Source organism: Anopheles stephensi, chromosome 2 (assembly GCF_013141755.1).
Source record: "Anopheles stephensi strain Indian chromosome 2, UCI_ANSTEP_V1.0, whole genome shotgun sequence".
Lineage (NCBI taxonomy): Eukaryota > Metazoa > Arthropoda > Insecta > Diptera > Culicidae > Anopheles > Anopheles stephensi.
In genome coordinates, this window is record NC_050202.1 from 67,545,055 (window position 1) to 67,666,950 (window position 121,896).

The following is a 121,896-nucleotide window of genomic DNA, read 5'->3' on the forward strand; positions in this document are numbered from 1 at the left end:
CTTCCAAATGTCAAAAGCTCCAACGAAAGCTCTTGGCTGGAGCTCGTAGCGATTATGGAGTGGAATCAAAAGTTACCGAACGAATACCACGAACGAGAAAATGTTTCGCAATAAAAGTAGCAATTTCGCAATTGACCAAAATTTTGTCATTTTGGAATAAAAAACATTCTCTTGTTTACATTACTTCAACTCGAAAAAAAATGTAAATTTTTGACACACACACACACACACACCACCTCATCCCAACATAGAATCATTGCAAAAGCAGTCATCGCTGGTAAGGGATTGATTAACTATACGTGCACCACTCCCGCGGCCGCACTTGAACAGCCTTGGTTCGAAAAAGGAAAACACCAAACAGCACCAGCACCAGGCGCACACGGTGTGAAAACAACCAAAACAGAAGGTCTACGTGACGGAGGGGAGCGCGCGTCCAAAGCGGCGACAAACGGCGGTCGTAGCATAGCGCAACATAGCCCAGCATTAATCCGAATTCAACGCTGCTGGCTGCGGAAAAAGGTCGACCAATGGCGACACGGTGTGGAACCTTCAAGCAGTAAAAGCGAGACACACAACACGAACCGGAATCAAGAAGCTGCGGTAATCGAGACAGCCTCAGCGGGGCCGTTCCGTGCGCAAGAGCAGGACGCAAAAGCGCGAGTTATTAGTGGTGTTTTGTTTTGATCCACACGCACGGTATGGTTGGGGCTGATAGGGGAGGGGTGAGATACTGGGTATGGGGTGCTGGGCAACAACGAATAAAAAAAAACGACAACAACCACCGCAACGTGGTGCTGATGATTGCAATCGCGGCCGAAACGATGACACTTTCTTTCGTAACACAGTTTCCACCCGAAAAAGAGCCGCTTTGACCGTGGCGTTTTTTGGCTGGTTGGTTTCGCCCAAGCACACCTCCAGCGGCCATTGACTTTTAGATGACCCGCGGATTGCTAGCGGGAGGTGATGGGGAGGGAGGGAGTTCGGTTTCTGTGTGTCACCTTATTTTTTTTCTGCGTGTGCCTTCTTTCTTCCGCCACTCCGCATGTACTCGACGCCGCGTATACGCCGTTGCAATCGTGCGTTACGCGCGCATAACAAACGAAAAACGAAACTCCAAACTCTACTTCTCCAACACTCGTCCGAATGGTGTTGGTTTTACCTTTTGTGTGACATGTTCACCATACTGCCTGCTCACGGACTGCACACAGACCACACTCATGGCAAGCGCTCGATGCGATTCTGGTGCATCGCTGCTTCGTACACATTATCACGTGCGCCGAGAAACGATCGTTTTTTTGCGTCCTTTTTTGTTAGCTTCATTGGCACCTACCCCCATGTGCTCCGCCAGTTCCCTGGGGTCGAGTAGTCCGAGATTGACAAGTCGTGCAGCTGATCCCTGAGTAAGTGTAACCGCTGCCAGCAAGTGATAAGCATCGGTGCATGATTTATCAGCGAAAATCACTCCAGTCCGTCTCAACAACAAGCACAACCGCAGCGTGTATCTCCGTTTATTTCGTGTTTTTTTGCAAAGGCTAAGCAATTCGCTTCAGCAGCGCTTTTATAGCACCCCATGGTCATAAAATAATATACCCGTGGCCCGGGCCAGGATGACCACTATATGCGGAAACCCCGAAAGCAGAACTCTACATCCATTCCCGGAACGCTAGCAAAGATCTCTCCGCGGGCAATTAGCCGGCTCAAGGATCGACGATCCACCGCTTTTACAACCTTAACCCATGAGGTTTCACGATGATGGCGCAGTGGACGGTGCCTGTCTAATTTGCACACCGATTCTCCACAACCGTTCGCTACCATCGGTCCGAACACCGAATCGAACCGAGAGCCGTAATCGATGTGCATCGCGGTGCATCCAGTACCCGGCCCAGCTTACGACCGTGAAACCGTCAAGTTCTTTCTCTCGCGTTTTATGTGTGCATGTGCATCGAAATAGGAACCTTCACGCTGTGGCCTAAGCAGAACATCAAAATGAAATTTTATGACGCGATCTACAGCAACTACAAAAAGAGCCATTTATCAAAAAAAAAAAAAAATACCTAAACCTCTCCACTCTGTAACTCATCTCGACCCCGAACTCTTCATCGCTCGGGAAATGGATATACTGGAGCCACACGGCGGTGAGTTTGCATAAAATATGTGATTTTTATTTGAAACACAGTTTTACTACCGGCCCGGACGGCTACATTTTTACGGCCACTACTCTCCGGCTGCTAAGCAAAGTACGGTCTGTGTGGTACCTTCTTTCAGGATTGGATGGTACAATGGTCGACCGAAGTCTTGGCGATTCGTTCTATGAAACCGGCTTCATACGAAAAAAAAAACGGTTCTGACGCTTGTGAGGTGGCACAGATGACCTCTTTTAAATACCACCCGGTACCAGATTTTCATACCCCTAGTGAAGGGTGGAAATGATTGGTTTTTGCTCCATAAAATGCACCATGACTGAGTGCATTTGTGCAGCTTTCCAGCATGTTCGGCTGGTTTTGTGCGGGGGTAGAGATCATCCATGCACGCCGATTGCCCTTAGTGAGGAGGATCAAACGAGTTCAATAACTGCTGACGCTGGACTGTCATAAAAATTTAACTTTACACACCATTGTAAGTTGTTTTAGCAAGTCGTTTTGATGGAGTTTTGAGTTAGAACATCTATAGTTTTCATTTTACAATCATGTATTTTGTTTTACCCTTTGTGGCTTCCTTAACTTAGCTTGCGTTTACCTGCATAGTCAATTCGGCCCTACGGATGAACAGTCTCTATGGGATTTTATGCCTGACTCTTCGTCTCCATGTTTGAAATCACGTGCGGCTTTAACAATAAAAAAATATTTTACTTTTGTAAACTTCTTTAAATATCTTATAAAATCGAGCCCACCTCTTCGTAACATACAATCCAGTTCTAGATTACTACCTCTGAAGGACTTTCTGTCAAAATCCCAATGCCTAAACACAAATGACTCAATTTTTGAAGGATTGCATTTACTAAACCGAGCTTCCTAAGAGCGCCAAGATTGAGTTTTAAATTTAGACTTTTTTAGACTTAGACTTAGATTTAGACTTACCAGAAGTTTAAAGTCAATGGATAATGGTTTAACGCCGTACTGGACACGCACATCAGAATGCATTTCTACCAACGATGACTTAAATATTACTGGATCGAATGCTAATCTGTTCCAACATTCCACAAAATTTACTCTATTACTACTTTAGACATCCAACGATTATTATTGCTCATGATTGGACAATTATTACTCACGAACCTAAATTTATTCCTTTACGTCTCAGATGACTAATAAGCGATGATTTCATAGTGTTTTCTTCTTCTTGTTGAAATCCTTTCCCATCTTAGCTTGGCTTGTCCTAATGGTTGGCTCATTCGAGAGTTGCAAGAACAACCCACGCCCGAATCTTCTTTACGGTTTATTGGGAGCATAATCCAGTGAATATTGCAACTACTAGTAAGTCCTGCGTAAACTATACCCCGACCATATTATCGAGTCGCAAAGTATTTTCAATTGTTCAATTACACCTAGTCCCATGCTCCTTAAAACCAACCCAACACAAAGGCTAGTTACCAGGACCGGCAACTTTAAAACACCAAACTATTAATGGCTTCCCCGTTTTGACAACAGTTCCTCCTTGCGACTTTCCACAGCCTAGGATGGAAGAGATCGCCATCCAAACAACAGCTTTACTACTTAAGGCTTTGCGCTACACCTCTCGTCGGGTAGACTATGTGACTACGTTTAATGAACTGAATTAATTTCTTCGCCCGTACCCGCACATCCAACAATCCCACCCCTCCAACGAAAGTTTGCCGGTTGCGGGTTGTTTTTGCTATCGCGATGATTTTTCACCTTTTCCCCGGCGGACCATGCCTCGATGCCCGACGAGATGCCCCCTTTCGCCCACACGTTGTTTACCTTTAGGCCCTGTTTGCTATTCCTTTCACTCGTCCCGCACCTTTCATGCTCTCATTAATACTCCCTCCCCTTTCCTCTTCTTCCTCTGGGTGGGTCGTCTTTCAGGCGCGTTCCTGTCGCGCGGTTCTTGCACGGACTTCCGTGGCGCACGTAACGCGCCCTTCGATGGGATGGTAATTAATCATGCGAAAAGTTTTGCTCGCAAGTGCTGGCTATCGCGCCTCAATTTATACCTTCCAGCGGGTTAACGGCGCAGGAAGGACAGTCTCCGGTCCTACCGTTGTGGCCACCTACCAACCCGGATCGCGTAACAAAGCACTGCACCCGGGGTTTAGAAAATGATGTTCTTACCCTTGAAAACTACCACCCTCCCAACTGCCCCACCGACTGAGTCAACTTGCCCCTCAAAAACCCTCAGCCTAGAACGCTAGTTGCGTGAGCCAACTGCATGTGTGTGTGTCTCCAGTGGGTCGCCACTGACCCAATTCTTCCGTTCTGCTTTCCCACGGTGTTTCCAGTGCGAAGAAGACGAAAATCAAACCAATGTTGTTTCCCGCACCAGGACCACACGCAAAGTTCTACGCCAGTAGCGTTCCGCACGGTTTTTTTTTTTTTTTTTTTTTTTGGGTGCGTACTGGCATCCTTCCTGGCAGCCTCCTGAGCCCAAGCCCGTTCAACATCGCACCACTTGTCCACAACAGTTTCCAGGCGTTTTGTTTTCGTTCTTTTTCTTCCGTTCCACCACGGCCACGGTCGGCTTCGGTGAACTGTGAAGAGTTTTCCTTTTCAGCTTTCAGCAGGCCCCCCTTTTTCTGGGTTGCTTATTTTGGAGCGAGTAGATTTTTTTTTGTCGTTGGTTTGCTTCTGTGTGGTTCGAGAAAAGCCATTACCACGGCTTGGTGGGAGGTAGCACCCGGCAACAGTTTAAAGCAATTTTAAAACTTCGTTTCAAGGCGAAGGAAATTGCAAACAGCGTTTTTGCCAGCGTTGGGTGTTGTTGGGTTCTACTTCTTACCCATTGGTGTATGCATTCGAGTGCAACATTCGATACGAAATGTATGATTAGAGTGTGAGTGCTGTGTTGCTGTTTTAAATCGAATGGAATGTATAAATCTTTTTGTTAGTTGCCAAAAAACACCAGAGTGTCTATATTTGTGTGGAGAAAGCATATTTATAACCACTGCAACCTACCACCATCCAATCAATCTAAATCTTTCTTCACCCACGGGCCGGCGTCTTGGGGACGTCGGGCGATGGAATTATTTTCGCCCCGCTATGCCAACGTGAAAACAACTCCACAACCATTAAAGAGCAATTTCGAACCCGCGAACTAAGCCGCGAGTGGCCAATCCGCACGAAAACAGATGGTGACCATAGCGCGGAGTCATTACATCGCCATGTCCGTCCATTCGGGTCCCCACCCGGGTTGACGCTCCACCAGCGTCATGTAACGAGCGATACCTTTCGGTGCACCGTTGTGTCATAGCGAACGATTTTCCTCCGTGTCCTGGTCGCGTGTGGTGTTTGGCTTCTGGTAAGAGAAGAAAAAAACACACACGCACACAATAACGCACGTTCAAGGGTTTGCACGATGGCGACGATGGGACAGCCGCTTGGCTACACGTGCTAATTCTTAGTTTGCTTTCGGGATGGTACTAAAATAACGCTGAATCCAATTTCTGGGTCGCTTGTTGTTTATACTTTACGAGCTGGTAAGTTGCTTTTGTTTCTACAAAGGGGGGAGGGGGGGCGGGGGGAGTATAATGTTGATCGGAGAAGACTTTTGGGAGTGGCGGGACTTGCTGACACAGAGAAGAATAGATGTTTTCCGTTATGAGTATGGACGGGTATCTAATGCAAAACGAGAGCGCGATCGTACTGGATCCGGTTGCACGTGGTGTTCCTATATCTGGTATGTTCTTAATAAACCCTTTTTTTGTTGACTTTTATGGTACAGGAAAGCAGCAATTTAGCCAGGGTGTTGCACAAAAAGCTGAAGCTAAACAAATATCCTTAGATGTCTAAGAAAAAAATGTTTGAAATCGTTTCACCAACATTAAAATGCAATCAAACAGATCTTTCCTTGGACTTGGAATTCTGATGCAATACTCATCCACACTCAATTCACATTTTGAGTGTCATTATACGGGGCACCCCAAGGTTTTTTGCCTTTCGTATAGTTTTTTAGAGGAGTCCTTGTCCTTGTTTTTCGTTCCGAGTCCTTGCGGTTTCTCAAATGTCGTTCTTTTCGTCCCGCGCGATTTTCAACTTTTTCCCATATAGTTTTGATTGCGTAGTATTTTTTGACACTCCTCATGTCATTTTAGGAAAGAATGTCAAAAAAAAAGTTATGTAGAAAGAAAAGAGCAAATTCTTTTTCTCGTAGATCGTAGATCCAAAATTTACTTGCCCAGTCATATTGCACTGGCTTTAACATTCCAGAATAAATGCACACCAAGTTGTGATATTATTGATCCTAAGCTAATCATGTTTGCTAATCACAATTCAGCACCTCAAGCTTCTTAGCTATAGAGAAACTCTTCTTCTTCTACATCTACAGCTCTACATCCTGGAGATGTCTTGGCCTACCAGTAATGGCTTGCTTAACTTGATAAAACGCTAGAGTCATTCTTAGATACGGGGAGACGGTCCGGACGGGATTTGATACCCGTTTCTGTCGTAAGTATCTTCTCTTCTTCTTCTTTTTCCTTGGCACGACAACCTCGAAAGGTCAGGGCCTGCCATTGGCTTTCTGTGACTCGATTTTTCCCGGAGCTGGGTAGTCAGCCCTGCGTGCGTGGAGGCGGTCTAGATGGGATTTGAGCCCCAGTCCTACCGTGTGAAGACCGGCGCCCCAATCTTCTCTAAATAGTTGCAAATATCGGACATATTTGTTTTGTCTGGGTGTAGCTTTAAATAGCTACGAAAAGATTCCCTATCACGTATGGTAACGCTTTGTTCACTTACCCTGTACAATATAACATTAACTACTGCTACTAATACATACTCTCTATGTACACTTTCTTTCATGAATGAAAACTGAGCTCATTTTTAACTGCATTCCTGCATTGACTTGCTGACACAGAGAAGAATAGATGTTTTCCGTTATGAGTATGGACGGGTATCTAATGCAAAACGAGAGCGCGATCGTACTGGATCCGGTTGCACGTGGTGTTCCTATATCTGGTATGTTCTTAATAAACCCTTTTTTTGTTGACTTTTATGGTACAGGAAAGCAGCAATTTAGCCAGGGTGTTGCACAAAAAGCTGAAGCTAAACAAACATCCTTAGATGTCTAAGAAAAAAATGTTTGAAATCGTTTCACCAACATTAGAATGCAATCAAACAGATCTTTCCTTGGACTTGGAATTCTGATGCAATACTCATCCACACTCAATCCACATTTTGAGTGTCATTATACGGGGCACCCCAAGGTTTTTTGCCTTTCGTATAGTTTTTTAGAGGAGTCCTTGTCCTTGTTTTTCGTTCCGAGTCCTTGCGGTTTCTCAAATGTCGTTCTTTTCGTCCCGCGCGATTTTCAACTTTTTCCCATATAGTTTTGATTGCGTTTCCCATATAGATTTGATACCCGTTTCTGTCGTAAGTATCTTCTCTTCTTCTTCTTTTTCCTTGGCACGACAACCTCGAAAGGTCAGGGCCTGCCATTGGCTTTCTGTGACTCGATTTTTCCCGGAGCTGGGTAGTCAGCCCTGCGTGCGTGGAGGCGGTCTAGATGGGATTTGAGCCCCAGTCCTACCGTGTGAAGACCGGCGCCCCAATCTTCTCTAAATAGTTGCAAATATCGGACATATTTGTTTTGTCTGGGTGTAGCTTTAAATAGCTACGAAAAGATTCCCTATCACGTATGGTAACGCTTTGTTCACTTACCCTGTACAATATAACATTAACTACTGCTACTAATACATACTCTCTATGTACACTTTCTTTCATGAATGAAAACTGAGCTCATTTTTAACTGCATTCCAAGCGAAAGAGCAATGTCCATCTTATCAGTGCAAGTAGATTGCTGTGTTCGCTGATCATCACGACATACCGTCGCAGCGTCGATCTCCTACAACCCATCGGTTGATGCTGTGTGTCTGCACGAATTGGTTCATGAGATTGTTTTCATTTCAAGCTAGTTTATGATGCACATTTTTCTACCATTCATTGTAAGTTTGCTGTGTTGTTTAAAAAGCTTTATTTGCTCGATTATTATCTCCTACTTTTTTCCTATCGCCCACATCTGCATACGTCGGCAGTGTTTGGACACCTGCCGTGGAGGGTCCCGTGGTTGAAATGTGCCCTATTGCGGGGCTGTGATTAGGGCGAGTAAGTGAAGCGGTGCGTTGGTTGGGTTTTATCACCTGATAACGCCCAACCGTTTATCACCCTAGCGGCAGCGGAGATGGGGTGACACTTTCGGACATTTTTTAGCTTAAAAATAGTAATGATGTAAAATCAAGTATGTTTATGCTTGTTTCCGGCGATAAATGGGTGCAATTTACTACGAATTTTGTTCATGGTTTAGAAATGAATAAAACAAACTAACAAACCCATCCCATCGGAACGATTTAATGACATTTCTCCTCCGTACGGCCCGCAGCAGCACGGTCCGGTCCGGTAGCGGCTACGCAATGGGGGTAAACTGTCGTTGTTTTGCAAGGTTGCCTTGCCTTGTTTGCCAGTAGTAGCACCCCGGTCTACTACTAGCTCACAGCTCACACCTCTGGCCCACTCGCAGCGAGCATTGCATTGGAAGGGGGAATATATCGTTTGACGTTTAATTTCAGTGTGCGCAGTGTGCCCCAGTGTGTGCGGGAACGACGACGTGCGCGGTCGAACGTGAGGCTGCGACGTCATAGGCGGGCCTACCCACCCCGATCTCTCGTGCCGGTTCGCTCCAACAAGAACGATGGGGCTAAGAATCGCACGGTCAACACCATCAACACCATATTGGTGCGCCGTTGGTCAGTTATGTGGGGAGGGGGTTGGTTATTTTGGGTTGAGAGCGGACCGAAGGGGTGCGGTGCTCGGTATGGGGCGTTGTGTAGTAAATCTCGTAGCATCATCGAAATATGGTGTGAAGAATGAGACGATGAAGAGTGTGGCCGCTACCATTGCTCCATTAGGGGATGAAAAAGAAATTGTAAAGGAGAACGCAGGGAAAAGATGGTAAGAAAAGCCCCGAAAACAAGATGTACAGTAGGTTCATTTTTTTGGATACATAAGAGCATTGTAAGTCGATGAACGATCAAAAATTATTTTAAAAAAATATAAAGGAGTCAACGCGTCAAATATCAATCTGATAATAGTGTTAAACGACACAAAAGAAGTTTTTTTTCTAAACCATAAATCTTCCTAGTAGCAAAATCTGTTACTCACTTTAAACAAACTCATGAAACATATGAACAAATACAACCCACACACACACACACACACGCACACATCGGACCAAACACAACCCCCCAAAACAAGAAATCAAAAAAAGCAAAAGTTTAAACACAGGTTTGGGACAGGCTTCTTTGCTTAGTTTTCTACCTTTTCCGATGCTGGCTCTTTTTCCCGATCACCGGTTCAGCGTTTCGTGTTCTGCGGCCGTACCGTTTTGTTGTATCGTGATTTGTTTTGCTATCCACCTTAAGGGGATGTGGACCATGCTCCAATTTTTCTTTCACTTCTACTGCTGCATTTTAGACTGATGTTTTGTCCTTCTTTTTGTTTTCTTTACACAATTTATCGTTTTTTCTTCTGCCTCCTGTTTTTCTTCCTCTCTAGTGGCATTGACGGATGGAGCATTTTCTTCTCCCTTTGCTATTAGTTAAGCAAGCGGTAATGCTAAATTTGGCAATTTGCGCATGAATGGGCATTACACGCCATCCGAAGTTGCACGCCAAAGAAATGGAAAGGAGTCGGTACGGACCAGATCTAGCTAGAATTACCCTAAACGGTACACGGTACGGCACAGTACAGTGATTGCAGTACGAATGGTGTTGGGCGCAAGTTCGATGAAGATGGGGGCGTGATCGATTCAACTGTTGGCATCACTTATTCTGTTATGTCGTCGATTGTTTTGAGCATGAAGATGTTGTTTTTTTTAATGATTCCTGGAACTAATTTCTTGACTTGTGCAACAGCTTTTCTGCGTAAAAATAAAGTAAAATAAAACGAAAACAATCAATACTGTCCACGGTGCGAGCACTGTAGACTGATAGTTGGTTGAGTAGGCACAAAACGAGAAGAAAAAAAAACCCAAGGACTACCATAGCCTAGGCACCGGCACAGCACCGTCTCGTGTTTATGCTTCCCCCCCAATACGTTCGACTGCTGCCGTCCGTCTCTGTATGGATGGGCATGGGGTCGTAGTTTGTTTATGTACAGACCACCACAGCTACGCCCGAGAAGCGTCCCGCCTGGAGAGAGACAACCCCTCTACTGGCCAGAGCTGGTATGGAGCGTTACAGAAGATATTTTATGTTTGTTTTGTTTAGCGTTCTACACAGCTTCACATTTCGTGTTCGCTCGTCGGAATTTCACATGTTCGGAAGCAATTTCCATGTGCGTTTGATTGGAACATGCCGAGGCAATGGACGTCTTTATCGAACGACGCTTAACTTTATAGCCGTGGCGTACGTTCGTACGTAAAATGTGCGTCGGAAAGCTTCATTAAACATTAGCCGGGGTGGTATTTCCGACCGATTACGCAGCAGGAACTTTTGCGTATTTATTACGCTACTTTAAAGTTCTGCTCCTAGCAAACGATTCTCAGCTGAAATGAGATGATAAGCAATTAAGAAACTGGTGACTATAGGAGACAAACGGTACGAGGTTCTGGTAACTAAGGAAGTGAAAGAGCCGCTTGGGGCGGATGATTTCCAAACAACGAAAATGACATCCCCACTCGATTGGCATAACAAAGCAAGCGATTGCAGCGCATCGCAACACAACCGAACGGTGGAGTCAGCAAGCCTGGGGTGTGGAGTTTGGTGACTATTGTTTCGCTTTTCTGTCGTCTGTACTGTGTGTCACATTCCAGGCCGGGCTGGCAAAGAACATCGCGGCACGTCACCAGAAGACGCCCCACTGCTAGAACTAAGGGCTGTCACCCCAAAACCTGTCCGCGATTGATGTCGATACGGTGTATGTACGTTCAAAAGCTTGACTTGAAGCAAGCGTGCCCCACAACGGCATAGATGCACCGTTGCGAACCCCCACAGGCCCATCCACCAAAACTGGCCCCGTTCCCCAGGCGCAACACAATCGGAAATCGTTTAGCTCGTTTGACAATTACCTTTTTTTTTGCGCCCTTATTGCTCTCTGATTGAACTCCGCGTGTGTTTCATCAGGGCGATCGAACCTCAAGGACGAACCCTCGGGCATGGGTCTGTGGGGGACACAGTATGTGTGTGTGCTGCAGCGGCCCATGAAGAAACGGAGGAACGCAATTAAGTGCAAGCGAAAGGCTATAAGAGAGCTTAGGGCACGAAATGGAAGCTTTTTAATAAACGAAGCGAGATTCATTTTCAATTCACTTCCAATATTTGATGATCTAATAAAATACGTAATGGGGCGGTCCTGTTGTCTATATACTGTAACCTAATGGGTCGGCCTTTACACGGCGGGGCTGGATATCGCATCCCATCTAGACCTCCCCACGTACGTAGAACTGACTATCCAACTGCTTAGTATAATCTAGACAAGGAAGCTTAGCAGGCTGACCTGTTGAGGTTGTGGAGTAAAAAAACGTACACGAACAGACTTTCAGTTATTAAAACTTTGTTTTCTGGTGTGGAACTGCTAATATTAGGATTGATTCCAGATTGATGCACCAAGTACAATATTTTCTCATGATAGTTTGCCTACGTATGATGCTACTTATGTTGTTACAATGATTTTATCTGATTATTAAGGCGTTCAGGTGGTTGATGCTACGACGACGCCAGTATAGTATGGTAGGACCTGGGTTCAAATCCCATCCGGGCCGTCCGCCCGGAGTGAAGCCTAATTATCCAACTGCGTTGTATCAGTAAGTCTAGTTGTTCGTCTGTTGCAGTCATGACCTTAAGTTAAAAAGACGTTAAGCCAAGAAGAAGAAGAATATGATTATTCTTAGGTACTAAGGGAATTTTCTCCTATTTTGTGCTATTAGTGGCTATCTCTAACTCAACTTATCTATAACTCAAGAGTAAGTGATGTATAATTTTACAACTAGTTATAATACGTAATTTATTGGTCTTGAAATAATTACTAAAAGAAGTTAAATTAGTATCAGTAGCATGAATCCCAACCAATCTGCTACTTTTTATTACATTTGCTCTACTAGTTACACAAACGAAGTTTAAAAGATTTTATTATCATAGATTAAACAGAACATATACCTTCCTTTGGTATATGCTGCTACTAGAGACATATCACGATTGAACGTTTTAATTGCACTCCAATGAGCAAAAACAAAGCCGGGTATGGTAAAGGATGCGCTAAATGCGTAACGTCTGTGCGGAAAACCCTCAACATAACACTACACCTGTGAAGATACCGAATGGCGTCAATTGTGACGGCATGGAGCTTACAGATATGGAGCTTACGGTGAAGCGGGAAAGCGAAAATTGGCAATAGCGGAACGGTTGACGTTATCGTCCGCTTCGCCCTGATTGTCTCCCCGTTTGCCTGATTATTGGTTTTGTTTTCTTTATGTTTCCCCCACGTCACCCACTTACTCGGCTTTGCACATCCCAAGGACATTGCTTTTGCTTGCTTCCTGTTGTGCTGGTAACTAACTAAATACAGGTGGCACTGGTAAAACATACTTTTCAAATAGACAGTACATTAAGGTATTAAACACGCTAAGTATTGGGCCAGTTTTCCGGTGTCGAAGAACATCGATGTAAAAATACGCCTCACCCACCCATAGAAGACCTCCCCTAGTGACATCGCGCACAGGTTGGACGGTTTTCTTCCAGCGCCGATACCATTTACACCCACCCACACGAGTGTGATGAGCGTGACGGGGCCAGACCTGCTGCTGCTGCTCCCTGTTCCCCTCCCTCTCACCTTCCGTTTACCTCATCCCATCGCTACACCCCCCCCCCCCCCTCCCTATCCGCTACCCCCTACCTCTCCAGTGCGCTGTCCTTAGCTCACGCCTGTTGTGATCACGAGAGGAACAACTCACGAGAGTATGCTTTGCTCGCCGCCACTGTTTGGTGGGGGTGGCGACGGTTTCGCGGTAGGTGGACGGCAGCCGCACGCGTCGTAGACTCTTGTGCGAAAACAAAAGCACACGAGAGCCAAAGTGCGGCAAAAATAAAAATAAAATGCACCACCAACAGTGGCGGCAGTGAGACCAAAAAAAGGTCTCAACATCCACTCTCGCACACCAGCACACGCTACTCCTCACACTAGGGATGAGCCTATACATGTGGGGGAGGGGGCGGTGGTTGTTGGAGTCACACATGGGGTTGCCCTCTACAGCGGAGCGTACGGTGCGCTTAGCCTTTAAAGTGGCTGGTGCTTTACGATATGGCTACTAACTTTTTCCTTTCGGCCGACCGTTTCTAAGTAAGTCCACAACTGCTTCCCATTCCAAATGCCCATCATCGGAGTAGGCTACCGGGTTACCCAAGGCAACTTAATTTAGCTTTTTGGTGGGAGGGTGGGTACAATTTGGTTAGGTTCGAAGATTGGTATGCTTGTCGCACGGGATAGGTTTTCTAAGAACATAGTAATTTATCAACTTAATTTCTGGTTCGAACAATTTGAATTAGTTTTCCGGAAACAAAATGGAGTTTGTCAGTGAGTAGTAAGTACTGTTTGTAACATTTCTATATCATCAACTAGAGATATAGTACCTGTTCATACAAGTATATTCGCGATTGGAAAAGATTAAAACTGTCAGTCTTTTGCTACTCGAGCGCGAACTCGCTCAATCCGTATCGCGATCATCGGCACAATTGAAAAAACGTCCGGATCATTCACCGCCTGACATTCGCCTCCACCACCAACCCTTACATATCATCACCCCCTTCGTTGATGCTCAGGGGGTTAGTAAATGTGCCGAACATGTTTTGACGTGTGATGGCGGAGGACGTAACGCAGCAGTAGCAATTTTCGTGCGGAGGAGCAAGTACGACCTTTTTTTTTGTCTTCTTTTCGTACATCCCATCAATTGCATGTGGCGGTACGGCGCACCGGGTGACAACTTGTTCGCTATGCAATTTGCCGGTTAAGGATTAATGCATACATACACACACACCGAGTATAGTATACATCGGTAGTACCTGCGCCGCCCTGGGTACGGGTTTCCTATACGACGAGACATAAACATCATGTTGGGGTAGGTACTTATTGTTTCAGGTGGTTCGAGAGAAACCAATAACGTACCCTGCTACCCATCCTCAACGGATAGGTGTTAATGGGAGCTCGCGGGATGGCTGGCAACGCATCCTTTTTCTCTAGCATGCCCTTTGTGGTCGGCTGGCCCTACCTCATTCGCTCCATCTATCTCGGGATTTTTTTTTTTGTCTAATTCCAGCATCAAAATATAAAGGAACACACATCAAACTCGTGTTGAGGTGAGCAGCAAACACAACGGCCACCGGTGATGATGGTGGAACAACCAATTGCCAATAGGAGAAGGTAATAGCGAAAGTGTTGCCTTGAAATGCGAGTGCGAAGCGTCGAGGAACATAAAAAATCCGCTGGCGAAATGGGCCCAAGGAGGCGAAAAGCATAGAGGGGGCAAAAGCAAAAAAACAATAAACAAAACGCACAACGAGAGACAATTGGAAGCAAGAGCGAGAGCAAGAGAACTAACTGACAAGAGAGTGAGAGCGAGAGAGAATGCGAGCGTGCGAGTGAGCGAGAAAGGTAGCGCGAGAGTATGTTTGAGTAGGTGGGGTAGAACGAAGGACTAACAGAGAACCGCAAAGGGATGATAGTATAGTAGGCATGTACATTTTTCGCGTCTTGCTTTTTTTTACTAACCCAAAGCCAGTGGCAGAGTATTGTGCGCTTCAGCTGTGGTCCTTTATCGCTATCTTAATGCAGCCACCACTCGCTTCTTCCACGTACGATTTTTCCATTCAATGCAAATTCTAAAACTTTTTTTGCTGTAATCCCGTCCTCATATTCCGTGTCCATTCTTCCGGTCCCTTCCCCGGCCATTCTTTCAGTGGAAGGCAAAATTCCGGCCCTCTTCTGCTTGCGTTTCTGCTTGATTTACATGCCATGTACGACACACGACGAAATCGTGTTTATCTTAAAACGCTATTTCGAAGCGGTTCCGTTCGATGGGTGTGTGTGTGTGAGTATGTGTGTTGGGGAAATTGTGTCATACCTTGCGTTGATCGATCCACCCAGAGAGTAGAGTAGCCGTTTTATTCACAGATTTTCATTTGCTGAATGAACTATGAGACATTGAATTGAGGAGGTTTGCTTTAAATTTTCATGAGAGCGATTAGAAGTTCGCATTGCATTATAAATACATCTTTTTTAGAAGCACTTACCTCAACGTTTATTAAGTAGCAATTATAAGTTTAGCTACGATTACATGAAATGATCTCCGATTCCAACAGCAATTCATACCAATCGGTAACAATCGTTCTTAGAGCGAGAGTGAGATGAGCGTCCATACATTCCGCCACGCCAAATCAGTTGGGGTAGCCTACAACGCATGGTTTATTAATAGCAGGTCTATGAAACTGAAGGCATCATCACTGGCCGACCTCTTCGCATGATTCGTTTTAATCGATCGCCCTACTCACACACTGCTGGTCAAACGTTAGAAAGAAGGGGACAGCGAACGACGTTAGAAAAAAGCAGCTTCAAGCAAAATGGCTCATCACAGACGGTCCCGTGATGACGGTTGCCGTACCCTACCGTGACGTCATAGCATTACCACGAACCAAGCACTCTTGCGAGAGCGAGGCAATGGATGGCAAGAGCGAGAGCAAAGAATCGTACGTACCGCACCCGGCATGAGTGTCGACCAGGCAAAGGAAAACAGCAAATCGAGCGAGCGATGGACACCGAACGAATGCCGAAGCATTACGCTGCCAGACTTCAACGAGTGAGCACGGACGTACGGCCCATAGCAAACGCACAAATCACCGATCCGCGAAGGAATCGTATATTCTTGGTTAAAGTTTTTTGTGCCCTTGCACCGAAAGTGCGTAGTGAAGACATCAGTGGTGTAGCCTGAGTGAGGGAAGGTGTGAATTTAAGGCATCAAGTCCACAATTTGTTGACTTGTTCGCGCGAGTGATTGTGAAAGCTTACGGAAAATTAAAAAAAACCTGCAGACATTCAGAACAGAATATTTGAATTGAAATTTTACTACTTTTGAAGCGTTGCTACTGTTGCACGCTACAACCCTGTCGCGCGAGGAACAGAGCGACAAGTAAATTGAAGCGGCGCAAGCGAGACGGAGCTAGCCGCGTATGCTGTGAGCGTGTGCGAAAGTGGGCAGCAGTGTGCATACATGCGCAACCGAGACGGCACGCTTCAGAATATGGCGACGGTGGAAAAAATGTATCCAGTGTTTAGTGCAAAGTTGAATGTTTCTTCTAGTGAACGGTTTTAGTGAAAAAAGTGTTTGAGTTGAGTTGCAAAAGCGAACATTAGTGTGTCGAGCGATCATTTGTGTGTAAAATTTGAATTGAATCAAGCATGGAACAGGTAGAAAGCATGTCTTTTTCCCGGCAGTGCGACGAAATCGACCTACTCTCCAGTCCGGCCGCGATGTTGACTGGAGGCAGCGAACCAAACGCGAACCACTCGTCGAACGCAGCAACCGACGCTGCAGTTCGCGCGATTGCCACCGTGAACGATGGGGGCGCTAGTGTTGCCGAAGATGGACGACCGTTGGATGGTCGTGGTTTGGTTTCGCGCCAGGATTCAAACGTATCACCACCGGTAGCAGCAACGACGACAATTGCAACCGAAAAAAATCATGCCAACAACGGCAATGACGTACAGGACCGACCCTGTGCTGGTAATAATCAAAGCAACAACGGTACGGTATCGGCTGCCATAAGCAACCGTATTGCGGAAGGTCGGTGTCGGCGTAAAAACCGTCGTCGCAAGTCAAACCGTGGAAAATCGAGTTCGAACCGACCGTACAGCAAGACCAACTGGAAGTTTCAGTATCCGGCCGGGCAAGGCGGTGGTGGTAACCGCCAGGGGCAGGGAGGAGGTGCTGCTGCTGAATCCAGCAGTGCCGGCGGGGGAATGCATGGTGGAAAAATGAATCACAACAAGCGGCGCCATCTGTACGCGGTGGCGGCTTCCCGCCGGATAACACCGTTCCTGAAATCCGATCAGCCACCGTTAGTGCCATACAACACCAACCGCTTCCTGATGGAGGATCACATGCCGCAAGTGCTCACCCCGTCAGGTAGAACGCGCGATTCTAGTTTTTCGATAGATTCAGAAGAAAATTATTTTTACTCACTCCCAGAGGATGAAGAGGATTTCCTTACCAAGGAGTTCTCCAGCGTGTACGAGCGGGAACGGTTCGATCGGCTGGAAGGCCTGAGCCATCCCGATCTCGTCCAAGAGTACATGAAGCTGGCGGCGGACTACGAGCAGCTGCTTCGCAGCACCAAGATGAACGGTGCTGGTGGTGGCGGTGGTGGTGGTCGTGGCGGTGGAGGCGATAGTGAAGGTGGCGAACGTGGTGACGATGATGGCAGTGCCTCTCGGAACAGACTGTTGGAAGAGCGTGTGAAGGTGCTGGAGCGCGAAAATTTAGGTGAGTATTTAAAGCACTTGTAACGTTTGAATCTTGCACTTGCCAGATACGGTGGATGATGATGCTTAGATACAACCTGCATGCGTAATTACGCTTGTAAAAAATATATTTAAATGATCTAAGAAGACCAGAAAAAAATTATTAATAATCATGTACCGAAACTACCACGATTTCTATTACTACTCCTCATTCAACAGTTTTAAACTCATGGAATGATTTCAGAAATTATTTTATTCATTTTTTATAAAAACTTTACTTTTATTATTTTAATCTTATTTGTTTTACATTTTGTTTAACTATCCCTCAGATCTTCGCCGTCAGGTAGAGCACGCTACGCGAATGGGATTCCTCTTGTCTGCTAGATCATCGCCTCGGTACGGAGCCTCGGCCGCCGCCCTCGTTGGAACGGATCGCATGGATGTGACTGATCAGCCTCAACGTGCCCAATTGGACGCTAGCACCTCCGAGGATAGCGAGTCCGATAGCTCGAGCTCCAGCAGCAGTAGCAGTAGTTCGAGCAGTAGCAGCAGTAGCAGCATGAGCGACGATGACGACGACGGAGATGAGCCAATGATGAACGGGGATGTTGTGCAGCCGACATTCATGAACGGTGGAAGTCCGCATGCCAACGGCGGTGCACACGACAGCGAACACGAGCATCAGTTGGATGGCGACGAGGACGAGCAGCTGCTGCTGCTGAACGGTGCTGCCGATGAGCTTTCACCATCTCCGAGGCCATCGCTCGCGGTGGAGTAAAGAATTCCGCCTTAGTTTTAGCAAGCGGAAGCCAAAGGCTGCGTGATTGCGACATTGCTTAGGTTCTAGTGGTTCGCTGGGATGTATGAACCAAATGTTAGTTTTAGGCTTGCTGTTTTTAAGCTCCTCCCTGGTCAAAACGTTGCCCCCTTTCGGAAAGTTTATAACGAAAAACACGCCCGCTATTCATCATGTTCTCAATATTTGAGATTGATGTATGCATGCAGAGCACGAGGATGGCCAAATTGGTCATTGGCGCAATCGTAAGCAGATAGGAATGCGGTACGGGGATGCAAAGAAAGTGTATGATTATGATTTTAAAGCGTTTTGTTTTCACTTCATAAGCCATTATTTTATCGGATTGTGTGATCGTGTACAATCATACAACAAAGGTGAAATAGGTAGCGCGCGCACTGCTGCGCATATGTGACACAAGAACACTTCTCCATCTATCGTACGCTACAGAAAATATCCTTTTTATGTTTTTTTTGTTTAACTAAAGCTAATACGCGGCGACGGCATCAGAATCAAACTAAAAGTGGGCATTATTATTAGATCGGGGCGGAATTGCGATCCAGATCGCATTCGTGGATGGAAGGAACGTAGGGGGGGGGGGGGGGGGGGAGGGGCATTCTTTCCCCCGAACGGTGGATTCAAACAAGTTAAAATGGAAAAATTTAAACAAAGTAAGAAAATTACAACAAAAAAAATGGAAAAATCTTTTTTATCGTAAAACCAGCAAAAAGTATGCAATTGATTGTGTGTGTGTGTGTTTATTCGGACTCTGGAAATCGATTGTTTTGTAATCGAAACACCCCAATAGGACAGAGGACAGAGCTGAAAAAAAAAACACGGCACACGGCACCACACGGGCGGGAGATATATTATACAAGTACTGTAAAACCATATATACGTAGCGGATAATTTACATTGTACAACTATAATAATATTAAAAAAAAACAAAAAACCAATGCGACACAATGCAAATGATATGTGATTTCTCTTTTTTCTCTAACCTAGCGGAAAAAGTAGCCAGTGGGCGGGCGAACTGTTAGTTTGATTATATTGTGAATCAAACAAACCAAATGGGAAAGCAAAATTTGAACGACAGAACCCGGTCAAACTATAAAGTGGTGTTACAGCTACACTTGTTGATTAATCAACCTAGTAGAAGCGAGTGCCAGTTTGCCGAGACGAGATGAGCAATGGGGTGATCAATGGGGTGAATGAGAATGGGTGATCAATGTGATTCGATAATAAAAACTAAGATTACGACGAACGGGTTAAAAACACGCCACAAATAATGATGAGATGTAGTATATGCTGTTATATATTACCACTCCAATGGGTATATGTGTGTGTGTGGAACAATCGCTTTTTCTTTTTGGAACGCAACGCATCCATTTGTATGATGCGGACGGCGGACTGCAACGATGCGCTTAGACGGAGAAGAGACTTTTGAACTTGTTACAAGGGTGACACTAGAATGGCTAACCGTGTAATGCGGACATCCGGGTATCCGGAGCATATTTGTGATGTGATGATGTCCACCATACTGTTATGGACGCGTGGGTCAACTCAACCACTGCTGCTGCAAGCATCGGCGGCGTAACGATTATAAGTATTTATCTGCCGAGTGAAACTAAACGAGCGGGATAATATATATGTAATGCGTTACTAATTATAAACGATTATACAATGCGAACAAGAGCGTTATTGACCGCTTTTGAGAGAAACGATTGAGGGAACAAGACGATCGACCGTGCATCCACCATCAAACCGAAAACGGTTCTAATATCCCAGCAGATGGAGGATTAAGTAGTTGGAAACTGACGCTTATCTATTCGAAGAGCTCCGAACTCGAAATGGATGTGTATATTTGTAAGCATGTAATAATGGTTAAGATGATTATTAAAATCACACACAGACACACACACACACACACTGCTAGTGATATAATAGTGACCCGACGATGTAAGGTGTAGAACTGCCCCGGCCGGCAGAGTGTACATTATCCTGCATTTTGCTATTGTGGCTTGTAAGACGACCGAACTGGTCAGCCAGTCAGTTCTTTTCCAACTCGCCCCGGAGTTAGTGTGTGTGTGTGTGTGGCGGGTCGGGTTGGCCAGTTAGGGAGAGAGTACCTAGTAGTTTGTTTTAGTGCAGTAAGTTTCTGTTGTTACTATGAACCGTTGGAGGGAGGAATAAAGTAAAAATGAACATTTGGAAGCATTTCATTCAATTTGAAAGTTTATTTCTTTATCTTCCATTGAATGCTTATAGTGTTATAGTTCTTCGTAACTAACGGAAAGATTACTTTTCTCACAATGGTAGTGTACAAAAACTTAAAACAAATAGTAACGCTTTGATTCAATTTCAGGGTTTTGTGTCTTCATTTCTTAGCCTGCCGTGGCTTTGGTGTCGGTGCGGATGGATTTTCTCCTTTGTAAAATTCTTTCAGCAACTCCATCGCTTCGGTATCTCGTACCCCACCACGAATGGGAATGTTGGAGCGAAGCAAACTGGCCACATCCAGCACGGTACATCCGCCGAAACGATCGTTCCGGCATCCGTAGATGATCTCCTTCACACCCAACTCGATCAGTGCTGCGGCACACATAATGCATGGTTCAACGGTCACGACCACAGTCACCGTGCTGAAGATTGCTTCCGGTGGGATAATATTGTTCTGGCGCGCATAATCGAGCGCTTGATCGATGCAGATAAATTCGACGTGGCGTGTGGCATTTTTCGTTTCATTTACGAGGTTACATCCGCGCGCAATAATTTCACCTTTGCTGTTATCACCACGCACAAACACACAGCCCACGGGGACCTCTTGGAGGTCGTTCGCGATGCGTGCCTGCTGCAGCGCATCTTCCATGAAGCGTTCCATTTAGCAAAACTAATAATCGTAACGATTTTTAATCTTAAGTGTAAAAAAAACGGAAAAATGCTGTGGAATATTTGTAAGGAAGAATGTAGTTTCAGATCTTGGTACCGGATGCTGTGTCCGGCGCACAGAGGTAGGGTAGAATTCCGTGTTCGGTAAGCCAAAGCTTAGCCTTCTCGGGCCAGTTTGTGTTATTCAAGCTGCGAGGGCTTGGATGGGGCATGCAGTACGTTACAATGGCCGGATCAAGTTTGTTCTGCTTTGAAAGCGTTTTTACGCGATCCTCTGTATAGCGCCCAACCGATACCACTATTTTCGGCTTAAGCAACGTCAGTGCCTTTGCTAGGAACTGTTCCGAAATCGATTGAATTTCTCCTTTAGACTTTCCCTGAAAGAAAAACGGAAATTAGCGATAGTGGTTACGCGTTTTAGAAAGGCACATGCTCACCTTCAGCTCACTGGGCGTAATATTGCGTCCGGTCTGATGGAAAAAAGCCAACGGGCAAAGATTGTACACGAAGCAGGAGCGGAAGAATCGGTCCGCCGTTCCACACAGTTCCTCGTACAATCCCCACCAACGTTTTCCACTCTGCTCCTCACGCGTACAGCTCAAGCCTTCGACCGGTCTGGCAGCTAGTTCCGGTGTCGGTTTCGCTACCGTTCCTCGCAATCCCATCCAATCCCGTACAGCCGGAACGTAACCGAATGGCACCTGAAACGAACCGACACCATTGTCAGACACTCTGGAACCAACCAAATTATCATGTATATGGTACAAATGGTAAGGGAAAAAATCGTATCATCACCCCCGTTTGGCACATGCCCCACGGTCCCGGGTTCATGCCGATAAACAGCACCGGCTTTGGGCCGTCGAGGAAGCGTTGCAGATACGCACAATGTAGTTCCGAGGCGTACTCGATAGGATCATAGCAAGCGGCAACATCGGACGGTAGAGCGACCTTACGCAGTGCTGCCGATAGCTCTCGTTCGATAAGGTAAACTTGCTGCCAGTAGGGAATCGGTTCCGGCGTCGGTGCAATTAGATCTCCGATTAATTTTCCCGGTTCGGATTCACTTTTACGCGGGTCGAGTACGGTATCGGTGGGATCAGTATTGGCAGCTATCTTTGCTTTGGGTACGTTTGCAAACTGGGAAAGTGAAAATTCAGCACTTGCACTTGTGCCGGCTAATTTTTCGTCTAGTTTTAACTTTTTGCGCAACATTATTACGCACTTTGGAGCACTTACTTAGACGGTGGATCTTTATGAAATGGCATCCACGGTGTGAGTTTGAATTGTTCCGTTTTCCAGGAAAGAAACATGCCGCGCCGATGGGGAGTTTTGACAGCTAGTTTGTTGGTGTGTGGAGAATGTAAACAAGCAGGGGTTTTGAGACGAATACTACATATAAATTTGTATATTTTCCTGAAAATTCTTAATTCTATGCTGAAAAAACATAAATCTATGAAGTATGATGATAAAATTGCTGGATTATGTGTTTTCTAGATTATACAGAAGTTATTAAACATCCACAGCAAGTTTGTAATTTTCATAGCTCATGCTGTAGTTTTAGCTAAAACCCCTGCAAGGCCTTTGCACATCAACTCATTTCAATTTGCAAGTTGGAAATAAATTTGAATGCGATTTAAATTTTTTATTTACATGCTTTTAATAAAAATTAATGGTTTAGTGGAACATAGTGCAATAAATCGCAATCTAGAACCAAACCGCACTTCTTGAGCTAAAGTTTACTTCGAGAAGTTCGTCGCTTGTTGCTATGGAAACGGCGGTACAGTTGATACAAACATGAAATAATTTTCAGAACAGTTTTTGCGCAGAACTTCAGCGGAAGCCCGGTAGTTTGTTCAGCATGTTTTCGCAAAATATGATTATTCGCGATGGAGAATATACGAAAATAATATACACAATGGTAAGTGAGAGTTGACTGTGCTAATTATTTGTTCGTCAGACTAATCCCTTGTCCCTGTTCTACTAGATCAAGGAGGAACGATTCCAGGATGCAATAAACACGCTCAATACTATTCCGGAATCTTCTACAACCCGTGCCGGGCTGTCCTTGCTGGGTCATTGCTACTATCAAATGCAGGACTTTATAGAGGCGGCCAATTGTTACGAACATCTTATAAATCTTGTCCCGGACGTGCAAGAGTACCGGCTGTACTACTCGCAATCCCTGTTCCAAGCGGGTCTATTCGATGAGGCACAGAAAATCATAGCAACCGGGTTAGATTCTCCCGAGTTGAAAGAGAAAGTATTGCAACTGCAGTCAGCAATTGCCTACGGTAATGAGGATTACACGGCGGCACAGTCCCTGCTATTGCAGCGCCAGGACGGCAATGGACAGGAGGCGAGCACTAAAAACGATGAAGGATGTCTACTATACCAGGCAAACATGTACGAGGACGCTCTGCAGCGGTACGTGTCTGCGCTGCAAGCGGGTGGCTTTAATCCGCACGTCGCTTACAATGCGGCCCTGTGCCACTATCGGCGAAAGGAAAACTCGCAAGCATTGAACTACATCGCCGAAATTGTGGAGCGTGGCATCCGAAATCATCCCGAGCTGGGTGTTGGAGCGCAGGCGGAAACCGAAGGCGGTGCCCGTAGCGTCGGAAATCCTCCAGCTCTGGCTGCTTCTGGTCTCGCCAAGGCCTTCAATCTAAAGGCAGCGATCGAGTACCAGGAAGGAAACGGTACGTATCAAACGACCACCGAAGGATGTTGGAGAGGCGCTAAATAACTCATTTTTATTTTCCCAGTTGAAGGTGCCCGTGAAGCTTTGACCGATCTACCACCACGCTCCGAACCGGAGCTTGATCCAGTAACGCTTCACAATATGGCGCTAACTGATCCGACTGGCGGTGGGGCCGGTCTACGCCGGCTAGCGTTCTTGCTCGAGCTTGGACCACCAACCTGTCCACAGGAAACGTTTGCAAATTTGCTGCTGCTTTGCTGCAAGCACGAAATGTACGACACGGCGGCCGATATCTTGGCCGAGCATACGCATCTTACCTACAAATACCTTTCGCCCTATCTGTACGATCTGCTGGATGCACTGATCACCGCCCAATCAACTCCAGAGGAAGCGGAGCAAAAGCTTGGCACACTAGCCAGCAGCATCGGCGGCAGATTGCGGGCCCTGGCGGCCAAGGTTCAGGAATGTCGTTCGGCAACGGATCAGAACGCGCTGCGGATGGCACTGCGCGAGTACGAGGGAGCACTCGAAAGCTATCTACCGGTGGCAATGGCGCGGGCCTGGATTCCTTGGCGCATGGATGATTTTCAGGGCGCTGAACGTGAATTTCGTGCCAGTGCAGAGTTCTGCTCCGAAACTCCCTCCTGGCGATTGCATGCCGCTCACGTACTGTTTATGCGTGGTGACCGGTACAAGGAGGCGGCCGCCTTCTATGAACCGATCGTGCGCCAGAACTACGACGACATCCTGTCAATCCCGGCGTCTGTGCTGGCGAATCTGTGCGTTGCGTACATCATGACGTCGCAGAACGAGGAAGCGGAAGAGCTGATGCGCAAGGTCGAACGGGCAGAGGAACGGAAGGGCAATGCAACCGGCCAGTGTTTGCATCTGTGCATCGTGAATCTCGTCATCGGTACGTTGTACTGTGCGAAGAACAATTACGAGTTTGGTCTCTCGAGAATTGCTCACGCATTGGACGGTGGTTCGGGAGCACGGCTGTGTGCCGATACCTGGATCCATGTCAAGCGGTGCGTTTTGGGACTGTTGACGGGGATGGCCAAGCAGACGATTGTGCTGCCCTCGATTGCGTTGCAGGAAACGCTTAACTTCTTGCGAGCATGCGAAGCGTACGGCATAACCATACCGTCCGTGCTGACTGGACCGTTGGAGGACTCCGGAGAACAGCCTCCGACCATCGGACTGGAAGCAAGGAAACTACTAGCGTTGCTGTTGCGACTGATGGAGTACAAGTGAGCCGGAGCGATCGTACGTTTCGTGATCTATTATATGACTTTGCTGAAAGGTTTCCAATTAGTTTGGGGTGTGGTTTGAATTATGTGCATTTGAAAAAGTTTACATCTACTTAACTACATCATATTTTTTATCTTTTATTTTCAGAAAAGTGAATTTGCTTTTAAAATGAGAAATGTAGAGATTCTATTCATATCCCTTTCCCAACCCTATCACCCAAAAATATAAAACACACAACAAATTGAACTTAGCTAATATAACAAGCAAATAACCTCCATAAAAAGCATAATTAACAGACACAATGGTTATTATTCCGTATGTGCTTGAAACGTAATGCGCACAGCCTCTTCCGGAGATTTTTCCTTCAGCCAGGGTCGTTCCCACACGGTTATCTTGTACTTTTGCCCAGATGCATCATCGTTGAACGAAATGTAGTACGTGTACGTCATGCCAGCAACGACCTGCTTCTCCACACGATGCAGCTTGTACGATTTTCCACCATGATCCGCCGTTGTGGCAAGCGCTTTTTCGATCCGCTCCGTGTGTTCTTGCTTGCCCAACTCCGGATCTTCCGATACGCCACCGCAGAGTGGTCCACTAGCCATTTTGTTCTGGAAACAGTAACGGTAAGTTAATGTTGCCTTTACGGTAAAACTGCTCAAGCGTTTGACTCACCGTGTTGCGACAGTCTACAGTGATTCACCGAATAGTTGAGATAATTGCCAGTTCTAGAGCATCAACACGAACAGCTCGCAGTAAGGGTATAACAAAGAATGGAATTACGCATTCGTTGCGCGCTGTACTCCCGCCCAGGACAGGAAAGCTATGAACGGATTGTAAACATAAACACAACCACTGCCTCATCGGCTGACAGCTGATTTTGTTGGTAGTTGTGAATGCCCGCACGTACGTTCGATCGCAATAACATCGAAAACATCGCGCATCAAATAATCGAAAACGGTTTGTTCTTTGTTACGGAAAGGATGAATAATGGTTGAAGAATTTTAATTATGAAAACCCTCGAGTACATTTAAAATTCAATTTCTTTCATTCAGACAACGAATTGTTTGACAGAAAAACACATAATGAATCGTACTTTGCTATATTTGTTCGTCTGGAAACTAGAGTATTGTAAAACGAGTGTGGTACATTAGATATGCAGCGTATAAAAAAGGGGTACACAAAATTGTAAATCGAGTTTATAAAACATTGCAGAAAAAAACGCACACAAACGCACAATCAAACCTATGCTAGAATGGCCGATGATGCCATTTCGCTGACGCCACAAGAATTGTCACCGCGATAGATGCGATAGTAGCCCTGTTCGCCCCACGACGGTCCCCACGAGTTCTTTATGATCCAGTACGGTAGCGTTTTGTTGAACATTGGATACTCCTTTACGCCGTAGCCGACGATCAGCACACCGTGATCGATCGATTTGTGGCTGCACAGTGGATGCCACGGGTGCGATATGCCACCGCGGTAGAACTGCATCGCGTTCGCATTTAGCCCGATCGCGATCGGCCCATTCTTCACCAGATACTGCGCGATGAAGGTTTCGTTCTTGGGCATATCCACCGCACCCTTAACCTGCACGTGGCTGAGCGTTTTGTTGAAATGGCACGTCTTTTGAGCCTTCGCCTCGTACGGGTAGTCGGTTTCCAGCTCCAAACCGCCCAGCTGTTCGATGGCTCTGCAGAAGGAAATGGCATGTAAAAGGTACATTATAACATGGTATACAGCCAGCGCATTGTTTGGTAAACCCTACTTGAAAGCATCATCCATGTAACCGCCACCGCATCCATTGTCCACCTTGTCACAATCGATCAGCTCCTGTTCCGAGTACGACTCGAGCTTCTTCGTTTTAATCTGATGCAGCCCTTCAATGTTGCCGATGGCACTGAATGCCCAGCACGATCCGCAGCTGCCCTGATTCTTAACCCCCGTCACAGCGCCAAGATCGCGCCAATCGAACGATCGCGGTACGTCGCCCACATCGGCCACATCTTCCTGCGTGGCAACGCGATTACCGATATGATTACTGTTCGCCCGGTTCGGCACGACCAGTCCCGTGTGTGCCCGATACTCGGCCAGTGTCATATCGGCGAACTTGGTCACACCGTACTTTGCCGTGCCGCGCTCAAATTTGTTCAGCTGGTCGATGCGGAACAGATTGTTGCGGAAAATGTTGAACCGCATCTCGTGCTCCATCGAGCTACCGTACCGCCGGCGATGATGATGCACGAACTTTTCAAACTGCTTGCGCACATGCTCATCATCATCGATCTTGAGCGATCGTACCGATCGACGGCGCTTCTTGGCGGGCGTTGATACTGTCGACGCGGCTACAGGGGTGATTTCTTGCTGCGAGGAGCTTTTCACGTCCGGCTGCTGTTCCGTGTCGTCATCTCCGGTGCATTTCACATTGTACTTACGCTGATCCTGCGATTCCAGCCACACCCGTTCCCAGATGGAAATTTTGCACACCGTGTCGGGTTCGGTCGTTACGCGGAAGGTGTACTTGTACAGTGAACCAGCGACCTGCTGCGTCGATCCGGCCAAAATTTCAAATTCACTAAAAAAGCACACAATAGAAGGTAGCAAATGGTGAATTAGTTACTCTCCACGGTGGAAAACCCCCCCCCCCCCCCCACTTACTTGTACGCTTTGGAGCGTTCCGAGTTGTACGTAACCATGCCGGCTCGGATGCGCTCGATGTGTGACTTATCCTTCAGCTCGTCGGCAGTTAACTCGTTGGAGCTGCCAGTTTTCTTTGCGTGCCGTCGCTGGCGGCCGTGTTCAGTGTCCGGACAGGTGACGGTATACTTGTACGCTTCCGCCGGATCCTTCTCCTCAAGCCATGGACGTTCCCAGGACGAAAGCTTACACAGTTTTCTGCCTCCGTCCACGCTAAACTCGACCGCATACTTGTACAGCTTGCCGGCTACTATTTGTACGGTTCCGCTAACAATCCGGGCATTACTAACGGAATGCAGAATGGGCATGGTTAGGTAGAAATGTCTTGTGGTTTATGTCACCCTTTACCGAGAACTTTAATTTTAAATCTTTAGTTCACACACACACACACAACTGTTTTGAGACAACGCACTTCAATTCAAAACCTTTGCTTACCCAGCAGAGTTAGTTATCACACAAATTGGTTCTTTCGGTTGCTTTTCTACGGCCGCCCAGTGATACTGATACAAAACAATCAAACTTGATGCATGCTGTCGAACAAGAGTACTATATATTTATGATAATTTTGAAGTGACAAACGTTTCACATCTGTTGAGAAAGTGGGAAATAGCGAACGATCATGCAATACTTTCACAATGATTGTTAAAGTAAGATTTTGTGGATTTTCTCTTTCGTAGAGGCTAGTAGAACAACAACAAGAGAGATTAGTATACGATACATCGTATATAGATACATCGTTGGGGAGGGAGGGAGAGTAGGAAAAGGTGCTATTGGAACTTGCACAATATTGTTGCATTGGTAAGTGCTGTGCTTACACTATTATACACAGTGTTAGTATTCGAGCTGCTGATATTTTACTGCCATAAGGGTTAGAGGTCTTAGGACACACGGACTCGGAATAGTTTTGTTTCTAAGCGTTAGCGGTTTTCGTTATTACATCAAACGCATTCCATGCGAAGGTATCATATCAGTGCTGTTTGGGTACTTACGACGATTCTTTCGTTCCACCGTTCGAAACCAAAATCTTATCGACGCGCTCAATGTGCTCAGCGGCCGCCAGCTCGTCCTGGGACAGGGTACGGGAACCACCAACTATGGAGCGACGTGTGCGAGCCGCCTGCTTCGTTGCTGCTTTAGCCTCCTTCTCACACTCGTACGTGTATTTGTAAGCATCTTTGGGGTGCGATTTTTCCAACCAGACACGCTCCCAGGATGTTAACTTGCAGACGGCACTGTTGTGCTGGACGTAGTACACGTACACCATACCGGCAGCGACCTGGCTAGTTGCATTGATGACCTTCAATTGGCTGTTGGGCAAGATTAGCCAGAGAAGCAGAGAAATGGGGTTGGGAGGACAAAAGTAAAACCGTTAAAATGTGCTGCTTCGAGGATACGGTTGCTGTGTCCACTTACTTTCCACGCGTAAGACCGTGAGAGGACAGAATCTTATCGATGCGCTGCTGGTGCTCGGCGTTACCGTACTCCTCGGCCGGCAACGGTGACGCACAGCCTTGACAGTAAGAGTCGCGCTTCGCTCGCTTCACACTGTCCGGACATTCGAACGATGCCTTGAAAGCTTCTTGAGGCGCTTTCTCCTTCAGCCAGGGCTTCTCCCACACGGTCAGCTTGCAGACGCGCTTCATTTCATCGTCCGGGAAGGTTAAGCGGTAGGTGTACGATTTACCCGCCACCAGCTGCATGGTTGCGCCAACAATCTTCACTTTCCGCTCATTGCCACTGCCATCGACCAGTGCCGATTGCTGTTGCAGCCCGGTGCGAACACGTGCTTGATGCTCCTCCTTTGCGTACTCCTCTGGTGTAAGCTCCTGTGCACCGCCGGCTTTACGTACTTTGTTCAATTTTTTCGGGGTAGCCTCAACATCACGGCGCCGGCGACGGCTACTTTCTTCGTCCTTGCTCTCTGCACAATCGAAATCATAGTCGGGTTTGTTGCCGTTGGTGGCGGATGGTAGCGGCGTAAACACCTTCACGTCACACGTGCTGTACACCTGCTGGTCGCCATCTTTCAGGGCGATCTTGTACCGGTGGATGGTACCCGCTACGACCTGTACCGTGCCGAACAGTATCTCGAAGTTACTGAAACGGTTATTCATTTGAAGCAATTAATGTCCGCTCTAGTTGCTTCAAACCTACTTCCAATACGAACCTATGCTTTCCACTCTCGTATCCGACCAGTCCTAGCCGTACGCGCTCCTGGTGTTCCGGTTTGGAGAGGTCCACTGGTGTTGCTCCCCCGACGAGTCTGTCACCTAAATTATTAGACTGTTTTTGACATTTAGATTTAGTTAATTGTACCTGTGGAGTATCATCCTCCTTCGCTTTCAGCACATGTACCTGTGAAAGAGTTGGGCAAGCGGAATAAAAGATGTATTATTTCTCATACGCAGTTGACTCTGTAGTGCAATATTGTTCAACTTGACTCCAGAGAGAGTAATGTTGTGAACCGCAGTGCGAATGCATAACTCAGTTACCTCAAGGGTACATTGTTTAGTGGTGTCCGATATCAGACGCTCGCGGCAAGACTCCGGAACTTTGCTCTCCTCTTCTGCACACCGTGAGTTGGCCGTTAGCACACTTAGCACGTACGTTGCCCGACTATTATCGGATCGTTGGGACACTTTCCGAGCGTCAAGCACTTCGAGTAGCATGCGCTGATAAGGATCCGTATCCATCTCGTCCAAACGTTGGATCGCTTGAGTGGCGATCACTTTCATCGATGCCTCTTGTGCAGGGTCATCCAGATCGATTAGATTGCTATCGGGCGTGTCCGCAGCTCGTTTTCCACGGTATGGTGTATTGTAGCGGAAATTGGCATAGGAAGGGCGTACATTATATTTTACATACTGACGCACCCTATGGTCGTAACCGTGGCTTTCGCTTGACGAGTAAAACGACGACGAATATCCGCGCTTATCCCGACGATGTCCATCATCCGCATTCAGCTGCTCGGCCAGTTGTTCCTTGGTCAACACTTGATCCTCTTCGTTTGAATCACCGAAGGCCATCATTACCCGCTCGATCTTTGGTGCCTGCAGGTCAGATTTTGCACTTGGTTGAGGCATTTTAACATCTTCCTGTTCGTCAACGTTAACCGGCATATCCTCCGCTGCTGCACTGCGCTTGCCACGATAGTGACCATAGTAGTACGGTGACGGACGGTAGTGCCGTCTGCGGTAAGGGTTGTAGTAGCCTCCTCCGTAGTAACCACCGCCGTAGTAGCCACCGCCGTAGTAACCCCCTCCATAGTAGCCACCACCGCTGTAAGAACCGCCGCCGAAACTACCGCCAGAATACCCACCAAAGCTACCTCCAGAGAAACCACCGGAAAAGTCTCGCTTGCCGCGCCGTAGTCCTTCGTCCGCGTTCAACTGACGGGCAAGCTCTTCCTTCGAGAGCTTCTCGTCTTTATCATCATCTTCCGAAGATTCACTGGATGCCTTCGTTTTAGTAACCGTCTTCACAGGATTTATTTCGTCGCTTTCCTTCGACGCGGAAGACGTTGTACTGGTTCCAGCTGCAGCGACGGTTCCCTTAGCAGCTGTGGATATGGCGGAGGGTACGGGAGTCGTAGTCGTAACATCGGATTTAAGACTCTCCACAGGTACGATAGTGGTCGGTACATCAGCTTCTGTATCACCAGCAGTAGTTACCGTTTCATTTTCCACCTCTTTTGCAGTGGTACTTTCAACTGCTTCTTCTTCTTGTTCCGCCTTAACTTGCCCACCCACAGTCTCGCGTTTGCTTCTACGAACGTTCCGCTTCCATACCGAATGTTTCTTCACGCGCTGCAGCCGTTCCTCGTCGTTCAGTTCCTTCGCCAGCTGTTCTCTGGTAAGAACCTGCTGATCGTCCATATCTTCATCCGATACGGTTCCAAACACCTTTGCAACACTGACCCTGAAAGGTTTCAGATTTACGGTCGGCAACATTTGCCTCTGCTGTCCTTCGTCGCTTTCTTGCGAGGATTGCTCGTCGTTTGGGGTGGTCGTTGCGCTGCGCGTTGGTATCATACCTCGCACACCACTCGGTCCCACGTTCGTGTTATCACGCACGACAAAAGCGGCCGTATCGACGTTCGCATCGCCACCGTTGGTGGAGCGGTAGTAGCTATCGATGCTGGCTTTTACTTTCTGCAGCAGCGAATCAAACACTGGCCGATACTTGAGCTGTACGTCGCGGCCACCACCGTTTGCAATCACCTCATCGAGCGCTTTCTGTATTTCCTGATGCGTTTTGAACACCTCGTCGAAGGTCGACTGCACTTGCTGATCCAATGGTGCAATCGGGGCAGTAGTGGTGGTCGGCGTTGCCATCGTATCCAGTACTTCAGCACGATCTTTTACGATTCGCACAGGTACGATCGTTTCCTCGACTACTTCTTCTCTAGCTCCGAAACCTTCTCGCTGTGGAGGAGGATTTCGATTGGCATTTTGGAGGGGAGCGCTGGCAATGCTAAACAGCTCATCAATAGCACTTTTCGCAGCATCGCTTAAACCTTCAGGCTCGGTGGTTGTGGAGGAAGTGATTGAGCCGTCTGTGACTGAAGATTCCTGTCCGTCGTCGGTAAGCGGTGTCGAGGGTGTGGATGTTATTTCCAACATTTCCACCTTATCCACAATGATCTGCTGCTCGAGTTCTTCGATCCGCTGTGGGGTAAGTTCCTCATTCTGACGCAGATTGGCGTCAAACACGGGATTGAGCCTAGTTGCCGTTTCATCCGTCGAGGGTTGCGCAGACGATGAGCTGCTGCTACAGTTCGTGTACTCCAGTGTACGATATTTCTCGCCGTACTCCGTCGTGATCCAAGGCTTCTCGAGGATCACCAGCTGACAAATATGCTTCTCCCCGGTGCTTTCATCTTCGGCACTAGCGGTCAGCTCGTACCGCACACCGGCCACCACCTCACGTGTGGCCGAAAGGATTTCCACGAATTTATAGTCGCGCGGCAAGAACGTCGTGGCAAGGTACGTTAGCCCGCGCAATGTCGGACGCAGCTGCTCCTTTCCGCCAACTGCATCGACGTGTATGGCCACGATGCCACCCTCGCTGCTTCCGTTGACCGTCGACGGTGCATCCTGGCGAGGAGAAATATGCATCTCGTTCGATCATCATTGCACACGCATCATTGCGACAGCTTTCCGAGTTAGCGATGAGGGAAGGCCCTTTCTCGTTATCGCGAAAGTCCATTGGTACAAGCCAGAGAGGGGACAGGACAGATACTACACCGTACCTTGATGCGAGAGCTTTTACCCAGATGATGAAAATGGTTGATATGCTGATGTCGGTCCAACCGGAGTAGGAGAATACGTTGGAGTTATACCGTGGGCGAGGGGGGCGTGCAAGGAAGCCCTTACTGATGTTAGCACCGTTTGCTGAAGATTGTATGCGTTATTGGTTATGGGGGGGATGATGTCCGACAGAGTACGTTAACATGTCTCGATGAGATGATGTGTGGAAGAGGAGAGCAAATCTACGGAGTTATGCTGCAGAGCACCCGATTGCCAACAGACTACCACTTATCCTAGAGAAAGAGTTACGGTTACGGTACTAGAATGGGTACACGAATAATCCCAGTGACATGATTCACCTTTCCACAAGCATTCCTAAGCTAGCGATTTATTCTTCCCCATTTTCTTGCGTTCGTTTGTCGTTTTGTTCTTCCTCATGCACAAAGGTTTCGATGAAGGTGCAGGATTCTTTTTTGTCATGCACAATGTTTCGAAACAGTTTGGCAAACAGGCCATTCCTAAATCTGGCCGATAACACCCGGTTGCGCTGCACACTGCATGCATTGAAGTATTGTGAAAAATCGAATTGTAAACTTACGGCCTGTTCCTTCACTAGCTCATGCTCCAAGCGTAGCCCGGTTGTCAAACGGTTCTACGGAAATCGGAGAACAGAGTGTAGTAACGATTCATTCTTACTGTGACAGTCATCCTGGAAGGACGTGTTTACGTGTGCTCTTGTTTGTGACCTGTTACCGTGGGATTTTCGCCTCCATACAGCTGTGCTGCTTCCCTGTGTTTCCGTGCAGTGTGCAGTGCAGTGTTTACCTGGGATACCCGGAATTCTTCCCCGTGCGTATTTACCCGGGGATTTTACCGGTGGTTTTTCCGTGTGTTGCTGTACCCGTTTGTGCTACATTCTGTAACTTCTGTGCAGTGGTGCTCGTTTTAAGAGATTAAGAGTGAGACGAGACACCATAAATTTCATAACTTTAGTGCAGTGGCGTAGTGAAAAGACATTCGAATAAGTGAGGAAAAAGACTCTTGGTGTTCAGTGTGTGTGGTGACGCAGAGATAATTTTTTGTGCGGTGTTTATTCTAATTTTTGTGACTGACTGGACATTTTAAATCCTTTTTCACTGGGCCCGGCATCATAATGCCAGGCCCACTTTTCCCCGAGAGGGATTTTCCCCCTCCCGGTGGGCCCTCTCGAAATGAGAGGTCCTTACCCCTATTTATGGACAGAAAAGACGAACACGGTGACATGAAATTCTTAGTTTTGCAAACGACCGACGGATCCCCTCTCCCTAAAAACCCTTTTGTAATTGGCAAATCTCTTTCCTCCCTTGCTGGTCAACTTTCCGAGCCCGGAAAACCGATCGACAACGGCAAAAAACTCCTCATCAAAACCCGTAGCTCCAAACAATTCCAAACGCTCCAATCCCTTACCAAACTTATCGACGGAACCCCTGTGACAGTGACTCCCCATACCAACCTTAATAGTGTCCAATGCGTGATCTATTCCCCCGATTTAAAAGACCTCAACGACGATGAAATTTTGAACGAACTCAAGGACCAGAAAGTGATTTTTGTGCGTAGATTCACGCGAAAGGTGAACGGAGACATCGTGAACACCAACATTTTCCTGCTTCGCATAAACACCACCTCGATACCATCTACCATCCGCCTCGGTGCCCTGCAAGTTTCTACCCGACCTTACTACCCGAAACCCATGATGTGCTACAACTGCGCTCATTACGGACACACCAAGATGAGCTGCAAGGTAGCTCAAGCCTGCGCCAACTGCGGTACGCCTGCCCACGGAGATTGCCCCGTCGACCCCGTGTGCATCAACTGCAAAGGACCACATAACGCCTTCTCCCGTTCCTGTCCCCGCTACCTACAAGAAGAAGCTATCATCAAATATAAGGTAGACAATAACTGTTCATTTGGCGAAGCCCGTAAATTTGTTAGTTTGCCCGTAGCTCCTTCCCTTGTCCAACAAAGACTAACCTACGCACAACAGACAATCACGGACGAAAAAGACGCTATTATTGCCAATCTCGAAGCCAAAAACAAAGAACAAGACGAACTAATCAAAACACTGCACGCATCTATTGAAGAACTAAGAAAACAAATACGCGACCAGTCCAAAATGATGAAATCCTTCACAAAACACATGAACAAAACAATCAAACAACAACAAAACGAAAGTTCACTAGAATCAGAAACCGACACTACTCTAACTGACACAGATGACACTGCCTCTACCACCTCATCCATCTCCCGCAAGCGAGCCCGCGGGAATAAGGGCTCTCCCTCCTCGGAAGAGGAAACCCTAACCACCCCCACCACCATCCCCAACCTTCCCTCTCCCCCTATCACTAACTCTTCCACCATCCCTTCTCCTTCCTCCGTTTCCACCCGTAGCAAGAAAAAGAAAAAACCTAGCTAGGTAACTCTTTTTCTCCTTGATCGCTTCTAAACCCCATCACAGATCTGAATCCCCTGCCCATCCTATTACCGGTGATCCCCAAAACCCATCGAATACCTCTAACCAACAATCTCTTTTTGGATTATCCTGGAATATTAGAAGCATAAAAAATAATCTAGATGAATTAAAACTCCTCATTACCAAACATAATCCCAGCATCATCACCCTGCAAGAAACACAAGCTATACCCTCTCTTTCTTCCACTCCTTTCAACAAATATAACTGGTTTTTTAATATTAACCCTACTCATCCACACCAAAATGTGTGTTTGGGTGTGCTTAAACACATTCCGACTAAAACAATTAAACTAACCACTTCAATCCCATCAGTAGCCGTACAAATTACATCTCCACTTAAAGCAACCGTCCTCTGCATGTACCTATCTCCCTCCCTCAGGTTGTCTGCTATACAAAATGACCTTCCTACCCTCCTCTCACAGCTCTCCTTTCCATTGATCCTCCTCGGAGATCTTAATGCTCAACACAGCACCTGGGGTTGTCCCCTTACCAACTCCCGTGGCAACCTCCTAGACAGCATATTTCCTTCTGTCGATTTAGAAATCCTCTACAACCAAACCCCAACCCGCGTTTCTCCCTCCAACGGGAAAAGCTCCATCTTAGATTACTGTGCGGTGTCATCTTCCATGGCACCTCATTTCCACATAGCCGTTGACACAGACACACACAACAGTGACCATTTCCCACTCTTAATCCATAGCTCCTTTCGTTCTCAGCCATCCCTCATACGCTCCCGTTGGAAGTATGAGGAGGCTGATTGGGAAAGGTATCAAACAGAAATCCGATTCAATCTTCCACTTGACGAAAACCCCTCCATTTCCCGCTTCGTAGAAACCATTAAAATAGCAGCTTCCCTTAGTATCCCTCGTACAAAAGGCAATACTTCCTCCCGAAGAAATGTCCCCTGGTGGAATGAGACAGTCGCGCGGGCTATCAAAGCCCGTCGCGCTGCGCTACGCCAATTTCGCCGCGCAAGCCATATTCCCGATAATTTTTTCACACCTATATTAGCCGAACGGTATCGGGAAGCCAATCGCCTTGCCAAAGAAGCAATCCGGACAGCGAAAGAGAGTAGTTGGAATCAGTTCGTAGCTGATGTCAACCCTCTCTTGACCTGTAAGGAGCTTTGGCGGCGGGTGAGTGTGCTCTCGGGCCGCAACCAACGCTCTTATGCTCCCATTACCCTTAACCTTCCAACCAATCCATCTACCACCATCCCTCCCGCGGAAGTACCTGAAGCATTTGCAAAACACTTTGCAAATGTTTCAGCTACAGACAACTTTTCTCCACAATTCCGTCGTCACAAACAAACTGCAGAACAGATCCCACTTCCCCAAGTAGATGCCACTAACCATAGATACAATAGACCTTTCTCAATAGCTGAACTAAACTGGTCCCTCAGAAAATGTCAGGGCAAATCTTCCGGCCCTGACAACGTAGGTTATCCTTTGCTGAAAAACCTGCCCCCGTATGCGAAACTAATACTTCTTAATATTTACAATAGCATCTGGTCCACCGGGAATATCCCGGCGGACTGGAAAGGCAGTTTAACAATTCCGATTCCTAAACCCAAAAAACCCATTAATGAAATAGATAGTTACCGTCCAATCTCGCTCCTTAACTGTATTGCTAAGGTGTTGGAAAGGATGGTAAACCGTAGATTAACACAGGAACTACAAGACCGTAATCTCTTTAGCAATAACCAGCATGCGTTCCAGCCGGGTAGAGGTACGGAAACGTACTTTGCCAAGCTGGACGATCTATTAGATAAAGCCACCAGTAGAGACCACCACATAGACCTAGCAATCATAGACCTATCCAAAGCCTTTGATCGAACCTGGCGTCATGCCATTCTTACACAACTGTCTCGTTGGGGCTTTGGTGGACTTTTAACCAAGTTCATTGATAGCTTCCTTACGGACAGGACTTTTAGAGTACAAATAGGAACCGAACTATCCAACCCCTACACACAAGAGAATGGTGTTCCGCAAGGGGCCATTCTCTCTCCAACCCTTTTCCTCATCAGTATGGAATCTCTTTTTTGCTCTCTTCCCACAGAAATCCAAGCATTCCTCTATGCAGACGATATTATCCTAGCCTCTTCATCTCATACTGCTTGCGAATCTCGTAAACTCCTGCAAACAGGGGTTGACAAGGTTCGACAGTGGTCGAGATGGACTGGCTACGAAATATCACACACAAAGTCCAAAATCCTCCATATCTGCCAACACTGCTCCTGCAGTCAACGACGACCAATAACTTTTAATAGGACACCAATACCCAACACAAAGATAGCCGACATACTCGGCGTAACCTTCGACAGTAGGCTTTCTTTTCTTCCACATTCCAACAGGGTCAAGAAGGAAGCAAACAACCGGCTGAACTTGTTCCGGATGCTTGGAACCGGCAAAGCTCGGGCCTCCCGCTCAACCCTAAATCGCATCATCAACACCTGGCTCCTACCTAAACTACTCTACGGCATCGAGATTGTTTCCCGCGAGCGAGCAACCTTCGAGAAGAGAGTAGCACCCGTCTACCATACAGCCATCCGCTACGCTACTGGTGCTTTTGTCACCAGTCCGATTGTTTCCCTCCTCTGCGAAAGCGGTTTTCTTCCATTTCAGCACATCATCACCAACAGACTCGTGGCAGCTGCAGCTCGGATCCTTGAGAAAGGAATCGACGCAACTGCCCTCATTACCAGAGCTAACTCCGACCTGCAACAACTCACCAACCACCAGCTTCCTCCGATCATCCAATCCAGCCGCCGGGGAACACGTCCCTGGTACCATAGCACTCCTGCCATAGACTGGGAACTGAAACAAACTCTCCGGGGAACCGGAAAAAGCAGCCACATCGCCAATACCACCTTTACGCACCTGATCCGGACCAAATACCAGCACCATCACCACATCTACACAGACGGCTCCGTCAATCGGGAGTCAGCCGGCTGTGGGATCCATTCCAGCCTCGAAAATTGCGCCATCAAGCTCCCTAACCACACCTCTATCTTTTCAGCCGAAGCAATAGCCATCCGTCTTGCCGCCGATGAAGGACTTCGGACCGACATTCCGAACGTCATTTTCACCGACAGCGCTAGTGTTCTGGCAGCCCTTCAACACGGTTCCTCAAAAGACCCACACATTCAGCTCCTAGATGACATCCTTCCATCTCCTGACATAGTCCTCTGTTGGATTCCGGGTCATTCCGGAATCGACGGAAACGAGAAAGCCGACCGTCTTGCCAACCAAGGTCGGCTCCGTCCGGCCGAACCGCACAGCTCTCTTTCGCGCCGTGACGCCATCCGCTTCACTAACGCAATAGTCGCTCAACACTGGAACACCACCTGGCACAACCTAGACCTCTCCACAAAACTCCGCTCCATCAAGCACAACACCGCACCCTGGGACGATCCCGATTCCAGCCACATCCAACGAGTCCTTTCCCGGCTTCGCATTGGTCACACCCGCCTGACCCACTCCTACCTGCTCGAACGATCCAGTCCTCCACTTTGCAGCTTCTGTGGCGTCGACATTACCGTCCGCCACATCCTTACCGATTGCCATGGATACACTACACACCGAACCACCTGCCAACTAGATACCGACCTAGCCATCATACTGTCTCCCGACACGCAACAGCAGAACCGCCTCATCCGATTTTTACACATCAGCAACCTGTACCGAGAACTATAAATTTATAGCATAATAGTTTCCATATTACTAAAAGAATAATAGTTAAGCAATAGTTAAGTCATAGTTTTTACCACACATATGTAACAATAGACAGGAAAGAGGCGAATGAAGTCTCAAAGACCCAAAGCCTCTATAAATAAACGAAAAAAAAAAAAAAAAAAAGTAGTAACGATTATGTCATTCGATCATTTGATGTGTCAGGGGAGAAGAAGAAGGGGCCACCAAGAATAATTGTCCAAAAGACCATTATTCCGCTGTAAGATGTGAGATAGTTTCCCTTGTTGGACGTGGCCATCATCATCATCTGTCTATGTAGTACGCCACAGTAGCGTATACTATTACTCTGTTATCAACGTGGTTTGTGGAAACATTTCTTCTTCTTCTTCTTCCTTGGCACTACAACCTCGAGATCTCGGCCTGCCATTTCTGGCTTTCTGTGACTTAATTTTACCCGTAGCAAAGTAGTCAGCCCTGCGTACGGGGAGGCGGTCTGGATGGGATTTGAACTCCGGTCCTGTTGTGTGAAGACCGGCGCCGTTATCGCCTTGACTACAGGACCGCCCCAAAACATTTCTACACACGTTTAACATAGAGTAGAATTCATGTCCCATTGCAAAATTACATTTCCCGTCACTAGCTTTCAAACGCCAGCATCAATGGATCTAATTCAAACGTATTAATCTTTCGCAAGACGCCTAGCAAAGACGGAAGTCATACTAGCGAAACTCCGCTCCGTATGCAAAGGCAAACTAGGCCACTTCCTCTATCCCTACGCCACCAATGCCTTTTTTGATGGAACAATTTACAATCTTGCTCGTCGATAGAGTGCCCCCGTAGTGTGTTCCATGTGTGTGGTAATGAGGCGAAGTTTTCAAACATTATTATCACAAATAGAACGTTCGGAGAGGAATAAAAAAACACACACACAACCAACAACACATTCATTTGCTATTTGTATACCTCTCTGCTGGCTTTGGCCGGCTGGAGGTAAGTGCTTACCGCTGTTTAGCATCAGTCTCGAACATGTTAACCGATAAGAGCGAGCGAGAATGTCGTCAAATGTGAGTGAGGTTTTTTTGTTTAAATTTGTTCTGGTTTATTTGCTACGGGGGTGAAACCTTTTCCCTTGCCACAGGACTATTACCCTCTGGATGACGTTAATTTTTTAAACCTCAATATTAACTTTCCGGTCGACGGTATTAATGGCAACGGGGACAAAGAGTGTACAAAGAAATAGATCAGTCCATCAGCTGATGCTGATGATTGTCCCCCGTTCTTTGTTCACACACGACGTGCGATCGTTGGAAGCAGTGGCGGGAAAATTGGAACATTAAAAAGTCATTGATGAAGAGTAAATATTTGAAAAATAAAAGAAATTGATAAGTTAGTAGTGTTATAACGAATAGATCAATCACAGATATTATTTGCAGTAAAAGGATAGAACGTTGAATTATAGCGCCACGAACGATAGTAAAGATGTGGATGATTAGCAACTGCTACGATGTTCATGTAAAGCGATACACCTTGCCAAAGCTGTTTATTAAGCTGGCCGGGCCAACTTGATTAGAACCTGAAGCTCACGTTTGGAACTTTGAAAATGCTAACGAATGTATGCTGGACCAAAAGGTATGTGTGGAGTTCCTGTTTAAATCGCGCAGGAAAATCCCCACAATTAATTCTCCAGATTTTTGCATAAGAGCGGAACGATTGTATTAGCAATAAAATTTCTTAGCATATCTGATTTGGGAATTCCAAAATCATAGTGATGTGTAAAATTTTAAAGCACACGGTAAACAAGAAACTGGTTAGAATAACTTCAAACATCTTCAGGCACAATCCAATTTAGCAGTGTAATCTGGAGGAATCCATGGATCTTTGTCCTGAAGTGAATTTATCATAAATTATGCATTAAGTGGCGATAACTTGGCAGTGATTTTATCTTCTTGTTCACAGCATCCCATATTGCTTACATATTGAAACCGGTAACGAGTGTCCTTGAAGGCAGTTACGGCAGTTCTACAAACCGGTTCACTGACAACACAACCTGTGCCATATGTTTAACTGCCAATGTAGCTTTATGAAGTTGTGCCAGGGTAAAAACTCCTTGCACATGTGATCATCGAAATGTGAAGTTGACTGACCGTTTCGGCGTTGATGTGAGCAAACTGTGAAAAAATTATTTACATTTGGAGTACTTGTCAAATGATGACGATCGTATGCTGTTGTGCCACAGTAAAGGAACAAACTTTAAAGCAGCCAACAAAAAAAAAAGTTATAGGACAAGGAACTAGCGAAACATAAATGAATAAGCAACCTGTTCTCTACCATTTTCAGCGGTTCCATCAAGCTTTACTGCAACAGTAACCAGTTTCTTATCCTTAGCTGTGCGAATTTTGTCTCTAAACGTTTTGCCATTAAATGGTACAGTTTATGAACCGCCTTAACGAAACCTGTGCCCGTACTTAGTTTAGTACCCAGTGATAGTGCAAATCGCCCATACCGTTTGCAAACCACCAGCGAGATAGAGATGCGCAAAGCCAGCAACAAATGTGTGTGGTTTTTTTTTGTGAATGCCTCCGCTTCTCTTATACGACCTCTCTCAAATACACCCATTCACGTCGTAATCTGACCGAACGGGAAATGATGCTGTATCTCCCCGTTTGCCGGCAGGAAAGCCACGATCATGAATTGATCAGCAGCGCGCGGCTGGTGTGTTTACATAACGAAACATGCTGTCTATCGGTTCACCATTTGCGGGGTCGTACGCCAGAGAACCAACCACCGCCCTGAGGAACAGGGCAACCGTTTGATTGTGCTGCGCAAAAAAAATAAGCGATCGGGCACCCCTCCCGAAATGCGATCATCTGGGTCTTCTTCGATGGCTTCTTTCGCGAACAAAGAGAAAGCAGTAAAGACGAATTGGACGGCATTGGAAGGATGAGGTCACACATAACATCATCCAGCACAGCACAAAGAAGCTGAGAATCGCTTAATATCCATATCCAGCATCCGACCGATTGCAAACAAGGGGCGTCACGTTTACTGCGAAATTGACAGATATCGCGTAGATTGAGTTGTGAAAATTTGTGTCCCCCTGCCCCGGACACTGCTTACCTGCACTTCCTCCTCCGCTTCATCCGTCTGGCCATTGGTGTTCGTGGTGGTCACATCAGCTTCGGTGACGGGGTTGGGTTGCTCCTCGGAACGGACCGTCACCGTCAGGAGAACCAGAGCCGTCGATAGCAGCAACAGTAGCTGCGGAATGGAACGCATTTTGCTCCACTCCAAACACACAGATTTTTTTTGCTGAACGAAATGTGTTGTGGATCGCTGCACTGATTAATATGTATTATTGCATTCGTACGTGTTTTGCTTTATCGCTGCTACCCCGTTGTTGCTGGAAGTTGTTCTGTTTTTTTTTGTCAGCACTGCACAATTTGTACCCCCCACTCGCGGTCAGCAGAATTCAATTAGCTACTGCGCCACGACGAACACAGTCACGCACACGGGCGTACCAACACTGATGGAGAGTAATAATAAACAAAACTAATCGGTGGACGCTGTTCAGCGTCTCAGAAGGAAAAAACACTCGCGTTCACAGGGAAGACTGTGTAACCTTGCGGCCAGCCTCACCAAACGATAATGTTGTTGATGTCGGGAAGATTTATAAATAAATAGCCCGCCGTTTGACGTTTGCTGTTGTTGTAGTTGTGCGTCGTTTGACAATCGCCTAGTACCGCACGAGATGGATGCTGCATGCGTTCCATTATTGCATGACGTCACTGTAGTCGAGGATCCGGTTTTCAGAAAAATTATTTAAGAAAAGAAAGATCAAGTTGAATTTAACGCGAGCATAGATAATATATGCTGTAATCAGAACTACGCCTGGTTGTAAAGTAATCCCAACCCTTTCTTTAAAAAAATACCATTCATTCTCTGATCGAGTTGCCCCAATCAAACGATTGTGCCGCGTTCGTACTCCATGCTTCCAGCTGTTTATTAAGAAGATTAGAACATTTACGTAGTTAAGATTCGCTTTCTTATGATGTCTTTTCAGTTCCCTTTGCACCACCTGTGTTGATCGTGTTGAACAGTTTGTGCTTGGCAATCTGAGCCATCAGGCCGTGAATCAACTCAATCGATGCACGGCTACAGTCACGGCTAGCCTTCGAAAGCTTATCTTCCGTACGTTTCTCGTTCGGATCGAGCGAACCACTTGCCATGAACTGGCCACGGCCCAGGCTTGCTTCGCTCAGCTCCAACTTTTCCGACAGGTCCAGAATCTGTCGGGTGGTGTAGTCCGGGTTGCTTAGTAAACCGGAACTGCCGAGCGTGTTCATCCAGTACTTGTTCCACAACGAATCCAACAGCTTACGATCGAGGGCTGACTTGAAGTACGTCACGTCCAGCTGATAGTACTGCTTACAGTGCACACCAAAGTCTTCGATTTTGCTCAACGGGATGGTCTGATACTCGGATGGTTCCTCATTCGGTGGTTTGTATCCTGCAAGACACCAACAGTTGCGTTATTTTAAGTCTTTCGATTCGTTCCTGTTTCGGTTGTGACTTACCTTTTGGATAAGTGCGGAAAGCTCCAAGGCACACTTTACCGGCCGATACCGTTCTGACGGGATCGATGACAATTGCCACAAACGGTTCCTGGTAGTTTTGGTTCAGCATCTGCGTGTTCACATCGATGCCGGACAGCCAACAACCGTACCCGGGATGGCTATGGTACCACCCGATAGCATTTTCCATGCGACCCACCTCTTTGGCCGACTCGATGTACGCTGCCATGTACTCGTACGCCTGCGACTGTGCGTTGACTCGCGTTTCGGTACCTTCGACCGGCAACGCGAACGCATCCATCACCACCATCGTATCTTCGATCACCTTTCCCAACAGCAGGCCCATGACTTCGAGTGCACCGCCCGAACGTGAATGTGTTACCATTTTGATTAGCGCCAGGGCCGAAATTTTAATATCCTTGAAGAAGTTTGGATCCTTCTCCCATGGTCGTGCGGTCAGGATGCGCTGCTGCTGTTCCGCATCGTAGCGAAATATTTCGTCGCTGGGCGGAAGAACAACGATGTTATTCTCCATCTCCCAGGTTTTTCGTGCCATCTCCATGATAGCTGGCTTGGATGTTGAGGGTACTTTTTGCGGCACAATAGAGGAAATCCGATCTGTACGTATCGTTGTTTTCACTACAAGTGTTTTATTTTCTTTTTACAACTCCACAGACAACACACGCACACCGATACAACGAATGACAGCGATGACAGCTGACGGAAAAACGCTTGACAAACGCTTAATTTTCAAATTGCCTTATGCGCAAAGGTAACGGCCATTATCACGTGGGGCGTGAATTTTTATTCAATTTGTTACAGTTTGAAAAGCTTTTAAACAATTTGAACTACAGCTTGTAGATAAAGAAAATTAAGCAAAAAGAAATGCATTATAAGATATAATTATAAAGAAATGCATTAACGGTGTTTTTACGGAATATAAGTTGGTAGAAATTCGGCCAGGCCGTTCTATTTGAATGAAAGAAATAATAAATGGCAGTAAATATTTATTTATAAGAAATCATTTCCTGGAATTACTATATGGCGTCAAGCTGCAGTTTTTGAAATATAAATAATATAAAAACATCATTTATAGGAATCCTGAAAAATATATCAATCTGTCAAGCTAAATAATGGCTATGTAAATAATTTAAGTAACAAAATGCACAAAAACAGTTCAAATATGGTTCATAATTTGACATACATAATCCACACAGTGTATCGTTAGACTCGTTTTTTATTTGTAAGAAGCTCATTTGGAAATGTAATGTTAATCTAACGACATTTGTATTTGCTTGTGTATAATGCACTGCACTGAAAAAAACGCGTCTCACGAACGATAGTCCTCGCATTAGAATAAATATTTTTCCACCACAAAATCTCTCCTATTATTCACATTCAAATACGAAGCTTCACTCACACGAAAATCGAAACAAAAACACCATGCTTGTCGAAACAAAAACACGTTGTTGCAGTCAGTGAGCATCTTAAAAATGGGAATGTAAATTGGAATATTCCTGTCTCTAAAGTGCAAGGAAACATCACCAAAAAAAAAAAAAAAAAAGAAAGGGTTCTTTCTTAGATGCACCACTGAAAGCCGGGAGTGTGACATTGATGGATTGGATGTGAGCAAAATGTTTGTTTGGCGTCTCCATCGGGTTGGCTGGAGTCGCAGCAGCAAATTCACGGCGAAAAACACGCATAACTTGGGCCAAATGTTTGGATAAATTTGGTTAATTATCGTGAATTAAGCTTGGCTGATGGAGATTCTGTTTTGCGTGATTTTGATGTACCCGACGATAAGCTGGCGATGATTTATGACAAATTGCATCTTACTTGCTTGTTCATCATGCCGGCCAGCCGGGAGAGGTATAGGGTGCAAAGAATTCAAAGATGTGCAACTTTCGGGAGGGTAAATATTTTGCATAAAAGGTTCTCGAACGTATGGAAGAAAGATGTTGTGTTATGGTGAGAAACAAAAAAATAACTTTTGGAACGTTTTTTTATGCAGCATATAACTTTTTTGTTGCAATGAATCACGCTCCCGTAACACTATCCTCGACCATTTATTAATAAGTTTAAATCTGCACTTGGCACACCCGTTTGTGCATTTGTATCTTGTTGCTCTTATCTTGATGCTTAGAACAATGGAAAGAGTGTAAACTGACACTTCCAACCAGATTGACGTAGGTATCCAATTGATGCGCATTGTTCTCGGCCAAAGTTGAAGATACGGTGTCCACGATATGAAACCAAACTGTCTGATCGAGCATCGGTCACCCCATCCGCGCTGTGTGATGAACGATAGCTGTTTTAATGCAACAATAACAGTGTACAAATCGAACAAAAAATCCTTTCTATCCAATCAAATGATGAAAAACGTGTAAAGCTTAACCTACTCACTGCTTTCTAAAAGGAGAAGAAGAACAGTTAACAGATTCATCAGTATCTACACTTATCGTGCTCAGCAACAGACAGGGATGTCTGCAGTAGCTGCTGGTTATATCGATACCAATAATTCGTTCGCCATTTGCCATTATATCTGCCCGAAAAGATGGTGGAAATGTGTAGCTGCGATGCTGACAAGCAGATAATGCATGGTGTTGCTTTCGCGCGTGCAGGATCATGGGCGTATGAGCCTATGAGAAGGATTCTGTGCGGCATGATTGATGGCAGGCTTTTCTGCGCTAAATGCTATGATGCTCGCGCACAATATTTACGCACAAATTGATCTGACATATGATGAAGTTCTTTTGGAATAATTTAGTTTCACGCGAAGCGCATAAATAACACCCCGTAACGGGCACATGTGGTTTGATCCGCGTGTACTTTCTTAAAAAATAATATTTGAAATTTAATTTATTCCCGTATGTAAATAGCATTTCATGCGCACGGATCGACTGCAGCAGGTGGTACAACCACGAACGAACGTAGAATCGTTTCTGATCGATCATTTGCCTTTGAGATGGGTTCACGTTACACGGTAGGTGTCCGAAAGCTTGTCGGTACAGCGTTATCTTTTTTTTTGTTGTATCAATACCACAACAAATGTCTATGCCCACCCAGCAGCATAGAAGCATTATGTTTCAAAGGATGCTCTCAATGACGTCAGAAAAGCTCGCCGTGGTTAAGTTTGCTTTTTTTTTTGGTTGCCGTCATGCTCCCCAACGACAAACAGAACACTGTTTGGATGGTAGTTTACGGTAAAGTTAGACTTGTTGGACACAAAATGATCGGAATACGGGTCATTAGGAAAAGTTTCATCCATTTTGAGCTGCTTTGCTTTGTGGAACATTTATTAAAAAACAGTGCTCTGTGCACAGCCGAACGTGGATAACTATGCCGTACTTCAATGGAAAATTATGACATTTTATTCCGAGTCTATGAACAGACGGGGTGGGAGTCCATGCACGAAAGGGCATTTTGCGCCAGGCGTGAGAGTACGTATTTCACAGCAATAAAATGATGAAGCAAACAAATGCAATGTAAATACGATCGGGGTAACGATGCTGTAACTTTCATCAATGAGCAAGCACCAGCCGGCCGGATTTGTTTATTTGATATGTTTGAATGAAACGATCTGTAAAATATTCAATGACGTCAGTAAGTCTACCCCGAGTTTGTAGCAATCAAATAGATAATTGAGTTTGAATTTCACTAGAAAACGGCATTGTTCTCATTTTTTTTTCTTTTGTATTGAACACATATGAAGTTATATTAATTGAGAACAGATTCTTTGAGATTCTTTGATGGTAAAAAAGTGAATAGCACGCTACGCGAACGGCACCAACGTTACACATGTAACGCTTGCGCGCTTTAGTATATTCACAATGGGAAAGAGTCGGCACACGTTGGTCAAAATAAACAACACATATTAATATTTTAAAGGAGACATTAAAAAAATGGTTTGCTACTATTCCGACAACGGGGAGCGGTGGTTGGTCTAGTAAAATAGTTAGTAATACTTTGACCCATTTATTGGTTTTCCAATTTCAATGTGTTTGTGAAACGTCTGCCGAAACTCGAACTCAAACTCTACTTATATATTAATTTTACAATATTTTAACAAATAATAAACTTAAAATATTAGGAAAATCGACAACAAAACGGTAGAACAAGAAGAATAGTAGAACAGGAAAACTAAATCTTAGCCAAGCAACGTTAGACACACCTGGCTAATATCGCACAGATCATAAATACAAAACGAAAAATACAACAAATAGAAAATACTGAATTTTAAACATAATCTGCCACTTTCCAAAGAATAAATAAAAAAAGGTAAAACAGACATTAATAACAATTTATTGCTTAACTTGTCTAGCAATAATTTCTATTTTCTTAAATAATTTTTTTTGACCAATACAATTCGTACCAGAGCCACATTATCCAATTTACCCCACATTCCACAATGGTGGTATCAAATTTTGACCGACGAGGTGCGCCCACTCCCATCGTGTAGGGTAAACAACATGCTCGGCGATGTTCTCCGTTCAGGATTTACCCGTTTCTCAGTTTGACTGCAAACGCCCAACTGCTCGGAAGTGGTCACGATCAGGTCGAACGCCGCGTAACGTTTTGTGCTCGTCTGCTTTGCTTCACGGAAAAATGTTCGGTGCAACAATTACAACGATCATTTACGCCGGAGTTGTTTCTGCTCACACTTGTGAATGAGCAATTGTGCGTGTGAAATAAAGAAAAAAAAATCGCTGCCGAATTCTGCAACTTGTAACACGAAGTGAATAAAGTGCGATCAGATCAAAGCACCGGTGTCGGTGATTTTAACCCCCTTCAGTTTTCCCTTGCCCCATTGCAATCGTCGGTGTAATGATGATCGGTGGTACCATCTGCCCAGCATAAAATTCGCGTAGTTACGTTTTTCATCATTTCCTTCAATTGATTGTGGTGTGGTTCGTGTCGCCTCGGGGAACGGTTTTAATGGTACGCCACGGTACCGGTAGAAAGAAAAGCCGGATAAGTGACAAGTGTTTATTTTTGTAGCAAATACCAAAAAAAGAAGAAGCTCCAAACGTTTTCTAGTGATGGTGTGGCTTCAATAGAGGAGCTGTTTGGATAACGGCGCGAGTGGGGCGAATGTTAGTTTTCCCTCGACGCTCGGTACAATTTTGATTATCTCGCGAGATTCTCCTGATTCATCGGCACAGTGTGTGTGATACGGTTTTTGGTTTTGTTTCATGCGTGAGGATCATAAAAACCGTGAGCTTCGTCTGTGATTCGCACAAAGTGTGAAAAGCGGCTAAACATATGTAAGGGTAAAAGTTGCAGCAAAAAATAAAAAAAATCGCACAAGAGTTTGGCCCGTCACAAACGAATCGTTCGCACTCGTCGGACGAGCCACCAGTTCCGTTAATGGTCTTCACTTATTGTAAGATGTGAAGGGGTCAAATTCGGAAAATTCATTCAAGATTGAGCAACTTACCCCACCTCGCGGGACGACACCTGCTTCCCTGAGGTAAGTCTCCGACTCTCTCGTTCCCGTGAAACAATTTACCAAGCCGTGTGAATGCAGCCGAGTGGGACGGCTCCGTTGTATGTGTGGGATAACGATAATTAAGTGTCTTCGTTGGAGTGGTTAAGGTGAACAAAGATGCTGCCAGTGCGGTTGATCGAAGCGAACACTTTGAATCATTTCGAATTACTATCATCTTCGGGTGGGACATTCTTATCAAGAACGAACGGTATGACGCGCGTAGTTGCCCTGATTTAATCTTGCGCCACGGACTCGGAATCCCTTGGCTTCAATAGCGGTAGTGACGAAATTTCTAATTGATGCAGACCCCAAACCCGGTGAATCGGCCCAGGGTCGGTAGAACGAACGGTGAGGATTGAATATTTATTGGCGGCGATAATGGTTTTGGTTGTTCATTCATAAGGAGGTGATTTATTTTTTTTGTTGGTTCTATTTCGTCCGGAAGGTAAAGTGTTGGGCAATAGCGCTGGAGATCTAAATTATCTCTCCCCCTAGGTGCTTGAAGCGGTCTGTATATCATCCCTCCCGCGGAGGTTGTAATGAAAAGGGTAGCGAGCTCGGAAGACTTCGTTTGGGTCTAAATATTTGTGCATAATTTATTGTATGCTAATGCAAATGATGTTTAACAGAGTGGTCGAGTTTACGGTTGCGCTGGTTCCTTGCGAACGGAAATGAATTTTTAAAGTGCTGTTCGGGAGTGGATTAATGTTTCGAAACTGGACCTTAATGTGCAGAACTCAATTGGCTGCTAATTAATATTATCGACGGAATGAATTGTTGAATGGAAAATTTGAAATTGAATAGAGTGTTGATGATCGCCAGCATGTGCGTTTAGTTTCGAAATTGAAAATTGAGGTGTAAAATTAATTTGAGGCTGATTATAGTCTACTTCGAAAACCACATTAAAATTGTTCTTACTGCAGCAAACACTCGAGAGCGATAGGATACAAAAAATTAAAATTAAATTGAAAATTCAACCTCACAACAATTCCGACACATAACTATCAATACACACCAGTTCAATGAGTGTATTTTCCACATCAAATCCCGTTCGAGGCATTGCGGGGGCATTGTGTTGAATACGAATGTCCAAACAAGTCGTTTTCACCTCGCGCGACACCATCAGATCTCATTTCGTTCGCGTTCGCCAGCAAATCCTCACAATCGTTCGTAACGATTAAATCAGGGTCAGGCAGGTCGGCGTTCGGTGGCCACGATTGTCCCACCCGGGGCTCGTTCAAGCGTGGCACGGGGACATCCTCAATTTGTCGCTCGAATATTTCTTTATTTCATCACGACCGTTTCTTGGTGTGGCGCGCTACCGAACTGAACCCACCTCCGTGCGGTTGATAGTTTCCGTTTAAAGAAGAGCTGCGGTATTGCGGTACGTGGCGATCGTGTATTAGCGATTTTTCCTGACCCCCAACACTGTTGCTCGCGAAGATACGACGCTGAAACAAAAATTGTTTAACCATCGTATGCATCTCACGTACGGAGACTGTACCAGGTTGAGGTGCATTTTGTTCCCGTAAACTGTATTATCGTTCGTTCGTGACGGATTCGACCTCAGCAGGAGGCGGTGGGGGGGGGGGGGGGGGGAAAGGGGAGGTTGAGGAAGTGGGGGTAAACTTCCCTCCCAAAAAAAAGGGGGATGGAAGCATCCACATGAGTTCACTTATTTTACATCCCCGTAGTGGTGGGTTTTGGTTCTTTTCTTATTCTTCGAGCACGGTCCATTAATAATTCCGTCCGAGCGCACATAAAATGAATCAGCTGCAAGTTATAAATGACAAAAGCACCGGGGACACCTTACTTTATGATCGATGCCATCCTGCACCGACCCCTTTTGCCCAACCACTTTTGCCTCACCAAGGGTGCGAAACAAAACGCGAACGCGAAAGTATGTGGTCACATTAGCCGCGGGAGGATCGACCCGACGAGCGGAAGATAAACAAACCAAACATGCACCATCTACCCTGGCCGCGCACGATCTGCATCCGTATGTGTTGGGGGAGGGGGGCTAAAGTTTCGTACGTTTGGGGTCGGTTGTTTCGTACGTTCGTCTTTTTACGACGTTTCACGTTTCATTGCCACGGACATGATGCGTGCGTGCGTGCTTTACGATGAGGTGGAAAATTCGGTCAGCGGAATATTGACGTAATCCGCGTACCGGTGGTTTCGGGTGCGGGTGAACAGACGTGAGGATCATAGTAGAGGTAACCCTTCGTATGGTGTTGTAACGCTACGTTGTTTGGTGCTTCAAATTCACTTTTAATTGAGCTGTTAATTACAAAACTGTTTTTGTTTGTACGTTATCTGGTTCAAAGATTAGAAATTTTGTTGATAATCAATTAAAAATAGTTTGGAAGTGTGTATGTAAGTAAAAAGTTTCTTCTCATGATCGCAAAGATAAGGATTTTGAAGATAAATTCTTAACTGAAACTAAATCAAATATTTGATCAGTTATAAAAACCGATGATAGTGCATCAGGAATCCATTTTTGCTGCCATCTCTTTATTGATTTCAAAGTAACTTTCGTGGCAAAGTAAACCTATGCGACACCGGATTCGAATTTCACCAATAATTTGCCAGGCTTGTTAGATTTAACACGATCAAAGTTATTGGCCTGGTGACGGTAGATAGCAATCTACGAAAGCTCCAGGGTTTACACAACAAGAAGATGGTCTAGCCTAACTCTTTTTGAATTTCGATATCCATTCGAGACTTTCGGTAATAACAATATCCAGATATATATATATATCTGGGTATGCTATAGCATACTCTATTGGCATACACATTGATAGTTACTAGGGATTTCAGCGTAGATTACAAATTGATACAGAAAGGCAAAAATGTTCACTGAATTGAATATGAAATTGATGAAAAACACCTGCAGTAGACCAGATAACAAATATCGATTTTCACGAACCTTTAACACCTCGCCAAATCAACGGAGAACTGTGCGTTGTTCATATGAATCTATTAAAGATTCGCCATGTGCGCCAATTCCAACAAGGAATCCTTAATGGAAAATAAATCCAGGAAGCTATTATGCAATGTCACAAAGTTGACGCCGAACAATTGAATTCATAAACCAGGTTTAAGGCTGTTAAAAATGCCAAGAGATTTATTAGTACTTGCTTTCACACCAAATAAATGACTCTTTTAGAATCAAGCAAGAAGGACATCGATGGAATGGCCAATGATAACGATAGCGAAGGCAGCCAAAGTTTTTTTATTTATTCAAAGAGAACAGTCTGATTGATTTCATAAATTGTGCTTTATGTCAAAACCACTTTACGTTTAAAAAAACAAGACCAAAGAAAATTAAACCAAAATTGTAAACGATCCTGTACATATGAGGGTTAACTCCTACGATTCAATAGATCACTATCCTTTCGCTAACGTTCGTTGCAAAATTGCCGATGGTCACTGACACGTGCTAAGGAACGAACCGTACGTATGCTCCGTTCGTAAAGGAATTTTGGGGAATCTCTGCATTGTCTTCAAACCCCATATCCGATTTCCATACGCTCCAATTACACGCCACCCCGCGATGGGGAACGATCGTTCCCGACGCGAGCTAAAATCTGCCACACACCAGCATCAAACGGTCAAAACGTTGCCCACCTGCCATTCACACCAGGACCGGAACGGAAATGTGAAACATTCCAAGCCACCCCATTGCCACCCTGTTGTGAATGTCGTGCAGGGCAAGCGCGAAAAACTAAACGCCTGGTGGTTCGTGTCTTTGTGTGTGTGTGAGAGAATGGCGGAAATGATGTAAATACGATACCGAAGCAAACGTGGTGGAAAATGATGCGCCCATGATCAGCGGCATCATCGGTGGAAATGGGCCACCATCGGCCAGGACCAAAAGAGAGAGAGAGAGAGAGAGAGAGAGAGAGAGAGAGGAAAAGTTGATGAGAAATGTTTTATCTTTCGGAAGTATAAAAGTTAATGATCTATCGCAGATACAGTGCCCTACCCAGTTCTATCAGTTTCCGATTATAACGCAGGAGTAATGTCCTGCGTGAGTGAGAAAAAAAAGCGCCCTAACTGGTGTTAGCCGATCCCTTACGCGTGTGTGCAGCCAACGTATGCTGTCAGGCCGGCATGATGTATGTGTCTGTGGTAAGAAGCAAACCAAACGCAGTGTTTTGCCATAGTTTGTAAAACTTTTCCTCGCAGCTTTCCCTGACATATTGACGCACGGTTAAGACAAACCGGCAACCGAACTCATCGCAACATTAAAGCGAACCAACCGGCGCTCGGGACGCCCCCTTTTCATGGTGGTTAATATGATAAATAAGCAAACAGAATGAACAGCTTGAGATAGTGGTCGGTCACATTTCCCACACGAAGCATGCCACCAGTCCTACCGGACGTTTTGCACCGGCATCGTCCTTAAAGGGGGACGATCGTTCATTCTCACTTGTTTCGCTTGGGAAAGAAAAACCAATCCTGAAAAAAGTCCGGTACCCTCCGCACCGGTCATCGTGGGGAGAACGATGTTTTGCAAAAATGAATCGATCGGGTGAAAATTGCGAACAGTGTTGGGTGTGAATGAGGAGGAGGATGGAAAGCGGGTGGAGACAAGCACACGACGCACACAAATTCATGCTTTTCCAGCTCATTTAGCACGGCGAAGAAAAGTACAGCACGCTGACAGTTGACGGGACACGGGGACGACGTTAGAAACCGAGGCTTCTTGTTGCTGGTTGGTGGGCTAACTTTTGCACCGTCTCCACTGGCGTTTCGCGATGTGCGAAACGGACTTCGGGTACATTTGGGTACAATTTTTGAGCATTCGATTTTATCGCCGGCTCCATCGAGCGGAAGCCATGTGCCGGAGCGTTTGATGCGATGGTTAGTGTTTTTGAATTATATTTATTAGCATTTTGTTCGGACACAGTTGCTCAAGCACTAGCTGGCTCGTGTTCGGTTATACGAATGTGTAGGCACACTAGGAGCTTTTTACTCGTTGCGGTTTAAAGAGAAATTTGGTTTAGCTTTGTGATAGCTCATCTGTGGCTCTTAAATGCGGCATATTTCTGCTATATTTTTCTGTTATAATTTTTATTTATAAATATATTTATTCAATCGTAATATTAATACTGCGTTTTAATTGTAAAGCTTAGTAACGTTTTTCTATCACTCTACTTTTTAAAACAAAAACCCGTATGCTGTTTTATTTATTTAGGAACATACAGTAAGAGACAATAGGACTAAATTTTTAAAATTATTTAATTTATGTTATGATACTGATTTGTAAGAATTTACTTAGTTTTTTTTTCGCGAAGAAATTCTTAACTTTTTAACGGTTTTTTTAATTAATATTTAAATTAATGATCATTTCTGAGCAACAACAAAATATACGAAATGTTAAAATGTTGTTAATATTTTTTGCAATATTGATGGGGTCAAACATACTAGAAATAGTGAAAGCAGTAGTTTAAAAATCGAATGTATAGGCGGTCTTATTCTATCGCCCATGATCACATCTGTCTATACAATATTATCAGCCACGACAACGTGAAACCGTACTTCCAATCAATCCACGATATAATAAGCTTTTATGTCTGTACATTGAATCTTTAGCTTTGACACCCGAATTGATCCGATGTCAGCAAAATTGAATTGATTTACCATTTTCACTACATATAAATCCAAAATACTCAAATATCTGGTGATTAAATTTTTCTGCTCTAAATCCAGCCACTAAGAAAAGCTATTGAACGTTTCGGCTTATCGTACAGCAATAAAGAAGTAGTTAGCAACACAATTAACTTGAACCATGGATGATTGAATAGCTGCACCTTCCACTGCCGCACTAAATCGAAGAAGAATACACTCACCAAAAAATGTTCCTTGATACGTTACAAACTTGCAACTTCACCACACTAGACGAACTCCGTCTCCTTTCACTGTTTGAACTACTAGGACGTGTGAATGTTCTTTCGCCATCACGGAATAGAAAAGTGTAGCCGAAATCTTCACCACGGAATCATACCATTTTTCCTCATGCGAAAAGGTATCGCACAGCCAGCTCGTCAGAGGCAAAAGGTGAATGTGCATCGATTACGGTTGAAAGCTCGAAGCTGTCTTTCGTCGCTGCGCTTTTGACCCTTTCACCTGCAAAAGGGCAACCGAGCTATGCGAACATGAATGGAGAGAGCGTGAACAAGTCGTCATGGTTCGTCGTAAGTTGCTGAAGGGAGTGAAAATGATTGCTAGCTAGCTTGCAGCGACTTGCAGTACAGGTGTGTTACAGTGTTTTGCGACAGGCACTAGACTTTGAGTGTGGAGCTTGAAGTGTTCATAGCGATACTGTATGTTGTGGAGAGTACTCTGAGGGGTAATGGGCTTGATCATGGGCAGCTGTTGTTATTACTAACGTATTTCAGAGTATTTTATACTAAATCATACCCTGGTTATTTTGTTATAACTTATTGAACTACGTTTCCATATTATTTTACCATTACACTGCTATTAACTCCAATATCTTCCAATCTCTGATCGAACTTCCCACAGTTTCCTGCTGCAGAAAAAAATAATACTACAAACCACCTCTATTCCATGGCGTAGTTCCTTTTTAAGATCAAACAAAGAGGCGTTCCGAGCGAAACTGCTGTCTAGATCGTTAAAAACAACCACATCACACTAGAAGGGGGAAGCAAATGGCGTTACTGCCGGTGGAACGGTGACACATTGCATTAGGCGCTACTCCAAATTCCGAACATGTTTTTGGGCACACCGGCCCAACATCCTACCCGCAATCCATTTCGTCCCAACGGTTTCACGCTCTCGGTCGGTCTCAAAACTGGTGAGAATGAAAAATCGGATTTTGCTGCTCCGATCGCATGTGGCACATATGTGATTGGCTGCCGCGCTGGCAAGAGTTATGCTTTCGGAATAGCTAATAACGATCGTAAATTATGGCCACCACGCCAGCGGCCTTGATCGTACGTCCCGGGGCTTGTGGGTGGTGGCAGTATTTATTTTTTTCCGGCTACCAAAGGTGTTTCGGTTAGATGGGACGCCAATTAAGTGGTAGCATATGTTTGCCGGATTGCCCAACATCACGAGCGGCGTTGCAGCATAGCGTTCAAGCAGTGGTGCATGCTGGCACCGAAAACGCATCGTGCTAGAGGTTTCTATATTCTTCCTGTATAGTTTGACGTTTGTTGACGTTTGTGGGCCGATTTAATAATTATAAATCCACCCCTTTGGGTTATATGGTGAGCAGAATAGTGTTGGTTGTCAAACGTATTATTAAATTAAAAAAATGCGAGCTCTTTTGAGATAATAATAGTATTTTAAATAATAATTTAATCCTACAGAGTTTTGATACATTCTAGGCCAAATTTTGTGTTTGTGAAACCCTCTCATGATGATTGATAAAACATGACATTCGCTTTAAAAAATCCAGAATTCTTCCTGAAACACGATCAAAGGCAACAATTTTTCATTCTCTTGCAATTACTTCTTACAACTATATCGTTTCCTAGCATGACATCGTCTTTAACGTCTTTCCGATTTTCAATCAGACGTACAAGTTCCTTTGTGTTGAATCAGAACCACCATTTATCCAAGCTGGCTTCAGGAAAATTAAACCCCCAAAACGGGGAGAGAGGAAACGTCATTGCAAACGGCAAAGTCATGAACTGTACGCACAAACCCGTACACAGGTCACAGGTTGACGAGTCAATCTGTATGCCATTCCAAGCTTTACAATTGGCCACGTAAAGTCACGTCCAGGAGGTGGAAATTTCTTCCCGAACAGTCCGCTATGTCGCTTGGAAAGCTTTTTCTTTCGTGAAGTACAATCGGTTCGATTGAATTCAATCAAATGCTGCTTGCTGGCACTTACGGATTTATTTTCTTATCCACCCGTAGACCATGGGACGAGAAGATTGAGCAATCCTTTAGCCCGATTACTACCAGCACGGGAAGATATCAGTGTGCTAGCAAGGCAAAACGGAGCAAAGGTACCTAGTGACGGTGATTGCTATTATCTTACACTTCTGTTACTTTTTGCTTACCGTGTTTGCTAGCTGCGGCATGAGAATCGGCGACAGAAAAAAATGGTCCCAAAATCCTCGAGTTAACTATCATCAATTTGTTCGGTACACGGATGCTGCTACACGCACCGAAAAAAAAAAAAACGAACGGATGCTAAGGGTTGTTTGATCCTTTATGTATCGCTTTCCTTCATGCTCCGTCCACCGATCGGCTTTCCCTGCGTGTCCCGCGGGAGCAACATTTGCAAGATGAAATTCTAGTCACGTCCCGGTCAAAGCACACCGGAAATGGATATTGGGGACATTTGAAGATGGTGCGGCATTTGCACGACGCAAGTGCTGTTCCTGTGCTGCTGCTGCTGCCGAATGTTGTTCCTTCGGTGCGTGCTGTGATTTAGCAATGAAATGATATGTACAACATCATGCGTGGAAAGGTTGTGGTAGGTCAGGGTGTGATGTATGGTAAACATTTTACGATTACGAAGCCCCTTGAAGCCGGCGCTTATGACTGTGGCGAATTCGCAAGCCGGGTTTTATGACACACCGTTTAAGAGTGTGAAGGAGTCAGTATTAAAAAGTCATTGTTAATGAAATTACTTTCGCCGGGACTGTAAAGCACGTGTGAAGAGGGGCGTGGCGGTAATCAATTTCAAAATCTGGTTTTATAGGCTTTTATGAACTTGTTTCTCAACGCAAGTCGCGTTCTGTTATTAAGCTCAGCAAATGGCGTGTTTTGCATTTTTATTGTCAATATTTTTAACGACGAATGTGTGGTTTAAGTTGCGTAAAACAATGCTTCTTTCGGGTGAACTTGATTTAAATATGAATGAACTGAAAATGCTTAACATAATCCAATTTTTTTTTTCTTTGCACCAAGACCTACCAATTTATGCGTGCCATACTATGCCAGATACGTGGAAACTGGATGTAAATCCAATTGTTTATCATAAAAATGAACGCATAAAAATAAACCTCATATCACACATCACCACAATAGCTCAGGCTCATAAATAATCAAACAATCAAACACTCAGCAAACTGGAAGCTTCATTCGGTACAGGATTATTTCACCCACAGCATGGATCAATTTCAAAAGCGAAAGAAAGCATCCTCGCACCATTGTAAAGCACAAATCCTTACCGGATTAATAATCGATCCGATTGCGACCAGTCAAAATTGGCTCCAATTCCTTTTTTTCCAGCGAAACTGCTGGCTTTCTATTCCACTTTTCAAATTGTTTATCGCAACACCAATAGAAATCGCACACTGCTGCCGGCATTCGTCCCCCTTTGGTCACACTTTACGTACGTCTGCACAGCGTCTTTCACAGCATATTTTGCGAAGCAGAATTCCGAAAGAAAATACAGCTAACAATGGCAGCATCCGTATCCGTGGCCGGGCAGTTGCTCGTGAGTGGTTTATTGTCCTGTAATAACTTCCTCCGACCGGGGCCAGCACATTACCGGCCAGCATTGGCATCAGTTTATCTGTGGTCGTTTTTCATTCGCATCTGTTGCGCGTCGGCAAAACCCGCATCACATCCCTTTGGAAAAGACACACGCTCGGGTTTCGTCCTTATTTTGCTTTGCCTTGCCGAGCTTCTTCTACCGTACGTCGGTGAGAACTTTTCGCTCCGTTAACCCGTGGGGTTTTACTGTAAAGGATAAGTTTCGCACACGATTGTCAAACGAAACGAGTGTTGTGCGTTTTGTACGAAATTTATATCGATATGATACTGGGGATTGCTCTCATTTGCTTCAGTCCGTACCTCGCCGGATACGATGGCGGTAATTCGCTTCCAGCAACATTTTTAAACAGCTCGACAGCGTCCCCCATCGTTATCTGGGCTGTATAGAGTTGTGCTCTTTTTTGGTGTGTTTTTTTCCGTTTTCCGCTTAGTATTCCTTTTTTCCCAGGATATGTGCGTTTGGCAGCTACGAGATGTTAGGTGTGATGCACTGCCCGCCATTGCACTTCTTGTCACACAACACGCGCTAGGAAAGCAACAAAACGGCTTATGGAAGACGCTTCGGGACACTTGGAGCGAAAAGTTGCTCCTGGCAGCACATACGGAACCAGCCAGTTGGTGGGTAGTGTATGTGAGCTTCACGACGTAAAGCTTCGCTCAGCCAAGGCTATTTTTCCGGTGCTGACCTAGCCCCGGACCCATCGCCGGTCCGCTGGGTGCTTTATTTTATCAGCTGTTGAAGAAGGAATGATTTGTTTTCCGCCCATGCCACCAAATTCCGCATTAGCTGACAGGAATAGCAAGCAAAATTAAAAAACTTTTTCCGTTCAGCTGTGCTGTAACTTGTGTGTGTGTTGGCTTGGGTAGCTTTCCCCAAGACTTTCGGTCCATTGCTTTGCCACGTGTTCTTGGGTAGGTTTTGTCAATTGTTTTTGTTTCCGCTGTCCATACCACTAGACCAATGGAAGAAATGTGTGTAGGGATTTGTAGTAAAACAGGGTAGAACGGGTTGAAAGTGTGATGGGAATCGATTGATTAGGTTGTGTTGGAAGTTATTGAACGGAGATATTTGCTAGGATCAATTCAATTCGAAGTTTTGTTTGAGTTTGCGCACGCCCAATGGGTTAGTGTGCTTATGGAGTTAAATTTAACGATGAGTCTTTAAAGGTTTGGGTTCAAATTTCTTAATGAATGTTTTGGCTTTGTAGTGTACTAAAAGCGAAACTCTAAAACCGATTTGTCAAACCTTTCTGTTTCTTTGCTTTTCTGACTAAAATATCAGTCATGAGGGTACTAATTTTCAAGCAATTGTATATGACTTTTCTAAATCGATTGAATGACAAAACGTGCACACCATACACTAGCATTACATCTCAAGCAACTAAAACAACCTTGTTTAGGAGCATGAAGTTGGCTTCAAGAAAATCTTTGGAAACTAATTAACTGACTCTAGTGGAGACCATCCCACACATTATGTTACATGATTCTTCTTCTTCCTTGGCACTACAACCTCGAGAGGTCTCGGCCTGCCATTTCTGGCTTTCTGTGACTTTATTTTACCCGTGGTTAAGCAATCGAGGAGGCACTCTGGATGGGATTTAAACCCCGATCCTGCCGTGTGAAGACCGGTGCCGCTGTTGTTTCCGCATCCACCCCATGTTACTTGTTCACCTAATCTGTATAACCTTCTGACATTAGATGACAAAACATTTTTTATAATATGTACAATGCCTATACGTCACTGAGCAGAGTTCGGATCATCAAAAATATTACGTTGAAAATTTCATAAAAAGTATTCTTTGCTCTTTAGAATTTGATTTAAAAACGCTTTAAAATCCAGCCCAATCAAGTATACCTAAATAAATTAAACCAAAGATTCAATTACTTTTCATCACACAGATGGAAATGTTGTTAAAACACATTCAGCTGTTCTCGTTTGCGCTTTAACTTACTTTAACTTTAACTTAAAATTGGATTCAGATTTTAACAAGCTATAAAAACACAAGCATCAAACACTCGTGACTCACATTGGTACACTGCAAAAAAGCAGAAGAATATTTAACGCCTTCCATTCGTATTGGGAATTGAGAGCGAACGTAATGGGCAGCATTTTATGACAGATCGAAATTGATTTGTACTCAATGTACAAACGTACGGCCATGCAGTCATTCGGCGACCTCGAACAAATTCAACAGTACAGTACGTTTTGCTCCGGGTGCCGCGAATTCCAGATGTGACAATTTGTTTCGCTTTCTTTATTGTCCGGACATCTTAGACGGGTGGTGGCATCATTCGTCATACACATCCCGAATTTGGTTGATCGTGTTCGCACTGGTGCATTCCCGTTTGCGTGACCCTGAAAATGACCCTTAATGGACGTTTAAACGTCTGGTAGCATCGGTTCACGCCATCTTCGAGCTGTATCCAGACATTCAACATCGCGGAAGATACCGTACAGGGAATGGATGGTCCGTGTCTCGTATGAGTAAGGATTTTTTTGTGTGTGTGCTAAAAGTTCACCAAATGTGTCTCGGTGCACGAAACGAAACGGTTGCCTGTTTTATCCTGTGAATGATTTTATTGTTTCCACTGGTGTAATGCTGTAAAACCGAAGCACGAACATAAGTCCCCTGCAGAGTACGCATCCGAGAACGAAGAATGGGTACCATTTGTTGCACCAGTGCAATGCATTTGAGGTACAGCATACGAAGACAATCGACCCTCGGCAGATTGAGCCACCTTCCGCGCAGCGAGATGAAATGTAAATACTTATAGTCGAATTTTTTGTTGCCCTGCGTGTGAGCGCTTCCTTTCTTTCACCAAACGCAATCAGTAAAAGTTCTTCTGTACAACCTTGCCGAGCTGGCCGGGGGAAGTCTTTTAAAAATATGACTTTGTCTGCAATTTCCAACCGTTGAAACGGGATTTGGCGAGCAGCGAGGCTTGATTTATCGTTTCTGACGGTGGTTGATGAAAAATTGACCTTAAAGCGAGCTGTTCACTTCAAACAGCTTCATTATCTGGCGTTTCGTTTCTTTTTTCCCACTTTTCTTCCCACTATCCAAAAAGGAAACAAGCGAATGAAACCCTGGAAACTGAAGGAGATGTGTTAAATGGACAAATTTCACGAACGTGTCAGGTGACGTCTGCGTTGCAGCATTCGCCATTTTTAACGGTACGGGTCCGGGTTTGCGGTTAGGTGCATATGCATCGCACGTGTTCGTGCCAAGCATTTCGGGGCCATTTATCTCGACAACCTGTCTCATCACCTCGGTTTTATCGTGCTGGAGGAGCTGGATTATAAATTGCTGTAGGCAAACATTTTACAGAATTTTGACACAACCTGACAACATAGCGATCCTTTCGGGATTTTGGGATGTTGGCGGAGATGATGATGGTGATGATGATGATGGGTGGTGGGGGCTGGCTGAAATGGCGCAGAGAAGGCAAAACTCTGGAATGATGGTTGGTATCAGAGGGAATAGCTGTACGTGGAATGCCACTTCATTAGTGGTGAAAATTCTTCAAATTTCTTAGGAAACAGATATAGTTGCTAGTTGATTTTGCTACGCTATGTTGAATGGTATGTTATGAGATTTCGTTGGAATTCAGTCAATTACATTCAATTGCACAACATAAAAGACTCAAATTGTTTGAGTCATTAGACAAACCTGCATCAACATTCTATGGTACATGGACGTACAAATGATTCAGGTTTCAGGATAAGTTTTTGATCATATTGATTGATTGAATCGATTTTGTTGGTCCTATTGGAAAAGATGTTATACTGTCATGTGACTGCATTTATTTGACAGGCCGATTTTTTATCGTTCCAATTTTGTGTAAAAGACGTAGACTTTTTTATATCAAAGTCTGATTCATCAAACAATTTTTTTAATAGAAAGAATAACCCATATTAACTGCGCCAGTTCAAATACTCAAAGTCCTCTGTACGATACACAGACCGAACTTTATTGGAAACCACTTGCTCTAATTAGATTGGTCCTTGTTTCGAAACCCAAAAATAAACACATACCTGTTATAACATCCTACCATCCTGCCCAGTCCAACGTTGTTTCTCCAAGCCCTATTTACGCATTCGATTGCGACCCTCAAGAAGTGCTTTGTTTCCATTAAATTTAGACCAACGTCTGTAGCACTACTGTTCTTAATTTATCAAACAAACATGTAGGAGGAACGTCTGCAGTCATAACTTTCGGCATCTGTTATCTTCTGCACCGGGGCGAGACTGGCCCTGTTCACTTGTTGCTATCGTTGGCGGCCTATTTGTGCTTCTGTTTTGCCGACAGCTCTTTTACTGGCTGCCGTTGAAAGCTTCATTTGAAATCAAAATTGCTCAACCGACCTAATTGCTGACGGCTTATCTTTTTGCAACTGATGCTGTACACAACGTTACCAAAAATTAGGTGAGGCAGCGCTCGTTACGACAGCAATGGTATTTAACGGAGTGCCATGTTTGCCATCCTGCCCTTGGACTGGTTTCGGCTGTGTTGATCAAACACTGAATCGATGCGCATCCAGTTGCTAGACTAGTGGGTTTCTAGGGTGAAGGGAGTCTAGTTCAACGAATGGTTGCGAATGGCTGTGGGTTGGTTTCTTTGTGTAATACCCGGGGGAGGAGGCTTTCTTTCATGCTTCCCCAAAAACTTACCGTTCTCGATGACGTCATTAAGCCTCAAAAAAGGGAAGGTTAATGGATTCGTTCGACAACCGTTTCCGTTAGAGTTGTCTCACCACCGTATACGTGTACGGTGGGAAGTTTACTATGAATATTAACGATTCCTTTGGGTGGCATTGAAAGGATGCTGCATGGGTTTGGGATCTTTAGGATCGTGTGGGGTTGGCATCGTCTCGATAAGCACCCAACACTAACACAATCTAATAATGGTGGACCGAAATTTACGAAACCAATCATTCCAATGCTCGGCGTACCAACGACGTGGGTCTTCAGTTCGGTGGAATCGAGCAAGGTGACTAAGCAATTACCAGGTGTGATTAAGCCGCTGACAGCACCGTAGACGAGGCGAGCTTTCAAAAGCAAAACAGGAGCCCTTTTGAACGATTAACAGTACACAGCGACAATCATACGTACGTTCGTACGGGTGCTCGGTAAGACGCGTCTGGAACGTTGCGCACCAACAGCCAAGAATCAAAGAGAAACAAACCATCTTTACATCCGTTAGACAATAACAAAAAAATTCTGTCCAAAATGGGCAAAAACAACGGCACGCGAATATGGGAGAAAATAGTACAGCAAAAAACACCAAGAAGGTAGCAAATTCAATGGCCCATAAACCCACGCAAACATTTGTTCTTTCTCGTTTTGCTAAAGACTGCGCTCGTGACTCGTGGTATGTGAGGTAGCCGGAGTCGCGTGTTTGCGGTTTGCGGTGTCGGTATTTTGCTTGCTCATCGTCTTACGATCGTGTGTAAGGTGTTAATTTGCTACAACTTACCTGTGCAGCCTTCCGCCGACGCCATCTCACACACTTCAAATGTGCACACTCTCAAGACTCACAAGGTACACACGGGTATAAGCAAGTGGTGGGGACGATGGAAAGGAAACATGGTCAAGAAACAAATCTCGTGGTCAGGGGGAAAGAAAAAAAACTCAACCACTCAAGAAGCACAGCTTCCGAACAGTGGGTTTGAAGTGATTTCGGATGAAGTCATAAACAGGCAGCAAATTAGTGAGCGGAACAAATCAAACGGAACTGGCCCGTGACCGACCACCGCCTACATATGGCAGATTTTTTTTAAAGACCCTCCGTGTTAACGTAATAATTTCTAAGAAGCATCGTTTAAGCTCAAGGCTGTATGGGTGAGTTTAATATCAGTTCGCAATTTATTCTATCTCAGCGAACTGCGTGTGATTCAGCGTACGATCCGCATGAATGAACTGCTATAAAAATAAACACCATAAAGAGCCACCTCCTCGCTGTCTATGTCTATGAGGAGATCTATAGATCTCCTCGCTGTCTATGGCGTACCGCGAGCGGCCCAATTTAATAATGTGCCGATAAATTTGTTGTGCACTTTTCCGCCCCATCCGGTGTGAAGTTTTTCACGTATCGAACACCTTTTATCACGTTCCGATCATTCGCCGGCCCGGATGTATTTATTAGCGAAGGTTTATCGCAATCTTCACGATTGCTACTTTTGGGCTGTCTGTGAGAAAGATATTGCATTATTCGCACCGTTTGCCTTTTTTTTCTAACACCTTTTCTTCTTCCTCTTTTTTGTTTCTCTTTCCTCAGGTGGTCAACGGAAGTGAAAACCGTGAAGCAAAGTGGAGCAAACCGTAACGCAAAGCGTTCGCGTGATTCATCCGGCTTCGACCTTCGATCGTTGAGTCAGCTGAGCCGGCAGACAAGGACAAGGCGGCAGCCAAGAAACGGCAAGGGGAATCGAGGCGGTTGATAAAGGTTGTAAACATTGGGCCAGCACCGAGCAGGGTGTGGGTGGTGGCAGGTGTAGCTTGTGGTGCTGTTAATAAGCCAGCAAAGTGTGAATACCGCCAGCGTACCAGCGTGTCCACCGTCGTCCCGTGGTGGGCCGGAAGGTGTGGGGAGTGTGGGGCGGGCACAAACGCATGCACAGGACGATCATGTCCTTCGGGTTGCGTGCGGTCACGGGTGGGTGGGTGTCTGGCGGAACCAACCCCCGCACCGTACCGTACCGGTGGCCGCGGGACAGTTGAATGTTGTTGTCGGTGTGCCGAAGAATGTTGCATCGTTGGACAGGAGCAGTGACATCGCGTGGTTTAAAGACGGTTCGGTTGGCGAGGTCAGGAGAGGTGGTGGTGGTGGTGGCGGCGGAAGTGAGGCAAACAAATCAAGTAACTGGAACAAAACGACGTCGAACCAACGGTCAAGGACGAAGGGGAGATCCGCGGTCCGTGCGGTAGGAGCGGCCACGGTACTATGGATTGCCGTGACGCATCTGATCCTCGGCAACGCAGCGTACTCGCTGGAAGGCGACTCGAGCGGCAGCAGTAACGCTAGTAACGCCGGATATGGTAACACTTACAGCAATCGATTCGGAAGATTACTTCTGAACGGTACACGGTCGTCGGCGGTGGCGGTGACGGCCGGTGTCGCAGCTACGAGAGGTTCCTCCTCGTCCAGTGCCGCCACACACACCACCACTACCACCACCACCAATCTGTTCGATGGCGGAGTGGAGTTTGTACCAGCCGATGGCACCGCTTCCGCTGGCTTTAACGATTCCAGCGAAATGCCCCAAATTCCGGAGTACATCCGGGCGACGTCGATGGTGTTCTGTATCATTATCATGTGTCTTGGCGTTATCGGCAACATTATGGTAAGTGACGGCACGGAGTACATCCATACACACACGAGCACACTCACTGTAATGCCGTTTCGTGCCGCTGTGTTTTTTTTTCCTCCACCCAATTTAGGTCCCGATTGTCATACTCAAGACGAAGGATATGCGCAACTCGACCAACATCTTCCTCACCAATCTCAGCATCGCCGATCTGCTGGTTCTGCTCGTCTGCACTCCAACCGTACTGGTGGAGGTCAATTCGCCACCGGAGGTTTGGGTGCTCGGCGAAGAAATGTGTAAGTAGCATGGATAGTAGCAGTAGTAGCGGTGGTCGTAGTAAGCTTTCTGCCCAATGTGGCCAATATTAGAATGATAAGATGGGTTTATGGAAGGAAGATTTTCTTCATCTGGTCGCTCCGGTACCGGATGTCTTGCTAAACGCACATTTCCATGCCAGCGGAAACAAGGTTTCAAAGGGGTTTCCGTTCGGAATTATATTGATCCTGTTATAAGTGAGGGTTCTTGAACTTGAAGTTGGCTTTTCGTGCTTTGTTGTGCAGTAATTAAATATCATTGCATTATAAGGAATGGACATTGCATTAATGGGCCACAAATTTATCATTACATCTGCATTACATCCAAACAAGAGGCTGCTTCGGTATCGTGCTTCATTTGTAAGTCAAATGAAATTAACTTATTAACCTGAGCAAAACTTTGCCCGTTATGCCGGAGGGCGTGTAAAAAACCTCGTTCATCGTCTGACCTTTGACGAACTTTCGCTACGACAACCGAATAACGACAATGGAAGCTCCATTACCTTCATAAAGTTTGAAAAGTTTTTCCCGTGCTTTCTCGGCCGATTGCGGTTTCACACCTGAAAGAGCTTCCACCAGTGCGCACTGCAGCGTTCTGTCATCAGCTGCACCAGCCCGTGCACCCGTCATGTGTCGGCAGGTGGTCCTGTGCATTCTATTTTTGGACTGTTGATTTCTTGTTTTTGCTGCAACTTTGGTTACCCAAAAGACCTCGTGCATGGTTGCCACACCAGGCAGAAGCGCTTCTGGTGCATACGGATTTGGGGCTGACTGGCTACCCGATAGCGTTGGGGACTGCTCTGATTTACATACGATGACAATTTAAAGCAACAAATTGTGCAGTCTCTTGGTGTGTGCCTTCCAACAATGAGGGTGATGCATTGAGCAACAGCGCTGTACGCGTTTGGTTTTATCCAGACATTCGTACCGATACGCAGGAGTTTCGACAAGAATTAATGCCTCAAAAAAGCAGCTCACCCATCCACCTACTTGAATGAACTCCACAACATTATTACCATAAAATATTACCCACTTGGTGGTTGGCACACGATAGAATCGGTACCGGGGCTCGATCACTTGGCCGGGTGTTTTAATTCGATATTTTTCCGGTTATCGGGTAGTTTCGCATGGTGGGATTTGTTACGGTGGGTGTGCAAATTTGTGAACAGAAGTGTGGAGAAGCACAAAAATTCAAATCTTTTCCCTGACTGGTTGACGTACGGGTAAGTGATACATTTCCGCAGCAGGGATTCTCAAGGGATACGCTTCTTCCTACATCATATCCATTCGGTAGGTGTTGTGCAGTTGAAAGCGAATATCACAAGCAAGAGAGAGAAAACTGCCAACTTGCTAAATTGCGTCCCATGTCAGGAGGAACGCAACCGATTCTGACACCGCCAACGCACGGCCAGAAAAAAGGTTCGCGGTGCGTGCCCAGGACAGTTCCAGAATCCCCTGGCAAATCTCTCGATGCCAATCACGGGCACGGGCGGTTCCATGCAGGTTTCCCTTGTCTTGTCTACCCAACACATTCTACACAATCGTTTCGGCAGCCAGGAAGCAAAACATTATCCAAAGTAATTCATATTACGGTACCTTCGGGGGCCACAAGTTCGGGACGCCGATCGTTTCGGTTTGCCGCTTCTAATCCCAGACCTGATGAATATGTATTGAATAATGCCAAATCTTGGTGGCGTTGATGGTTGTGGGCAGATTTTAATACAATCCATTTCTGCAGGGCGGCAACTCTTTTCAACCAGTGAGCGAGTGGGCAGTAAGTCCAACTGTTTTTCCGGTTCGCCTAGCGTCATATTTCCATATCACTGGTCCCTGGTCGACGATGAGTTTTGTAGATGACAAGACAAGAAGGCGTCCGTGTATTGTGCAAGTGCTGGCTCGCTCAACACTCAAGGTGATTCTCGAATGTGTAAAGAAGAAGGTCAGCCGTGGAGCAAAGCCAAGGAGAGAAAAAGAACATCAAAAGACCAACCAAAAAGCTCCCGAAAACCTCGGCCAGCTTCCTTGGGGCTAACGTCCTGCTGCCAACGGAAGGAAGCACACGGGTAGAGTGAGATAATTTAAATGCAATTTCACCACGGGGTGCTTTCGAACCCCGGGCCGGAGATGCTGGCCGCGCCGGAAATTACAATTAATTTTGGATATGCTCTGGTTGCGCTTTCCCGTCCCATCCCAGCCGTGATTTGTGTCCGTTCGAGTTGTTCTTCTTCGGGCCACGAGCCCCGAGTAAAAGTTCGAGTTCAATCCGATTCAGCTCGAGGACGTTACAGTGCTGTTAGCTCTGGGTGTTTTTTTTTTTACTTGTGCGCTATTATCATCCGTTTAAACTCTCTCCCTTCATTTCTCGTCCAACGGGTGTGTTCCTTCGCCGGCAGGCTTTCTTGTGCGATATGGCCAACGGCAATGTAGTGCTCTGGAATGCAAAAGTATAACGGCTACTGCTGCGGTGAGAAATTCGCTACGGATTCTTTCTACCCATTCGCGCACGACCGAGGTATCGACCGTGGTCAGCCAATAAACCGATTACCTAGTGGCTCATAAATCTGCCATCAGTGAACCAGCGTGCCACCTTCGAACAATACGTGTACCGGTGTACGGGAGAGCAAAGTTATGAAAATGAACAATCTGCATGTTCTGTCGGGAGCTAATCGGAAGTTAGTAGAGGTAGAGGATGATGTGGACATCTCCCAAGGGTTTGTGTGTGAGTGTATGGATTGGGAGGGTAGTGACAGGGATGGGATGCAATTGAGTGGTCCATAAAATGTAAGCCAATGCACCATCGATGATCGGATTGTGCTCGTAAGATGCTTAATTTAATTTCTCTCCCGCTCATTACGCCTGGGTGTCGATGATGCTAGTAGGGCGAGACACTGGAAAGGGGGTGAAAATTGACAGCGGAAGCGGCAAAGAGCTTAGCTTTGGGTTTTACGGTCATAACAGACTCTTAAGGTCAATCAATTACTTAGACAACCATGGAGGTTTCAAACCTCTTGAGGGTTTTCTTGGCTTATAATTGAACGGGCGTGCTTGCAGCATGATGCTTACTTGGAATCGTTGTTGTGAAGCTAGACTTATATTCTTAGAATGCATGTTTTAATTAAAACATAAGAAGGACAACTTAAAAAAAGAAGATTTTCATAGAAGGACAATTAAAACTCGGAATAATTAACAATAAACTTCATTAACTAGTCGTGAAGAAAGCAGACACTATGTTAAAATTGCGGGTATTATCGTAGAATTATCCAGCCGTTAATTTATCTACCATATCAAATGAACTTTCAGGTTACTTCTATCAAATAAGCTTCTAGTTTACTAAACCTCAAGCAACATCCAAATGCAATTCATCCGATCAAGAAAGCATGTAACCTGTTTGACTCTCTCAAATGCATTCCACACACTCGTCTTTCTTATGCGAAACGCTGGCCGAAAGGAATGTAGTGTGTGAATCATTGCTTCATTTGGATCTTGTGTGGGATGCTCTTTACTCTTTCATGTGTGTGTGTGTGTTTGTTGGTGTGTGGTTTGTGAGTGGCAAATAATGTTATCCTTTCTGGCTAGAAACAAGATCCAGTTGTGGTTCCATGCTTTACTGTGTAACTCGATTTTCATTCATCCTTCGCCTGCCACACGCGGTAATGCTGGGATTGAACTTCTGAGAGGGTAGGTTCAAGAGAACATCCCACCCCTTCCCCAGAGAAGGATTCCGAACCGATCAGAAGCTCATTTAAGGGTGCCAGTGACCAGAGTCAACCGTATAGCGGTGCGAAACGGACCATCGGAACTAAGATAAAAGTGCATCGATTTATGTGCTAGGCACCCGCATTTTCCCATCCGTTGCAGTTTGAAGTGCAGTGTGTTGTGTAAGCTGACCGCCATCTGTTCCCTTTCGCGGCTGGGGAGGAAAATCCCAGCCCTCCGCATCGCCTGACAAAAGAACTACTCCACTAGAAGCTTTGCCATGATTTGGGATTAGATTTCCAAGTGCGTCCGCCAAGAGTGTCCACCCGTGCCACCCAGTCCTTTGTGTGCGACGGAAGACGGAACAAAATTTAGGTCATCATCAAGATCGTTGCTTTACGTCGCTTCCCTGCCAGCCGTCCCTTACCTTCTGGTACCCGCAAATTCCACCGTAGCTGACCACAGCATATGTCCGATTGTCCGGTGCTTCCGCTTTGCTTGCCCTACCAGCTTTCCGGAGGGGCATTAGGGCAGCGGCATCACAGTCGGACCTGACCGACCCCATTGTCGGTTCAACTCAACCTGCCAGCGCAGGGAAAGCTTCGACCATTTGTTGCCCCCGAGTACCATTAAATCGACTAGCCTACGATGGGATAATGTAACCGGGGCTCAGATATTAGTCACACTATCCACCCAAACGCAGCAGCCCCGACAGCCGATCGTGCGGGTCCGAGTGCGAGATGTCCCAACGGAAGTGGAAAAACATTAACCACGCCGTACGGTACGGTTTTATCAAGCGTCATAAATCATCATTACTCCAGCTGGTACACGAGATTCATCTGCGTTAGAAACTGTAACCGTTTTTTCCCCACGTTTGCCTTCTGTGTGGCTTTAGTTTTGTTCGCCAGTTCTTGGCACAATTCAACAAGAATAAATCAATCGAACGTTATTAAAATGGTGCCAGTTTTAATGGGAAACGATATTGGATACGTACGGCACAATATGGGTCACCCTATGTTTGCAATCAGAAGTATCACTTCTTTTTTTCGACATTACATCATCCTAAAGTAAAAAATCTAACTCTCCAACGTTTTTCTTCACCGTTGCCGATTGTGATCGGTATAAGAACGATAGCAGCAAATAGGAAATACTTCCTCAGGACATATTTTTCGATTTGTGAAAGGGAGGAAAAAACTCGAGAGTAAAATCGCTAAAATGTATCGTTTTCCATTGTGCTCTTTTGTGTGGCAGTAGGATATTTTCTTTGGCACTTTCTAATACCACCCAAGCGTCTTTTCTTTCGCCGGTGTGTGAGAGCCTGTGGAGCTTTCTCATAAGACACAATGGATAGAAAGATAGGCAACGAAAAAAGGCACCCAATCAGCACGGACGTGCCTTGGCCAAATAATAAAGCCTCGAGGACTAAAGGTAAGCGCTGTACTGTGCTGCACGTGTTCACGTGTTTGTGTGCGCTCACGAAAAGACAACAATAATAATTCATTGCATTATCGGCAGCTGAAAGTCACCTTCGGCGTGTCAGTACGCTGCGGTGCACAAGCATCCTTGGGTGAGGTTTCTTTTTTTTTTGGTTCATGTGAGCCAAGGTTGTCTTTAGAACATCCTAAGGCAATGCTCATTCGTTAGCCCCGTTCACTAGCTCCTCGGCGGTGGTAAGGTAGCCCACACACACAAAACATGGTACTGCATCGAACTATGTCTGCTGCTTCACTAAATGATGCACGAAGCATCGAGTTGCACCTTGAAGCAGTGCATAAAATTGGTGGCGTCAGAGCACCAAGTGCAACGCCTTCGGCAGGACGAACCGGATCGGTTCCGATATCGGATTCTATTCCTTATCGACCCTGCAATCAGATGAGAAGGCAGTAAAGTGAAATTCCCGTGGGTGGTTTGTGTCGAACTTTAAGCGGTGCGATGCAAATTCTTGACACTAGCACAGTGCTCTGTGACTGCAGTGTGAACAGGATGTGGTGGAATTCATTAAGCTGTTTGAACTTTGCCCGAACCATTACCTGTCAACCTGAAGCCCCTTGCTGGGTGTGTATGATTTTAGAAGAAGAAATCGAAAGAACCACACTAACCTGAATGCATTTTTGTCGGATGCATCTTGAACGATGCCATGAACGTGTGGTTTTGCTCGTGACGTTGACATCTTCACCCATGGCTCCGAGTGTAGAGTTCTGTTTAGCGTGAAGATACTGTCCTATCGTCACTGAAGATGAGCAAAACCTCAGCAAAACGAAAAAATCGATCTCACCCACAACAGCTCTTAAAGTTGTGAAACAAATATTCAAATAAAACATCCTTCGCCGTATGACGAAAGTTTGACGATGCACTTTTTTGTTCCCCATGCACAATGTGTGTGCACGCCCCCCTCGGTGGGGGTTTCATACTTTTTGTTGATGTCGGTAACGCAAATTGCTACCCAACTGTGCAACACCATTCACAGTGGGACTGCCAATTCACCCCGGTGGCTGTTAGCACATTCCAATCCGTCGAAATGCTGCTACTGCAGATTCGGAGACGGAAAATAAGGCTAAGGTGCGTTGAGCAATAAATAGTAATTAGCGCCTTGGATGGAAGTGGAAGAAGTCCAACGACCCTTGCACCGGCCGCTTGCAAAAGTTTAAGGTGTGTATTAAAGTGTGGTTACATTTTAAAGTGGCTTCTGACACTGGCTGCAATTTCTACTGTGACTTAAACCCACCCATGAAACATGTGTATCTATTGATCACCGGAATGCTAGAAGCGATCGCTGCAAGCGTGATTGCAACCTACACCGCCATTAACACCAAGCGGTTTGTTGACAGGGACTGGGCACAAAGCTGCCATAATGCATTCCTTTTGCAGAGCACCGTTAGACACAGGACGGTGAAAGATGGTCACCTGCAAGTTGGTGAAGCGATTAAGAGACGAGGAAGAGCCAAAACAACCATTGATACATCCGAACAAAAATAACGATCGAGAGGGAAGCAAAGCAATCCAGAGGCCATCGTAAAAGTTGCAATCATAAGCAACTCGGGTCTCTCTTTCCTCGCAGCCACATAAATTAAGCTGCTCTCGTGTGAGTGTGTGATTTTTTCGTCTTCATATGGTCCCTCAATCGCAGTATCTTCAGTATGCAGGCGCCGTAATGCAAGCGCGAGCAGTGCTCGTGCTTTATGTGCTGCACTGGAGCCATACTAATGAGCTTTTTGCTGCTGGCGGGAGGAAAAAAATGAGAGGGTGTCGAAAAAAAAAAAGATTCGAGTGTTAAGAGGCATGTTGTTGTTTCGAACAACAAGATAAATGCACCTCTGTATGCATCTCCATCTCGCCGGGCGCACACGGTGGTTTATTGTGATGCAGCCAGGTAATTGGTGATTGTATGCAACTCGTTTGGAAGAATTGTTTGTATCGGCATGTATCTTACGGCCTAATTTAACTTTATTGAACGCTAAACGGTTCCCCATTAGCACACCCGGGAGTGGTAAACATATTTTTATAGGCCACCGTTGTACCATTCCGTACGGGATGCCAGGCGTTACAGATGTTTATTGGAGGGGTTTGGGAAATTTCTTCACGACAGCACCCGTGAACTTTCAGGAATTAAATTTAATTGACCCCATCACAAAATCACCCTCTCACAACATCAAATGAACCCTGTCGGTGGGTGGCTAACAGGGGCGCAGATGCACCAGTATCATCCCTGTTTTTCGATCGGATTTCCTTTGCGTCAACGTGAACTGGTGAACATTCTTGGTCGAAGGGTAAAATAAACCAAAGTTCACCATGGTAACGACGCGCCCGTCCGGTAAGCCAGGATGAATTTGCGCTCAGCATCGCGCCAAAACACAGACGCACCACCGACCGGGTGACTCGGACGCTTTAGGCGGCCGTGAATCGAACGGTGGAATCATTTCGGTGCGGAGGTGGTCATTCGGTGGATGAATCGGTTTACGCCTCAGTCAGGGGTGGCATCATGTCTTGGGTGTAGTAATTGTAAGAAAAGTTTCGTTATGGAGATAAGATGGGAGCTGGTTAAAGGAAAGGAACAGGCGATTGCTATCAGTTGAATGCTGGGTTTATCGCATTTTTATATATTTCATTAGCGTGATGTGATAAGGTACGAGCAAAAAGAGCTATTTGAGAAGAAGGATTGGTAGAGGAGAATTTGCTTGCAAACCAGTCTCTAGGTGAGCCTTTTTGTGGCCTTTTTTTTATTTGTTAAAAATTTAAGAACTTCAAGAATTTAATCAAAATGAAAAACCATCTTTATAATAAGCTTTTTGTTGTCAATCGTTGATTTTATTTATTTATTCGAATGTTCTTTCTTTATTTTCATTTTTTATTAATCGTTCTATAAGGCTTAGGTAAAATTTTCGGCCTAAGTTTTTCTATACTTGCATTAGGCACAACCATATCAATTTGGCAGAAGCATCATCACCATCTCAACTTTGTATTAATAAAAAAAATCGAAAATGACTAAATCATTGCGTGAAAATAAAGTATAAATAAGAAATATAAATAAATAAATAAAGCAAAAAACCGATAACAAATCTAACAATCCGTCACTATATACCAATTCCTATCTCATCGATCCAATTTTTATATAAATTAATTATTTTTAATTTTTTTGTATAATTTTTTAACATTAAAATTAAAAAAGAACCAATAAATACTTCTTAGCATCAAGGCACGTTGTATAAAAAAAAACAAACGACCTGAGCGTATTGTTTTCATACAAATATTTAATCAGAGTAAAAGTAGTACATACACCAAGGCTGGTTCTCTTCTGCAAGGAATGATTCAAATATTGCGAATCGGTCTACCAACACATATCATCATCACCAGAAGAGACAAGCGTAATGCAGCTGCTTACCGACAGCCACTTCAACGCTAAACCCATGCAATGTTAATTAAGCAATTAAGTAAATAACCTCACGAGAAACACACCGAAACGGGCCCGATGCAATCGGCAAATGGTTGTGCAGGAAGCCATCTCCTTGCATGCTTCAATCCACGGAGGAGTGGTGTTCTGGCGCTCTTTTTTTTGTAATATCATTTTTCCATCTCCCACACCGTGCTGACGATGCAGAACGATGTAGTGATGAGACCGCTTTTGCATAAATATTTTGATCTTCATATTGGACGTGTTTGCTTACGTTTGGGTGCATATACAGCAGAAGGAAACCTGGGGCCATACGCCACTAGACTGCAGTCTGTGAGAGAGAGCAAATGATCACGTGTGTGTATGTCTGATTTTTTTGCCTGTCATCAAAGCAAACGGCATCGTTTGGGATGCAACGCCAGAGGCAGCCTGGTTCATGAGCCGGGACAGCGATTTGTCAGTGGATCAAGTTTCTCCCCCATAATCTGGGGGTCGTTTGAAGCCGGTTGTCAAATGCTGTAAAACTTCAATCGGAACAGATGACTTACAGCCTTACCGGTTGAGGTGGTTGATGTTTAGATGGGTCAGGTGGAGGTCGACCGCAAACAGTGTCTTGGAGGTGTCGTTCGTTTAGGGTGGTGTGGTGATTTGCATTGGTCGTGTGCCAACGGAAGCCGTGCAAGCAGGGTTGTATACACATATCTGGGTTTGGCTTCGTTTGAAGTTTTTTTTTGTTGTTTTCAACTTCCTTCGCGCATCTCATAAACATCCCGACTTACTAATCAATGCAATGGAGGTTCAATAGAATCGAATTCGTAATATTGTGCTAGCTAGTTCTCTTAACACTGAGCAGCACTATTTGAACGTCAAAATGACAAAGCCATGCTCAATGTTATTTATTCAACAACAAAAAAAAACTTCAATTTCTAACAACCACCTGAGCAACTTCCTTCGTTTCTTCTGGAACCACGAAACTTTGCATGGTGGCTTTCCGCTTCACAGGTGACTCTATTATTTTTATCGTTTTCCGAACCACAACAATGAGAAAGCATTAAATAGCATGGAACGCATCGGTTTGTTCTGCTCGCCGGAACCCGTTTTACTCGGGGCACGCTTGTCTGGCAGCGAGTTGAAACAGAAAAAAATGAACGAACAAAACGGTGTCATTGGGGCGTGTAAATTGATAAAATTTTATCATCATGTACACCCCGCTCAGTGCGAAGGGGTTAAATTATAATGCGGTGTGTGTCGACCGTTCACGAGAAATAGGAAAGGGTATTAAGTACGGGGAGCAATTTATTGTTTTCCAATACGGTGTCGGAAACGGTTGCCAGAAGTGTCCCAGACGGTAATAGTTATATATGTGTCTCGGATGGTATATTTTTAAAATATTGCTTAAAAAACAGGTTTAAAACAATGCACTCAAGATAGAGAAAAAAATAATTGCGAATGATCGGGAAAACAACTGTTAAGAATATGTTTGCAATCATCATTTCAATTCAAGTGAAACGCATTGGTTGCTACTGTTTACCAGCACTTGGTACACATGGTACGATTGTCCTTCCACGGTCAACCAGTTTCCTAACCTAACGCGAGTCAACTTCCAGCCGAAAGCATATCAACAGTATGTGTACCGCGCGCGGTGGTTGTTGACGACAGTCGGTTGATGATAATTACTGACGAATCTAATTAAAAACCAGTGAACCAAAACTGAACCGATGAGCTTTCTTCCAGGAAAACGGGTGAAAGCAATTTTGAACGCGGTCCACCTGCCTGGCAAAACGGGTGGTTTGCGGAGGGTTTTTCATTCAAGTTTTGGTTGCTCGAGGGGTTTTTCTTAAAAAAGAGAATTTAAAAAGAGAGTACAAAGTATGAGCTTAATAAAACTGAACACGATGAAAGTGTGATTTTGTTCTTTTTTTGCAAGAATAAACTTTGTTTCAGGAAAAGTTTTCCGTCGCATGCAGTTGTGTGTATTTTTTGTATGTTACTGTCACATCAAATGATGTTTTATTAAAGGGATGATGTAGGTGTTCTTAAAATGGCTAGTATGTGGAGCTGTAGATGAACTTCCTTCGTCTATCATTATTAGGAGAGAGTTTTTTTGGTTCAATAGTTATTTTTCTATAAAACTTAGCACAAAACAGTGCAAATAATGAGCTTATACCATGTCAGTTTTGAGATTGAGAACACAATCACAAAATATTAAATAACAAGACGACGATCCGTTGTACATCCATAGCCGCTAGAGTCGGGCAAAGAACGAGCATCATCAATCTTGCGAGAGCATTTCCTGTCAACTGTGAGTGACAAGTTAAATATTTAAGCCACACGCATGATGTTTTCGAAAAGATGAAAAATAAAAAATCTAAATGTTATTTTTTAATTACAAAAAATGTACTTGTGTTTGCTTTGTAAGTACCTATTTTTTTCGTAAATATATCTCCCATAATCATAGTTTTCCTCGTTAGCCATTCCATACCTGCTTGCCGGGTGCAACAAGTGCCCATGAATGTTTGATTGCAGTTCAAATACTTTCAATGCCGGATTCACCACCTCAAATGAATGAGCCGGAGACCCATTTACCGGCAAAGAGTGAATATTTCTTAAAAATAGCGACAAAGCGAACACGCAACCGGTGCACCGTTTGTAGACGTTGTTGCTTCATTGCATTCATGCGTTCGTCAACACGCGCATCTGGCGGGTTAGATGAACGGTATCGATGAAGGGCACCAGGAGCACAGCCGATTCTAATTTACCTCATGTGCGCTTATTCGTGATTATTTTCGTGAACGTTACAAATGAAATCGTGAATGTGGTACAAGTTTATGAATGAATTTGTACTCAATAGAAAGCGCCCATAAAAATGGAAGGTGTGGTAAAAGTTCACTACTGCTGAAAGTTACCATGCATGAACGGTCTGGTTCGTTTTCTTGCTCCGATGTCGACCGGAAGATAAGAAGGGCACAGTGAATACATTGAAACTGATTTCTTTTTGTAGGTTGTGATTGCATTATTTTCATTTGCTATTTGTTCTTGTGATATTTTTCTCTGATTAAAATGGCAATAACTTAAACGCATATTTTGATCAAAATTACATGATTAAAACAGCAACGGTGTGGCTTTTTTTTTGAAATAAAATTAATTCAGTCGGAAAAGGTGTAGACGTCAAACAAAATTTCCCGTACAAAGCCGTGGTAAAAAAAAATTTTTGCGCTTCCGATCAAACAAGCTAAGTTGGTTTAATTTTCCTTTCCCCAATTCAACCCTGCCGTTAGGCTTGTTTGCATTTTCCAGCAATTCTGTGCTAATTGTGGCAAAGCATATTGTGCCTTCCGATGCTGGTACAAATATTTGTGGTTTTCCCCGAAATTGGTACACATGGTAGATTGCACGCTGTCAAAGAGCAGTCATAATCAGGCACAATTCTTAGCACTTGGCGCTTGTTTACATTGGCTGTGGTATTTAAACGATTCTAGGGCTTTGATTAAGTCCGATTTTTCTTCCTGATTTTCCCAGTTTGCTAATCAGTTCATACCATCATTTCTCCACAGGCAAAGCAGTACCGTTCGTGGAACTAACGGTGGCACACGCGAGCGTTCTAACGATTCTAGCGATATCCTTCGAGCGTTACTACGCCATTTGCGAACCGCTGAAGGCAGGCTATGTTTGCACAAAGACGCGCGCCCTACTAATCTGCCTCGCGGCCTGGACTGTCGCTGCCATCCTGACGAGGTAAGACTTAACCACCGACACACAGCCACTAACCGGCTTAGCAGTCCGCTTAGTGTTACCGTCATCATCATCATTACCACACCGGTCCATACGATCACCCCGGCTGGTGGTAGGAGATCCTTTCAGCAAACTAACAATCATCCCATCCATCACCGCAAGTGGTTTCAATGTTTGCCTGTGTGTGTGTCTAACCCCATGCCCGACCGTCTGCCTGCATGCGTTGCAATGTAACAAGCGTTACACGAGCTTTTCCCCACTCTGTAATCAAGCGTGTCATGTGTGTGTCTGTGCTTTGGTGTGGTGTCGTGCTTATGTTTATTTATACGTTCTGTGTAGCACTACTCATCTCGGACGCACCCTCTCGCTCGATAACTTCCAACCGATGAGCCACAACCCTTGAGCACGTTCGATGCGATTGATCATGTGTATTCGGTGGCCAAAGACAGTGGCCACTTAATCGAGCAAACGAGTTAACTCTCTCGCAATCGTCGCCGGTATCTTCATCTCGTTACGCGCATCGATTGATTGATTGTAAGGGACTGGCGGGTACTGCTCCGCTATCCCGTATTGGCCACTGGTTCGAACTGTTTGTTGGCCTTTATTCCTTCCATCGTGGGACACTGATCTACCGTGTTAGAACGCGCTGGACATCTATCGCTGCCTGTCGTTTGTGACAAGTCCTGGCACAAGAGTAATTGCTTCGTGGGTGAAGCAGCTTTTTGCAATGGGCTCACGTTATTCGATACGGCCACGACTGGTTGAACTTCGCACGGTGTCCGGACAGTGGGAAGGAATGGAATCGAGTGATACAACAAGCATTACCAAGGATCGTAAAATGTGTTTCAATATCGGGCACAGGGATATTACTTCGGGGACAAAGCTGAAGATCAAGATTTTTATTGAAGCATTGGGATTTAATAGAAATAATTAAATTAGATGTGAAGCTTCCTTGTCAACATCAAGTGCGATGCAAATGACTTATTTTAAATCCCGCGAAAATTGTATACTCCATTCCTCAAAAAACCAATTGCATTTTCTTGGAAACGTCTCAACAGTTTCTTGACTATTTGTTGCCTTTTTACGACCTTAAGGAAATAGAATTTTTGGAACTACACATCAGGACAATTGCATGGTCAAATGGCTCCGTGCGATGAGGAACCTTCTACATCCAAGATCATAAATTCGAGTTTTATGCACAATGTGCAGCATTTATATTGTGAACGATAAACATTTAAGTATGTATCATTCAACGAGCCATACTCAAATAATGCATCAGAAGTGCATCACAAATGAACCAATAAAAAAATGCTTTGTCGATGTCCGATACACCCACTCATCGCCACGGCTGGTTGAGGTAGAACGATGACGAGCGAAATGGCCATTGCATAGAAGGAATCAGTTTTGTAGCAGCAAATATTGAACGATTTTCTCACACCGATCATATACTTTTCGGGAGGTATTTTGGGTGGGAACCTCAAGAAGAAAATGTGGAAAGTTTCAGCGTTCATTATTGTCGTGAAGTATTTATTGCTGTGCAGCGTACGCCAGCCGAACATGCGAGACGAAGCGAATGATTCGAATTCTAGCGTCCATTTGTGCCGACGCGACGAATATTAATGCGATAGCTTGCATTTTCTTTAGCCACTCAATGTACCATGAAGGGAAAACCCGTCGGCACGTCCACCGCTACTAACAAGTGTGCCCAGCACCCAGGCGATGGTGGTGGCATTATTTTTCTTGCTCTTCGAAACTTCGTTCCGTTTGATGGGTCGATTTTTCACCACGCACGTGGCCACGTGGTGCAGTGTATTAGGAGGAAGAAAAAAAAAACACCGCCAAATGTTAGTGACGGAAAGAAACTTCATTGACAGCTTTGAGGTAAAGATTATGAGCGGTTGAAAATAAATCCTTCTTTCTTTGCAAACAAACGCGTGTTGCTCGGCCGTGCCAACGTTCTAAACAAGCGGAAACGGATTAAAAGCCATCCACCCTCACGTGACTTTATTTTCCATAACTTTTCACCGCCAGCGGGTTTCCGCATCAGCGACTGCTTTTAAAACGATGACATTCGCTCCCACTTGCTGCCACACACAGTACACGAAAGTGTGATGGAACTATTTCTTCGCAGCTTAAGTAAATAGAGTTAGTTTACGCTGATCACGTCGTTTAAAGGGATGTGTGCAGCGAGTGCTGTGAAGTGTAACATAAAACGAACAGCGTATTGTGGTGTGGCGTGTGAGTTTTCCGGCTACGAGATCTTTTACATCCCCCAAAGAAAGAAAGCGGAAAAGTGTCAACAATGAAAGCTATTCAAGTCGTTGAGAGTGACACGAAACGGGTCACAGGCACAGTGTACAGTACAGTACTTAGCCTTTTAGCATTCATGAAACGATACTTTAATCTTTTCGCTCGGTTTTTTGTTGTTGTTGTGTATGCTTGTTTGTATAGTTGGGTTTTTTATGTCTTCTTTGTTGAATTAATTGCTGCAAAAGTAAGTCAACTGTAGTCAAGGGTTTTAAGACTTTGATCATGGATAGGGAATGGAAAATTCTTGTGAGAAGCAATGACGAAAAGAAGCTTGCGAGTGCAATTGAAATTAAAACATTAAAGAACTTTAAAAGGACACAAAAAAACGAATGACAGGTCTATAAAAAAAACTAGCATGAAGAGAAGAAAGAAAGAAAAATGAAAAGCAAGATAATTAAAGGTGAAGCGTAGAAGCGTGCTCATCGGTCCAAAAATATTATCGGACGCTTAATTAGTGTATCCTTATTTCATTACGGTGACAGTAATTGGCCACCGGGAACTTTCGACCACAGTTTGGATGGATATGTTTCCAAAACCAACAGACCAGTAGCTTCAAGAACCAATTCATTCCGCTGTGTTAGATTTCTTGTTCCGTGTGTAAAGTAATTACTTCATGAGATTTTTTGAAAAGCTGTCGCTTGTGGGACAATACTCAGCAACATTTTCTTCATTTACTTCGATAAAGTTGTTATGAGCGATAAAAACAACAACATACAAAACACATACCCGTCCGGCTGGCTAATAACACTCGCCGCTCACAAGTTTACCACCATTCGGATGTAATTATGACGGAGCGGCAGACGCAACTTGTTTATTGGGGTGCTTTAATTGATCAATTTCATTGAAGTTTTGTACGGCCATCTTGGAAGGGGATAAGTAAGGGGAGGAGACAAGTTTTCATTTTTCATTAAATAAATGCTTGCGGAAAGGAGCGTATTGCACTTACTGAACGGTGCAGCAGAAGTAGGGCAAGAAGGTTCGTCCTGGTGGTAGAAGTCTAGAAAAAAGGAGGGAGTTTTATTTTGAAAGTATTTTCTACTTTTAATGCCAACCAACCAACATCCATCCATCGCACCGACGAAGGTTCGGACAACGAGAGCAGCTCGCAGTTCCCTTTATGACATTTGGGGTGCCCTTTTTATAGATCGTTGCTATTTTTTCGCTCTCGCGCGTTACTTCCTTTGCAGTGCGCTCCCTGGTGCGTGGTAGAATTGTGATTTAACGTTTTGGTGAAGTGGCTGACCGAATGAAGAAAACGCTCGTTTTATTCATTAGACGCCTTCTGTTTCGTTTTTTGTGTACATCTCTTTTTTAAACGTCTCATGAGTCAACGTAGAGTTCGCTCAACGGCTGTAGCACGAAATAGTTAAACTTTTTTTTTCGATCCTGTCCGTTGTTAGCATAACCATGGTCAACATTCGCGAGCACCACCATCTTGAGCTTCCATCCGCCTCCTCGGACACGAACGATCGTGTTGATGAAAAATGGCTAATGGCTAGCGTCGGGGAAGACAGCGAAAACGATGTTTGATGCATAAAAGATGATCCGAAACGCAGCGTCAGAGAAGAAGGTCGATTGCCAAATTCGATGACGGGATTAATACCGGTTATCATGGATTATTACCCTGCCCGGGAGATCTGTACACTAACGAAACAATCGCTCACAGATTGTTGGCAGGGAAGCCACGGGACCGTGGGGGTGCAATTAAAGTGAAATGATGAGGCGAAAGCAAGCGGAATCGTTAATCGGACGAATGATGGTCGGTTGATGGTGATGATGTTCGGTCCGAATCATACTGGGAACGGCATCGACCGGTTCTCGAAATAAATCTAGATTCACCAGCCAGCAGTCGGCAGACCTACTAAAGGGAATAAATCGTACCAATAGAAACCTCAAACAAAACGATCGATCGGCGTAACGAAAGTGAGCGAAATTTATAGGTTCGCTTAGAGGTGGACGACGAGCTTGATAAACATCATCCGCTCGGTTGAGTGTGGAGGCTGGACTTGAAGAGCATAAATTGTGTCTATGGACACAAAGCTGCGTATGTGTGTGTGTGTTTGGAAAACGATTGTCGATCTAGAGCGCTGCTAACCACATCGTTGTCGGATACATACAATGCGGAGTGCGAACACGCATTGGATGTACTGACAGCTCTGACAACCATAATTCATCTGACATCTCGGTTTAAGTTGGAGCACACCATGCTCCTGGTTTGTAGCTCTGTGGCTGCTGTTGTGGCTGAAGAAGAATCAACTCAAGAGCATAAATAAGCCTTTCCGGATTTTTTTTCTGTTTTGTTTCGTGACCTCGATCGTCGAGTAGATCAATTTAGATTGGTAGGGATGCTCATTTTCTACGTCCTTAGCAAAAGGATTGATTGTGATGGATGGAGGTTTCGTTCTCGTTCCCTCGTCCTGTGGACTGTCCACCGTACCGCACATTTGAACCCGATCATCACACAATGTGTGTTCAAACATGGAGCAGGAAGATTACGACTAACCAACGATTTAAGGCGGATCGTGCTAATTAGAACGCTTTTCAGCTAACAAAGCGTACGCACCGCACGACCCATCCCATCGCGTGTTCTCCTGGCAACCCGGCTTTTTCCAACCGCAGGAATTGGTGGCTCATGAATTGCCGTAAATGGTATCGTAGATGACGCTTTGCCGTACCCGGATGAGCCGGCACTGTGTCGTTTGGTTACTACGCGGAAACGCGTATCCCAACTTGAATGTGTCCTTTTTAGGCAATTTATTTCGCGTCATTCGGACGCGCTTTTTCTCTATCGTCAAACAACGCCGAACCGAATTGAGGTTAAACAATCATCCGATGACTCTCTGCCCTGTATACGCGCGCTACGACGAGGAGCGATGTTTTTGGTTTTGTTGTGGCGTAAAACAGAAATTCGCCTAAATTTAGATAACCCGCCGGTCGTTCGATCGTATTGAAGAAGTCACTGTTTGGTCGCCTTTTTGCGATTGGGGACGGTTTTTGCATGCTTCTTTTTGCCTTTTTACTATTTCACAAGGACGATCGGCAGGATGATGTTCCGTTAAAGGCTCGTTACAGTTCACGCTCTCTCTCTCTCTCTCTCTCTTTCTCTCTTTATCGCGCGGACGCACGCCATTTATATTCTAAGCCGCCCGTTCTGTTGCCTATTTGGTTACTTGGTCGTCAATGTTGCAAGCCGAAAACGAGCGGCCGGCAGTAAACAATGGGAGGAAAATCAACAACGAAAGGAAATAAAAAATGAACCGATATTACCATCCTTCGGGGGTGCTATTCCTTCATGTTTCTCGCCTCACGCTTAAATGTCCGGGGTCACTATCAGTAAATATGTAAGAGTGTGCCCGAGCGCGGGCCGCGTACTTTGGTGTGTGTGTATATATTGACATCTCACAGATGGATGTACAAATGGATTGGAAAATTGAGCTCAACACGGCCCCAAATCGGTCTCTCTATGTGGGGAGGAGGAAAGGAATAGAAAGCGCTGGGGCAGGGGGAGGCAACGCTTCAAGATAGGCCACCCAGAACATAATTTGGTTTTGGGCATCAAATTTCAAGAGGCGTTGATTGACGTTGTCCTGTGACTGAAGCGGCGCCTTAGATCGCATGCTTACGCACCGAAATCGTCGTGATTGTGTGCTTGCAATTTCACTCCCCACAACTCTCCAATCCCTCCTCCTTTTCCTCTTCCACTTCTCCATCCCTCGCAGGGATAGTAGACTCGAATTTCGGTTTCGTAGACGTTGGCAAGATTGAAGGATGTCGTTGCGTTTGTTGCGCAAGCTTTATGCCCCACATGGAGAAGGTTTTCCACACCATCGGGTTATGGGCTTTAGAGGAGATTCCGTTTGGGGTTTTCCGTCGTCGGTGTCGGTGGACTACAATTCGATTAAGAAAGCATCCGCATTATCCCTTGCTTCGTAGAGTAGGGATCCTATCGCACCGCCCAGCAGGCTACAGTCGTAAACGGTAAATAAGAATTAAAGCTGTTGGGCTGGCTTCATTCCGACTGTTATTCGCTTGTAATTGTTTAATAGAGGTGTCGAAAGATAATTGTTTGATTGCTTTTTCTTATTCAAAGCTCGTGTTTAAAGCGCTTTATTTATTTAATTATCTAAATTATATTTTGACCAATCCGAATATGTGCTTCCATCTAATGTATGTGCAAGATGAAAAGCAAAGGGCGATACTCGATTCCCTGTTATCTATTCACCGTACCCGACCCGGAAACGTTGAAAGCAGATGATGATGATGATCCTTTCAAGAAGGCCTATTTTTATTTCGCTAGCGCGTGGCTAGACTGGTCCGTGTGAGCCCGCAACCAAACCGGCGTCTGTATCCAAGTGCCCATGCGAACAAAATCTGTACACAATCTCACTCCATAAGGCCCATCATTTACAGGATTTCACTGGAAACGAACTTGATCGGCTGGAAAGTCCGGAAAAGTGGAACCCGCGAAGGAAATCGGCTTCATGTTTTGTAGCTCTTGGGTGCCGGACGCGTGCAAACGTTTCCTTCGAGTGTGTTTGTAGCCTATGTATGTGGCCGGGTGTGTGATGGTGTTAGGCGTATGCGTCCGGAAAATTTACGGCTTGCGGGCCAAAGATGCCGTTGTTTGGCGTTTGTTGATTGAATTCATGGGTTTTCTTCTACGGAGTGGGTTTATTTTCTGGACGCCCTTTTTCCTCCCCGATTTTGGTAAAGGTAGATTCCGGGTTAGGTTGGTGTAGCTGGGTGTTTCTTTTTTGCTGGTCTTTTGCCATTTTCGTTGTCTAGTACTGTTACGGTATTTTATTTCGGCAATCGCTTACGACACGAGCATTTGCTCAAGTGGTTGTCGCGCCGCTTCGGTATGTCGTGGCCGTTAATACGACCAACAGTGTTATGGAACGAAAGAGAGAGAGAGAGAGAGAGAGAGAGAAAGAGAGAGAGAAGGAAACTGGGAGCCAGAAGTGGATGATTGCATAGATTTGCTCAAGAGGGTCGTTCACCCGACACCCAGAAGGACAAACTCCAACCGATCCAACATCACCACAACAGCTGATTTCGAGGCGAATTTAAGTGAAGCAGCGAAAGGGGATACTGGATTAAGTTAGACAAATAAAAAACAAAAATCCCTTCCAATACACACAAACACAAAAAGTGGGAATACAAGGAATGGGATGGAACGCACAAAAACTGCGGCCAGTTTTCAAGCACAAAAAATAAGCAAGTTTCTCAGTGAAACGTAATGCCGTGGGTTTGATCGAATTCGGTACGGGTAAAAAACACAAGCACACTTAAAAGTGAGAATGGAATTTCGATTTCGCTTCGATTCATTGTTGTTGAGTGGGAAATTGATAGCAATGTTGTGATCGATATGGAAAGGAAAATAAACAACAATTCAACAAGATCCAGTCGGAGGGGAAAGATTTTCCGCTAAACTGGTAAAGTGACATTTCAACCGTGATCTGTTGGGTGTTTGTCACTACCATGCGCTTGCGATATCTAGCGTATTGTGAATAATAATGTGCGAAAAAAAATTGATTAAAAGCTAAAGAAAAAGTTGTTAACATTACAATGAAGCAGAAATAAGTATTTCGTCGTTGAAGCAGAAGTAAAAAAAAGGGTTCATGTACTACCAACTACCATGCGCCTCCATCAAAACTCCTTACGTTAAGAATAATTGTGGAATGTCTTGGCCTAATATTTTCTGTTTCTAATTTATGCAAACTAAATTTGCTTCATCGCTACGTCATAATTAAAATGACCGTTTCAATGATTAACAATGTATTGTATTATGTTTTTAATTTAAGTATAAGATTAATATAAGAATCCAATACATCGGCCTTATCTAACTGTCAAACTACTTCAATTTAACTGGTCGCGTGGGATATAAACACTAAGCTGGGACTGTGTGGTCGGGAAAAACTATAACAACTGGACAGAACATAAAACCATTTACCACACAGGCCATTCTACTTTTGTTGTGAACGCGCGATAAATTATCTGTGAGCTTTATACAAAACGGTCGTGGACGTGCATAGAAGACTGGAGTGGCTGAAAGCAATAGACACAGCCAAACTGCTGACCAGTGAGGAAGGTTGTGCTAGTGTGCTGCTGATGTAAATTGCTTCAAAATATTCTTCGCTTGCATTCCAGCCCGAACTGGACGATACAATTCATCCAAATGTATTTTTATGATCACGGCTCGGCGTGAGATTGTAGCGCAATTTCGAGATCCGCCGGGAAATGGTTTTATTGCTAGGTTATGGGAGGAATTTATTTGCAGATAATCGCAACACTACCACCACCAAGAATTTTTCTGTTGAGGAAGGAATGTCGGTCATTAAAAATGCGTAATACAGTTCTTCAGTTTTTTTTTGGTGTCGCTCGGATTAAGTTTACGGGTACACTCATCTGCAACCGGATTGATGGTGACACACCCGAGCAACAAAGAATGACGGTCATGCCGATAATTTGGGCATGGTAACCAAATAAATGCGCCACGGCGCTGTCTGCGTCCGAACCGGTACCGGACCGGAACTACCATTTGTGGTGACGTGCGGATGATGAAACAATTTACAAGTGCCCTAGTACCGGTCTTCGGGACCAAATTCGTGTTGTTGATTTTGTTGTCTTTGCTGTAAGAGTATTGTGGAATTCAAGCAAGCAAGCAAAAAAGCGAAAACAAATTAAAATATTTCACTGTGACGGTAGCCCGGGAGGAGATAAAAACTTCAACAACATTCTTTAAATGGTTGTGGTGTGAGTAATTGCATACCTTTTGTAAGTTGAAAGAATGTGTCAGATTTTTTGCTTTGTTTTTTTTTGTGGTTAATACTTTAATAAGCATCACTGATGAGATGATGCGATGATGATCTGCCATTCGTGAGCCATTTGTCAAGGTGACTCACTTCATCATGGGAGTGATTTGTCATTTCGGCGCAGTTAACGTCACAAATGAGACAGAAATGAGACTGATGAGTTTTCTAAATTAATTTCGAATTCTTTTTATAAGATTTTTTATCCTAATCAACAACAGCACTAGTCTTCAGTCGCTCCCGTGCACGTCCACGACTACTTTCCGCTTCTCCAACTATCATCCTTTGGTGTGTGGTTTTGTCTATTTGCGTGTATTTGTGCGTGTGTGTGCTCCTGCCCCATTTTGCCCTCCTCCTCCTCTTGCTGCCCCTCTCCGTCAACCGTGTTAATCGTCGCGTCCTTCGGGCCCAGTCCGATCCTTTTCTTCGCCGAGTATAGCGTGCAACCGTACCTGGACGGAAGCCGGGCGGCCATGTGCCTCACGAAAGCTTCCAACGGCTGGACGTTCACCTTCTTCCTGATGACGATCTCGCTGTTCTTCGTGCTCCCGCTCGCCATACTGATCGTGCTGTACGCAATCATTGCACGCAATCTGATTGCCAGCGATCGGTCCCGGCTCAAGATACGGCTAAGCAAACCGGAGCTTAGTCACAAGGCGCGCAAGCAGGTGGTACTGATGCTGGGCGCGGTCGTACTTGCCTTCTTCACCTGTCTGCTACCGTTCCGCGTGCTTACCCTTTGGATCATTCTCGTACCGGAGGAAACGTTTCAGCAGCTTGCACCGGAGCGTTACTACAACTTGCTGTACTTTAGCCGCATCATGCTCTACCTCAACTCGGCCGTCAACCCGATCCTGTACAATCTGATGTCGTCCAAGTTTCGCAAAGGGTTTCTGCGGCTGTGCAGCTGTTCGGGCTGGGCGACTGGGAGACGCGGTGCCCGCAAGGGTCGCAACCGGTCTGCCACGTTTACCACCACGACCACCACCACTACCACCACCACGAGCTCCACCTTTGGCGGACATCCTTCGCTCGGCTGCGGCCACGAACCGAGCACAGACGGCCATCCAATGGACCGGAAGAATGGGTCGAAAAAGCTTACATTATCGCTGGACGATTTGCGCCTTCAGCTGCCGACGGACGGGGGATCCTCACCGCCAACCTCCTTCTACCGCATCAATCTCGTCCGCCAGTACTCGAGCCCGCTGCTGGTGTTTTCTTCACCAACGCCGGTCCGGCCCAGCCCGTGTCATCGTAGTGCATTTAAACGTCAGTTCAATGTGACCTTCGACGAACCGGCCGGACTGTTAGCGTCGGCCGAAGCCGAACAGCTATTGCTACGCATCGACCATCCCGAGCCGGCACTATTACCCCGTTCGCAAGCTTTGCGCAATCCACTGCGGATGAAGTTGCCACGGTTCCATGGACCACGCCGACCGAACGTGCCGAACGGAGACAGTAGACGAGCGACAGTAAAGCAGCTGTCGCTGGACGAAACTTTACTGACGGGAGCTATTGCTGGGCGAAAAGTTTGACAATTCAACCGATTCGGGTTTGGATTCGATTGGGTGTTTGACTAACGGGGTTTGTATTGGGCATCCCGAGGAACCTCCGAGCAGGCGAGCGAGTCGACATCCCGCGGTGTCGTCGCTTTTGTGGTCTGCGTAGTCGGCGTTTCTAATTGAGTTTCGTTGTACCGAACGCATGGCACCAAACCTCTCCGCCTTCCAAATCCGGGCGGGTGGTCCAACGGGATACGATTCGCCGTCTCGACTCGGAGTTGGGCGGAAGCTGAACAGTTTGAAGGTCGAGTACCGGGGACGTCGGACACACCATCCGGGTTTTCTTTCGCGCCGGTCACTGACCTTCCGTTAGAGGTGCCGAAGAAAGCCGTTCTCCGTTCCCCAGTCAAGCCGCTCATAAAAGCGACAATAGTTAACCAAGAAACAGAAAAAATGGGCGGAAGGGATCACCACTATTGTTTGTTTGTTCGTTACACTTGTGGGAAAATGGCCAACCATCGGGGCGCTACACATAATCGTCACCCGGTAATAAGCTGTACCGTTATGCGTTATGCGATGTTGGTCACCGAGCTCTCCCCACGTCAGCTGCACACCTTTTCCATTCCCGAGTGGTGGACTCGATTGGCTTCCTCCAAAGAAGAAAGAATCGAACCCTCAAAATGTGAGACTATGCTCATACCAAAAATGGCCAAAAAAGGAAGAAAAGACACAGAACAACGAAACACAAAACTACACGCCAAATGGCCATCCGTAAATGGTCGATCGCATTTACTTAACCATTCGTAAGTCCTAGTCCGTGCAAGGGAGAAAACAAAACGCAACGTGAAATTGCAAATCGGTGAAACAAAAGAGGCGTATGCGTGCGAGTGCGTAGCGTACATCGATAGTATTTCCACAAGATTTCGCAAGATTTCAGCCGGTGTGTGTTGAAGCTTTTTGGTTTAGATTCGTAGCTTTATGTTAGTATTGAAGCGGGTTTTCCAAGTACCGATGTAACAGCATGATAATTGTTGATAAGTGTGCGGCACAACCGGTAGATAGTTTAATTTAAAATTTGTTGTTCTTTTATTTTATTTGATGTAGTTTTACTTACTAAATGTAACCATTGCTGATGTATGATACAGCATCCGCAAAAAAAAGAAAGGATGATAGATATGAAATTGATGATTATTTATACACAAAATAAAAACGTAGCCTAACGAACGTTGGATCGCCGGATAAAAGCTAAGAATGTTTATTACAAATCTAGACATTTATTTAACAGTTTTACAATCTTTGTTAAAAAGACATTGACTGATCGTTTTAACACAATCGATCGTCTAATAAATCACCGCCAACAACTAAATAAACGCTCACATCGATGAACTTCGGCGCTGAGTTTCGACGGTCGAGCGTTTTGTTTACATTTTCCCCATTTTCGAGTGATTGAATTCTTCACGCGCGAATTTAGCTTTCATTTTGTGCCTTTGCTCACAAACTTCGTGCCATTTGCTTCGCAAACCCCCGTGGCTGGTTTGAAGAGGGGGTAAGGTTTACCGGTAGCCCGACGGCAAATACTGGTGATATCGCCCGTTAGCCAGTAGCAGCACGGGGAGCAGATTATAATTTACCACCAGCCCCGTTTGCAAATAGAGCTGATCTGTTTATAGCCATCATCACCGTTGTCGACGGCGAGGGACGATGCGCGAGATAAACTGGCGGGAGATTGGTCAGATTGTTTTGACTTTGTTTAAATACTCGCAGTGGGCACAGTCTTCGTTGCCAGCTGCCCGAAACGAAGCGCTTAGAAGGAAAACAAACATTAGTCTTTTCTAGCTGGCGCTTGGGGGCGAGTTTAATCCATCCATCATGGTGTGCTTTAATCGCTGTTAACAAGTTTAATGCCATTTCAAATAGCCGAATTATGGCACATACGTTGCGTGTTTCACATGATACGTTCTTACACAATCGGACAGTATGATTTGTCGTACGCACACATCGGACAGGCGATGCCATTTATGACAATATTTCAACACCTTCTGGTTTTGCTCTAATTCCCGAGGCAGGGCTAGGTTACGCAAGACACAGACCCAAGAAAAAAAAAACCTAGCCCAACTTCAGCAAGTCATACTTGTATCGGACCAAAAACAAAAAAAGCCAGAAAAAGTTATCTCGAAACCGACCGGGAGTGTTCCATCCATTATACCGGAACAACCTCTGCTGATGACAGTTCCCTTTTCTACTGGATACAGTGTTGGGAGCTTCGAGCATGTATCCAACGGCTATTGAGGAGACAGAGCGGGTTTGTTTTTTGAGTTTGGCAGCTAATTTCAATAACAGGGTACCGTATTTAAATCGTTTCACGCTTAAGTGGGAAGCCATTTAAGGGGTGGTTCCGTTACGCCTGCTGCCCCCAGTGATTTTATTATTGAAGGCATCAAAACAGAAATAGCATATTAACTATTTAACTGAAACTGAATGCACCCTCCGCACCAAGACACCTCATTCCATTGTTAAGTTGTAAAGATGTTAAGTAATGATAGATGATTATGTAGTTATGTACCGTATAATTAGTTCGTCACCTCATCCGACACCTGCTAGTAAATGTTTAGCAAAGCGGAATGGTCATGATGGCGCATGTAGTAGTAAATGGACCATTAGCATTAATTGATCTGGCAAGCGCTACAACGAGTCATGAGAGTTGTTTATGCAAACAACTTAAAAGGGTAAGATATGTTTTGTTTAGATTAAAAATTGTTCTAGCATCGTTCGCACATATAAATTCTACATCATTCTGTACATAGGCTACATCCCTTTCAAACACGCACAAACACTCCAACGGGTAGGAACAATACAGTAAGGTAAGTAGTGGTCAGCATGACAATGCCAAATGATGGAGGTGGAAAACAATCATTCTTGCTAAATTCTTCTCATAACACACTCACACTGAGCAAACGATTAACTGCAGGCCCTTTTCGTGTAGCGGCCGACATTCCAACGATCACATCCGCATCCCTCTATATTTCACGAAAGCATGCCGATGGTTATGCCATCTGAGAATGAAATATTATAGTTTTGTTGACACTTTTGCTTGTTTGACAGCATTAGATGCTGGCAGTGTTCAGCAGCAGCGTCCAATCTGGAATTGAAACGGAACCGAACGGGGCAGTAGCACGAAAACCACCATGCGTCTCCATGGTGGATGTTGTGCATAGTTTTTGGGACAAGTTTGGCGTTAAAAGGCATGCAAATAATGAAGGCATTTTTGGGGCGAGCGAACCGTCTAAAGTGGCAGTTATTTAAATCTACAACAAGTTCATGCTTTCTAGTTTGGTTTCAAACTAGCCGTTCGTGGGCTGGAAATGGTAATTTTTGAACGAGGGTATTCGAGTTTGTTCATGTAGAAAATCGAAACACGATGAGGGTGTTTGCGAACTATTTTAAATAAAACTTAATTAATTCAGGTTGTACTTGATGAGGATTTCTTTTTTTTCTTGGAGGATTCTGTCAAACGATTGGTGCGAAGTTCGCCCAGCAACAATATAATCATAAAATCAATTCAATTATTGAACAGCAGTAACGCTACGGCAGCATTTAGCAGCCCATTACCGCGAGACTGCATGGGCGAAACAATTCACAAACAAAAACTTTGCATCGATAAAATGCTTACAGGCAAGTGAAATACCGTTGGAAAAATGAGACAAACACGTGCTCTAAATGCGATGTCTATGTGCATCCAACAATACATCGCCCGAGGCCGTGATAAAACTGCCTTCCCAACTGGTATCCATTTTCAAGCTGTACGTTTTTTATTTACAGTTCGTTCTATAGCCTTCCCAAAACAGCCCTCCCCCAGTGTAAGATTGCCCTTGTGTCAGTTCGCGCGCGCAATCTTAGCTGTAAAGCACGACTTCGCCAAAAACTTTCCCTGTGTAGAGATTAGAAAGTTTATTTTCCGACCCATCATTTCCCTGCTTCTTAGGGTGTGATGAAAAGTTTTTTTTTCCTTCAGACGCCATGTATAAAGTTTTGCTCCTGATTGTTGTGTTTCTTGGCGCAAGTAAACTGTAAACCGATGCCATAGAGAATCGGGAAAATTCACCCGGCTACAGACTCACGTCCTAATAGAACGCCAGTATTGAGGAGGGAGCTGGGGGAACTTTGGAGCACAAAGTGTGGAACAATGGTTGACTTTTATCAATCCCGTCATCGCCCATTGCGACGAAATTAACGCACGATGTGGAGACGGTGGTGCGTGTGTGTATGCCGGTGGGAATCACCGCATTGTACTTGGCAGCATACACACAACCTGCATTAGGGATCCACGCCAAGCAAGGGTCTAATGAGAAAGTACATTACGATGAAGACATGGGAAAGGGTAAAAGGCTTCTTTTCGGTAGGGATCATAGGATCCCCGTACGCCGGTTGGGTTGTACGGGCGAACGATTGCGCTGGCGATCAACCAAATGTCGGCGGGAGAAACCCAAGGAAACGGCAGTGAATACATTATCGTGTCTAGGCGATGAAGGTTAAGACAGTCGTGAATGCACATACATTCTCTCGAAATCGAAATGGCTAAATAATTTAGTCACTAGTTTTACGTTGGGAGTATCGTATCTTTCGAGTCTTACTGAACTATTATCTTCTTGAGTGGATGGAACAACAATCGATTGAGTATCCATTTTAGTTTCTGTGCGTTTATTTGAACAGTATTCTGACGTAGATTTTCACACAGAAAAATAAAACACCCTCAACAATTACAGTTATAGTTCTTGGAAGGGTTCGGTCTTGTTTGTGTTCTGTCTACACAGCAAACAAGTTGTCATTAAATTTCCAAAGCAAACTGGTTCACCGACGTCACACATCAACACTGTAACTGAAACCTTTCCAGAAAGGCTAGTAAGTAATTTTTCCAACTCGTCAAACGACTCGTCCAAAATTAGCAAGTACCTTCATCGCTACTTGCACACTCCCATCACGTCCGCCTAGGGTTCATTTTAGTTGAAATTTACAGTACAACATGAAGCAGGTCCTCTTTCCCCATTGCATGGTTAATTGATGAGACAGAAGAGGGAGAGAGGAAGCGAAAAAAAAACGATCACAACGGATGGCTTTTGGACATCGCCTTACACTTCGCGTTCGGTCCGTCTTTTAGCCTTCGTGGAAGACACGCTAGAAGTCTTTGGGATGAATTAATTGAATCTGCCGCTTTTTGCGTGAAATTAATTTAACAGTTGCTGCTGTTTGGGATCGAGTCACGTTAGCCCCGGTTCCGGTTCTAGGCGGATATGACCGTGCGTCGAAACGGGTTCGTGTGTAGAGGCTTGGCGCAAGGCTTGTTGTGCTGTAGAATAAGAGATTAAAAACTTTGTATGGCATAGAGACAGTCAGTTTAAGGAAAAATCCTTCTCAAGCATCAACTCTACTCTCTTATGGGATCTTTGGAGCATTGCGCCTAACAGTATGCAATATCGGTGTAAGATTCAGGAAGAGTTAGTCTCCTCAATGTTACTAGATTTTACACAGGTCGTTGAACGCGGAAGTCTTCGCTTTCTTGCTGTGATAAGCCTGATGGTTCTGAATGATTCATAACTTAGCTCTGAGTTAAAGACACTAACATGGAATTAAGAAGTAAGCCGTGATGTGGAGTGATTTATTTCTATCAGGATATTTGTAACGAATACATCTAAGACGGTAGAAACAATATGGCGGATTCAACCACTTAGGTTCATTCGATAATATTAGAAAATTGAGTCCAATTAGAAAAATTGATTTAAATGCCAAAATAGATTAAATAACACCCAGAACTAAGCCAATCATTATTGACCTATTTTCTTCCTTGTACAAAATTGCATGATACACAATTTACAATTTACTATACCTATACCAGTCTTCAGTTTGCCAAGACCATCCTAAGGTAAGAGCAGTTTAGCAACATTTATTGGGCAATTTCAAACACACCCCAGGTAAGTGAGTAGAGGGTAAACAGAAACCATTTACAACATATCCGCACAACGCACGTTTAGAGAGCACAAATTACTCCCGAAAAAAGCATCTAATGAAGCTCAGCAGAAAAACTTCATCCAACAGACCCGTTCTGCGGTACCTGACAAGTTTGATTAATTCTCCTTTTCTTTCTTCCCTTAAATTCTCTGTTCACCACACACGCCCCATTTCACCAGTCCAATCTTGATGATTTCGTCGTACGAGTACGTGGAGTACATCGATGGCAACATGGTGGCGGCCTGCCTATCGCCAGTGGATAGCTTCTGGCCCGCATCCTTCTTCGTCGGCAGCATTGTGCTGTTCTTCATCATCCCACTTTTCATACTGGTCGTGCTGTACTCGGTCATCGCGAAGAATCTGATGGACAACCCGAGCATTATCATGTCCAGCGCGTCCAACGGCAATCGGGGCAATGTTTACAAGTACCGGAAGCAGGTGATTTTCATGCTTGGTGCCGTGGTGGTAAGCTTCTTCGTCTGCCTGTTACCATTTCGGGCACTTACACTGTGGATCATTATCGTGCCGAGCGAGACGATCGTTTCGGTCGGTATCGAGCGGTTTTACATCCTGCTGTACTTCTGCCGTATCATGCTGTACATGAACTCGGCCATCAATCCGATCCTGTACAACCTGATGTCGTCGAAGTTCCGTAATGGATTTTTGCAGCTGCTCGGATGCGGTAAGATTGTACGGTCGGACAGCATATCGAGTGGGGCGCGCAAGGGCGGCGGTACGTTCCATACCGGTTCGACGAATCTGAGCAGCTCGCACGGTACAAGCTCCAGTCAGCGGAAAAGTCAGCGCGAGGACAGCAGCAATGGTGGTAACAGCATCCGACGGCCTACGGTACAGTTCCAGCAGCCACCGGTGAGCGATGCGTGGCATCCGCCAAGCCAAGCTGCATTGAGGCGTCACAGCAGTATCATATCGATTCGGGGTGTTTCGAGTGCGGGAAAGATGAACTCCACGGACGCAAAGCAACAGGAGGTGGGGACACTGATCGGGCCGGTACTTGAAAACGGTAACAAAATTGTAGAAGAAGAGGAAGCAGCAGATGAAAGTGTCGACAGCAATGTTAGAGGCATTGGTCCTCTGCAACAACAACAACAACCACTGCCAAACAGTAACGGTTTCCATAGGTTTAAGGATAGGGTTAGGTTTAACGGTTCGCGACAGTCGTATCGAGCAAAGCTAGATTTTCATCACTATCGTGGTAGCCATATAGGTCACGGTCATGTCACTGCCATCACCAACAATTGTATCACCACCTCCGAGGTGGAATCCACCGACGATTGCACACCGCCGTTGGCCAATGAACAGCAGCCTCACCGGAGCAATGACAATAATCGATTCTCTCTGCTGAAATCCTACGCTACGGCGGCACTTGCGACGGCTACAACGGCAGCTACGGCGACGGCGGTTGTGGTAATAGTGGCCACCGGTTCGGTTGATCTTGATCCCACCCCCGATCAAGCCAACCGTACCGACTTGCCCACCGGTGACAACAGCAGCGAGACGGACCAGCGTTCGCCAACAGCGGACCAGCAAACGAAGGAAAGGATCGAGGTGGAAGGGAATGGAAAGGAATCACCTACGGCGTGCATAGCAACGTCTTTTGCCGTTGGTTCAATGGAATGTGATATTTAGCTCCTGGAGCGAAGAATGTTGTGCTCGTAACAGTTTGGAATTACATATGGTTTAGCGTAAGGGTGAATGGGCAAAACAGTTGCAAACTGTCTGGTACACGGAACAGGAATGGGAAAAGGGTGCATTAGAAGGCGTTATGAACGTCGAATGGCTTTACTTTTGTGTGCAATTGCTGCCAGCGTGCTCTTGTTAGAGAACGACGCTTAAATGAGGAACAGAGCAAAGGGAAAGTGAAAGTGGCGGATACCAAGTATTCCACCACCACCACGTTGTACATTCGAAACTATTTATACACAAAGTACATACAAGATCAATAGATGTAGGAAGCGGCCGAAGATTTTATGTGTAACATTTATCCTAAATAAAAATCCATACCCTGATGAGGTGAAGGTTCATAAAATATCGTTTTACGTTGATGATGAATTAAAAAAGCGACGTGATTACTAGTGCTCTAAAAAGCGATTTAACCGTAAGGCTTAATTTATGCGTTTTGTCTTGTTTACCAAATTAAGATATACTTCCAACTTCAAGCCGCATGAGAACGCAAACAACTCAAGTCCCTTGAGTCTTGTGCTGTCAGTATCATTATGATAGTGATTGCGCACACTTTCGCAGCGGCGGAACAACTAAGTAACTCCATAAAACCACTTTTATGGTTTCTTCCCACGTCGATTGAACGCGCCCGATTGCATCAAAAACGTCCGCGAAACAAATCACTTCCCAGCGTAATTGACTGGCATCCATCCGTTTATCTGCTATCGGAGCACGCGCGCCCTGCACGCCTCTTTATAGATGTCTTCCAGCTCTACTCTATCGTGATCGGCGTCGTGCAAACGTCCAAAATGTGTCAAGATATATTTAATTATACGTAGGCTTTTGTCGCACCGACACGACCTCAGTCAATGAATTCGTGGCGGGCGACTGGGCGAGCGAAATCGTGAATGATGTGCCCTTTAACGGGATGGCTTCATTTACGGCGAAATGACATTAAGGTTCGGTTCTAATTCGGCCTGAATTATATTGCGCTCAGGAGAGCCGTTATGTTGAGTCGCTTGGCTCACCGATGCCAAGTATGGGATATCGAGTAAGGAATGAAAGAAAATGGCCCTTTGCCAAGGCCGAGCGCGCTTGAAGGTTTGTATCTTGTTTTATATTATTTCGTTAAAAAAATTCGGCGTACACCAGTTTAGGATGGAAGTAGAAAAGGGTGGAATAAATTGGTGGCTAAGTCTCATAAATACAGCACCGATGAACCCTCGTTGTCCGTCGTATGCGTGGGGAAGGGATGGATCCGTATTAAGTAGACGACAAATCTAAGCAAATCGCTTGCTGTCTTCCTTACTAAGATTAATACGCTACGACGCGTACGTTTCCTTGAAGCGCCGTTGCACGTGTTGGTACGCATTGTAGATTCTGCAACATAGAGAGAGAGAGAGTAAAGGTGTAACGATAATGAGCATGAGGAAGAGCTTTTGACTGGGCCTTATCTCATACTCACTTTGACTTGGCCGTTTTGAAGGACTTTTTCCGTCCTTTGGTCTTTTTCTCATCTGAATCGAGTGAATTGGAGGAGCTGGAGGTTGGCAGATCGATCGGTGTAATCGATATGCAGTTGTCTGTGAGTGGATGGACAATGGAAAAACATTTAGCTGCTAATATTAGAGATACTCTATCCCACCAGCGGCAGGCACCTACCAGGATGGACGAAAAATGCCAGCGAATGACGGCCCCGGGTACGGATCGTTTCCTCCTGCGGAATAATCACACGGTGCTGCAGGGCGCTGATCTTCTCCCACGTCCACGTTGACAGTAGCTCACCGGCATTGATGAGGATGGCACCGGGCAGATGGCCGACACGTTTCCATCGATCGGTACCGGGCAGCTTCACCTCCAGCCCACCTTCCGAGTCTTGTGCGAGGAGGGTAAAGGTGCCGTAGTCACAGTGTGCTCCGCACCGTGTTACCTGTTGCTGTTCCTGCTCTTCCTGCTCTTCCCGTAATTTGGCACGGTAGTCTTCGGGCAGGGACAGATCGATTTCGTCCTTTGTGCAGCGTTGCTGGCTGTACTTGCACGTTCCTCGCAGCAGCTCATTTTTGCCATCGTCTTCGATTAGCGGAGGATAGTAGAGCAGCCGGAATGTGGACTGATTTTCGCCCTCGCCGTCCAGTATGTGGCGGTGCTTCTCGAGAAAGTACCCGCACGGTAGCTCCATACCGACGGCGAGTGCCTGCAGGAGCAGTGCCGACAGGCGCTTGAAATCCGTCGCCAGATCGGACACATGCTCCCGGAAGCCGGGCAGCGGTTCGTCCGGTAACGGTCCCTCGGGCTTCAGTGTGCAGATGTTAAACGTGTGGCGCAGATCTTTCGATTTGCCATCGAAACGTTCCTGTCCCGGTTTGATGTAGCCGTGGTTCGTTTCGCCTTTGCGCAGGTATGTTTCCTTCGTGGGATCCGAAAGCTTGCAGAAATCGTCCAGATGACCGTACACCTGCTTCATCTAGCGGTTGAGAGGTAGAGAAGAGGAGAAGGAAACACACTAAATGAGTTATCAATATTAACTACCGCATTGTCGCATTTTAAGACCTCGTCGTAAAAAAAAGTTTCGCTATTACTATCGATCCTAAAACGTTGCACACTAGTTCAACGAACTCATCAAAATATCCGGACACCCTTCGACGCACGGTATTTAAATCTTCTACCACTGACAACAATGCACCCGAAAAAAAGAGGCAAAATAAAACAACTTCAACAGACTTCCAATGGCCCTTACGATAAGATCGTTAAACAACCGTTTCCATGACACACGGCGCTAAGCGGACCAGCGCCAGTGGACTGTGAACTGCACCAAGACCATCCCTTTACCCGGTCGGAAAATTGTCGTCACGCGGTTATATTGACAATCGTTTACTTGTTTGTGATACTAATTCCCCCACAATTTGGACGCTCGTAAAAAAGGTAAAGTTTAGCCGCCCCGTCTGCCGATCCGCGCTACTACCCACGAGACTGATGATTACATCCGCCGCTCGGCATAGTTGTCCCCGGCGATGGTTTATCGTTCATCATTTGCTCACGAGAAAATGACACGCATTTAGATGAACTTCAGGCATCCCACTTTGTTAGTGTGTGTGTCCTCCTCTTCTTCCAAAACACCATCCCGATGGACTGCGGCAGTAAGTTTCTAGCTTGTTATTTGTCGTTGAAACAAATAGCTTTAATTTGTGTTTTGTTCCAACCGTCTGTCTGTTACGCACAGATCTTATCCACGGGGCTAGATTTAAGATCGCCGACCGGCAAAGTCAAAACATCGCACGGTACGAGTAGTCGTTGGTAATGTGCATCGTTTGTACCACGTGTTCGATTGTGTTACTTGCGTCGTCTTCATCGTCCTTCATCCGGTACCGCTTGTTCGTGTAACGAGACCATTAAGGAAAGGCGTACATACGATGAGCAATCACCAGGGGCTCATGAAGAGTGGAGTGGTGGAATGTTTTGAAATTAAAATTTTCCACCCCACAGGTAATCAGGGAACCGCGGCAGTCGATACTAAAGTCGAGCTAAGGGCGGCTACCGTCTCCCATCAATAAATGCCGACCGAGCTTTCGTCGTCATAAAGGACGGATCGTCTGCCGTTGTTAACCGCGTCGCGTAGGAATCTGTCTTCCGCTACGGAAAAAGGGAGAGTAATTTTTTTCTACGCACCAGTTGCCCGTTATGGTCGCAACATCAGCAGGAAGTGAAGTTTAAGGTTAAGTGTCGCGTTTTAATCGATCGAGCTACGGTGCCGAGAGATGGGGAGACACATGAAAATAGAACGCCCCATTGTTTAGGGCGGGCGAAATCGGAACATAATCGTGTTACTGTCTGCACGCTCTGCACTCACGTCGGCGAGCCGATATTTGAAACCAGAAAGTCGATGACATCTTCTCCCGCGAATACAAGCGGGAGACTTCATCCAAACACAGCGCGAGCCCATGCAAACGATGAGATCAAAGGTGGAACCAATGGAGCAAAATGAACGTAGCAATGGGAAATGAAAACGAATTAATTTTCTTCGTACCGTTGTTGTGGTACGAAGCTAATTGGTGACTGTAAAATGCTTTTTGAGGATACTGTTACCGTAGGCGAAAGAGTGTGCTTGTCTCGAGAGTGCGGACAGTCTGCTATTTGTTGCTTGCACAAAAGAATGGAATTCATTGGTGCTTAGCGATCAGATACGAATATAATCAATTTGAACTTTATTTTACTGTTCGTAACACATGATTCAATCATTATTATGCAGATCGAATCGATTGTTGATTAGAAATGTACCGTCCTCCAAAAAAATCAAACTAAACGGCCAACACAGACAACCCACTGAAAAAGCACTGTCTAGGGCGCAATCATCGCCGCTTCAAAGTCGATCGTTATCTTACGGTAGAATGCTACTACACCTTCATCGGTTAGCTGCAAATGACCACCTGCTTCATTATGAATAATTTTATCCCTACCCGGCATCGGAATGTTTCCAGCTCCAAAAACAAATAAAGCAAGTGATTCCGAAATCACAACCTGTGACGCACTGCGAGCCGTAGTAGTTTTCCATCCCAGACGCTCGGTAGACTGCTGCACGGTGTTTATCGTCTAGACCGGTGGCGCATAAACAAACCCGTACAACATCATCCCCGGGCCCCCGTCGTGCACTCGTGCGTTCACTGTCCACCAGTCCCGAACACCGAAGGACACGACCCAGCATTACTATAAAAGCGTTCCCCCCCTAGCACGCTGGAAACACGGACTCCACTGGCTACGATGAATCCCTTCGCTGGCAAAGTTGTCGTTATGATGAATTATGATCGTCCCTTTTTTTTGCTCTCTCTCTTGCCCATCCCTCATCCGGTAGCCATAGCCGGAAGCACTTTTCTTTCCACAACCCGGTTTTTTAACGAACTGTTTACAAACAGAAACATTTCGGAAGCGGTTGGTTGAGGCGCGCTTTTATTGGGCGTTGTTTCCCGCCCCCTGACGGAATAATTCCGGGCCCTTGGAATGCCGCCCTCATCACACAACTAGGTACGGCAAACAAAGCAAACCACCACCGAACAATGTGTGGCGCGCGTATTTTCTTTTGACGCCTCTGTGCTCAAGGAACAGGTGGAGAGGATCCGCCTGGTTAGCGTACATACGGAAATTTGTGCTAATTGAAGACACAGACGTCAATCGTGGATTCGGGAAAGATACGTACGAAGGTTTCTCGCCGAAGATAATACGCAGTTTTTGAGCTTGAAGTAATCCCCTTCCAGAAAGGCGGTTGGATTAAAAGATACCGGAAGCGTTCCCGGTTCCCCGCGGAACGGAAGGGGTTAACGGGGTTTAGGTGGGCTAAGCTGCAAAGCTTACGACCACGCGCGATAGACAACGGTCAAGTCAGCAGAGGTTGTTTTGATTCCATTCTTTTTCCGCTGGATGTGAGCCGTGAGGTACTGTTAACTGAAACGCACTAGACGGGGGTATTTTTGTGCCTCTTATCGGGTATGCCACGATCACGTGCGTGTGCGTCAGGGTTCTTCTGCAAGACGTGTAATCCACTTGCAGTTTGCAAGGCCAGTAGCTAAGTGGTGTGGGACATACGTAAAACGAGCCATGGTTTGTCGCTTGTGACCGATGCTGTCGTCGTTCAGTTGCATTAAAACAAAGGGTTCTTTTAAATAATTACAGTTCACTCCTGAAGTCTTTTTAATGCCCTGTAGATTAATTTAAATCTCATTCGATTTTTGTATTCTAACCTAATGCGAAACATCGACTTAAACTTACCTTATCCTCCGATATGCCATGGTTAACCAGCAACGCTATGCCTTTTTCACTGAGCGCTTTGTGCAGCTGATGTCCGACACGATTCACCACCGACCGGATTGGACATTCCTCCGTACCTACACGCCGCGAAACGAAACGAGAGTGGGAAGTTAGAAGTGTGCATACTTGAGTACCGGTTACAGCATTGCTCCCCCAGAGGGGAACTTCCTATACGATTGCAATAGGAAGCTCGAGTGCTCAAGGGGCGACGTGAAGACTACGAAAGGAATGGTGGTAATTAATGGAATTTAGTTTTGTTTTTGCTTTCATTACAATAATTTTTTACCCCACACAACGCTATGAGACACGATTAGAGGAATTGATATCTACCTCTACGCCACTGATCGTCGATTAGACCGATCGCGACACCAAAGTGAGCAACTAGGAGCGAGTTTGTGTGGGAACAATATTAATTTAGTTCCAGAGTTTGATTGGCAGGCCGACAAGGGAATGTTGGCAGTGCAAATAAAACGTAATGCAGTAAGCATTTATTATTATGGTTAATTCATCATGGGGGACCTGAACAAGAAAGATCGCTCTTTTTCTTTCAACTACTGTAAGAAATCGAAGCATTTGAATGATGGAATGGACACATCAAGTTAAGGTAAGCATAAAGGGAATGAAATACATTTATTTGGAAGTGAACCAAACTTATCTCAGATTGGGCTAGAAACCATGCTTTCCTACGCGTTTTCCCCGCCATTTAATCTCAAAAAAGGACTTTACACTTTCGAATGGCGTGTCAGGGGTTCGCCCCGGCTTCGATAATCCGGGCAAAAGTTCACTTCAAGTTTGCATGTCAGTTCATAGAATACGCTGCTTTTTTGCGTATGGGTGCTAAAAATAAATAAATAAATGAAACGGTAACCTACAAAGCAGCCAGACACGTGGGTACTGAGCAAAGCTGTGGCTTTAGACTTTCCATTTCCACGTGTCTAAAAGCATCAATAGAAGTTGGGAGTCTTGAAGGCGGGATTATTCACCAGTTTTTTCCGCCCACAAAAATGTAAGCTTATTTAACCATTTGGTTGCTCTTGATTTTCATTCGTCAACCGCTCAATCAAATGTGTACGACTCTGTCACCGACATCAAAACCGACGTTTCGCATCTTCACTTCCAGCGAAGGGAAAAGTTAATTCCCGTATGCGAGCTGCAAACAAAAAAGACAAGTGAATGTGTTATTATCAAACCGGGACGCACTTCGAACATCAGCAGCAGCATGTAGCGGAACGTGGCTGACACGTTGACATGATGGCATGCTGCTCCTCGGTGTTCGTCTTGTGGCTTTGAATGATCATTGACATTAAACAGTTCCACCACACACACACACACTCGACAAAGTGGCAAAGAAGTCGTCGCGATGCGGCACATCCAGAGTTTTAAATTTCAATTCGACCGTTCCTCATTTCCGCCGGAAAGAGGAAATAGCAGCAAAGGCGAACCATAAAACACGGTATGTGGGAACTCCGACGACGAAGTGATAAGAAATATAGCGAGAACCGGAGCGGACGGGGCACAAGATAAGGCAAAAGAACAGTGCGAAGTGAAATGAAATGTGTCTTTAAAGTAGAAATCATTTGAACGCGATTAGATCGGACAGATTTGCGGCATTGACCTTAGCGGGAAGGAAAGTCCCGAGCGAGAGGGAAAATAAGGGACGAAAATGGAGACAAAATCTTACGGCGGTCTTTTGGTTCCATTTTTCTTCTCTCCTTAAAGCTCCATCACCCACCATCGCCCACCGTAGGAAGTGAGTGAACATTAGCAAAACCATAATCACGAGGGAGGTTACGTGGTGGATGTTAAGAAGGCGACATGCGAATCTTCTCACCAGTCATGCCCGGGGGTTTCACCCAAAAACCACAAATAATTTACGACAAGTCGTCGCTTACTGACCAATATTGGGGAGGTTAATACAGGGAAATAAAAAGCACCAAACAGAAATCGCCTTTCATGCACATTTTTTACTACTCCATTAAAAGCCGTCTGCGGAACCGTCCGGGTGGCGAATAAAGGATGTGTAGAGAGCGAGAAAAGAAACGCACTATCCTACCGAAAAAGAAGGTCAACCTGGGCGGGAAGAATTTTTTGGATGAGAATGATTAATATTTCTTTGCCTGACTCGATCCTTTTTGCCGGAGTTAAGAATGCTCTTTTCCTTTAGCAAAATGTGTCCTACCCCGAATGAGTAGACGACAGAAAGCTGATACTGTACGGTGGCGGAGTGTACGCATTAATTCCTCGATTCTTGACCCCGTTCCGACTGTGCGAGACCCGGGTTGAATGATATGATTGGTAAGCGGTTTCGAAATCATAGGCTTTGAAGCGGAATACCGGACGGCGGTGGCCTCTCCAAATTATCTGGGCCACCATCTGATGGTGGAGCTGCAGTGCTTTTTATCGCACACCCATCATCATCATCATTTGCAGCAACAATCATCGTGTGAATCAACATCTTACAGTTTTCGCGACACGCTTATCTACAACGCCGGCGAAGATATGGAGCAGTTTTATGGTTGAATAGGTTTTTGGAAAACTACATTGACTACAACTATGGTGCAGGATGTGCTTTGATTGCTTCCAGGAATCGATGATGGACGGTCTTGGTATCATCTCCCGGGATAACGATCAACGCTATGCGAACTGTATCGCACTGTAACATTCGCCAAAGCCAACGCACCTCCCTAACCCCTCGGACGGAAATGCGAGGATTAGAGCCTTATCTCGCAACCGCAAAGAAAGCGAGAGGAATGCGCTCTTTAGGGTGAAGCGTACACTAGTTCGCTACGGTCGGCGATGGTGATGATAGTAGGAGCTGGTTGATAAGGCGATACAAAAATAAAAGCAAACTAATGCGAAGGAAAGCGAGTTTTCGCTGATAAAAGCCCCGCCGCAAAGATCATCTGTGGGAAGCGTGTTTTGGGGTATGATTTATTTTTAGCAGGCCCGATAAGCATCAAATCGGGGGTGGAACGTTGCTTGTTCGCACCTGTTGCACTAGGTGCGGAAATAATCCTAACCCTTTCAAGCGCGTGCTACAAAGAAAGATCTGGCATGGAAATACAGCCCTCCGGCAGGGAAAAGGGGCATCCGGCGAAGGGAGAACGCGTATGATTTATGGAAGGTGCTACGTTTCGAGAGCGGGACTTTGGTTAGGTCATAAAGCAATAAAATCGCATCGCAAATCTGCTTGCAAGCTGCTGATTTGCAGCATTGATGGCATTGCGGGAAGGTGTGTTTGTTGATTTTTGTTTCATTTTCATCGATAATCGTGAACTTTTTTTCGAGAAGATACTGTAAAAAGGGGCAACAGTAAATGGATTCATGTGGCACGAGGTGAGATGGAAATCCCCGATTTTATGGCCAGCATAAAAGAAAGCACCAGCAAACCCCCCACAAAGGACCACTTGACGATATTGATTTTTAATGGACGCGATATGATAGGGACACAGCAAACTTTAGATGGTTTGTGTGCAAGATTTGGGGCGACTCATGGCACGACGGGGAAAGACAGTTTTGCTGATGTTCAAGAGGGCGATGTTGGTTGGAGTAATTTAAATAAAAAAATCTTAACTAATGAATATATCATTAATAAGAATGTAATAAGATAAAAAATGGAAGCAACCTAACACACCCTTTGTGAACATATTTCCATTAAGTTATCAGCATCAGACATAATAAAAGTAAGAAGCAATACACTTCTTCTACTTCTTCTTCCTTGGCACTAAAACCTCGAGAGGTCTCCTCGGCCTGCCACTTCTGGCGTTCTGTGACTTGATTTTACCCGTAACAAGGTAGTTAGCCCTGCGTACGGGGAGGCAGTCTGGATGGGATATGAACCCCGGTCCTGCCGTGTGAAGACCGGTGCATCTGTCGCCTCGGCCACCGTACCGACCCATCATCAACAATACAACAATCATCAGCAATACACTTCTCGATGCTCTAAATAAATGTAAACAAACAAGAACTTGCGTTTGGTTCGGTGGGTCGGTTCCAGCACGAGCAAAAGGGAACCGCGTGGACGGCAAACAAGCGTTCATTAGCACGAACCCAAATGATTGGGACACGAAAATGGCTAAACTAAACATGTCGCCCGTATACATATGTGCCAATTTTCTTTTAGCGCCTTCCAATTAGTGATCCGTACAGTGGGCACTATTGGAAGTGGGAGCTGCGACTGAAAGAATTGGGTAGAGAACATTAAATTCCCTCTAACGTCTTCACGTGTTAGTGATTAGCTGGTAAACGATCGTGACCATTCAATCAGGCGGCTGTTTTAAAAACGTCTGCGTCAGGAAGGCGAAGGGAACGGGCAGTATGCAATCATCTTCATGACCGCAGCCCCTATAACAATCACCGGATAGCGTTGATAATGTTTATAATTCAACAACACGCTTGGCTTGCGGTTAAATCACGACACGGCCGTATCTTCCATTCATACTCAGAACGTACTATAAAGAGGGGGGCCTGGGTAATTCAAACCATAGATAGGAATTCAAGACTGATAATAGATGAATAAATGCGCTTTGCGAAAAACACGCATGTTTATTGCTTTTTTTCGTGGAAACTCCTAGACATGTCATCAGCGATAGGATACGCTGTAGCATATGGTTTCAAAGTGGTGAGTAATCGAAACAATATATCCCACAGCTAGGCATTCGTTGCTTGCACGCAAACACATTGCAAACTTCAAGCCTGTTATAAGCCGGTCCGAAATGATCGCATAAACCATCAGCAACTAAGCAACTAAGTTAACGATTGTTTAGTCTAGGCGAAGCACAGAAAGCAGCAGTTCTATTTTTAATAGTAAATCCCTTTATGATGATGCTATAGAAAACAACCTTCATGTGGATTTCCATTCGTTGTCGATTTTAACTTTTGCAAACACTAGGGTTTACCCAATGAATGGAACGTGGTTTTTGCTTTCAAAAAATAGATGATCATTCAAAATCACTTTTTTCCATCTCTCTCACTGGCGGGGGCCGTTCAGTATATTTACTGACGACTTGAATGAACATACAACCCCCCTCGATCCCCTGACGCTTTCGTATTGACCACCGATCAAATGACATCAGAATGGCAGCACAATGCAGCAAGCATCCTCCCTGCCCCTGTTCCTACCTCGTTCCGATTCCGATTGCTTAACAGATTTCTTTTAACCGGAACTTTACATAACCGCGATCGTTTGTAGCGACGCCGCGCATAGGTCTGGGGAAAGATCGTTACGATGCGAGCATTTGTCAATCGTTCGACCATGCCTGGGCCGATCGTCGTTCCCGTACGTACGGCGCTCGGCAATGAACCGTACACGATCGTGGCGATGATTCATTTGCTTTCCGTGCCGTCAACGCATGAACGGCTGGGATGCTTTGTCTGCGGGGATGCTGTAGCGCATCTCGCGCGGCCCACAGCTCGTCCTCGGCACGGGACAATGATCCGCGTGCGAAAGAACGGGACAGAAAGTGGGACCACAGTGTTAACCCTGGAGCAGTGGTGCCACACACTGGTGCACAGGTTAGTGCCAATCGAGTTATAATTCATTTGCAAATGGGGTTGTGGCCTTTCAATCAATCGCTCGCTTCGTGCGCCAGTAACCGCGGGTCTGGTAAACTGGTACGTTTACCGCGGGTCTGGTTGCGTTTTTCGGTGCCAACCGATACCGTTTCACATGATACGGATTCTTGTCGCTTTGTCACTAACTGTATGTGATCGGTCAGGGAATGCAGAATCCCCCTTTCAGCTGGCGTTTGATGATCCTGCATGAATGGTGATGGTATAAGAAATGCTTGAATGAAAATTCACAAGGTATAACTTTAAAAATAATTCTCAAAAATAGATAAACCATCACGCACTTTTCGTGCTGGTTACGCGTGCGATCACGATCATCGTTTGTTTGTGTTTTGTTGTTGTTGTGGTTGCGTCTAGCTTGCTGTGTGTCTGTATGCTGTTGCTAACTTACCACAGTGTGCGAGATCGATGATGGGTATTTGACTCTTCGACAGCAGTGTGTCAACCTTTTCCTCGGTAGTTTTGTTCTTCAACATGCTGAGGCCGCAGTTACGAGTGTCTAAGCAAATGTTATGAGATGAACAACACTTTTATGTTTCCACCACCCGATCCGGTATACGTGTGTGTGTCCGTCTCTATTCCAAGGTTTCCGGCACGGCACTCGAGACAGGTTTTGATGCTGATCGTTTCTTCTGCTACTTGCTATTGGTCTCTTGTCTTTTTCGATACCACAAACTATGCACAACTCCACCGCGCACAAGCACGATCGCGACTTATCCGTCCGCGAGAATGTGAGTGTGTGTGGTGTATGTTTTGAGGTGCGTATGCGGGGGCTTTTGTTTTCACCACTACCAATATCAAACGCGCGCACTGGGCATGCACCAACAGCACTGGTGCAATTTCACTTTTTCATTCCAGGTTCGAGTGACTCCAGTACGCCAAATGTTGCTCGCAAACCTGTGGAACTCGTTCAACTGTGTTGTTGTACGGTTTGTAAGCAATTCCTTGACCTAACTATTTCACGGAAACGATTAATCTTTCACAGTTCATACGCGATGTATAAACGGGTCTGAGTGTGTGTTTTTTTTCCTACAGCTGTTGTTTTTGTTGCGAGGTGCAAACGTTTTGTTGGTTGCCGTGGTGATGATCAGCTAGCCCGCTATCATTTCCTCGTTCGTTCGTTCGCCTTCCGACTCAAATGTTCACGCCACACTTCACGCAATCGAGGCAAGTGGCTGATTCACCGTGACAAGCACACTAAACTCATTTGGCCCGATACACGCACGGGTAGATTCACTTCACTCCACTCACGTCTGCTTAGGGTGACTGAATATTCTACCACCCCGTTTTAAAGGTTTCGGTTCGCACGTACGGGTACCCCAGTGACTGACTGCTCGCGCTGGCCTCGAATCACTTACTGATCGTAATTTTTACACCGTGAGTCGGTCTTAATGCTTGCCACCGCGGCGCACCGTCGCACACATGTGTGACCAATGTCGATGCGTACCGCCGTCGTTCGGGGCAGCTGGGATAGGGACACGACGTTCGCCTCCGTACGCCCCTAACCGCGCGTTAATCTCGTTGCCGCGCTCCGGGATCGGACACCGTAGGTGATTCCCGTATCGGTGTAAGCGTGTTCTGCTAGTTTACACAGTCGCGATATAGCGGCACTGATAAGTTTGGTCCGATAAAACGAGCTTGCGTTGTCCAAGTCGCAAAGTTCACCGTCGCCGCCGTGTGCAAATGATGTTTTCGCTGATTCTATCGCCGAGCGTTGCAGTGTTCCAACACGGCACACACGATCGCGCTTGTGTGTGGCACACGCACGACACGTTGCACTTATTCGGTGCTGTTGCAGTTGTACGCCGCTGCAGGTGCGCTGCTACACTTCTGAACGCGGTACCGGGTGAAATCGGACGGTTTTGGCTCGGACACGAGCTCAACGCGCACACCTACCACCGTATTCGGTCCGGTTGCTTCTGGCGGTGGGATTGAAACTTTCGAAAACGGGCCAACGACGATGCTGATGATGCTGATGTACTGACCGATCATAAAACTCGCGGATCAGTCGTTGTATTTATTCACTGCTTCACACACTCATTCACACCTGAGATTCGTTGATTCTCCCGTTCAACATCTGGGGCTTGGTGTATGTTGCTGCGAGCTTGCAGTACGAATCCGCTCAAACCCGTGCCAAGGAATATGCTGCTGATGGATGTGAGTGGGTGTGTGTACGAATGTATGTTGGCGAGATTCGTCAATGTGAGACGGGACGGTGATCTTCCTTTTTATTTTTCGCTATGCTGTGCGTGCGCTTCTGATGAATAGAAAAACAAACAAGAAACAACAAAGCGCTTCTTTTTTGACGTTTCTTTTCATACGCGTTTGGGAAGCGATCGTACCACTACTAATGCAAACATGACCGTTTACGTGAACAAATTGTACATTTGTTAAACATCCAAAAAACGATGAGAAAAATCGAATAACCAACCGTTAATAATAGTTGCGCTACTGTCCGCTAGGGGAAAGTAACTTTAGTACAACAGTTTTTAGCACAATAATTTTATCAAATCATGACGAGTCAATAAAATGTTTATGTTAGCATATTATGTATATTATTTATTATTCGAGCAAATCATGTATACTTTATGCATAAATCATCATTTAACATGGTATTTTAAGAGAAAACAATGGGCCATCATTTTTTATTGTTGTTCTAAACCACAGCTCAAAATGTCCCATCGCTCTACCACAGTTCACGCTCGTCCCGTTGCTATGCGCTGTTGTTGTTTTTTGCTTCTACAAGCTGTCAACAGTCGTCAACCGATTTCCAACGGAATTTTTCAAGCGCGCCACACAACACTCGTGATGCAGTTTGTTTTGTGAATTGTTAACAGTCCCACGCTTTCTGATCGACTGCTCTTTCTATCCACACAGCCAAAAACCAGTGAAAATGTCGCGAAGCGATCGGGTTACGGATCTGATCATGCATTACTACATGGAACACGGTCGCAACCGGGACCTGGAAAAGTATCTACGCTTGCGGCGAGGGTCGAATGTGACGCGTTCTTCCAGCGATGGTAGTCTTCCGTGCTTGGATGAGCTACAGCGTCGAACTGCATGCCGTTCCGCCTGCGATCAGTCCGATGTTCGTAAATCAATGGAAAATCTGTCCACGCTACGCAAAAAAGCGGAGCAGCAACAGCTTGATGAAAGTGAAAAGTCGCTCCGCAATGCGTCCGCCGAAAGTGCCAAATCGATGGCGAACAAATCACCCGACAAAGTAGGCACTGGCGCTGGCAGCTCTACGGATGCGAAGGGAGTGACAGTTAAAGAAACAAAAGTGGAACACAAGAGTGGAAGAAATTTCAACTTTAATCTAGAATCGGTGATTGAAATTAATCTTCCTCCACCGCCGACTATCACGCTGGGTGTACCGACCACGTCAACAATTGCACCGATTACCTACACCCAACCGGAACCACTTGCACAAGTGCCAACGGCAGCAAAACAGCAAGTATCACCGCGGATCGTTGTTCATGAGAATAGTACGCAAACGGCCGCGGCGGAAGATGATCCCATCCGGCCAGTGGTGAAAGCACACGTACCGGGAAACATGGAGGAACCACTGGACAGTACCAAAGATCTTTCACCCAGCAGCAGCATTGCATCGAACAAGCAAAGGCTGGAATGGGATTCGCTGGGTGACATCGGGTATGATTCGAGCGAACGGTTACAATTCTGTGGCGCAGCCGACCTGAACGAAACGGAGAAGCGTTGCCTTCAGCGGTACTTTGCCCGCAAAGGGCTTACGTTCGATCGAAGCGTGATTGTTGTACGGCAGAGAGATGAAAAGGAAAAGAAACCCGCTCGTACCGGCGAGGACACGTCGATCATGCGAACCAAACCGGAAGCTCAAAGTACACCAAAACCACCACCAGCACAATCGTCAGTACAACAGATTAACCGGGAGGAAGCCAAATCCACCCAAACGTCGCTTCACGCGCGAGGACGAGAATCGCGAGGCATACAAGTAACGCGACGGAACGAGGAATTTTTCCAACGTCAAGACAAAGCCACCGGGACAACCGACAGCTACACGCTAGCTTCGGTAGATGCCGCGGAAAGTTTCGAATTCTTTTCACCTTCAGTGCCGGAAACGGAAAATAATACCCCTTCCGTAGCTGCTTCCGTTTCTACGCCGGTTCTTTCGTCATCAAACACTTCCTCGTCTACGGCGAATGAGGCCAGTTCCAGTAACCGTTCGATGCGGCCCGCGTTTGACGACGAGGTAAAGCTCGGACTAACGCTGTACAATTCGATTTGTGAACTGAAGAGCATGCCGACAGGTGTGAAGGAAAGTTTGATCGATAAAATATTTCGAAAGCTTTCTCGACACGATCCGAAAAGAAGAACGCGGGAACAGCTGCTACAGGACTACGGGAAGGCTGTTAGGAGGCGAATAGAGAAGGAGGAAGAGCTACAGGATGAAGGCAGCTGTTCAAAGACAGTGGGAAAGGAGGAGACCAACGTGTACGACGATGTGAGTCCTTGCACCGAGAAGGACGAATCGGAAGACGGCAATGCAAGTCCTCAGCTGGATCGAAGTATGGATGTGGTAGAGGTGATTGAAGAGACAATAGATCCGATACCGGGTCCTGGTAGCGTTAATGTGTCTGAAGGATCGATACAAGAGTCATCTACCGGCTCGAACGAAGGGAAAAATGAGCTGCAACATTATTCCTCAGGAGAAATCGCTTCCCTAGAGAATTCATCCCATCGCACCGTTTCCTCCCAGCCCATATCAGCTGGAACGACTAAGGAAAATCTTCCTCGAAAGATGTCCGCACCGGAACCAAGGGATCGGCGCGTTCGTAAAGCTATGCAGGAATATCTTAAGCCCATGACGCACTCGGAAGTGGAGTATGAGAATTTCCGTCAGCTGCGACAACTGAACCAAGAACGTGCCAACGATCCACAACTGGCAAAGATTGATCGAGAGATCGAGCAGTTGCTGGTGAAGAAAATGTTACTGCTTAATGTGGGACCAACTGTTACGGCGGGTCCTACACTGCCTGTGAAGGATATGGCGCCTGCCCATCCTCCTCCTCCTCCAGCAGTGCCCGTACCGCTTCCTAGCGAGCGTAGCGGAACGGTATATACATCGGTACACGAACCAGTTTCAGCACACAGCAGCTCCAAAGAAAGCAACAGCTCGGCGTGGAATTCACACTATCACATGGCAAAGGTGATCAAGAATCGTTCGAAGCTGGAAACGCCCACCGCCCTTACCTCGACACCGTCCGATGTGAGCATTCCTACCTTTATTAAGCAAAAGAAGGACAAGTTTGTCGAAAACTATGATCAGGTTCGAACGCGCCGAGCGTTCGAGGAACAGAATCACATTTACACTCACCCGTACAGTAGCGGTGGGCATCGAAGCGACCGAAGACATCAGCACGAGAAGGAAAATCATGCATTCCGTAAGGATAGATACGCGTTAAACAAACTGCCGAAAGGAAAAACCACCGACTGTAGGGCGATGTCGTCCTCCAACAATACCATTCCGTCGCCGGAATTCATATCCTCCGATTCGATATCGATACCGGTCGTTACGACTCTCACAAACACGACCACAACGCACCATTACGATATCAAGTCTAGAATGCCATCACCTACGGCAACGAAAGGACGCACGGCCGGTACACAAACGACAGATTCAATCCTGCGCACCAAACCAATTTTTGGAGAAAAGAAACAGAAACCCACCTGCGTAACGACGTCCGTACAGGTTCCATCGACGGTTGGAATTAATGTGACGGCAGGACGCTTTCCGATGGTCGAATGTAACTGCCCCTGTGCACATCGAGATCAGAGACGTTCGGAAGTTGAATTGAACAGTAAGCACGACGTTCCGCGACGAACGGAAATCATCAACGGCGGACGTCAGGACAAGCAGGCACAAACGAAACCATCCTCCATAGCGTACGTTATTACCTTCGAAGGTACATCGTCGGAGCGAAAGGGTCACAAGTCCCCGGTACCATCAACGGTGTCATCCTCCGAAAGTACAACCGAAAGCGAACCCGAAAACGGAAAGGACGACGAGTCAGAGAAGATGCTCACACTGCGGGAACAGTTTCGCCGATCGTGTCCTGCTACCCTTAGCCGGATCGAGGAACGGCGTCAGTGTATCAGCGAGCTGAACAAGCTACGCAGCAAGCGAAACCAGCAGCGCCAACGTTTGTTGCTGCTTACATCGGATGATTCGTTGCGAAAGACGACCGCCCAGGGAAGAAGCCAGCTACCTTCGCCACCGTTAAGCCAGAGGCGTGTGTTTGCCTCGACACGTGCCATCCGGGAGAATACTCGCCGCCAGGTGCGCAAGCTGCCGGAAGTACAACGGAAGAAGGAAATCGAGCGGATCAACAATTTAAAGCGAAAAAATCGCATTCTGAAGGATGTGTACAATAAGGTAATGAGTCAATTCCCGGGTTTTGAAAGTTTGTAGAAATTTGATAGATTTATTAACTCTAAACTTTTCGTTTTCCAGAACCTGCAACGAAAAGTACTGAAAGGACAGGTTGACCTATCGAACAGTGTTCGAGTAATTCAGGACTAACCATGGAAGTAACGGGGTCGCGAGCCAGCGATACAACAATTTTAACAAATATTTTAAATAAAGTTTATGTAACTCGGTCAATAAAGGTGTCACGAAGGAAGCGTTTATTAGCTGCCAAGTATGAATCTTGTTTAAGTTGAGGTAACTATAGTAAACTTAAGATTCTCTTACAGCAAATTAAGTTGAGGAGATCGATCGAATAATGTGCTTTAATTAATAGATATAAATTACCAGAATGGAATGAGACCCCTAACAGCCATCTCAAAAATTGTTCATGTCCGTTCAATTTACAGTGTGCAACATGTGCTGGAAAACCCATGTGAATGAAATATCATCATCGTCGTTATTTATCAACGCTTGCCCTTTTTATTTATCTTATTTTTAACTTATAAAGAAGACTCTTTATTTTAATATAAAGCAGACAAAATTCTCTAAATGCAGCATAAAGTTTTAAATATTTCATATGTTCTAAATTCCATTGTTCATGAGCGATCCCAACTGTCAAAGCGACACACATGGACGCGCCTTCCTTCCACGGTCTTTGCTTCTCTTCATCACATGACAGAATTGCTAAAAAAATCCCAATCGCATTCGTGTTCGTCGCCGTCGTTCATCTCGTTCGCATTAAACTTTCCGTGCTACGGCTGAACTTGAGCAGTGTTCATTGTAGGTAGAAAAGTGGCCAACGCTGGCCGGTGTGCCGTTCCTCACTAGCCAATTCCCGACATTTCCCTTTGCAGTAGTAGCAGCAGCAGCGTATATAGCTCATCGGTAGCAGCAGCAGCAAAAGCTATACGGCGAAGGAGCAACGATGTCGACGATGTACAACAAGACCCTGTCGGCCCACCAGGCCCACAAGGAACACGTTCTGGCCGTTTCCCGTGATTTCATCTCCCAGCCACGATTGAGTAAGTGCCCAAAGCTTTAATAGAATAAATGGACGACAGGGGACATCTTTTCGCTGGAAGAACAAGAAAAGAAAGGAAAACTGTGACGATGCCAACTTTCGGCTTGCGCCCGTGAGATGTGTCATGTGATATGGTATAGTGAACCTCGCAAAGAGAACGATCTTTACCATGTTTCTCGATAACTTAAGGTACCTAAATGGTAAAGGGACAGTATTCACGGATAGTGCTTGTAAAAATGATGCATAAAATCGATTTTATATCTCGTACAATTTCCATCTTCTTGGTTCCCCACCGTTCTGGGGGAAGAAATGCGGCAAACGGAACGCCCAATTGTCGCACAACAAGTGATTAGAATGCATAAAATGATGGAATATGTGTGTTAGATTATGATTCCGGGGGTAAAATCGTTGTTAAATTGTAAAAAGAAGCTATTTTTTAAAGCTATGCAATCGCAAATACTGTTTTGATGTCACATGACTGTCAAAACACCTGACTATCAGTGTGCTCACGCACACTATCTCATGCGAGGGGAATTGTGGATTCCACAACCACAGTCAGCTGAACTATTCCATCTCTCTCTCTCTAGCCAGTGCGATGTTTACAGTGGTTGTGTGAAAAGGGCAAATAACGATTGGCAGGTAGTGTGCGTGTGTGTGAAATGCGATGGCTGAATGTTTTTGCAATTTTCTAGGACAGCGATGGCATCCTGGGAAAACTGGAACTGAAAATTAAATGTATAATTTTTTTCTATGCATTTAAAGGTCTCTACCCACAAGCTAGGCATACCGAAAGTCACATGGGTTTTGTTTTTTTCGCGTCTCGTTTATCACATGCTGATATTACGTAAACGAAACAAGATACCCTGGTTGATTGAGATTTTCCTTTTGGAGACACTACAATTTAATATAAGCAACAAAAGTAGCACCGGTTCTAGATTCTAAAACATTTTTTTTCGTAATCTTTCAGTCTATAAAACTGTGTCCGGTGTAAACGGACCGCTGGTCATTTTGGATGAGGTGAAGTTCCCGAAGTTCGCCGAGATCGTGCAGCTGCGACTTAGCGATGGCACGGTCCGTTCGGGACAGGTGCTGGAAGTGAGCGGCTCGAAGGCCGTCGTCCAGGTGTTCGAAGGTACGTCCGGTATCGATGCGAAGAACACGGTGTGCGAGTTCACCGGCGACATTCTGCGTACGCCTGTGTCCGAGGACATGTTGGGCCGTGTGTTCAACGGTTCCGGCAAGCCCATCGACAAGGGTCCGCCAATTTTGGCCGAAGATTTCCTCGACATTCAGGTACGTGTTGTTCGGGGATGCACGGTGCACCTCCATATTCCCGATGGCCTGTACTAACGTGCGTTTTTGAATTGTGTTGTTCTGCAGGGTCAACCCATCAACCCGTGGTCGCGTATCTACCCGGAGGAAATGATCCAGACCGGTATCTCAGCCATCGATGTGATGAACTCGATCGCCCGTGGTCAGAAGATTCCGATCTTCTCGGCAGCCGGTCTGCCGCACAATGAAATCGCCGCCCAGATTTGTCGTCAGGCTGGTCTGGTGAAGCAAACGGGTAAGTCGGTGCTGGATGAGCACGAGGACAACTTCGCCATCGTGTTCGCCGCCATGGGTGTGAACATGGAGACGGCCCGTTTCTTCAAGCAGGATTTCGAAGAGAACGGTTCGATGGAGAACGTGTGTCTGTTCTTGAACTTGGCCAACGATCCAACCATCGAGCGTATCATTACGCCGCGTCTGGCCCTTACCGCGGCCGAATTCTTGGCGTACCAGTGCGAGAAGCACGTGCTCGTCATCCTTACCGACATGTCGTCGTACGCCGAAGCTTTGCGTGAGGTGTCCGCTGCCCGTGAGGAAGTGCCCGGACGTCGTGGTTTCCCCGGTTACATGTACACCGATTTGGCCACCATCTACGAGCGTGCCGGACGTGTCGAGGGACGCAACGGTTCGATCACGCAGATTCCGATCTTGACTATGCCGAACGACGACATCACCCATCCGATTCCCGATTTGACCGGTTACATTACCGAGGGTCAGATCTACGTCGACCGTCAGCTGCATAACCGTCAGATCTACCCGCCAGTGAACGTGCTGCCGTCGCTGTCTCGTCTGATGAAGTCCGCCATCGGTGAGGGCATGACGCGCAAGGATCACTCCGATGTGTCCAACCAGCTGTACGCCTGTTACGCCATCGGTAAGGACGTGCAGGCCATGAAGGCTGTCGTCGGTGAGGAGGCCCTTACGCCCGACGATCTGCTGTACCTGGAGTTCCTGACCAAGTTCGAGAAGAACTTCATCTCGCAGGGTAACTACGAGAACCGTACCGTGTTCGAGTCGCTCGACATCGGCTGGCAGCTGCTGCGTATCTTCCCGAAGGAGATGCTCAAGCGTATTCCGGCTTCGATTTTGGCCGAGTTCTACCCACGAGACTCGCGCCACTAAGCGCGCATACTTTCCAATTCTCTCTCTCTCTCTCTCCGTTCGTATTGTTGTTCATTGACGGTAGATAATAGGGCAGTGCGATTGTGTTTCGGACGGTTGGTACCGCTTCCGCTTTGTTTCTCCTATCGCTAGAAGCAAATGGTATTTGTAAATGGGTGGTACGGTACACACGATAAACCACGTATAATGCATTCCTTTCGAATCCACAATCAAATGGATCTATTTTATTTTGTTTGTTTTGCACCGTAATTGGGTGACGTTTATGGTGCAAAGGACTTCCTAAACTATACGTGCAGGCACGGTGTCCATATTTGTGTGTGTGTGTCTATAGCTACCGGTCGTGTTTTGAACGTTTGCTTCCATCAGCTAGCAAACAAAACGACACGAGATAATACTTTGACTGCCATCTTAACAGCAAACGATGATTTAAAGCAAGTTTTACCCCGGCTCAAGCAATGACAGTGTGCTGCCCTTTTAGTAGGATGATCGTGCGTGCAGAAGATACGAGCATTGAGATGGTTACTTCGTACAAAAAAAAAAAAAGGAATCCAAACCAAGCCAACAAAGGGAAAACTAACATCAACATAAACGACGACGACAACGACGAAAGAAGCCAAGAGTCGCACAAACCGCGAAGAAACCCAACGCTCGTGTCGTCCTTGGACGGTATGCGAAGCTCGTAAACAGCATCCGGACTGCGCATAGCTCCAACGAATGCACGCACCGCAACGGAGTCTACAACATCGCTCTAACATCAGGAAGAGAACATCCTTCCTTTCCGTGGGGTCACTCGACCAAAATGGGCAGATTTCCCACCTGTCGGCTACTGGGCCAAAGACTTGCTTAAACTCATCGTAAACCCGAATGGCAGAATTGAGAAGATGAAAGCAACTGCCCAAAACATTGACCGGCGAGCTAAGAGGTGATCGTGAATCGTTCCATCTTGAGCACGAGCGGGGTATAATTGAAAAGAAAAAAGAAGGCACGCAACGCAATACTCTAACAACACACAAACACTTTGTTAAATGCATATAATCATATACATATATATATATACACACATAAAGAGCTTTGATGCTAATTATTCTTGTTTCGTTAGTATGTTAGGAGAGGAGAACTCGAAGGAGCACCCTTGGTACGCTTTCGGGCGGACCGGGCTCCACCAAGACTCCACCACGTTTTATTAATCACCCTTCTTCGTTAGTTTCGCATTAAGAGCATAGCTAAGGCGTTTCCTTTTTACATATTTCTTCGTATACATTTTTAACCGTTTTGTAAGGAATGTTTCGTATATTGATAGTAGTTGTTTTGTTTCAATGGTTTTTCTTTTGCCTGCTACGGCAAACTCAAAAGTGTGCTCCACATACTTGCACCTGATTGTGAGAACCGTTTGTTCGCTTGATGAAAAACGAAGGGCCAAGTGTGTTGGAGGGCGACGGCTATTTGCCTAAAATTGGTGTGCAGTGGGCACGATAGGATTGAAAGCATACATACGCGCACTTGGCAATCCCTTTCACTGTACCGTAACGTTTCCTCCCGGTCACTCTGGGCATGCCATCTAAAGCCATCGTACGCAATTAAATCCCCTTTTAAATAGACCACGTTTTTGCGAGAGTGACGGGTTTTTGGTGGACAAAAAAAATGGTTGCACTGTGAAAGCGACACCCTTTAAGATCTTATTGTCCGGTGTGCGTGTGTGTATTTCCTGTACTGCTTTTACACCAGCGATCCAATCGAGCAAATGCCCACCGCCTTTGGTTCTATCAACAACGGACAGCAACCGCTTTGTTGCGCCATCGTTATCGATTCAGCGGCCATTTCGGTGTCTTCAATCGTCAAGCGTGGAAGTGGTGCTTGCTTGAGTGAGCGTACGCAATGTTACTTATGTTATACTGTCCATAAGATAAGGCTCTACCTGAAGCTGAAAAGCTTGTACACGATCCGTACGTTTTACGATGTATCATCCCCGGCCGGTTTCTCCTTCCGGGAGCAACAATCTTAGAATGCGGCACCATCATCATTAACCGGCCAAAAGCCGCCGCGGAAGATGATATTTAGCTTTGCAGGTGCGCGCTGCATGTAGAATAATTCTGCACCGGTAGTGGATTTCCAGCTTTTCTTCCGTACCGGGTGCATTCTGTAGATGGGTTTACAGCGTATTAGCAGAACGATTGCCGCACCTTCACAACCGCGGCATCATCTACAGAAGGGTTGGAGGAGAGAAATGGTGGAAAAGTTAGCGTAAATTTAAACAAACAATATTATTGCTGTATAATTACTACTGCACACGATCAAATGCAACAAATGAAAGTGAAACAGAAAACAAAACACACACATACACACAGCAAATAGAGCTGTACAGTTGCGAGGGCGCCATTAGGCGGAAGTGCAGATGTTTTAAGTGTGCAGATATATGTCATCCTGTATTAGGTCCATCGTTGAGAATGATAAGAATAAAGTGTAAAATCGATAAATATTGTGATGATTGGAACATTTTTGGAGCATGTTGGGAATACATGGGTTTCGTAGAATATGGCGGGTTTTTTTTCCATCTGCATGTACATTGACCGTTTGTGATATCTTTTTAGGATGTCCTCATGAAGAGAGGACGAAATAGGAGATGATGGGAACGTAAATGATGACGTAAAAAAATTCCCCAGAAGGATTGGTATAAAGCATTGACATAGCGCGAAGCTTGATTGTGCTCGAGGTAAGGTATGGTATTCGTATTTCGCCAAATTTATTCTAAACATTCAAAATTATCTGGAACTTCTTCGATTATAAGGGGAACAGTGGCGGATCAAGGTCTTTGGAGGCTCCGAGCGGAATGGCAGTTGAGTCCAGTTGAGTCCAGTTGAGACAGGATTTCCCTCGCCAACGACAGCTCAGACCGGCCGCTCCTTCCTCTCCTAGGATGATTCGTCACTGTAGGGAAAATATCTTCTTGGAAGGTTGCCTTCTCAAAGGCATGCGTCAAAAGCTTCAGTGAAATGTCATTCTGGATTCCTGGTTGATTTTCAAGCTTATATCTAAACAAGACATTCCACAACCCTGCGAGCCCCAATGGACATTAGTAATGCTTGTTCTTGGCGGTCTGTTAACGTTATGCTCAATTTTAAAAGTACAGATAGCTTTCCTGTTGTCCGAAAAGTTCGTTGCCTTCCATGAAGAAATCTTTTAATTTGAACGTTGAGCATTATCTCCTCAATTTAGTAAGAAACACTATTTGTATTATGTTTTGATTTTAAGTAGAAATAAGCAATGAGATTAATGTCTGATTTGGCTTCCTCTTCTGCTATTGAATGATCACAATTTTGCTATGAACGGAGTAGTAAAATCATGTAAATTTAGAACTCCACGATTG

At 45.5% G+C, this 121,896-nt stretch overlaps 12 protein-coding genes and 1 long non-coding RNA gene across 17 annotated transcripts; 7 read left to right on the top strand and 6 right to left on the bottom strand.

Moving 5' to 3' along the window:
• Positions 1-7,941: 7,941 nt before the first annotated feature.
• On the top strand, positions 7,942-10,315 carry LOC118504425. The gene is made up of 3 exons (XR_004905299.1): positions 7,942-8,110; positions 8,201-9,113; positions 9,717-10,315. It is a non-coding gene; the product is annotated as an uncharacterized LOC118504425 (long non-coding RNA).
• Positions 10,316-15,963: 5,648 nt separating this feature from the next.
• Positions 15,964-20,681, top strand: LOC118504422. 2 transcript variants are annotated; one of them, XM_036038859.1, is made up of 3 exons: positions 15,964-17,331; positions 17,395-17,688; positions 17,996-20,681. In XM_036038859.1, exons 1-3 carry the CDS (start codon positions 16,605-16,607, stop codon positions 18,442-18,444), a joined length of 1,470 nt encoding a protein of 489 aa, XP_035894752.1. In that variant the 5' UTR covers positions 15,964-16,604; the 3' UTR covers positions 18,445-20,681. The 2 variants fall into 2 exon arrangements, with proteins under 2 accessions (XP_035894752.1, XP_035894751.1); XM_036038858.1 differs by having other exon boundaries at positions 15,964-17,688.
• Positions 18,927-21,370, bottom strand: LOC118504424 (tRNA-specific adenosine deaminase 2). The gene has a single exon (XM_036038861.1). It carries the CDS (start codon positions 21,338-21,340, stop codon positions 20,837-20,839), a length of 504 nt encoding a protein of 167 aa, XP_035894754.1. The 5' UTR covers positions 21,341-21,370; the 3' UTR covers positions 18,927-20,836.
• Positions 18,927-22,661, bottom strand: LOC118504423 (single-strand selective monofunctional uracil DNA glycosylase). The gene is made up of 3 exons (XM_036038860.1): positions 22,144-22,661; positions 21,786-22,049; positions 18,927-21,725 (listed from the first exon to the last, which is right to left on the bottom strand). The coding sequence occupies exons 1-3, from the start codon at positions 22,558-22,560 to the stop codon at positions 21,432-21,434; spliced, it is 975 nt and encodes a 324-aa protein (XP_035894753.1). The 5' UTR covers positions 22,561-22,661; the 3' UTR covers positions 18,927-21,431.
• A 383-nt stretch (positions 22,662-23,044) lies between these two features.
• LOC118504427 (tetratricopeptide repeat protein 30 homolog) lies at positions 23,045-25,572 on the top strand. Its single transcript, XM_036038866.1, has 3 exons — positions 23,045-23,266; positions 23,333-24,047; positions 24,114-25,572. Exons 1-3 carry the CDS (start codon positions 23,207-23,209, stop codon positions 25,301-25,303), a joined length of 1,965 nt encoding a protein of 654 aa, XP_035894759.1. The 5' UTR covers positions 23,045-23,206; the 3' UTR covers positions 25,304-25,572.
• On the bottom strand, positions 25,413-26,135 carry LOC118504430 (cysteine proteinase inhibitor-like). Its single transcript, XM_036038869.1, has 2 exons — positions 25,976-26,135; positions 25,413-25,911 (listed from the first exon to the last, which is right to left on the bottom strand). The coding sequence occupies exon 2, from the start codon at positions 25,903-25,905 to the stop codon at positions 25,609-25,611; it is 297 nt and encodes a 98-aa protein (XP_035894762.1). The 5' UTR covers positions 25,906-25,911; positions 25,976-26,135; the 3' UTR covers positions 25,413-25,608.
• A 248-nt stretch (positions 26,136-26,383) lies between these two features.
• LOC118504426 lies at positions 26,384-43,122 on the bottom strand. Of its 3 annotated transcripts, XM_036038863.1 has the most exons (10): positions 34,165-34,292; positions 34,000-34,118; positions 33,845-33,898; positions 30,490-33,093; positions 30,165-30,352; positions 29,411-30,094; positions 28,987-29,304; positions 27,959-28,282; positions 27,069-27,875; positions 26,384-26,993 (listed from the first exon to the last, which is right to left on the bottom strand). In XM_036038863.1, exons 1-10 carry the CDS (start codon positions 34,229-34,231, stop codon positions 26,546-26,548), a joined length of 5,613 nt encoding a protein of 1,870 aa, XP_035894756.1. In that variant the 5' UTR covers positions 34,232-34,292; the 3' UTR covers positions 26,384-26,545. The 3 variants fall into 3 exon arrangements, with proteins under 3 accessions (XP_035894756.1, XP_035894757.1, XP_035894758.1); XM_036038864.1 differs by lacking the exons at positions 34,000-34,118; positions 34,165-34,292 and adding an exon at positions 42,564-43,122; XM_036038865.1 differs by lacking the exons at positions 33,845-33,898; positions 34,000-34,118; positions 34,165-34,292 and adding an exon at positions 42,564-43,122.
• On the top strand, positions 34,371-38,345 carry LOC118504429. Its single transcript, XM_036038868.1, has 2 exons — positions 34,371-35,173; positions 37,813-38,345. The coding sequence occupies exons 1-2, from the start codon at positions 34,400-34,402 to the stop codon at positions 37,849-37,851; spliced, it is 813 nt and encodes a 270-aa protein (XP_035894761.1). The 5' UTR covers positions 34,371-34,399; the 3' UTR covers positions 37,852-38,345.
• A 299-nt stretch (positions 43,123-43,421) lies between the features above and the next one.
• On the bottom strand, positions 43,422-44,700 carry LOC118504428 (COP9 signalosome complex subunit 5). Its single transcript, XM_036038867.1, has 2 exons — positions 44,021-44,700; positions 43,422-43,953 (listed from the first exon to the last, which is right to left on the bottom strand). The coding sequence occupies exons 1-2, from the start codon at positions 44,577-44,579 to the stop codon at positions 43,490-43,492; spliced, it is 1,023 nt and encodes a 340-aa protein (XP_035894760.1). The 5' UTR covers positions 44,580-44,700; the 3' UTR covers positions 43,422-43,489.
• Positions 44,701-65,506: 20,806 nt separating this feature from the next.
• On the top strand, positions 65,507-97,607 carry LOC118504432 (growth hormone secretagogue receptor type 1-like). Of its 2 annotated transcripts, none has more exons than XM_036038872.1 (4): positions 65,507-66,341; positions 66,439-66,601; positions 78,758-78,938; positions 95,742-97,607. In XM_036038872.1, exons 1-4 carry the CDS (start codon positions 66,255-66,257, stop codon positions 97,210-97,212), a joined length of 1,902 nt encoding a protein of 633 aa, XP_035894765.1. In that variant the 5' UTR covers positions 65,507-66,254; the 3' UTR covers positions 97,213-97,607. The 2 variants fall into 2 exon arrangements, with proteins under 2 accessions (XP_035894765.1, XP_035894766.1); XM_036038873.1 differs by lacking the exon at positions 95,742-97,607 and adding an exon at positions 88,470-90,783.
• A 733-nt stretch (positions 97,608-98,340) lies between these two features.
• LOC118504434 (UPF0676 protein C1494.01-like) lies at positions 98,341-110,892 on the bottom strand. Its single transcript, XM_036038875.1, has 5 exons — positions 109,001-110,892; positions 103,003-103,118; positions 98,908-99,709; positions 98,711-98,828; positions 98,341-98,625 (listed from the first exon to the last, which is right to left on the bottom strand). The coding sequence occupies exons 1-5, from the start codon at positions 109,083-109,085 to the stop codon at positions 98,568-98,570; spliced, it is 1,179 nt and encodes a 392-aa protein (XP_035894768.1). The 5' UTR covers positions 109,086-110,892; the 3' UTR covers positions 98,341-98,567.
• Positions 110,893-111,343: 451 nt separating this feature from the next.
• On the top strand, positions 111,344-115,296 carry LOC118504431. Its single transcript, XM_036038870.1, has 2 exons — positions 111,344-115,024; positions 115,103-115,296. Exons 1-2 carry the CDS (start codon positions 111,503-111,505, stop codon positions 115,169-115,171), a joined length of 3,591 nt encoding a protein of 1,196 aa, XP_035894763.1. The 5' UTR covers positions 111,344-111,502; the 3' UTR covers positions 115,172-115,296.
• A 388-nt stretch (positions 115,297-115,684) lies between these two features.
• LOC118504433 (V-type proton ATPase subunit B) lies at positions 115,685-121,006 on the top strand. The gene is made up of 4 exons (XM_036038874.1): positions 115,685-115,837; positions 115,912-116,079; positions 117,046-117,371; positions 117,459-121,006. The coding sequence occupies exons 2-4, from the start codon at positions 115,983-115,985 to the stop codon at positions 118,530-118,532; spliced, it is 1,497 nt and encodes a 498-aa protein (XP_035894767.1). The 5' UTR covers positions 115,685-115,837; positions 115,912-115,982; the 3' UTR covers positions 118,533-121,006.
• Positions 121,007-121,896: the final 890 nt, after the last annotated feature.

What these genes read in the sequence shown, in the direction of transcription:
- LOC118504434 (XM_036038875.1), bottom strand. Translation starts at nt 109,085, where the DNA reads ATGTTGAAGAACAAAACTACCGAGGAAAAGGTTGACACACTGCTGTCG. An exon ending in ATGGCATATCGGAGGATAAG is followed by an intron (nt 99,710 to 103,002) that starts GTAAGTTTAAGT and finishes CTCAACCGCTAG; the next exon opens with ATGAAGCAGGTGTACGGTCA. An exon ending in TTCAAAACGGCCAAGTCAAA is followed by an intron (nt 98,626 to 98,710) that starts GTGAGTATGAGA and finishes TCTATGTTGCAG; the next exon opens with AATCTACAATGCGTACCAAC.
- LOC118504430 (XM_036038869.1), bottom strand. Translation starts at nt 25,905, where the DNA reads ATGGCTAGTGGACCACTCTGCGGTGGCGTATCGGAAGATCCGGAGTTG.
- LOC118504424 (XM_036038861.1), bottom strand. Translation starts at nt 21,340, where the DNA reads ATGGAACGCTTCATGGAAGATGCGCTGCAGCAGGCACGCATCGCGAAC.
- LOC118504432 (XM_036038872.1), top strand. Translation starts at nt 66,255, where the DNA reads ATGCCCCAAATTCCGGAGTACATCCGGGCGACGTCGATGGTGTTCTGT. An exon ending in GCGTTATCGGCAACATTATG is followed by an intron (nt 66,342 to 66,438) that starts GTAAGTGACGGC and finishes CACCCAATTTAG; the next exon opens with GTCCCGATTGTCATACTCAA. An exon ending in GGTGCTCGGCGAAGAAATGT is followed by an intron (nt 66,602 to 78,757) that starts GTAAGTAGCATG and finishes ATTTCTCCACAG; the next exon opens with GCAAAGCAGTACCGTTCGTG.
- LOC118504433 (XM_036038874.1), top strand. Translation starts at nt 115,983, where the DNA reads ATGTCGACGATGTACAACAAGACCCTGTCGGCCCACCAGGCCCACAAG. An exon ending in CATCTCCCAGCCACGATTGA is followed by an intron (nt 116,080 to 117,045) that starts GTAAGTGCCCAA and finishes GTAATCTTTCAG; the next exon opens with TCTATAAAACTGTGTCCGGT. An exon ending in AAGATTTCCTCGACATTCAG is followed by an intron (nt 117,372 to 117,458) that starts GTACGTGTTGTT and finishes GTTGTTCTGCAG; the next exon opens with GGTCAACCCATCAACCCGTG.
- LOC118504428 (XM_036038867.1), bottom strand. Translation starts at nt 44,579, where the DNA reads ATGGAGATGGCACGAAAAACCTGGGAGATGGAGAATAACATCGTTGTT. An exon ending in TTTCCGCACTTATCCAAAAG is followed by an intron (nt 43,954 to 44,020) that starts GTAAGTCACAAC and finishes GGTGTCTTGCAG; the next exon opens with GATACAAACCACCGAATGAG.
- LOC118504431 (XM_036038870.1), top strand. Translation starts at nt 111,503, where the DNA reads ATGTCGCGAAGCGATCGGGTTACGGATCTGATCATGCATTACTACATG. An exon ending in TGAAGGATGTGTACAATAAG is followed by an intron (nt 115,025 to 115,102) that starts GTAATGAGTCAA and finishes TTCGTTTTCCAG; the next exon opens with AACCTGCAACGAAAAGTACT.
- LOC118504426 (XM_036038863.1), bottom strand. Translation starts at nt 34,231, where the DNA reads ATGAAATTTATGGTGTCTCGTCTCACTCTTAATCTCTTAAAACGAGCA. An exon ending in ATGGAGGCGAAAATCCCACG is followed by an intron (nt 33,899 to 33,999) that starts GTAACAGGTCAC and finishes CGATTTCCGTAG; the next exon opens with AACCGTTTGACAACCGGGCT. An exon ending in GAACGCTCCAAAGCGTACAA is followed by an intron (nt 27,876 to 27,958) that starts GTAAGTGGGGGG and finishes GTGCTTTTTTAG; the next exon opens with TGAATTTGAAATTTTGGCCG.
- LOC118504422 (XM_036038858.1), top strand. Translation starts at nt 16,605, where the DNA reads ATGGAACAGGTAGAAAGCATGTCTTTTTCCCGGCAGTGCGACGAAATC. An exon ending in GCTGGAGCGCGAAAATTTAG is followed by an intron (nt 17,689 to 17,995) that starts GTGAGTATTTAA and finishes ACTATCCCTCAG; the next exon opens with ATCTTCGCCGTCAGGTAGAG.
- LOC118504423 (XM_036038860.1), bottom strand. Translation starts at nt 22,560, where the DNA reads ATGTTGCGCAAAAAGTTAAAACTAGACGAAAAATTAGCCGGCACAAGT. An exon ending in GGGGCATGTGCCAAACGGGG is followed by an intron (nt 22,050 to 22,143) that starts GTGATGATACGA and finishes GGTTCGTTTCAG; the next exon opens with GTGCCATTCGGTTACGTTCC. An exon ending in TTACGCCCAGTGAGCTGAAG is followed by an intron (nt 21,726 to 21,785) that starts GTGAGCATGTGC and finishes TTTTTCTTTCAG; the next exon opens with GGAAAGTCTAAAGGAGAAAT.
- LOC118504427 (XM_036038866.1), top strand. Translation starts at nt 23,207, where the DNA reads ATGTTTTCGCAAAATATGATTATTCGCGATGGAGAATATACGAAAATA. An exon ending in CGAAAATAATATACACAATG is followed by an intron (nt 23,267 to 23,332) that starts GTAAGTGAGAGT and finishes CTGTTCTACTAG; the next exon opens with ATCAAGGAGGAACGATTCCA. An exon ending in CGAGTACCAGGAAGGAAACG is followed by an intron (nt 24,048 to 24,113) that starts GTACGTATCAAA and finishes TTATTTTCCCAG; the next exon opens with TTGAAGGTGCCCGTGAAGCT.
- LOC118504429 (XM_036038868.1), top strand. Translation starts at nt 34,400, where the DNA reads ATGCCAGGCCCACTTTTCCCCGAGAGGGATTTTCCCCCTCCCGGTGGG. An exon ending in AAGCTATCATCAAATATAAG is followed by an intron (nt 35,174 to 37,812) that starts GTAGACAATAAC and finishes CTCTTCCCACAG; the next exon opens with AAATCCAAGCATTCCTCTAT.